At 51.7% G+C, this 123,014-nt stretch overlaps 16 protein-coding genes and 1 pseudogene across 16 annotated transcripts; 10 read left to right on the forward strand and 7 right to left on the reverse strand.

Annotated features, from left to right (window-relative positions):
* Positions 1-8,275: 8,275 nt before the first annotated feature.
* LOC34623211 lies at positions 8,276-16,551 on the forward strand (the record flags this gene model as incomplete). Its single annotated transcript, XM_026333882.1, has 17 exons — positions 8,276-8,513; positions 9,170-9,482; positions 9,790-9,882; positions 10,137-10,227; positions 10,423-10,448; positions 10,895-11,003; positions 11,159-11,233; positions 11,539-12,103; positions 12,353-12,496; positions 12,683-12,747; positions 13,150-13,243; positions 13,396-13,622; positions 13,833-13,874; positions 14,114-14,244; positions 14,507-15,071; positions 15,978-16,112; positions 16,366-16,551. Coding segments are annotated over exons 1-17 (3,099 nt in total), but the record flags the coding sequence as incomplete, so codon positions are not given.
* A 2,061-nt stretch (positions 16,552-18,612) lies between these two features.
* LOC34623210 lies at positions 18,613-20,790 on the reverse strand. The gene is made up of 6 exons (XM_026333890.1): positions 20,669-20,790; positions 20,392-20,470; positions 19,841-20,117; positions 19,444-19,580; positions 19,254-19,309; positions 18,613-18,850 (listed from the first exon to the last, which is right to left on the reverse strand). Exons 1-6 carry the CDS (start codon positions 20,788-20,790, stop codon positions 18,613-18,615), a joined length of 909 nt encoding a protein of 302 aa, XP_026189675.1.
* A 10,241-nt stretch (positions 20,791-31,031) lies between these two features.
* Positions 31,032-38,168, reverse strand: LOC34624447 (V-type proton ATPase subunit B). The gene is made up of 5 exons (XM_026333896.1): positions 37,882-38,168; positions 37,511-37,554; positions 33,737-33,942; positions 31,922-32,926; positions 31,032-31,349 (listed from the first exon to the last, which is right to left on the reverse strand). The coding sequence occupies exons 1-5, from the start codon at positions 38,166-38,168 to the stop codon at positions 31,032-31,034; spliced, it is 1,860 nt and encodes a 619-aa protein (XP_026189681.1).
* A 760-nt stretch (positions 38,169-38,928) lies between these two features.
* On the forward strand, positions 38,929-43,812 carry LOC113146466 (ice-structuring glycoprotein-like). The gene is made up of 7 exons (XM_026333904.1): positions 38,929-39,103; positions 40,093-40,205; positions 40,471-40,615; positions 40,667-42,771; positions 42,940-43,184; positions 43,391-43,493; positions 43,744-43,812. The coding sequence occupies exons 1-7, from the start codon at positions 38,929-38,931 to the stop codon at positions 43,810-43,812; spliced, it is 2,955 nt and encodes a 984-aa protein (XP_026189689.1).
* A 1,958-nt stretch (positions 43,813-45,770) lies between these two features.
* LOC34620356 (cAMP-dependent protein kinase regulatory subunit) lies at positions 45,771-48,404 on the forward strand. Its single transcript, XM_026333913.1, has 7 exons — positions 45,771-45,927; positions 46,218-46,231; positions 46,279-46,329; positions 46,375-46,620; positions 47,177-47,557; positions 47,761-47,961; positions 48,225-48,404. Exons 1-7 carry the CDS (start codon positions 45,771-45,773, stop codon positions 48,402-48,404), a joined length of 1,230 nt encoding a protein of 409 aa, XP_026189698.1.
* Positions 48,405-49,567: 1,163 nt separating this feature from the next.
* On the reverse strand, positions 49,568-53,847 carry LOC34620355 (protein memo-1 homolog). The gene is made up of 10 exons (XM_026333923.1): positions 53,795-53,847; positions 52,711-52,889; positions 52,497-52,578; positions 52,243-52,317; positions 52,150-52,181; positions 52,013-52,090; positions 51,736-51,847; positions 51,494-51,555; positions 50,213-50,283; positions 49,568-49,639 (listed from the first exon to the last, which is right to left on the reverse strand). The coding sequence occupies exons 1-10, from the start codon at positions 53,845-53,847 to the stop codon at positions 49,568-49,570; spliced, it is 816 nt and encodes a 271-aa protein (XP_026189708.1).
* Positions 53,848-55,862: 2,015 nt separating this feature from the next.
* On the reverse strand, positions 55,863-56,213 carry LOC34620352. The gene has a single exon (XM_022733608.2). It carries the CDS (start codon positions 56,211-56,213, stop codon positions 55,863-55,865), a length of 351 nt encoding a protein of 116 aa, XP_022587077.2.
* A 565-nt stretch (positions 56,214-56,778) lies between these two features.
* On the forward strand, positions 56,779-57,632 carry LOC113146473 (annotated as a pseudogene).
* A 4,576-nt stretch (positions 57,633-62,208) lies between these two features.
* On the forward strand, positions 62,209-64,662 carry LOC34620351. Its single transcript, XM_026333937.1, has 7 exons — positions 62,209-62,536; positions 62,875-62,964; positions 63,089-63,197; positions 63,510-63,908; positions 63,940-64,024; positions 64,204-64,404; positions 64,618-64,662. The coding sequence occupies exons 1-7, from the start codon at positions 62,209-62,211 to the stop codon at positions 64,660-64,662; spliced, it is 1,257 nt and encodes a 418-aa protein (XP_026189722.1).
* Positions 64,663-66,565: 1,903 nt separating this feature from the next.
* On the forward strand, positions 66,566-67,777 carry LOC34620350. Its single transcript, XM_026333946.1, has 2 exons — positions 66,566-67,044; positions 67,423-67,777. The coding sequence occupies exons 1-2, from the start codon at positions 66,566-66,568 to the stop codon at positions 67,775-67,777; spliced, it is 834 nt and encodes a 277-aa protein (XP_026189731.1).
* Positions 67,778-69,893: 2,116 nt separating this feature from the next.
* Positions 69,894-73,625, reverse strand: LOC34620349 (kinetochore protein NDC80 homolog). Its single transcript, XM_026333956.1, has 13 exons — positions 73,574-73,625; positions 73,331-73,411; positions 73,177-73,240; positions 72,826-72,924; positions 72,508-72,585; positions 72,115-72,265; positions 71,918-72,056; positions 71,525-71,652; positions 71,187-71,267; positions 70,891-71,058; positions 70,680-70,754; positions 70,345-70,389; positions 69,894-70,127 (listed from the first exon to the last, which is right to left on the reverse strand). Exons 1-13 carry the CDS (start codon positions 73,623-73,625, stop codon positions 69,894-69,896), a joined length of 1,395 nt encoding a protein of 464 aa, XP_026189741.1.
* Positions 73,626-74,689: 1,064 nt separating this feature from the next.
* LOC34620348 lies at positions 74,690-79,331 on the forward strand. Its single transcript, XM_026333966.1, has 16 exons — positions 74,690-74,696; positions 74,857-74,917; positions 75,135-75,222; positions 75,392-75,488; positions 75,614-75,650; positions 75,785-75,838; positions 75,950-76,067; positions 76,215-76,291; positions 76,487-76,764; positions 76,923-77,203; positions 77,332-77,460; positions 77,581-78,108; positions 78,308-78,421; positions 78,681-78,835; positions 78,979-79,074; positions 79,220-79,331. Exons 1-16 carry the CDS (start codon positions 74,690-74,692, stop codon positions 79,329-79,331), a joined length of 2,232 nt encoding a protein of 743 aa, XP_026189751.1.
* A 4,789-nt stretch (positions 79,332-84,120) lies between these two features.
* On the forward strand, positions 84,121-87,984 carry LOC34620347. The gene is made up of 6 exons (XM_026333974.1): positions 84,121-84,907; positions 85,157-85,264; positions 85,412-85,509; positions 85,648-85,723; positions 85,967-86,125; positions 86,399-87,984. Exons 1-6 carry the CDS (start codon positions 84,121-84,123, stop codon positions 87,982-87,984), a joined length of 2,814 nt encoding a protein of 937 aa, XP_026189759.1.
* A 6,576-nt stretch (positions 87,985-94,560) lies between these two features.
* LOC34620346 lies at positions 94,561-95,103 on the forward strand. Its single transcript, XM_022733602.2, has one exon. It carries the CDS (start codon positions 94,561-94,563, stop codon positions 95,101-95,103), a length of 543 nt encoding a protein of 180 aa, XP_022587071.2.
* A 540-nt stretch (positions 95,104-95,643) lies between these two features.
* On the reverse strand, positions 95,644-99,927 carry LOC34620344 (26S proteasome regulatory subunit 6A homolog B). Its single transcript, XM_026333851.1, has 11 exons — positions 99,766-99,927; positions 99,422-99,496; positions 98,859-98,960; positions 98,656-98,715; positions 98,348-98,504; positions 97,849-97,905; positions 97,444-97,518; positions 96,701-96,856; positions 96,387-96,511; positions 96,004-96,157; positions 95,644-95,831 (listed from the first exon to the last, which is right to left on the reverse strand). The coding sequence occupies exons 1-11, from the start codon at positions 99,925-99,927 to the stop codon at positions 95,644-95,646; spliced, it is 1,311 nt and encodes a 436-aa protein (XP_026189636.1).
* Positions 99,928-102,279: 2,352 nt separating this feature from the next.
* LOC34620343 lies at positions 102,280-104,602 on the reverse strand. The gene is made up of 3 exons (XM_022733599.2): positions 103,716-104,602; positions 103,204-103,279; positions 102,280-102,591 (listed from the first exon to the last, which is right to left on the reverse strand). The coding sequence occupies exons 1-3, from the start codon at positions 104,591-104,593 to the stop codon at positions 102,280-102,282; spliced, it is 1,266 nt and encodes a 421-aa protein (XP_022587068.2). The 5' UTR covers positions 104,594-104,602.
* A 6,015-nt stretch (positions 104,603-110,617) lies between these two features.
* LOC34620342 lies at positions 110,618-115,564 on the forward strand. The gene is made up of 5 exons (XM_026334003.1): positions 110,618-112,720; positions 112,992-113,099; positions 113,293-113,562; positions 113,808-113,989; positions 114,163-115,564. The coding sequence occupies exons 1-5, from the start codon at positions 110,618-110,620 to the stop codon at positions 115,562-115,564; spliced, it is 4,065 nt and encodes a 1,354-aa protein (XP_026189788.1).
* Positions 115,565-123,014: the final 7,450 nt, after the last annotated feature.

The following is a 123,014-nucleotide window of genomic DNA, read 5'->3' on the forward strand; positions in this document are numbered from 1 at the left end:
TTTCTGGTGTACCTTTATTACCTGCCTTGTCACTGACCGTAATGTGACCATTGCGATCCACCCTGAGGCAAGCAGACAGACACAGCATATATACAGCGTTCTTCCGCAGAAGCCTCAACCCAGTAGCTGCACAAATCGTACTGATTGGCTGGATTTTCTTTCTTGTCTTAAGTGGATTTTCCATACAATCATAGAGCCGTGTACCTGTTGCTCTGTCGCATTCCTGGTCTACACTGAGGAACCCCTCTCCGATCCGCGGCTGTGCTCCAGAGTCAGCATCCACATCGACGGCTAGCAGCGGAGGGATTCAGAGGAGAGCTGGCTAGTGTAGGCAAATGTACGCTCAAGGTTCAAAGAGGCAAATACGGAATAATGATGGGCAGAGGCCAGCCATGCGCTTTGAGCGTGTAAATCTACTCCTGCAGGATCCACCAGCTTTCAAAGTGGCTTAGAAGTTGACCAGACGAACAAATTTACGGCCAGATGGCTAGGATTAGCATCCATCCTCCCACAAATCAATTCTCTTTTTCCCTATTCTCTCACAACTGATGGATACCACAGGACTGATAGTATTGGCCTCCTCGAAACGTCTCAAGCCTTATGAACTTATTCAAGGACTTTGGCGCACAGGGACTTGACCCTTGCGGAGGTGGAGGGGTCAGAGGTGTGTAAATGATGGTGCTTGCTGGTGAACTGTTGTTGGGAATGCCAGCTTTAGTGATTATCGGAGGTCAGGCTTGGCTGCCTGCGATGGAATGCAAAACTCTGCTTTGTTGACAACGGTAGTATTCATTAACGGACTCCCACTAGTTCTTGATCATTTCCTTCGTCAGTCCACGGTCTGCCTGATTGTCTACCTTCATCAATAAGTATTGCCTAAAAAGATTCGGCTTAGGTTTATAAAGGCGGAAACTACACTCAGATCGATTCGTATTCACTCTCAGGTATGCTGCCCCACAAGTCTTCCTTTTGCATGATTTCTTGGGCTTCCAAATAAACTATGCTGCATGATCCCGCAGTAATGGCAGGCAGGCAATGATTTATGGGAGGCGGAAGCATTGCTGAACAATGGTTTGTTTTGATTCTGTGTACGCATGTTACTTTGTTTTTTCTCGTGCCAGATGCTCTCACATGTCAACGCTTAGCCGGTAGCGAGCCAAGGCACTGCCGCAGGCGTGCTGGTTTGGTCGCCTGTTTATGCTATCATGCGCACAGTTTTTGCGCTTCTGCCTGACTTAAAAGTGGCGATAGGGGGGGAACACTCCTGCTGTCCGACATGCAGCTGGTCTCTACATTCGAGTAAGGAACACTTGAGCGTGTGTTTTCAAGTCGGGACTAAGATATTACGGGGTAAATTGCACTTGAAAATTTGCTGCTGCACCAGCTCTGCTTGCCTCAAAGTTCGGAAATGACCATTTGGTTTGTCTGGTCGTATATCTTAGTTAGGTTTCCTGCAGTGTGCTATCAGTCGATAGAGAAAGGCGCAATAATGTGTGCGTGTGCCTCAGATGCTCCATGCAACTAGCTGTGAATGCTTTGAGTGCTTTGAGGGTACAGCTGCACAACAAACAAAAACTGTGTGCAGCTCTTCAGCCTTTCTGTCCTTCTCTCGTTGGAAACTGAAACAGTCGCCGGAAGGAGAAGGGCGGAGTTCTTTTGAGATCTGCTTAATAACCTGTGTGAGCTTTGTATCAAGTCTCTAGTAAAGTGTGCTCCTACGGTGACCTTAGATGGAGTGGTACACCGCAGCTCCATTCATATGGGCAAACTGTGATCTACAGAGCGGTCCTGACTTCATTTTTCTGTGGTTGCTTATCCCCCGAGCAGATATGAAAAATCAAGTGTCTCTAGCACGTGCGTTGCTAGCATTTTAACAGCGTAAAAACAAAGGAGATTTTCGGGACTACAAAGCCTCACAGGCAAGATGATGCATAACAAGGCCGAACTGCTTGCAAAAGCTCAGTTCCCGCAAAAGGTCTCGGAATTCTGACCCTCATTTATTGGTCTTCGTGATGCCATACACCTCTATTTATGGACGTTTACAGCTTTATAGGCCTATTTCATTGCGACGTGCAAATCTTCTTGTCTTTGTAGTCACAATACAAATACTCGTTGCAATAGACGACAATAAATAAATCATACCAGAAACTTTGTTATTGAATGCTCATACGTAGTTCTCTCAATTACTGTGGTCCATCACTCCAACCCACTTCGCCACTGGCCCACAGCGGCCACTTCTGCAGCTCTGTACAGGGGGTAAATGCAAATAAATCACCGCTGTGTGCATTGTATGCAGCTCAAGTCGACAAAGTTGTGAATAATTTACTGTTTTGCAGCATGTTGGTCAAACCACGGCGCTTGCAAACGGTGGCTAGGACCAGAAGACGTTTTTTCGTCGACTATATACTCGGCAAAGAATGATTGCAGAGAATAACTATCACCATGGGCTGCATAACGACAGTCTTTATTATCTGTGGACCGTAATGCCCATGCAGGTCGAGTGTGTGACTGCACCACAGCCACAAGGAGAGCTTGGGGAAATGGACTCTTGGGCATCAACGGGTCTGCAACGCACAGAATGAGAGCACGCAGTAGAATATGAGATATTCTGTGTATGCCCTCAGTAGAGGTGAGGGTGATTTCGCCTATGGAGTAATTTGTATTCTTCTTCTTCTCTCGTTGCTAGGCGCAGCGCTCGCTATATCGCGTTTTTAGCGGTAACCTGTTTACTTCTAGACATGTAGTACCATAATTATTTTTTATTTGCACACATTGCCTGACGCCTTGCCGTAAGCACTCTTAACGTGTGATCAATACTCGAATTTGCTCTGCAAGTATCCGTACATATTTTGTTTGTAGGTTCGTTAGCATACCGGCTCGGTTTGGCGGACGAAAGTGTGGGTCGTTGTAAAAGTGGATGTTTATGCGTATTGGGTTTTGGCACTCTAAGGTAGTACCTGCTCCCCCAGTTTTATTCAGTCACAAGCCTTAACTCGTAATATTGACTTTATATGTTTGGTTTATTTCGTTTTACTTCTATTGCACAGCATGGTTAGCTCGATAGTGGCTGTGCGTGATGCTGCTCCGTGCACCTCTGTGAAAATTAGTGGAGATCCCAGAGTGTGCCGCTTCCAGCAACTGTCATCCCCCACCTCCGCCAAAACTGGCGGCCCGTGTTGTGGTTGAACGAAACGAGGAACACTTTCGAGATAACATGAGACATATCTCTCTTAAGGTTTCGTAAAATTTTACTGTTCAGCCCCTCTTAGTCGAGAGCCTATTTAGAGCACATGCAATTTGCCGCAGTGCTGGTGAAGCGATAGCTTAACATGCTACAGCTTCTTTAGGAAAAACCAATATGAGCGTTGAATGGGAATGGTAAGCTTCTACCACGTGTGAGTATGAGTATGATGCGTGCAAATGCGCCACGATTGAGATAAATGAATTAGCCACCTTCCGTTATCGGAATAGTCTCTGCTGGCCCTGGATCTTTGCGTGGCATGAAATGCCGTAGACAAAGTGACCGCCACAGATTTATTTGCTCAATCAAATGCAACAAGCGCATACCTTTCCACCTCATAGTCGGATAATGAACTAACTCGCTGCAGCTGGCCACCTTTGCAATGTGCAGTTTGTGCCAAGAGTGTATTGTGCGTCCCAAGGTGAGCACAGCACCAACCGTAGGACATGAGCTGCTCTGCGGCGTGCGAAATGACTTGTGCCACAGCTTACATGTGGGCTTGAAAACTAGCAGGAGGATGTAATTGGAGGTGACAATAGTCCTGCAAGCACTTGAATAGTAGCAACTTCCCGCCGAAGGGTACCTCCCTTTGCCGTCCTTAAGAGAGCCCCCTCCAGTTATCAGCAAAAATATCTTGCCTTAAAGGTATGCTGCGATATTTCGGCAATAGTTTAAGAAGCAGCCGCTCTTCTGACTCCCCATCGACATCGTAAAGCCCCTGAGCAAAGCTGAAGGCTTCTGCTTCTCTGGGATTGAAGGCTTACGACACCCAAACTGATTTTCATGCCTTGGCGCTTGCTGATAGTAGTTGTATTGTCACTGCTTGTGCAGGCAGCTAGCCTAGCTCAGCTTTCGCGAGTCTCGTAGATGTCCGTTGCATGGTACAATGCAGGGTGCTTACATATAAGGCAGTTTCACTGATTTTACGAGCTCGACAAACATAGCAGAACATATTCTGTACAGTCCTGTAGAGCCCCTTATCCACTCTGCACAAAAGGTTTTTTTTAAAATAATTAATGGTGAGCAATAGAGGGAAAGCCTATCACATCACACCCTGCACGCGAAACCCATGGCCACAACGGCGCGGAATCTGAGCGATTTGATATGCGGTGAATCGATGTCTACACAAATCCGTTGTTCTGGCATACACGAGTAAAATTGCTGTGCAGCACGCCAGGTACTCTTGATGTGCCACTCGAAAATCGCTGTACTCGTTTCAAATCGCACGATGGTCACGAGCAAGGAATTTAAGCAAGAGATATCAATAAAAGTTTTAGACAAAACTGATGGTTGCTCGAAGTTGGGCAAATGCCCAAATACTGCGGGTTCACTCACGTCTCACAGACCAGCTAAACAATATATCGTGACCCCCGGAAGGCTTTTATTTTTACCAAAGAGCTCATTACAAGCTTTTCCCAAGCAATGTATCTCAACTGAACTTCCGAATAAGCAGAATGCGCGAAATCGATCGACCCCGGCGAATCCAGCAAGGCAAGCGCATCGACGTCAGTGACCCCCGATGCGCCTTTCGACGAGTTGTTTATTGGCTCTGACGAAGCTGGAGCAGTCCCTGAAGGCGTGGCAGGGTGTCTCAAGTAGCAGATCCTTTGCCTCGGCAATTCTCTGCCCGAAAAAAGCAGAAGATGCAACCCTCATCACTGTCCATGCGACAAAGGTGCAGCGTAGGGCTTACACCACCGAGCAACTCTGTTGCAGTACCTCAAAACAAGAGCCACTTGGCTACTTCAGATGGCTCTGCTTCACCAAGGCATGTAGACTCTCCTTTGTAGCTTGAACAGAACGAACGAGTTTGCGTTCCGATGCTCGAAACTGCTCTTCGGTGTTCTAAAAGTGTTTCAGGTGGATAATCAGCCACTTCTTGGGACTCCACAAATCTTTATGCACAAAAGTAAAACACAATCTCGCAGAATATTGAGCAATGCATGAACAAATATACAGGCGCACACTGGAATTTCTGTTGCCCAAAACCAGTCAAGGCATCAAATCTGGCCTCACTCCAAGCGTACTTAAGGACCAGGCTGCTCTTGGCTAATAGTGATTCCGTAGCCTTTAGCGCTCATTCTGCTTGCTGCTACGTCTTCTATTGTTTTAGTCCGTCAGTCCCTTTAACATTTGCAGCCTCTTTTTCTGTTCCGGAGTTAGATGGTCTCCGCCTCCATTGCCTCCCTTGCCACCGCCTTTCTTGTTGTTGGCACGGCCTGTCTTGCCCTTGCCACCGCTTCCTCCAGTACCTGAGTCATTGCCATTCTCATCAATACCCAGAACTTTTCGTGCCTTTGCAGGGATAGGTCCCTTCTCCACCCCTACTTGAGCCTCAACAAAACTTTCACCATCCCCGAAAAAAGCACTGCTATCCGCTTGCTCTCCAATATCCATCTCGACCTCATCCTCATGCCCAGAAATCTCTGCTTCGCCTTCCGCATCAGAGCCAAAAGGAGCCACAAGGGACTGACTTTCGTGGTGGGTCGGCGCCAATCCGAGGCGCACAGCAAGGCAGGACGGCGCTTCTGCACAAAGGAGAGCTGCAACCGCGAGGAACGTTGACTTCAGTCCGCAACGAGTCCTCATCTTCGTGCAAAACAAAACGATAAGAGAAGTCAATGTTGTCCTTGCTGTGCCACGTAAAACTATATATTTTGCAGAATAACATGTGGCGGTGTTAGATAAAAACATTTGAGGAAGAGAGAGCTGCATGAGCGGGAGGAGGTCAGTGCACAGTTGGAGCCAGACCGGCGTGACAGGTCGAGGACCAGCGGAGTGACAGCAAGCTGTTTTGGTTGTTGCAGTTTGTTGCTACCTGCTTTCTAGTTGTTTCTTTTAAACAAATCGTGAGAGTTTTTGAGCCAGCAGTAGTTAGAAGTTTTGATCGTTTCAGAGAGCACACACTGCGGCTAAGCAATTCAATACGCTAGCACGTTCTGTGATTTTCCGGCATCTTCCTTGTCAGATGGGTGTGGAAACGTGGTACTTCAGTGGCTAAATAATATGTGCGATCCAGGCTGAGCAAGTCTACGACCTGTTCATTCCCCGTTTGTACTTCCCTTGTATCCCAAGGGTCGGAACTCAATGCTTTTTGACAATGGTAGCCAAGTCACGCCAAACCAGGTGGGATGCGGATTGGTGTTCTATATTCGCTCTTCGCACTATTCACGTATATCAATCAGAGGTATACGTAGCCACTGTATACTCCACCCGTTATGCTATTTGATGTTTGTTAGAAAGGGCCCTGTGTTCGTCTATTCAAGGTGTTGTAAAGTAGATCTGGTAGTGAACCTCGCAAAGTTGTACAGTCCATCTATAGCCTCCGTAGGGAGACACTGAGCTCGACTTACCGCGAACTTCATACACGCTTATGGAGTGTTTTCTATGAGAACTCTCTTTCCTGTCCACTTTACTCAGAGTTTCCACATGAGAATAGGAAGGCAGCTCTGCCGTGCGTAGCTGCACCCTCTAGGCACTCCATGCATTCACAGCTAGTTGTACATAGCATCTAATGCGCCACGAGACAAAATGGGTCTCGGTATATTGAGCTGACGCTATCATGCAATACATAAGAAGTAAGAGCGAACAAATTTTTAAGCCATTTCCGCTCAATCCTACTCACATAGACTAGTAGTGGAAAGCGTGTTATGTATATCTCAACCCTATACAGTGCTTGGGAGCAATGAAAGTGCCAAAAGCTCTTTTGCCTAGTTGCTCACGGTTATCTTGACGAACAGGAAAGGAGCAGGAGAGTGTGTATCTGAGAACAGTGACTTAGGAAACCATTGCCTACTTGATCAGGCTGTTTCCATATCTTGCTTCTTGCAAGTGCTTTCAGATACAAAGCGCCTATCCTCTCGACTTCATCCCTACCGCTGTAGATGGCTGTGCTGGTCTTTGGGAAATCATATGCATGTAGGCATGTGTGGGGAAAGAATGTAGCGGGCATATGAAGCGCAGGTAACCACCACAGCTGTTGCAAAGACATTATTCGCCAAATGTGTATGGGTCCGTCGATCATCTAATGCAAATCAGAAAAGTGTGAGGGCCGTCACACACGACCCAACATGGGTTATACCAAGAGCCACTCATAGCACGATCTGAGGGAATGACAGACCTTAAGCACAGGGATCTACCAACACACCGATATATGGAGCATTATGAACTTTGGCCCTAGATGAATACCTACTCCAGATTTATAAGGCGGTTACTCCGATCTGCATATTAAGAGCAGCTGTTGAGGTATGTGTGTCGCTACGAGCATCATAGTAGAAGCTTGGTGTAGCGGAAGCTGTGGGAAGGAAAATGCAGAAGTATGAGGAAAGAAGGCTGTGGTTAGTTGCTGTGGCAGTTTAGGAGTTGTTGAGATATATGCGTGTCTCGAACGAGCATCATAGCAGAAGCTCAGTGTAGCGCAAGGTGTGGGAAGGAAGGAGGCAGGACTAGAGAACTTTGAGAAAGAAGGATGTGCCTAGTTGGTGTGGCACTTTAGGACTTGTTGAGACATGTGTGTGTTTCGAACGAGCTTCATGGCAGAAGCTCAGTGTAGCGCAAGGTGTGGGAAGGAAAATGCAGAAGTGTGAGGACAGAAGGATGCGGCTAGTTGCTGTTGGAGTTTAGGACTTGTTGAGACATGTGTCTAGAATGAGCTTCATAGCAGAAGCTCAGTGTAGCGCAAGGTGTGGGAAGGAAAATGCAGAAGTGTGAGGAAAGAAGGATGTGGTTAGTTGGTGTGGCAGTTTAGGAGTTGTTGAGATGAGTGTGTGTCGCGAACGAGCTTCATAGCAGAAGCTCAGTATAGCGCAAGGTGTGGGAAGGAAGGAAGCAGGACTAGAGAGCTTTTCGGGAAGACGAATGTGGTTAGTCGGTGTGGGAGTTTAGGAGTTGTTGAGATGTGTGTTTGTCGCGAACGAGCTTTGTAGCAGAAGCTCAGTGTAGCGCAAGGTGTGGGAAGGAAGGAAGCAGGACTAAAGAGCTTTGAGGTAAGAAGGATGTGATTGGTTGGTGTGGGAGCTTAGGAGTTGCTGAGATATGTGTGTGCCTCAAACGAGCTTCATAGGAGAAGCTTGGTGTAGTGCAAGGTGTGGGAAGAGTGTTCGGAAGCAATGTGCAAGTGAGAGCGAAGTGCTGTTGTCATACAGAGCATCCTTCGCAGTAATTGCGATACTTTTTCCTCAGGATTCAATGAAAAGTTTAATGCAAGTCGCTGCTGCCTTTGACGCAGCGGTTGCTACCAGGAAGCCATCGCCACCGGTATTCGCAGAGGCCTGCCAGTATTTCGAATTGAAATTCTACACATACTCCAGAATGCGGCGATCATTAATCAGGAAGCGCTAAACTTTCACCTCCAGAAACTGAGCCGCTCTATATACCCCTAAACAGGTCAATAGCAGCAGCAGGGCTCGTGGCGTTGCGTTGTTTCCTGCTCAAGGGCACTCTCCCAGGTGCATGAATAGCCGCATTCTCTGCAGCTTTTTGAGAGAATTATTCCATTGTTGCATTGTTGTCAGCTTTCCATTGGTTCCGGCGATCTTTTTGCCTGACCGTCGCTGTGGGCCCTTCCCCCCCGCAGTCTGGAGGAGCAGCAATGGTGGTGCCCGCAGCAGACCCCGGTGCCAATCTGCCTTAATGAACCCTTCGTTTGCAGCCTTTTGGTGTTCCAACAAAGAAGAGCGGCGGAGAGGACTTCCACATGCGGTGCTGCGGGCAGGTCACCTCCCGTAGGCATGGTTGCGCACCCCTTCCCGCTGCAGCTGCTGCTGCCTCTGCTGCTCCTCCTGCCGCCGACTGGCGCGGCCCCATCGACGCTTTTGATTCCGCCGTCAGATGCGCAGCCGGCGCCAAGTGCCGCTGCTGCCTCGGAAGCGGCAGAAAAGTCGGCTGCAGCGCAGGCTGTTCATGAGGCGGAAGAAGGGGCCCCCCGAGCTGCGGTTGCTCCTATCCCGAAAGCACAACCTAAGGCAGCTTCAGCATCATCAAATGGCCGAGTCGTGGCTACCTCTGGAGATGCTGCATCAGGAGCATCCCCTTCTCCCTCAGGGGCCGTGGGAACGACCTCGAAAGCAACACATGCAGTGGCAAGTGCAGTGTTAGATAGACTCCTGCAAGGCAAGCAGCCGCTACCCCTGACATACGGAGCAATTCGCTCATTGCTTCCCATGCTGCAGCAGCGGTACCCCCACCTTGTGCGAGTCAGAGATGCAGTGGAGGCCTTTGGCCTCGAGGACGAAGTCACAGGGTAGGTTTTGCCGCCATGCTCTTCTTCCTCTATCTACCCGTGCTGCAGTGGATGCGACTCGTATTCAGCTGTCTCCATGTATGCTGCAGCTCCGTGCGGCTTTGCTGCTCTCTTTTTTTATTCTGTCGTCGCTCCTCTGGCTTCCCAGGGTAGTAGAGCGCCTTCTTGGTGCTACTGCTGCCGTTGTTGCCGCTGTTTGGTGCCCCCAGCAGAAGCAGCAGCAGCGGTTGGGAAGGGAGAATCCTCTACGCGCTTTTCCCTCGGCTGTACCTGTGGGAGAACAGCCTTGTGGCTATGTTTTTCGCAGGCTGATGTGTGGACGAGCCACCTGCCAAGTGCCTTTTATCGAGCTGGGCCTCCGCAGCGCCGTAAATCGAAGCACGCCGACCCTCTTTTACAGGTGAAGATTTGATTAGAAACACTTCGAAGGTTGGAGCGTGGGGCTCTATGCTTTGCGAAAATCCTTCAGGATGTACTGGTTCGGGTTGGCACGCCAGGGTGTTTTTCCGGTGTCAGTTCAAGGCTGAGGGGTTCCCCCTGGGAGGTCGAGGGGTTGCAGATCAGAGTCGCGAAGCAGAGCGCAATACAGTTCCTGTGGTGTGGAAGTCTATGCAGGCCTGTTGTGTGTGTGTGTGTGTGTGCTTTTTTGCGCAGTGGGTTGGTGCATGGAGACGAAGTTGTCGGACCGACGGTTTCGGTGTACTTGGCTGCGCTTCTTGCCTCTCAGTTCGATGTGCATGCAGAAGTTCGTCCTAGACCCTATGCCCGACAGTGTGCTTCGCTCGAGTGCATGCCCTTAGTCTAGCAAGTGTTTTAGGGCCTTAAGGCGTCGTTCGGGTGCAAGTGGGAAACGAGTGGACGTGCTAGGGCCGGTACAGAAAACGGCTCGATCGTCCACAGTCGTGCAAAGGGACCCTGGATTCAACTGGTGTGCATGCAGGTGTTCTATCTGCTGACTAACCGCCTGCTGGTGATTTTCCCTTTTTTTAACCCCTGGGGGTTCATGAGACACTCGCGAAGCGAACGGGGAATCGATCCCAACAGGGACTTCCCATATCTCAATCCCAGCTGCTTTGCTTCCATCACTTCCAGGTGTGTTTATTTGTCTGTCTGCATATGCGGGTGCTACAAGGCTGTTTTGTGCAGATCCTTCACCCAAATCCTAAACACTAGAGGCCCCAGCTCAGAAATCAGTCGGATTGCAAGGCTGGCTATTTTGGGGGGTCTGTGTTCGGGCATCATCGGAGTGTAGCCTCTTGCTCCTCAGGGATGTGGTGTTTCTGGCGTTGTATCACAGTGTGTGTTTTGCTCGTGTTGTCCGTTGGCAATATTCATATTTATACAGTGGCTGCACTGCTACTCAGGGGCGGCTCCGTTTCTGCATGCCGAGCTGTCCTTGCTGCGCTGCGCAGGTTGGTTGGGGGGGCTTTTGAGCGCTACCTCTTCGTTGGAGGAATCACCTGGCATGGGGGGATGCGGGCGATTGCCAGGCCTTGGGGTTCTTACGACCATGCAGATCCGGTGTGCAAGCATGCGCAGTTGTTAAGATCTTCGCCCGTGGGGTTGAGGGAGACTTTGCATGCGCCTTTTTTGGCTGCCCTCGCGGTGTGGGCAGACTTTTGTGGATGCCTGCTGTGTTTCTGTGTGTGTCTGTGTTGCTTGGCTTTGTATTTCAGATTGGACGGGGCGCGTTCCAGAGCAGGCGAGCGCCAGACGATGTAGCTTTTGCAGCGCTTGGCAAGTGGTTGCAGGCAAGCGAGGGAGTTGGGACCTTTCGGGGGGCCCTTGAGACGTCTGGGGGTTGCGCAGACCTTTTAAAAATGCAGGCTCTTCGAGAGGCTGCTCGGGTGTTTTGACTTTTGCCCGTCTTCTCTGCCTTTTTCCCTTCCCCTTTCTCACTACCACTATTCCCCCGCGCGCGTAGCGCTGTTCGCGGTGTGCCTTTTACTCACCTGTGCAAGGGACAAGAGGAGACGGGTGCGTGTGTGTGTGTACCTCGTTGCGTTAGCCAGTATCGTCTCTCTTTTCTTCTTTCTTGATGACTGCTGCTGCGCAGGAGGCGGGAGGCCCCAGTGCAACTGAATACATGTCACCCTACCTCTCCGAGCACTTCGTAGCCTTGCAGCGCAAGCAGAGGGAGGAGCTGCTGCAGCGGCTGAAGCGAGAACACAGCGGCAGCTTGCTGAACGTGCTTTTGAACGACGATAGCGCAGAAAAGACGTTCAAGCCTCCCCCACATCCTTATTACCCGGAGGGTCCAATCGCCGATCTCGTCTACCCTGTGAACGGGGGGCTCGAGGATTGGGCATATTCCGCCGCCTTTCAGTCGTATCCGAATCCGATAAGTGCGTGCCTGATCCGTAAGAGGGGTTCCCAGACACGCCATCCACGGGATGCGCACTCCACGGATGCTTACGACTTCGAAAGTGAACCGTTCCAGGATTTTAATCAGCTCACAGCAAGCGCATCCTGGTGGCCTTCGTTGCGGGGTTGGGGCACCCCGCAGGGAGCTCCAGAGCGTTCTAGGAATCAGGTGATACCTCATGAGAGGGAAGGCGTTCGATGCGCGATGTATCTCGTGGAAACACACGATGACAAGAACCCGAAGCCGACCGAATACGGTTCGTCGAGTGCTTTGAGCTGCAGGCTGCTGCAGCCGCATACGGAGCAGTCACTTCCACAGAAACCCCCCTATTCCTTGGCTGCTTTTCTTTTTGGTGCTCTCTTTTCTCCCGGAGAGGGGGAGAGGAAGGGGGGCAGCTCCGAAAGCCCGTAAAATTGCCGGTTCAGAATCTCTGACGGCCTCTTCTGATCAAAAATCGCTAGCTGAGTATATTTTCTTTCCTTGCACGCTCCCGCTTGGCATGCAGGCAAATTCCCGCTATCTCTCGCCAGGCGCCCCACATTGACCGACGGCCTTGTCGCGCGGAACGTTCGCATCGCATTCAAACTTGCAGAAAAAGTGCAGCCGGATATTTTGCTGCTCGCTGCTCCAGCGGGATACCAGGCTCCGGGTATATCAAAGGCTCGAGAGGGGGAAAGCGGGGGGAGGAAGGAGGGAGGGGCAGCTGGCTATTTTTTGCAGGGTTTTATGTTGGCGACGCAACACGCAGTGCAAGAGCAACAGCAACAGCAGCAGCAGCAACAGCAGCCTTCTGGAAGGCTTATTCTGGTTGCTTTTTCTGGAGTCTGCGGTTCAGGATGCATCGCAAACTTTGCGATTTGGCCTGTGGGATGTCAGACCTTGGATTCTTTGCGCATTGTGGTGAGCACCGTCAGCGCGGCTGTGTCTCGTAGCTGTTTCTGTTAGTCTCGGATCTGTCGTCTGGCCTGCCGTGTAGCTGTGTGTGGCTTTTTCTGCGTCTCAAACTGACAGCACTTCGTGTCTCTCCGTGCGAAGGGGATGGCGAGAGTCGAACTTTGCTCGCTCTCGGGGTACACGGGGTTTTCTGTTGTTGGATCCCAGGGGATTTGTGCGCTGCATGGAGAGGCAGGGAGTCATTTGTGACGAATGAGAGGCTCTGCGCCTCCAGGCTGTGAGGGCGTAGGAGCTGGGAAGCAGCAGATGGCGGGGGTCGAGCACCACTTCCATCGCCGTCTGTTTATTTCTTCGCTTGTGTGTTTGCGTTACGGTGCAGTTTGGGGGTTGCGGTGTGTTGCTTTGCAGGCAAAAAGAGGGAGGTGCAGCGACTTCGTGCGAAAAGAAGAGCGTCCCCTGCCCGCTGGCATCTCTTCGGAGTTCGGCGAGGATGATCACGAGGGTAACATGTTTTTTTTCGTGGGGTCTAGGGGGTGGGTGGGGGGAAGATGGTAGTAAAGCGTCTGAAGGGGCTGAGGGGAGGCGGGCTTTCGCGAAAGTGCAAGTTGTGCTCGTGCACTCTCCATTCTATTGCATGCATGCGCTTGTGTGCAGTGTATGAGCTGACGAGTGCATGGCACTCAGCAGATGTCTTGAACGATGAACTCATTTTGCAGCGCAGTTGCCGCTCTGCTGCCCCTTGGCAGCGGAGTACTGGTCAGAAGGTCGAGCCGCTTTATCAGGCATGGAAGAAGGATCAAAATGAGATCTACAACGACTTCAGTGCTGCGGAAAGGGATGGCCTCGAATTTCTGCGATTCAAAGTGCCGCCAGAGACGCCGGTGAGAGCTTCCGCAGCGTCTACTACGTCCTAGAGGCTGCAGGCACAGCTGCAGTGTTTGCCAATTTTTTTTTTCCGGGGGGGAGGGGGGGAGGGCGCTACTTTAGGCTCAAGTTCTGCAGGATACGTGCGGCTTTAGAGTTCAAGGCCAAGAGTGTACTGTATATGTCTGTCTGCGTGCTCTCTGTGTGTGTTTGTGTCTGTGTTTCAGTCCGGGGAAATCTGCATGCTTCTGCTGGGAGAGTTCGACAAGGTACTACTCTCATCAAATTTCCTCTTGGAAGCTTTCTCCTGCAGCTGCTCACCTCATACTGCGGCTGCTCACTCACCTCATACTGTGGCTGCTCACTTCATACTGTGGCTGCTCACCTCATACTGCGGCTGCTCACCTCATACTGTGGCTGCTCACTCTATTTAGTACGGCTCGGGTTGCTGGGAGTATATTTCTCCACTTTGTGTGCCGCCAGTCATTTTGTCGTGCATGATTTTCAGGAGTGGACGGAGACACTGAAAACGGCAGATCCCAGCATAGAGCCTCAATCTTGGCTTGTGACTTCTAGAGCCAAGAACACGAGAGCAAATGCTCCGAAGGGAGCTGGCATCTTAAAGAGTGGCAGAGAGTGGTACGCCCTTGCTGCTGCTGCCTTTGCTGCTGATCCTCTTTGAAGTGTCTGTCCACTTAGCAGCTGGGAACTTTACAAAAGGCCTCGTCATGAGCTTTTGTATGGATCTGAGGCTTCGATCGGGTGTAATCTTGCATCGCTTTAGGAAAGGCTCGTGCCCTCGCTTAAGGCTGAAGACGAAGAGTTGTTTTTTTTTCTGATGGGGTTGTACCACTTACTCTGCACGCCTTCCCTGAAGCCTCACACCCTGTGCTTTGTGCAGGATCTTCCCCGCGCGTTCCCCGAGCTTTCCCGGCAACCCTACTCCCGTGGGGATCCCCATTCAAATTCGAGAGGATTCGATCGAGGCGTTTGCTACTGTCTCTCTGTCTCTTCCTGCGAGGGAAGCGACAGCTTCCCCACGTGGCGGCGTGGCCAAGAAGGTTATTTTGCCTGTGACAGAGCCATGCACAGTGTCTCTGACCTTTTCGGGATTTCTGAATGACGATCCTGTCTTTTTGAACCCGTACACGCGTCTGCTGATGCCCGTTATGCAGCTGCGGCACATGCGGCTGCAGCAGCAACAGCCGGATCGGCTGCCTCTTCCAGGAGCCACGAAGGGCGCAGGAGACGTGCTGCTGCGCATTAAGCCCAAGCGTTCGCGTCTTCCTGACGGCCTGCTGCTCGTTCAAGTTCGAAGACATGATCCCCACTACAGCAGCAGCAACGACACCAGCGGATTGGTGCATGTGGCGCTGGTTTCGACGGGCTCAAGCAGCGCCAAGAAGCAGCAGCAGCAGCGACGGCAGCTGAACCGGGTGCTGTTGCAGACCGACGGGGAAGTGCGCGTACAGCTGAAGACGCCTGTTTCGCGGCTCCTTGGGCAGCAGGCAGTGCTGACGTGGATCCCCTCTGGCAGTGCTGCCTCGGCGGTTGCAGCGGCTCGCACTGCTGCAGAAGCAGCCTCTGCTGCTTCTGCAGCGGTGCAAGCTGGCATGGGAATCTCCGCAGCTGCACCGCTAGCCGGCAGTCAGCACTCCCCGCTGCTCTCTGTTCATGTAAATGAAGACTTCAACGAGTTTCTCCTGCAGGGTGCTCGCTTGCAAGACTTCTCCGAAGAAGCAGCGCCATCCGTGGACGCTTATTCGGGGGCAGCCACCGCTGCAAGAATTCCTCTCTTCTTTCCCTACACGCGCAGCTTTCTGTGCGCCTTTTCGGCGAATTTGGAATTGCCAGATTGCCCTCCTGCTGCTCTAGGCCTCCCCAGTCGCAAATTGCGCTCGTCAGCATGCCGTCCAGCCGCCTCCCCAGACACCGTGAAGTCTTCTTCCAGTGAAACTGCCGTTGGGGGGGGTGCTGTCATCACGGGCATAGCTGAAATTACCTCCTTCTGGGTCAAACCGCACTTTGGAGTGACGTCTATGGTCGGAAATTTCTCAGTCGATGCTGAAACGGATCTCGCCTTGCTGCTGCAAGTCAGACAAGGCGCACACAGCCCGTCTTCTCCCCCTTCTTCTCCCTCCCTTCCCCTTCTCCCCACCCCTCTGCTCTTTCAGCCCGAGAGCAGTCCATGCGCACTCACTGACTTACTCCCGCATCATATACATACTCTTACCTACCTCCTGCCGCACGTGGATGCTAGGCCTCCCCCGCCGCCTTGAGCCTTCTCTTGCGTATTTTTGCTAGCGTACGTGCGGATGCGTGTTTCTTTTCTGCGTGTTTTTTTGTGCTTGCGTGTGCGCTTACTTACCAAGTTCGCGGAGGGATGCTGCCCCGACTTGTTGTTGCGGCGGCAAAGTGACGGCTGGTCGTTTCGTGCGGTGCTTTCCACCAAAACTTGTGGATGCGGCCCTGGTACTGCTGCTGTTGGTGTTTCTGTTGGCATTGCGGTCGCATAGGGGGTGTTGATAATAATGCAGAAGGTGTTGGTGGTCTTGGGCTGGGGTGTGTTGGAGCGCGCGTGGGCGTCGTTATCGTTGTTGTTGTTTCTGTTGCTGTTGGTGCTGTCTTTCTTCAGGCACCATTGTCACGGCCTCGCTGCAGCCCCCAGACGATGGCAGCAACAGCAGCAAGAGCAGCACCAGCAGCAACAGTAGCAGCACCAGCAGCAGCAACAGCAGCAGCAACAGCAGCAACAGCAGCAACAGTAGCAGCAAAAGCAGCAACAGCAGCTTCAGCATTGGTGCTGATGAGGAGCTGTTGGGGGCTACTATTTACCGAGGTTCACCAGGTGCACCGCGAGCAAGCGCGTCTCGCCTTTCCTACGGGGTGTATTCGGAGTCTCCGGAACAGCGATCCCGTGTGCTGCATCAGCTGAGAGAGCAGCAGCAGCAGGAGTCACTGCAGCAGTGGCAGCAGCTGACGCCTCACGAGCTTGCAGCAACGGTGCGACGGGTTAGCAGTGTGAAGGGCTATATTCCCGTGCCTTCTCCTGGAACGGAGGGGAGCGAATCCGCAGGAGGTGAGGCGAAGGCGAGCGATGAGAGAATCTGGGACGCTTGGACTGACTCTTGGAATGACGAAGACGTCTCCGGGCTGATCATTTTATGCCTCGGCTCCGTTTTTGGTAGGCGCGTAGGATGTCGCTTCGTTTTCATGGCTGTTGAGGCTGCACATTGTTTAGAGATACGCTGTAGAACCCTAGCACCGATTGCTCCCTACTTAGGAGTCCTTGTATCAACATCACGCAGACGTGTTTGGATGCAAGCTCAGACAACAGCCGAGCCGCCCTCGTTTTCTGGGTGCTGGGGTGTATAGGCATGTGTCTTCGGTATGGGCAGTTTTGCTCCTTTCTCCGCAGGTGTGCTGCTCTTTCTGTCGGCTGTCTTCGTGGTCAAGCGCTTAGGCTTCGCCTTTTTCCCACGGTCGCTTGCGTCAGGAACGCATCGCCCTCCGTACGAAGCACTGGGAACAGGAGGGCTGCAAGGAATGGAAACGGCGGATAGTGCTCTAGCAGCAGCGGCCACTAGCAAGAGGACTTCTGCAGCTCCTGCCAGTGCTGCCGATGCTAGTGCATCCTCAAGTTCCCCCAACACGTAGGCTGCATATAAAGGGCAGCACGCCGGCAGCAGCCCACAGCACTGGTGCCGATTTTCAGGTAATTTTACTATTGGCCATGAAGAAAATATATGTATATATATGTATATACATATATGTCGCCTTATGGCCTCATTTTGCCCATTATGCGGCCGTTTGCACCGGTGTCCTGTCTGATTTCGTGGTGCTAGACTGTAAGAAGTCATGTTGTATGCCAGTTCTTGTATGGAATCATTTTCAAGTGCGTCCATGGCGTGCGCACTGCCCTTTTTTAGTTCTTTTTATTGCTGCTGCGAGGTGCTGCACGGCAACGGAGGATTCCTGTATAGCCTTTGTTCTCCCTTCCCTTCGCAGTCCACTTGCGTTCATACATTCACAATTTCTCATTGATGCACGAGGGAAGATTACAAGGCGTTTGCATATCTTGCATGCGTGCCAGGTCGCATTGTGAGTTTGTGCGGAAATTCATTATTGTAGATTTATGGGCCTATCAGACGTGTTCACTTGTCCGTAAGTGCAGTCCATCCAGCAATTACACAACGCGTTCTCCAGTATTGCGAGAGCAAAAACGGCTCCCAGATAGTTCGACTGGGGACGAAAGGCCCTGTGCGATGGATGCGCTTCATCATGAGCAGAGCCCTTCTTTCGTGTTTTCGGTTGCGGGGATATCGCCTTTGCTGTTGTTTTGCACGCCCCCATTGAGCTACCGAGGGACGGCACACAGATCCACCAACAATCGTAAAGTATGGAGTATTGGTCTTTTCTGCCTAAACCTTGCGTGAATGCATTTACTTGTACACGCCTTGGCCTTGAGCGCGATTGCCCATCTGCATGCATATAAGCACGGATGCGGATGGACGAATCTCCGAGCGTAGCGGAAACCTGGGCGAGGGAGATTAGGCAGTGGCTCACGAGTACAAGGAGATGGCCCTATGGGGTTCGCCATTGCAGTTGGATTAAGTACTCAGCATGTACTTCCACATGTTGGGTGTGCGTGCCATGCGTCTTCTTTGATCGTCTGCTCTGGAATGTGCTCGCGTGTCCACCGCTGCCGTTAGGGTGTGCATGCCTGCCTATACCTCTGTGGTAGCAGTACAGATCGCTGCGTCACTCTATTAAGGGCTTTAAAGAGAGTGCAGGGGGTCATTCATTCCAAAACGTGGCGGGCAGGTTGGGTTTGTCTCAAATCGCCTCGCACGAAGATGCTCGAAGGGAGCACAGGCCCCGCCAAAGTAACGACGTCCGAAAAGTATTCACACACATATTATTGCTGTCTACAGACCAATGGCTATTATGAGTCTCGACATGTGCTCACATTTCAATGTGGAGTGGTAAAAACACTCACGCGTAGGCTCACGCGACGTCTGCTGAAACCCGTGCCCAGAAGCCATTTACGTGTAGACTTAGGTACAGACACACACTCTTTAAGAGAATATACGTTTGTATTTGAATATCCTGGAACATGGATTCCGCGTCGTTCGAAGCCAGAAAACCAGGCCTATATGCATTTTTACGTGAACACTGTGACGGCCGTGTGCACATATACGCAACCTGTATACATTCTCGATATGAGCATGCACCGGTAGATTCTCTTTGAAAGATATTTGTATAGCCAATATATAACTCTGCGTGCAGTATTCGAATGGTGCAACGTTGACAAACGAGGCAAGCAGCCCTGAAGGCTGCCCCCATCTTTAGGCGCAAAAAGGGGAGTGGCTGCTTGGAGGAGGCCAACTACTTTTGCCACTTGGGCATTGGCACACCAAGCGCGTGCTGGTGTACAGGTAGAATCCTGAGAGCTTTTAGCAAGTCAGCATGCGTCGCTACATGGATTCTTGCTTGCTCGTGCCAGGCGGACTGGTTAGCGAGCTAGCACTTCATAGCCCCTTGTTCGGGTAGCCTGCTTTCCAGTTCAACAACTAACGCCTCACTAACGCCTTAGAGATAGTGGCCAACAGCACGGCGGATTAGAGTCTCGATAGGCGTATGTGCACCTCAGTGACTCAAAGTGGAAGGAGATAACGCCAGTGAGCACGAGAAAGAGGGAAAGCTGCACCATGCGAACACGCACACATAGCTCTTAAGCCGTAAACGAATTGCAAGCGTGAGGGCACTGCACTGGGTGGATTTCACAGGGCAGAGAAAGCCTATTATTGACGGGAGTTTGCAGTGCCGCCTGCATACCAAAATTGGGGAACTAAGATGGGAATCTGTTTCGGGCAGCAGCGGCCACTTGTTCGCCGCGTAGAGCAGCAGGGAGACGGGCAGTATGGCCTTCATGGCCATGAAGCTGAGGAGAGAGGAGCCTTCTAGAACGACAGCTGTAAGAATGCGCATGCACAAGAGAGAGCTCACGCAACTGCACGAGCGAGACGCTCCGGCACTCTTCGCGGCGTGGCCGAGGAGGCGTTTCTTTGGGACCCTTGGGGGATGCCACGCAGTGCAAGGGTAGCAAAAACCATGCTGACTATTTAGAAGCGACTACTTCACAAAGTTCACATCGTGCGCTCCAAAATAGAGCCCCGTGGGGCAGAAAGAGTGCCGCCTCGTGGAGACTCCAAAGGCTCCTTGGGAGACTCACCTAACACAGATATATTGAAGAAGAGATTTGCCGTGGCGTACGCACCGTAGGCCACGGCGGCGTATCGACACTGCGGGGGTGCAAGCGGCGATCCAGGAGGCGAGTACGACGAATTTCCGCAGAAGCAGCGAAAGGCATCCCAAAGGAAGTTCGAGATGCTTTCTCCAGGTTCCTGCAAGTCGCAGAGCGCCGTGTGTGGCATGGAGATGGACGGCCGCATACCCACCCGCGGCAAGCAGGCTGAATCAGCGAAAGGCGTTGCGCAGGAAGGCTCCCCCTGCGGAACCCCTTGTGAAGGAGAGCGAGTGAGAGGGATGCGAAAGAGACACACGCACGCGCTTCCTGCGGCGCCAGCGCGAAGTGACCCCACAAGCGCGTGAGAAATCGGCATTCAAGAGCCTGCCAGTGTTAACCGTCTCGCCGAGGCAAGCCACGGTCCCTGTTTGCATTCTCCTGCAGCTGCAGCAGGGGGCGCAGCGGTGGCAGCCGTCATGCAGCAGCAGCAGCAGACGAGAAAGGCGACGGGGGCTGCTGCAGGCTGCGGCTCTCACCTTGATGAGATACGCGTTGAGGGGAGTCAGCGCACAGCACCAAAAGAGAGCACTCAGCGTCGCACAGCAGCACACGAGCAGCAGATTGAGCCTGCTGCTGTCTGCTTCTGCTGCACCCGGGCTGCTGCCTGAAGTGCCGTTGCGGCCTTCTTGGAAGTCTAGCGGCTGCAGCGGCTGTGGAACGTTTACAGCGTCGGCAGTGTTGATGCGCTCTGGAGAATGCGTCTGTTCTTGTGATGAGTGCGCGCTGTGCTGCCTATGCTCCAGCAGCGGAAGCAGCCGACTGCCGTCCTCACGGGCGTCCAGCTGCTGCTCCTTCTCGTAAGAACGCAGCAGCAGCTCCTTCAGAGCGAACGACAGCGCAGTGGGCGCTGTTGAGAGCGCCACTAAGGCCGCCATCCAGGTGAGGTTGCTGCCTTCCACGCTGCTCTGAGTGGTGGTACTGCTGCAGCTGAGGGGGCTGAACGCGGTAGGAACGTCCAAGGGAAGCGGCACGATGGCGGAGTGGGAGGGGGGGTGATGCTGTTGCTGCTGCTGTTGCTGCAGCTGCTGCTGCTGTTGCTGCTGCAGCTGCTGCAGCTGCTGCTGCGATATTGGTGCAGCAGCAGCACCAATATCACCCCCACCAATTCCACTACCACCAACATTATTGCCACTATTGCTTCCAGCAGGAAAGTCACCGAAATTCGCTAGGAAAATATTACCGGCACGCCCGTCTGCAGCGCTGGCCGCAACAGCAGCAACGTCGGAAACATTTTCTGAGGGAGGCAGGTGCGAATAGAGGCTATACCAAGCAACGAGAAAGCCGGAGAAAGTCAGTGCGAGGGCTCCCACATGCAGCAGCGAGTAGCGCCGTCGCAGCAGCAGCAGCGAGCAAAGGCATGAAAAGGGAACGATGGTCTGCGTCATCAACGAGTAGACAGGACCTACAAAGAGACAGAGAGACAGACAGACAGCCACCAAAAGAGGCTAGTAGAGTTCGTTACACAGGCCGTGCATGCGGATCCTCGTGGAAGCCTGCCCCCTTACCCCCTACATCCCCCCTTCTTACCCCGTTCTCTCCCCGCCTTCCAACGAGGCGCTACAACGTGCCACTCTGACAACAGCAGCGGAAGGAAGGAGCCGTCACTGAAACGCAGAGACGAAAACAGCAGCAGCGGCAAAAAGCGGTGGAAGGCAAGCAGCTTACCTGGCACATAAGGTTGGGCGACGAACCCCATGGTAGGACCTGCCGAATCTAAGAGGCCGACGGTGAGCAGCAGCATCAGAGAAGATTTGCGGCAGAGAAAGGCGATATTTTCTTTGGGAATCGACGCTCGCGTCAACAGCACACCCTGCATCTCGGAGGCGTAGTCACACACGCATACATATATATATATATATATATATATATATATATATATATATATATATATATATATATATATATATGCGCCTTCGGGAGGGTTCAAGATGCGGAAGCATCGGGTTAAGAAATCACGCACGCGCATGCAGCGGTTTCAATGCCGAAAACGCAGACTGAAGGGGCACTCAAAGGCAGCGCGGCAAGGCAGGGGAAGGCAGAGAGCCATGGGAGCCCTTGCATAAGTCTTACGACAGCGAGTGAGTAGACGGCAGAATGCACAGCCGAGTTCGCAAGAGAAACCAAGGCATCGAAACGGCCGAGAGGCACTGATCGGATTCTCCCGCTAACTTCATTTACTGCCCCCAAGGCGATCAGTGCAGTGGCAAGCCACAGGACCCTTGTGCTCGTGGTACTGCTTGTGCTGCTGTTGTCGCTGCTGCTCATAAATATTCCACGCGCACTGCTAGGAAGCGGCGACCGCGGGTGTACTCTGCTGTCGCCATTTTGGGAAGAAGCAGCCTCTTCGCCCTCTACACAATGGAGGGCACTGCTCCTGCTCGCCTTGCTGTTGAACCTGCTACTGCTTCCGCTGCTGCTGCCGCTGTTCTCGCTGTGATTTAAATCGACTGCTGCATCAGCGTTGCCGGTGCTGCTGCCGTAGCGCAGCGGTGCCATAGGACCCCTCTAGCCCATGTGTGACCCTTCAAGTTTGAGTGCCTCCCCAGACACACCGACATTCATATGCATCCGCCTCTCGGCATCCTTTTACACCTGTTTTTTCACAGGCTTCGGGTATGCTATTTACACACAGAGACTCGCATATGCTCGAGAATTGGTGGTGAATTGCCGCCAACAAGGCTGCAGGAATGCGCGGCAGCCCCATGGGGGCCCTCCCGCAGAGCAGCAGGGGCCCCCAGAGGGGCCCCCAGAGTCGGAACGTCCATAAAGCAAGCCTTGTTGTTTGTAAAATACCAACACTTTGAGCGACAGGCCAAAATTCTTTAAGCTGCCAATCTGGGCAATACGCTGAGCAGCAAGAGCACCGGCAGCAGCAGCAACTGCGCACTGAAGCCGGCACCAAGACGAACTTGGTGCCGGCTTCAGTGCGCAGTGTCTCTGCTCGAGAAGAGCCAGCCACCAAGACATGCCTCGCAGCTCGATGCAGCACTCGGCATGAAGCAACGGCCAAAGCCGTTGCGGCATTTCGTGCTGCAGTTGCTGCTGTTGGCGCCTCTCCCTGCCATCGCAGCTTCCAGTGTCTGTTTTGCATGCCGTGCAAACCGCAGGACTGCACCAACTGGGGGATTAAGAGCAACTGACACAGCAGCACCAAGGGCTCTAAGGAGGCATGGCAGCATTCGCACCCCGCCTATACGTACTGCAGCGACGACAACCCCAATACCAGCAGCAACAGCAGCAAAAGCAGCAGTAGCAGCAACAGCAGCAGATCTGTTGAACGCCTCCACATGGGCGCAGCAGCTTCAGGCTTTTGGCCTCTCCGCTGCAGACGTTGAGGAGTCTCGTGTTCGGGGAAGCGGCCCCGGCGGAAGCAAAACCAACAGCAGCAGCAATTGCTGCTGCCTGCGTTGCAGCAAGCGTATGATCTACATCAGATGCCACTCCTACAGGTGGGACGAGTTCAGCTGCTCACGCGACAACTGCCTGTGCTGCTACTCATGAGGCACTAACGCATTTCCCGCAGCAGGCGAACTCGCTTTCTCCCGCCCTCTCTCTCTTCAGCTGCTCCTCACGCTGCAATCTCACTGCTTTGCTTGCTGCATGTGGTCTGCTCAGACTCCTTTCAGACAACCGAAAAGAGGCCCGACGTCGCTTGCTGCTGCTGCTGCAGCAGAAACGGCAGCAGGAGCAGCAAGCAGAGCAACAAGCCTTCCAGGTAGGTGCCAGTGCTCCTGCCACTACGTCGAAAAGTGCTGCCACAGCAGCCTGTCTTCAACGCAGGATGCCTCCTGCTCGTCGTGCTATGTCTGCTTTATATGCGCAGCTCCTGCAGCGGCAACAGCGGCAGCCAACAGCGCAGCAGCAACAGAGAGTCCGCGCTGCTAAAGCTGCCCGAAAGGCTGTGAAGCAACATCGCCAGATGAAGCCGTCGTCACTCCTTGAATGAGTCGGCTGGCTGGGCGTGCGCCTGCTTCTGCTGCTGCAGTGCTGCCGCAGCGTACAGAGACGGAAACTGCTGCTGCAAGAGGGGCCCCCAAGAGGCTCTCCGCAGCAAAAACGCCGCATCTCCCCCCACAGCGGCAAATGCGGTTAGTGCTGCTTGCTGCCGGAGTTCGGCTGCCAGCCGATTTCTGCTGCTGCTGTCTCCTGGAGCAAAGAAGGGCGGCAACAACAGCAACGGCCGCTGGCCAAACTGCTGCAGTAATCTCAAGCGCCTGCGCAGCCACGGCAGCAGGGGGCACAGCGGCATGCGAGGTGAGCGAGCGTTTTCTCTAAAGCACCGCTAGGCTAGATTTAGTTAAGAATTCGGATTTCGACTGACAACGCCATCTTCGCCACGAGTCGTGTCGGCGCGTTCACAAAAACATCCCTGACGAAAGCGCGCAGCATGCACCCATAGCAGTTGTATGCCCTGAAGCCCTAGCGATTCACACACCTTAGACCTCGTTTCCCTACGTCAGAGATCGCCAAAAGGTTTTCCAGCGAGAGAGGGTTCTGTGCACTCCTGGGAGGTGGGATTTTTACCGCTCGGTGGCAACTTCGATGCAAATGCCGCAGTCCTTTAGCGCCAGGGGTACAGACAAGCCAAACCCTAAGCACATGCCGTCGATCACAAAGTCTGCACTGGAAGGGAGCCAGAGCGCAGCACTATGCACATGAGGGCGAGGATCTTGGGATTCGGCTAACCAAGTGCTTGAGTAGCAAAGCCCCTCGCATCGGGGAGACGCAGCGCAGAGACCTAAAAAATGACACGCAGCAGCGCCGCGAAACTTTATGAAGGGAAGCAGCCGTTTGATAGTTGGGGAGGTTTCGCATTCGGGCACAGACAGGAGGCGAGTATCAATGGCCGTCTAGAGTAGGTCTCACGATGAGCTTCAGATGCTCGCCATCCAACGAGTGCCGCTCTTCGTGCGCTGTCGCTGTGGACGCCTGCTCCTTCTTATTCACCCCGCCGAGGAACTGCTGTAAGGGGCTTGCGTCTGTTGTTGCTGTTGCTGCTGCTTCGGCAGCTGCCCTTGCCGAGAGCACTGCCCACGAAGGGATTTGAGACTGCTGCAACAGCGCCAGCCCCCACTGCGCGCACTCCTTGTCTGCAAGTCACCAACGGCCTTGAATTGCAAATCGGAAATTAAAACCTTGAGGTATCAAAGCCGTCAACGCGCGCGAGAGGGGCTGCAGCTTGCTCTCGAAGGCAGCGCCGCTTCGGACTGGGGAGAGGGGAGAGAGGGGGGTATTGGGGGGCATGCACAGTTTTCGCAGTTAGAGCGTACCTGCTGCGCCTCTTGGACGGCTCTTCTGGGAGAGCAACAGCAGTCGGTGCAGTAATACGTTTGCCCGCTGTTGCCACTGTGGCGCCTCCTTCTCTTCCTTACTCTCTTCCTGCCATGGCTGGGGGTGATGCGCCTCCTCGAGCCGGTCGCAGAGCAGCAAGTACAGCGCTGCAGCGGCAGGAAGCAGTGCAGGAGGCTCTCCCAATGCTCCTCTCCAGCAGCACGCCAAACTGCCGCTGCTGCAGCTGCTGTCGCGCGTAGCAAACAGCTGCAGCTGAGCCAGCAGCTGCAGCACAAGAGCGTCAAACTGCCGTGCATGCAGCGCTCCCACACGGGACTCTGCCAGCAGCTGCAGCTGCACGAATGTGCACGTACAGCGCAGCTGCGGATCCTCGATACAGTCTAGCACTAGTGGTAGCTGCTCCTGCAGCAGCTCCAGCAGCTGTGTGTGTGGCAGCCACCGATACTGAAGGAGCAGCTTCTGCAGGAGCAGCAAAACGCCAGCAATTCCATTTCCCTCCTTCAGAATGGAGCCAGAGGCTCCTCGCGTAGATGCAGCTGTCTGTGTACCTCCCACTTCTGCTGAGGCCGTCGATTCTCGGGCTCTTGCCGGTTGCGGGAAAGGCCAGCATGCGATTCGCAGCAACACCTCAACTGCTGCGCAATCCTGCAGTTGCCACACTGGCTCCCCTGTGGTAGAGGAGCTTTCTGCTACGGGGGTTGGTGATAAAGGTGAAGCAGAAGCCGATCTCACTAAGGGGTTCGCAAGCAAGTGAAGGAGCTGCACGGCTTCCAGGTGCAGATGGGATGCAGAAGACGCCTTGGCACAAGCGATCTGCTGCAGCTGCTGCTGCTGCTGCTGCGGGAGAAGCGCTCTAGCGGCCTCCAAGGCGGCCACTATGTCGTCCTCTTTTAGCTCCACTTGCACTGCTGCCTCAGACTCTGAATCTGCTAGCGCTGGGATCGTCCAGGCTGCCGCTGCGTGTGGTGCCCCAGCGACTCCTGCTGTTAGTGCCGCTTGCGTTGCAATCGATGCACGTGCACACGGTAGTAGCGGAGCAGAGACCAACGAGACGTGCCGCGCTGACGGCCTGGAGCGGCACACAGGCGCTCCGCACACGACGGAGGCTGCGGCTGCCTCTAAGCGAATCCTAGAGGAGCTGGAGAGAACTGTTGAGCTGTACGGACAGGTGAAGCGCAGCACCAGGGAGTGGCTTGCCGCCATCATAGCAGCCCCGGCTGCCTTCATAGCGTCTCTGTGCATTGGAATTGAGCCTCAGCATCTGCCAATCCGCGCGGATACCTCAGAAGCCACAGAAACCCTCTTGACAGGGCCCTCCGGGGGGCCCCCGAGGGCAGCAGCGGCGATGCCTCGTTCTTTGAGGCTTAGAATATTGGCTATGTCATGCTTAGAGGCGTCCACAGAGTCTTTGGTCTGAAAAAACTGTGTATTCCTGGGGTTTTTCCTACACGGATATGGCGACCAGGCCGAACGGGATGGAGGGCGCATGCACGCAGCTCGGGGGCTTCGAGATAGCATGAGTAGGGGGCATCGCCTTGCATTCGGCGAGGGCATGAGAATATTCATTGCAGTGAGAAATAGCACTTTGTATAGGGCTCAAAAGCAGCAACAACCGCAAGTGGCGGGAGCAACAGTGGCAGTGTCTGGAAGGAACAGCGAATCGCGCGACAGTTTGTGATACACAAAATGGCTATTGACGACTCCATCTCCCAGCTCGAGCCTGTCACCTATATCTGCGGTGGTGAGTACAAACGCTGAACCCTAAATCTAGAGTCATAGCTTTTTCTCCCCAGATTCAAGATGACCCTGGTACTTCGGTCCCGGTGTGATCTCCCCGCAGATTGTGGATGTGACGTCACGCTGCAACGGACTGCAGCGGTGCGCTGCAGAAGCTGTGGCAGCCGAGTTATGTTCAAGAAGCGCTCCCGTAAGAGTGAGTTTGACGCACTGCTTCTCCGCCCTTTTCAAACTAAATTCAACCGAGAAGGCTCTGCCCGTAGCGGGGTGCATGCAAAAACATAGGTTTGTGCCGGTTTGTCGCTGGCAGCGAAAATGCCCCCCCGCCTCACTTCTCTGCCTCCTTTGCTGCTATGGCCGTGTCAGTGATGCAGTACGAGGCGAGATGAAGAAAACGACACATGGCAAGGGCGCTGTTGCCGCAGCGCCGCAGCTGCACCTTCGCTGTTGCCTCTCTGCACCACCTTCAAGAGGGCCTTTTCGTATTCCAGACCAAGGAGGAAGCTGCGAGTCCCATGCGAGGCATTCATCAGTGCTGACTTTATCTCCGCTCGCTGTGGGGTGAAAGGACTCCTGGAGAGTGGGAAACACGCCTTGCATTTTCCTGCTTTCCCGAGTTGCTTACGAGGTGGGAGGCGGCTGTGTCTTCCGGTCTCTATAATGACGAATTCCGGGCTTTTTTATTGAATAAGAGTTGACCAAATCATCTATCTAACGAGAAACGGAAAACTGCAAACCATACAAATCTTAGCTATCTTTTAATTCCACAGGTGCAGGTCCTGCAACATTCGGTGGAGTTGCCAGGGCTTTTTAAGTTCCTCGCACGTGCTGTCAAAGTCTAGCCAATGAAGAGAGGTTTTTATATGCTTGTTGATGACGGGCCTTCATCTAGATCAGTGCATTCCAAAATTAACACAGGTACCAGATGTGTTTCTGCATGTTGCAACCGACTTTCGTTGCCAGTTTGTTTCCCAGAAGCGGAAACGGCAATTCACTAGGGGTATACGCCCTATGGGGCCGTCCACTAATTTCGAGACGCCTTTCTTCAGACACAATTGCTCCAATAATACGAGGTGGCGCTTACGGTGCTCAGACTAGGACCAGTGGTAGCTGCAGCAGCCAGGCCTTTGCCCCTCGCAGTTTTCGCTGCATGCACTTTGGATACGCGGTGCTGCTTGGGCCGGATGAAAAGCATCCTGCGCTGTGCCCCCTGGATGTTGGCCGCTACTCTGCAGCTCGTCGGCTTCCGTTCTTGCTGCGGCTGTGTTAAGCTACGTTTCGCGCACTAAGAGGCCTTTGAGAGGGCGGCGCGCCGTGAGAGGCACGGTATTACGTTCTGCCTGCAGAAGGGAGGACTCAGTATCGGTGCACAAACAGTTACACTCAAAGGTCTTGAAGAAAGCTCTTAGCGAGATGGCGATAGTCGCTTGGAGGTTCGCCAGTGGCGTGCGTGGTCTACAGTTGCAGGCCCTCAAGGACGTATTTTTTGGTAGTGTTTTTGGGGGCGACGGCCGCGCGGATGACATTCTAGCGCTCTTCTTCCCCTGCAGCACTGCCGGAGTAAAGCCTCAGCGAATGTTTGCTGCCTGCAGGATTTTTGGGTGGAAGCGGCAGAAGAGCAGCGGGGTGGGGGCATCTATGAGCGGAACAGAGAAAAGATTGACGAGGGCCTGTTGTTTAGACAGTGGATGGGTGAGCGGATGGGCTCATTTGGCCTACTGCTTTAAGAGCTTTCCAGATTCAGGAACGGGCAAAAAGCCCGACTTCTTGAGCTCATGAAGCCCTCCATAGATGGTGGGGAAGGCCTCGGAAAACGTTTTGCCTGGGGAGAAGGCACTTGTGCAAATCCAGAGGCTGCAGGGTCGGATGGATGTAGCAGTGCGGCGAAAACTACGGGGAAGATGGAAACGAAAACCTAATTCGCATACCTCCATGTGAAGTATAACAGTACACGTGTAGGGTCGACTAGAACCTCATAGCGCACTGTGAAAGTGCGCAACTGCCCTCCTGCACGTATTTCGCGCAGCTTCAGCTATGCTGTTGGCTCGTGCGGGCACCCTACAAATATTTTGCAGCTTTGCCTTCAAAGGCTTTGACTCGATCTGGCTGGGATGCGAAACACATGTGCTTAGGAATTTGTTTGGGCAAAGTTCTGTAAAGGTTCTTCCTGCTTGTTTCTGACTTCGACAAAGCAGATAGCCGGGTTTTTGCATCCTTGGAGCAGTTGAGGGCCGAGTATTCCATACCACGACTGCGCCAGGCTCTACCTGACATACCCTGAAAAGGACATTTGCTAGGAACTTGCAAGCGCATTCCCATTGGATTCCCCGATTGTACGCGGCATACTGTGAATCGCGGCACTGCAGGGATGATGGGAACATTCAGCTCGCGGTCCTGCAACAGAACCACGTTTCTATGCAGCTCGACTGGCTTTCAGAAAATGCGGCACGCGGGCTTCCCCGGCGCGGAATTTCAACGGCAGCACACGCACGCTATGCAGTATGCAACTACTCTTCGGCAGGTGCTGTACATGTCGTTGCAAGGAATCACTCCCATGTGCGTAAGTACTGGCAATATCTTATCGGGGAGCACGCGTCTGAAGTTTCTGAGATGCGGGATTCTGCAACCTAGAGGCTAATCGACGAGTGCGGTTGTTCACAGAGCAAACTTGCCGACATAGCGCCAAGCGAACAGAGGTCTGCAAACTTGGCCGCGCTCGGTTCGGTTGCTCGGCCTTAGCTGCTTGTACGTTGCACTCTCTCGGCGCTCGGCAGTTTTTCATTACCCCCTGCGGCACCCAACCTATCGTTCATGGCTTATGCTGCTTCAAGTAGCTAAGGCTGTAGAAAGTTTCGTAAAAGTGTCCTTTTTCCTGGACACCTCGGAAGGCCTCACTAGTAACCTGTCGCTGTTTCGGGGAGGCCCTCGATGGAGCATTCATTTCAATGTCAGGGTCACGAGGGGTATGTAGCAAAGAGCTGGAGGATAGAGGCGGCGCCAGTGCCACCTCCTGTCTTCACGTTCCGCCATGCTGGAATTTAGATTCGCAATACTGTGGGTAGTACGATGTAGAAAAGATCTCTACGTGGGTGAAACACATGGTATATAAAACTCAAAAGTTTCGGTGCGCATGCTAGCATATAGGCTAGCCCGACGTCGTGGAGAATTCAAGGTAAAGTTTGCTCAGCCCCGTACTACGCGTATATACCTCCGGTTTACGTACTTCAGAGCTGCCATAGGTGTCACTCACTCCCGTGTGGCACGCAATTCAGCAGTAAAATATCTTTTCCGTTTGTGGAGGTGTCATGTGCCTGTGACATTTGACCCTCACTTAATTTGTATTGGCTGGCAGCGCTCTTTTACCATTACCCCAGTTGTACACCTTTCGCCAAATGGCGACCTGATCATCTCGCAAGTTCCTGTCCTTCGAATGAATTTCATGAACGACGCGTTCTTCGCTGCTGGAGTCAAATACCAGCCAGACCCGGAATCGGCCAGGCACATAAATAGCGCGAGTTAGCACGCGTGCACCAAGCCGACCCAGGCCAACATCCCAGCAGCTGTTCTAAAACCGTCGCAGTATCCTTTTCCGCTGTGTTCCTGGACGAGAAAAAAACCGGTTGGTGCGTGCTGCGGCCGTATCTAGCGGCATTTGCACGATGCATGCTCACCAACATCATTCAAGTGGCGCTGAGCTGTCGTTCGGGGGAGTGCCGGAGCAAGCTTTGCTTGGCATTGCCTGCCCCCTCAGCTCCATTCCAACAGCAAGCCACCCCAAGGCGCAAAGAGTTGAGGCACTCTGAGTGTCCGACTCCTTATGGTATGCTTCTACGCGCTGTCTTCCGTTCTCTGTAGCGAATTGATATGATGACCTCAGTAAACGCAGATCTGGCGCCTTAAACATGTTCTCCAGAGAAGGTTCATGAACTTCACTAGAAACATGACGACGATGCTGGTCAAAGATACGACTAGTACGCCCCTTTACCAAAGAAAAATCGGCCACTCTCTATCTTGTCTCTCCAGTTCACGGAGAGAGCAGCAGATCTAAGCAGTTTCAGCTAATCATCACAGAAGTCCTCTGCTCCGCCTAGCCCGCGGCGGCCTGCGGAGATTGTCGCTTGTCGCTTTCCTGGGTTTCCATGTACTTGGTTCGCGGGTAATACTTCCTGAGAAGATCTTCCTTGATCTTCTTAAGCATATCTTCGGGGAAAGTACGAAGCAGCTCCCAGGCAATGTCCAGACTTTGGAAGATGTCACGTCCCTCATACGGGCCCTGCTGCAGGAAGCGGCGCTCGAACTTGTCAGTAAACTCCATGTAGAGCATGTCGTCGGCAGACAACGCCTCCTCGCCGACTACTGCCTTCATGGCACGTGTGTCTTGGCCAATGGCATAGTTGGCATACAACTGAAAAGGCAAGGGCACACAAGACATTTCACAACCCGTAACAGCGAGGCACAGCCAGCCAAGAAAACTCGCTGGGGCGAAACAAGATAAAAGGCGCAGCATCTGTCGGTAACATAGCGATGAAGAGCTCGCAAGTGCAGGCCAAAAATCGAGTGTGGGATGGGAAATACACATTACAAATCGTAACATCGAGCTTCCTACTAAGGAACGAAAACAGATATCAACAGTGAACTGTCCATGCCTATAGGTTAAACTTCTCCGTCACACGTAAAAGTCGGGTCACAAACGCAGGTTCCCGTACAACTGTATGGAATTGTACGTCTAAGAAGAACTGCATAAAGGGGGTAGCTTGCAGAAAGCAACTATTTGGGGCTCGCATGCAGAGACAAACAATCGTGCAGCAACTCTCTTACGACATGGACACGTTGTGTAGAAGATTACCATCAGCCCTCTAAGTGCGATGACCTCTGATTGGAAAAGCACTTCCTTACCCTCCCAGACACCCTCCCTAAGCATTCTGTGCATCCTCCTACGACGCTGGGGACTGTTCATGTTTGCACATCTCTCCGTACCTGATCAGACACCGCAGGGTGGTCCTCCCTGGTCATCCCTTTTCCGATTCCGCTCTTCATGAGACGACTGAGGGAAGGTAGAACGTTGATCGGCGGATATATCTGCCTGTTATGAAGCGACCGGTCCACGAAGATTTGCCCCTCAGTAATGTAGCCCGTCAGATCTGGGATGGGATGAGTAATGTCGTCGTTAGGCATTGTGAGAATGGGGAACTGTGTGATAGAACCATTGCGGCCCTCTACCCGTCCAGCCCTTTCATAAATCGTTGACAAATCCGTGTACATGTATCCGGGGTACCCGCGGCGACCAGGCACTTCCTCCCTGGCGGCGGAGACCTCGCGCAGCGCATCAGCATAAGCGGACATGTCTGTAAGAATGACGAAGACGTGCATTTCTCTTTCGAATGCCAAGTACTCCGCTGTCGTAAGGGCCAGCCTCGGAGTGATGATCCGCTCGATAGTCGGGTCATTGGCAAGATTCAGGAACAGTGCCACGCGTTCCATGCTGCCATTCTCTTCGAAATCCTGTCTGAAAAAGCGCGCGGTTTCCATGTTCACCCCCATGGCGCCAAACACGACTGCAAAGTTTTCGTTCGAGTGATCGAGGACGTCTTTGCCCGCCACAAGGCTGGCTTGTCTGCATATCTGGGCTCCAATCTCGTTGTGCGGGAGACCAGCGGCTGAAAACAGCGGAATCTTCTGCCCTCTGACGACTGAATTCATGACGTCGATGGTGCTGATGCCGGTTTGAATCATTTCTCTGGGGTACACACGGCACTGAGGATTGATCGGGAAGCCATTAATATCCAAGAAGTCCTCCGCCAGCACCTTGGGGCCCCTGTCGATTGGCTTGCCACTGCCGTTAAATGCCCGACCTAGCATTTCCTCGGAAATCGGCATCTTGAGAACATCGCCTCTAAACTCGGCATGGCAGTGACGGTTGTCGATGCCCGAGGTGCCCTCAAACACTTGAACCACTGCCCTACGACCCTTGATCTCCAGCACCTACACACCCGCACCATCACACGTGCACTTTGGAAATATAGAACAACGGCATTCTTGCAGCACCCGAAGAAAAATGATGCAGCAGCGGAACCAGTAACCGCATACTCAACTGCATCGCACAGATACGAATACCGCCACGAACCACCCCCTACAGCAGCGAAAGCTCCCGAATTAATATTCAATAGGCACAAAATGAACAAAAGCCAGAAGCACCACCTGTCGTATCAGCAAAAATGCCTCTCAGAATCAAGTATGACCACCGACAAGGACAAACAAAGTGGCACGAAGAAAGGCAAATCCAACACGAGGTAATCCACAGAGGGGGCTGGTGCTGTATGCGAAGCCGGTGCTGCGGGATCTCCCGATGGCATACAACAGAGAGCTATGGATACTTCAAATGGCATTGGGGGCAACGGATTCTGCGGCACGCCATACTGGCCGTTCAAAGAGTTCTCCGTACACTTGGTAGCCTCATAGCCAATGGAACGGAAATCAACCCAAGAAGCAATCACAGTGCAACGGCTAGCTCATCTCCCTGTGCCCTCGTTATAGACCCCAGATGCAAAGCAATCAACAACCGACACGGCCACCAGAAATGCCTCTCTGCCCGGCCTGTGCCCCTTCTTGCATCTTTCTGCACGCTATCACGTTGCAGTGGCACTCCCGGTGTTGTTCTTCGAGCCACGCCGTCCCTGAGTCCCTTGATTTCACCACCACACTAATCTGACTTTTCTCAGGCACAAAGTTCATGCAGCGGCTTTTTGCGTGCGTTCTATACTACAATGCAGCAGCGTCGCAGCGGCCACCCACCTGCCCTTCCCTAACGCTTCCATCCCCTAAGTGGATAGTGACGATCTCCGAGTATTTGGGAAATTTCACGTCATCCAGTACCACCAGGGGCCCCTCCACACCCGCAACTGTCCGGTAGTCAAGGCGAGGGGCCACCCTGTAATCGCGCGTAACGGCACGCACATGCTCCTTAGCCGCCTCTGAGCGGCTCAGGGTGGCCGGGCTCGCTCCCTTGTGAGCTTCTAGAGGCATTGTCAGAGCCAGATCAGGGGGGAAGAGGGCAGTGGAGAACAGGAACGGGAAGGAAAGAGGAAGGTGCGGTGGATGGGGCCCGACACCAACCGGGGCGTAGAGGACGCGGGTGCTCCCAAACAGCTACACGCTTTCCTAAGAAGCGAAAGAGGCGGACCTAAAGACAATTGTACGTACCACTTTAACAATGCAAATGACAAAAGGAGCAACGTGCTGTGTGGCGCGCCGCATGAGCAGCTTCCGCTGCTCATGCGGCCGCTGCTCCTGCTGCAGTCGTCGGCTGTTTGCTCGCGAACTAAATGGGCCTAAGACCACTTTCCCCCCCTCTCTTTCTTGTTAATTAACCCAAATACTCCCAGGCGTGCGAAACATAAGGACGGTGATGCGTCTTTCGTGTTGCAGCAACACACCAGAAAAGGGAGCAGAACCAGCGACTTGCACACTAGAGGAGGCCGAGGGCCTGCCGTGGCTGCTCGCGACGGGGCCTTTGCGCCTGTGATTTTCCTCAAAACTGCTAAAAGTGTTGCGATTCCTGGGGCAAAGGTGGGTGGAACTGCCGTGTGTGTTCGGTGGCTGTGCGGCCCCTGGCAGAAACTTGTAGCACTGCCCTTGGCTGCGTCTGCATATGGTGAAGAACCCTGCACTAATAGACATTTATCCCTGCCAGCAGTGTATTCCCTTGCACGCGTCTGCACGGTGCGCTCGCGAGAGCCGCCTGGCTACACAACAGCAACAGCTGGAGCGTTGCAGCTAGCAGCACCCTAGCTGAGAGCTCTGTACTTTGCTTACCGAACCCAGAGTATTCCGGGACCTACCTACACGGAAGCAATCCTCTCAGAACGATGTCACTCGCAACAGCGTCCTCTGTGCCCCGTAGGCCACGGGCCATCGACCAGATAGCTGCCGTGTGCAGTGTAGCGCAGCCCCTCCCGCTTTTGTGCAAGTGCAGTGGCTAGATTTCGCACCACATATGAGGGAGAGAAGTCATGCGAATAGCTGCAGATGGGTGTTCCTGCTGTTCTTGCATCGAGGGCAGGCAGGAGACATTGGGTAAAGTGTAGTTTTCCATCTAGGGTCTCCATGGGGTAACACTATTAGCCCCAGGACGCAGAAGAACTAACAAAAAGTTCCTGACAAAGCATTCAGACAAGCTCTTCCACAACCAGCATTATAGGGCAGGGTTCCGACATGTGGCGAGATAGAGCCAGTGCGAGCCTGCATGGGCATTGCTGAAGCCCCTTAGGTCAAGTCCCCGGTTGCACACGGCAGCCTATGATAACCCACACGCATGCAACGTTGAGTGTAAATAGTTTTGAGACAACTTGACCCACTATGCAACAAATAGCATACATATTGGACGGCCAAACCCGGTCGTCAATTCTGTCCTGAGTTTAATAAACAATGATGTAGCGGAAAGTGCCTGCACGGAGCTTCAGACTTGCTACATATGTGGCGTATGCGTCGTGTCCTGGCAATAAGCTTGGCTGTCCTTATATCAGCTACTTGCCTCAACGTAGAGCTAGTTATCTCGGGATTATTAATAATCGACGCTGCGTGCCTGTGAGGTAAGACCTGCTGTGCAAAAATAGTATATAAACCGAAAGCCACGCATTCAAATTTTATTAGTCCTGAATCTAGTATAAATAACTGATGCAGTGGAAGGTGCATACGCTGGGCTTTAGGCCCCTACACACGTGGCGCTCGTCGTCGTGCCGTCGGGAAACGACCCTGTAAGCAGCTGCGTTGTTTGTCATGTACCTGAAAGCGCGTTCGAATCTGCTTCGCCATGGGATATGTCCCAGGTGCTTTCTCTTCTCTGAAACATAAGAGCCTTCTGCCGACACCTAAAATCAAGCTGCCTTTGCAGTCGAAGCCGTTCTGTGTTATAAGGCAACTAAAGTGTAGACACGTCACAGAAGCACTTTTCACTACATTGATTAAAATTAACTAAAGGCTACAGAAAAAATTTAATTACTGGTTTGGCTCTTTGTGCTTCGTTCCTACTACAAAGCACTTTTGGACTGAAGACGACGCGATGTTTTGTGCGACCACGCTAGATGCACTGTACAACTAGCTGTGAGCGATCGGAGTGTTTGGAAAGTGTCGCTTACCGCATGCTACCTGTCTCGCATTCTTCCTGTGGGGAGCTCTCGGGGGCGGGGTCAAAGGAAGGAGGAAGCTTTGCAAAATACTCAATTACTCTGTTCTATGTTTGGTTTGAGTTTGACATTGAGTGTCTCCCTAGGGAGGCTTAGCTGGATCGTCACAATAGGCAAGCCCTACAGAAAACAGAACACATGGACACCCAAACTACAGATTTCCCGAAACTTGGCCATCCGTAGTGAGGCAGAAGTTCGTTCCTAATGATAGCGGCCTACAGGTAGCTTATCCATACCTGCGCCCTAGTCACTCATGGAGGTAGCTGCAGCCAACTTCGTAGCTCTGAAAAGAAGGGATTGTGAGGGCCCTAAGCCGACCTCCACGTTCGCTTTTTTTTTGATGTCGCGCAACCTGCTTCGTGCCTCTCTACTCGCTCTTCACCTCGACACGGCTGCCACCCTCCTGCATCGTTCCCCAGTCGTTGGTCATACAAAGCACACAACCCTGCCTGTGCATAAGGGGAAAGTGGGGCACCCTAAGCCACAACACTGGCCAAAGGCACGAAACCTCTGACAATGGCTTCGTAACAATGCAGCCAATAACCCAAATAGGCCAGAGGGTTCGATAGATGCGCCTTTTAAAATGCCCTGCTTATTCCCCGAAGAGTGCAAATCGATTTCTTTCGAGATGCGGTGGACAGACGGCAATTTGGCCGTACGGACGAATAAGCGATACAGCATCCTAATCATGCTATGCCCACTAGCTGATAAGACGCGGCCCACGTGTATATGCAGAGCCAGTGATATTCCACCAAGATACCACACTAGCCCATCCAACTAGCTCTCTGCGTAGTGGCTTGTCGTGGCTTACTGTGCTTTGCTCTACAATCCGATGAAACACCAAAAAAATAGCCTCGTGAGTCTGTGGCGAGCCTGTATTTGGCTTTACAGGGCTACACGGCTTAGGCTACATGATATTGGGCTCTTGCGCGTGTACCGCGATTGAGCTGAGGCAGCAAAGTGTGGACGGGGAATGCATAGTTTCGGGATGTGGGGTTAAGGAAGAGCAGCGAGAGCTGCCAGATGCTTCTACCAGTCAAACAACGCAGGAAAAGCCTCGCTCGGAAAAACGGGCTCCTTACAGCAGCAGAAGCGTCCCTACGACTACCAGCAGCAACATCAGCCGCAGTATCAGTACCAGTGGCATGCTGCCACATCAGTCTACACTGAGTTTGCGCTTCCTTTCCTCCAGTCTATTGCGCTGCTGCTGCTGCTGCTGCACCGCAGAAACGAGGGCCAGTCGATCCTGCAGCCACGCCCTCACATAACCCTTGTGCCGAATGACCTCTACCCCGTCTAGAGTCACCTGCTGCTGTTGCTGCTGCTGCTGAGGTTCAGCACCATCCTCTCCCTTAAAAGCTGCAGCCAAGGGCTGCCGCCGTGCCATCTTGTTGCTGCTGCTCTTGCCGCTGCTGCCTAGGATGCCTTCTACGGAGAAGTCGGCATCAATGCCCAATACATCTGCAAAGCAGCGCCAGCAGCGACACAACGCGCACAATTAAAGGCAGGGGTGTATCCCAGCGGAGGCTTGACAGCACTAGGGAAGAGGCCAGAAGGGCAGCAGCAAGAGCACAGCGGCAGCACCCGGTGAGTCTTCCTCAGTGGTGTGCAGCATGGGCTGCTGCTCGTCGCGTTGTGGCTGCAGCTGCAGCCTCCTAAGCTCCTGCAGGACCGACTCTGCCTGCTGCTGCAAGGCCTTTCCTCTAGACGCTGCTGCTGCTGCTCCCGTGCTGCTGCTGCCGCCACTGGGGTTACCTGGCAACACCCCGATTAAGGGATCTCGCAGGACGAATAGCCACGTGTTGTTGGTGCAGTCTTGATTCTCTGCCTCTGCGGACGTGCCTTGATCGACATGGTGATAGATCTGAAGCGGCGAGAAGACCACCAGCGATGGCAGGCAGGCACTGCGCTGCACCATCAGACGCAACAGCTCCTGAACCCATAAGCGCAACAACAGAGAGTAGCCGAGCATGGCGATCAACAAATCGGTTAAGAATACGCCCTCGACTGCCCCGCACCGCACAAGAGAGAGGAGCATCCATCTCGTAAGCACGCAGACACTAGGCGATGCCTCTCCCCACTAGTCCCCAGCGGACGAGCAAATGGATGAACAGAAAGCAGACACACGGCAGCAGCAAGGAAATGCGACCGCCACAGCACGAACAACACCAAAGCATGACACTAGAAACTACAGGACCACATGCAGCAGCAAAAGCAATGGCAGCAGGCAAAAGCAATGGCAGCAGGCAAAAGCAATGGCAGCAGGCAAAAGCAATGGCAGCAGCAAAAGCAGCAGCATAAGTAGCAAGGCACCCGTCTGGCAATGGTCAAGATCTTCTGAGCGCTTTCCCTCCTCACAAACGCCGCCGCGCTCATGCGGCTCAGAGCATCCTGAAACTCAAAACAAGACGGCACGTTTTAGGCAACATTCAGGCAATTTACGCACCGCCCCAGAACCCACGACGGCGAAAGATGAGACAACGCAGCAGGAATTTGCGTGGGACGCACATTGAGGGCTTGAAGCAGCAGACAGCCATCAAAGGAAGAGGCAGGGGATCCAACCAAGGAACGGCTCGCCATCAGCGGGCACTGCTGGTAGTGTTTGCTGCTGTCACAATGGCTGCTGTGCTCTTGCCGCTGCACCTGACGGCCCTACCTCGCATCAGGATGATGCTGAAGCCGCTTGGGCTGTTGACGCAGTGTCGGTAGCTGCGTCTCAAGCCTCCTTGCTGCTGCTGCAGGTGCTCGCCGCAGTGCGCTAAGCAGCCGCAGCTGCAACAAAAATGATAGACATGTATCTAGATGAGTACGGGTTTGCCTGCAATTGAGGAGTTAGTGAGTGGTAGAGTACCAGGCCCTGCTGTCGATGTGTCTGTCTACCTTCCTGACGCTGCCAATGTTGCTGTCTGGGGTTGCATGCGTTTCTCCGCATGCCTACCGTGTTTAACATTAATGAAGTGTGGTAGATACGAGAAGCGTTAATGCAAAAGGCTTATGAAGACACGGTTGCTACTTCTTCAAGTCGTATCATACTACCATAGCATGCAGTGGCGGCAGCCAGCTGCCAGTGCATGCTGCACGCCAAACTTGCATGGAGCCCGCTACGTGGACGCATATACCGAAGTTTCTGACTTTTTGTGTTTTTGTGCTGTCGTTGATGAAACGCAGCAGCGACACGAGCCGCTGCCGCAGCAGCTGCAGTTTCGGCTGTAACACCGACCAGGAGTAACACCCCCGTGCGTCTTCGCGCATAGCACCGTTGCTGCTGCCTCCGGTGCCGCCATCCCTGGCTAAGTGCCGCCTCATTGAATGCAGCAGCAGCAGCAGCAGCAGAGGGCAGTGCTAAGGGCTGCCGCCTAGCCATTTGCTGCAGCCAGGGTGCTGCCCCCAGCACAGCCGTCCGATTAGAGACGTATTCAGAGTGTGTGACACTGTTTCGTCTCCTTGTACAGCGGCGAAATTGCAGCGCCAGCAGCAGGAACGACGGTGATGCAGCCACTGCAGCTGCAGCGGCATGCCCGCAGCAGTGCCACAGGCAGGAATTCGCAACCCCCCCCAGCAGAACAAGCAGCAAGATGTGCAAATTCTGTGGCTCCAGTGCCTACTTCGCGTCTCCCTAGGCCTTCGCGAAGCAGCTTTGCACAGCAGCTTGCAGCAGCAGCCCGAGACGCTGCTGAACTCCTTGCAGCCGCTGCTGCCGAAAGAGAGGCAGCTACCCGCCTAGTTGCCTCCATCCCTGCACAGCAGCACCCACAGAGACGCCACATTCGTCACTCGTGTGGGCCTGTTGCAGTCGGAGCGGCGGCAGCAAGTAGCGATGAAGGAGCTCTAAGCAGCCGGAGGAGGAAGAGCGCTGGCTTGCCTGTAGCAGACTTTGGAGCGGAAGCAGCAGTGACACCAGGATCCCCTCCTGCACCGAAACCGGCCGCTACAGCAGATGTTCAGTGGCGGGAACAGCTTGTTGAGCGGCAGCAGAGGCTGCTCGCCCGCCAGCAACTTTTGCTGCAGCGCCAGCAGCAGCAGCAGCAGCGCCTGCTGCTGCGGAAGCACAGTACTTACAGGGAACAGGTACCCCAGCTGCAGATGCCTTCAGACGTTGTTTTTAATGAGCCGCAAGGAGACGATGGATTTGCCGCTTCCAGAATCCTTTGGCAGCAACATCAACACCAACACGATCCAGGAGGACTGCACGACCAGGAGTTACCAGGCTATGATTACCAGAATTACCAGCTGCAACACCAGAGACTGCAGCAAGAGGAGCTCAGGGAAGAACGTGAGCGGGATGGATGCTTGGGAAGGGGGCACGGTCTGCAGCAGAAGCTACTCCTGCAGGAGGAGGAGGAGCAGCAGCAGCCGCGGCAGCAGGAACCACTCGAGTGGAATGCGCATGCAAGGACTAGCAGCAGCAGCAGCAGCAGCCAGCCCTGGGGATTGAGCTGTCGCCGCATGCACGGCTGCAGCAGCAGCACGCGGTGCAGCAGCAGCCACAGCGTCTTACAGCTCTCTGAACCCTCAGCTGCTGCTGAATTCACACCGCTAGGAGGACCTTTGCCGCCGTTATCGTCAGCAGCAGCAGCAACACCAACAGCTTCTGCTGCTGCTACTGCTGCTGCTGTCGATGGCGCTGCGTTTCTGGGCGTAGAAAGCTCGACTGCATCAACCCTTCCGCTAGCAGCAGCTGCTGCAGGTACGACGCATAAGAGCAATCGGCATAGGAATAGAAGCACGAGACTCCCAGACGGCAGCGGCAGCAGCAGCGAGAGGGCTGCTGCTGCTGCTGCTGCTTACTTTGCAACTGGTGCAGACGAGGATCAAGCATCAACGCCACTAGCAGCAACCCCTCTAGCAGCACCCGCAGGAATCAGCAGCAGCAGGCCGAGGCTAGTGATCAGGCGAAACTGCCCTTCTGCTGCTGCATCTGCTGGTGGGGGTCCCCTGGTGGCTGCAGCCGTTGCTGGTTCCTCCGCTGCGGCTGCTGAGGCAACATCGGCAGCCGCAGCAGAGCAAACAGAAGCGGCAGACGGATCGATTCTGAGAGCAGCAACAGCGGCAGTGGCTGCTGCAGCAGCTGACAGTGCAGCAGTTTTGCGGCTGCTCCCTTTCTTGGTGCCTTACCAAACCCCTGTGGGGCAGCGACAGCAGGGGCAGGAGGCGCGAAGCTTTGGAACGCATGCATGGGGGGAATATCTGCAGGAAGTTCGCCAGCGCATTGCAGCAGCAGCAACGGCGACAGCAGCGACGGCAGCAGCAGGCGCAGACCTGAGTAAGTTGCAGGTTCGCAGCCAGGAAATCGCGGGTTATCTTCCTCCTGCGCTTGGCTGTTGCAGCGTGCAGTGTACATGCAGCTGTGATCGTAGCGGCAGCTCCGAGCGGCAAGACTGTCACGTGCCGCTTGCGGCGGGTGTAGCTGCCGCGGCAGCAACAGTAGCTGCTGAAGAGGAAGCCTTCGCGCTGCTGCATGCGGATGTGCTGGACCTGAAGTTTCATTGGTGGAGGGCCGTTGCCGCAGCTTGGAGGAAGAAGCAGCTGCCGCTGCTGCAGCAGCAGCTCTCCCTCCTGCAGCAGTACGACCCGCAGCAGCAGCAGCAGCAGCAGCAGCGACAGCAGCTCCAAAGCTACTCAGCGTGGATCGGCTGTCTTAACGAAGCCACAGCTTCTTTCCTCCCAAAGGCCCGCGAACACCTGCAGGCGGCAGCGGCAGCAGTAGAAGCCGCTGCGACACCGACAGCAGCCGCTACGCAGCAGCAGCAGCAGCAGCAATCAGGCAGGAGTGCCCTCTGGGAGTGGCTGTGGGGGGCCGCTGAGGCGTTTGGATTTTGCTGCAGCAGCAGATTCACTGCCTTGCGCTTACTGGATGCCTATGCTGCACATCCTGCCTTTCCTTTCAAGTGTACATGCAGCAGCACAGAAACCAGCAGTGGAGAGGGCTGTAGATGCTGCAGCAACAGAGAACTCGCACTTTGCGCGGCAGCAGCCTTGCTGCTTGCTGCTGCGCTCCACTGTCATTGGCGAGACATTGCGACCGATCAGTTCTTGCAACAGTTGCTACAGCAGCTACAACAGCAGCAGATACAGCAGGAGCAGCAGCAGCTCTTTACGCAAGATGACGTCATCATGGTGCAGGCCGATATGTTGCAGCTTCTGCAGCCGTGCCTATGGATGTCTCCTACACCTGCAGACGCCCTACTCGTGCATCTTGCTGGTCTAAGGGACTTCCCCCTGTTGCTGCAGCACACGCCGCATGCTGCTGCTGTTGCGGCAGCAGCTGCTGCTGCTGCTGATGCTGAAGCACGTGGCGCAGCGGCAGCACCAGCAGGCACTGCAAGCATGCCGCCTCAGAACGTCGAGCAACAACAGCACCAGCGCCAGCAGAAGCAGCAGCCACAACAACTTTGCCCCCAAATAGGATACTCCAGCAGCAACAAGGATGGTGGAGGGTGGACTGTGCTGTCTCTCTTTGATTTCTTCGTAGGCACAGGGCTTCTCGCGTGCCTGCACGACGTACTGCTGCGTTGCTGTTACGACGCAGCGGCGCATGGCCTCCTGCAGCAGGTGCCTGGCAGCAAGCTGATCGCTGTGCTGCTGTTGCTGTTGTTGCGTCCATATGCGCAGCAGCCGCAGCCAGCACAGAGGGGCGAACTGGACGTGCTCGAGTGGGAGCGCTGCTGCTGCTGTTATATTTTTAAGTGTCGTTACGATGCAGATATCTACTTCTGGCGCGTTCTCCTGCAGCAGCCCCTGCAGCAACTGCTACAGCAAGACAACAACGTGCTGCTCCTTATGTGGGAAGAAGGCGCAAAGCAGTGGCACCAGCTGCTGCGTCTGGGCTGCACCGCGTTCGCGAGCAGCAGCAACAACTGCGACGGGGCCATTGCAGAGGCATGCGCATCTGTTAGACGACGCAGGCGACACATGAGCAGAGACTTCTACCAGCCACGCGCGGAACTGGCGCAGCAGCCGATGCAGCGCCAGCAGCCGCAGTCTTGGCAACAAAAGTACGCAAGGGTCGATGGCGGCGCTGCGGATGCTCATGAATCAACAGCTAGACATCCTTCGCTGCAGCTGCATGACGCTAGCAGCAGCAAGGGATTCCTGGCTGCTGCAACAAGCATTCGTACAGCAATGCCAGCAGCACGGGCAGCTGCTTATGTGGACACAGCGGCAATGCATGCGGTTCAAGAGAATGTATGCCCGTTGCGCGCTAATTCAGCTGCGGCAGCAGCCGCAGTCTCGGGAAGCCGCCCTTACGAAGCATGCGCTGCAGAGCCACAGCAGCAGTGGGATCCTCTGTAACTCCCTCCTCAGCTCGTGCGCAACCTGAAGCTGTCACAGGGAGCGGCTTCTGGGGTGTGGCCTCGGCAGCAGCAGCAAGAGCGGCAGCAGGCTGTGCTTCTGCTTCGTACAGCTGCGCATTTGTGCTGGCGGCATGCCTCTAGACACCTCAGCAGCCAGGTGGCTGTGCCTCGTGTGTTGAACTCTAATTTGTTTATACTGTTCACTTATCCCCGTTGGTGTTGGCTTTCAGGGTTTGAGGCTAAGCAGGTACAGATGCAAACAATACATGAGGACTCTGGAGAGAACAGCATCTTTTAGATACTCTAAAGGCCCCTTTGAAAGAGCATAAAGCTCCTTAACGTCAAGCAGGCCTTCCGTGGAGCGTGCATTGCTTCCAGGATATCTAGCTAAACCCTACATGCTTCTACGCTGGTTTAGCCTTAAATTCTAGCTCGGCTTATTCAATTGGGGGGCCCAATCTTTTTTTCGCTTGACCTAAAACGCCCCTGTGCTGCTGAGTTGCTGAAAACGCGACCCCTGGAACCCCTAGCAGGAAGCGGGGGCGCCTGGTATAACATTAGGCTCAACAAAGGAGGGGCCTTCAGGCATCAGGAACCCCGCACGCAGCCAAATGGCATGTATTTTCCACTAATGTCTCCTCCTATCTAACAGGCCTAAATACGGGGGACAGGCAAAGGGCTCTCTGACGTGTCTACCGTCCAAGCTGGGCGAATAACGAACGCTGAAAGGACTCGAGAGGGAGATGCGAAGAGGGGCTAGCATGCCCCGAACCCCTGCAAAAGCCTACTACCTCAATCAGAGCACTTCCATAGACGCGGACTCCTACATGCAGCGCCTCACAGGACGCCTTTAAGGATTGAGAGTAGCGATTTAAATGGGAAAGGAGGGCTTTATATAATGGTCCCCCGATTCGTGCAATTGCTTCCGAAGCAGTTCTCTATCTTCTGCCGGTTTGCCACAAGAGCCTCAACGGGAAGGTTACGCACTGTGCTGCGCTTGTTCTTGTTGCGTGTAGAGACTGAGAAGCTCGAATAACAATTCTGGCAGTGAGCCTGAAAGAAAAAGCGGTAAGGCCAAGGAAATACTGCATCAAACGTCACGCCGAGAAGAACTATATGCCATAATGCCTTTTATATCGTCTTAAAAACCTAAGGAATATGTGGAACGCAAAAGCTAGCCAGTAACTGCAGCGGCTTCTCGGCTGTACATATCCTCTGACATTCACAGCTATTTTGCACGACGGTGAGAATGGGTCTATCTTCTCTAAAACGTCGGCAATTAGATCTTTAAGGTTTAAAAAAAAGAATTTAGGGATATTTCACTGCGTGACGGAGTTGTAACCCTTATTCCAGCAGAAAGAGCCCCCGATACAACCCGGTGAAGCCAAAAAGAAGTTAGCAAGAGTGGGCATTGCTCCTGACGTTTGCTAATAAATTGAGCCCTCAAGTGAGTTCCTTTTATTGCACTTTGTTTAGGTTCACAATTTCATCTAATTAGATGAGAAAATAAGCCAAAACGGTCCTTTTGGGAGTGGCGTAAATGTGGCGGTGCAGAAGCGGAAGCCAAACGGTGCAGTTGTGGATGCCAAGGAATTCAAGCCTGCCCTAGTAGCTGCATCAGTTGCTGTTCCTACTTTCCTTATCAAACACAAGTAAAGAAGAGCTTGTAGGATAGCCAGTGGCTGCACAGCAGCCCATTGTTTCTCTAACTGATGGGACCAGCTTCCACTGCGAGTAGGCCCCCATTGTAACAAAAACAGGAAATACGAAGGACGGCGATAGCTCTAGCTGCAGCTGCTGCAGAAACTTTGCAGCCACAAAGAAGCAGCAAAACGCAAAGACTGGGGACCGATAGCTTCCAAGATAGTCCCCCGTAGGCCGCACAACCCGTGTGGGCAAGGGCACCAGCAGCGTCAGCGGCTGCTGCAGCGTCAGCAGAAGCAAACGAGGAAGCGGAATCATCGGAGAGAAAGATAGTAGCGTGAGAAATTTGTGTTAGTAGGATAGTTATAAAGCTCAGCGGTGCAGTGGAGGGTCACCTATTAGCCCGAAAAAGGCATAACCAGCAGCAACCCATAATGCTGCCTTCTCACGCTTGTTCAAGGGAGAAATACTCCTAGCGCTTACCATATGTACAATGCCAAGCACTTACACTAAAGCATGGGTGCTACACTGCTGCTGCAAAGACCTTCGAGGCTGCACTATTTCCTCAGTGGGCACCATGTGTGCAGCAGCAAAGGGCAGCACCCTCCTGTCCATGGGGCACACTGTAAGTCGTGCACATGACATCATATTACTCCCGTCTAGGGTTTACGGCATAGGAGTCAGGGTTTGCTCACAGAGTTCAAGATGTCGGCTCCAGAATACGAAGAGTATATCCAGGCCAAGCTGACGCCCGTGCTGGAATCACTTGTGACAGAGGTCTTGTTGGCTCATCCAGAAGATCCAGTAACCTTTATGATATCGAGGCTCTGCCAGAGAGCAAAACTTCCAGACCCCACAACGCGTAGGCTTGTGTACTACCCAAGTGGAATTCCGATTGAAGGAAAGACCCAATGCACAGTCCCTAGCCCTATTTCTTAGTTGGATTTTGATATCCGGGAAAGAGATACTAGCTGCATATAAATATCTCTGTTCTGCTGCCTCGGCCCTCCCCTAGCGGCCCCTTAGAGCCTCTGCAGTGTTGTTGGTACGCACCGCTAAGGTGTAAATGAGTTACAATCAGGCATGGGCAGCACAAGGTTTAGCAGAAGTTTCAATTAGGCACAGGCCCAAACAAAGCAAAAGCGCGAGCAGTAGCGGCAAGCGGGATGTAGCTGCCACCTAATGACACCACACGTGGTTGCTTGCAGCATACTCAAAAGAAAACGAGGAGCTCCGGCAAGAGCTGGCGCGTCTGCGGGAGGACGTCAAGACCGCGATGCAGCAGCAACAACAGCAACATCATCAACAGCAACAGCGTGTTGTTGCTCTTGACACGAGTAGTAATCGCAGCACGCATGACACGGATGACAGCGAGGAAGAGGAAGAAGCGGATGACGAGGAGCAGGAGTCCTTCGAGGCGAAGTACGATAAGATAAGAGGCTTTAACAAGATGCGCCAGAGTGTATGTGCCGAAGTGTATGGCAACTGGAACAAGAAACAAAAATTTGAGCCTCCGGTGTATCCAAAGACCGACGAGCAGAAGGAACGACTACACGTACGTTTGCGGGGTGAAATATCGGAACGGGCTGGCCGGGGAAAAGTGACAAATCACCTCTTGAATGGAGCGAGACCAAACGATCGCTCTTCTCTGTGTTCACGCCTTTCGAAGCGTGCGCATGTTTGATGACCCTTGGCCAGAATATACATGCACGCTTCTGAGTTGGTCACGTTGATTCATCTATTGGTGTCCGTGTGTCTGGGCAGTTGCAGAGTCTCGTTATGGCCATGTTAACATTTAGAGGTGCACGGGGCAGACATTTCTGGAAGGCTAGCTGTATGAGCCACAGCAACCCTAGGCCGTTATTGCACTGATAAGCGCCTTTATTTTTCCTTTTTGTTGCCTGTGCAAGCAAAGCGGTTTACGTCTGGCAGCGGTTGAGGGGGGCATGCGCGCAATAACGGCCCTGCAGTGATTACACCGGCATGTTCTTCTCTAGTATTATTCCAATCAAGTATCTGTGCAATTTCGGTTTGCTCTTGAGTTGCATATGATCCTTGGCAACGAACATTCGTTCCGTTGCAGGGTATATGCTTTTCTGCTTGTGGCTTAGAAGGTATTGGGCCTTTCTTTCATGTTCAGCTGTCTCGATAACAAGGACAGGAACACCGTCGTTGATGCTATGAAGGAGCGGCAGATTCCGGCGGATATGACACTGATCAAGCAAGGCGCCGATGGCGACTGTCTCTATATCGTGGAGACAGGCTCCCTGCAGTGCTGGCGAGAGGATGGCGGAAGGGAAACAATGGTAAAGGTTGTGGGACCTGGAGATGTCTTTGGCGAGCTCGCTCTCCTATACAATGCTCCTCGAGCAGCAACTGTAAAAAGCGCCGAAGACTGCAAATTGTGGCGACTTGATAGGGACACTTTCAACGCAATCGTGAAAGACGCAGCCACGAAAAAACGGGAGATGTATGATGCATTTCTTTCAAAGGTATTTGTGGACCTTATAAAGAGTGCCGCTGTTCACGTACAGAATTTACTGGTGCAATTCAAGTTCGAGGTAATAGAGAGGCAAAAGCGCCTTCAGGTCTCTTATGGGGAGCTCTATGTTTTACGTATTCATCGGCTCGACTGAAGGCTTCCTTCTCATGCATACTATGTGTGCGGCTTCGGGCGCTTGAATTGTTCGTATAGGTGCGTCTGCTGGAGTCCATGAGTACCTACGATCGAATAAAACTGGCGGACGCCTTGCGGACGGAGGAATATCAAGGGGGGGAATTTATTGTGAGACAGGGAGAGCCCGGAGATATCTTTTACCTGATTGAAGAAGGTAGCGCAATAGCCATGAAAGTGTTTGAAGGGCAGACAGAGCCGCAGGAAGTCGAAACCTACAAGGTAATCCCCAAAAGCAAGCAAATGCGCTTCAGAGGCGACGGGGTAGTGTCTAGATGACCACCGGTCCAGAATCTGAAATTGCGCCTTTTTCCCGATGTTTTGAGCACTTCCGCTCGGTTCATCCAACTGCGTGCAGTAATTTGACTAGCCCTTTTGGGGTCTGCGGCAGTAGTTTTCCGGAGATCCGGATATATCTTCTAGACAAAAACGCATCTCGCTGCGTGAGGCACCGCAACATACCCGTTCATGCTGTGCGTTTACAGGCAGGAGATTACTTTGGGGAGCTCGCGCTACTGACAGGAGAGCCTCGCGCCGCGTCAGTGATCGCGAAGGGGAGCTGTAAAGTGGCAACGCTAGACAGGAAGTCCTTCAAGAGACTCATGGGATCTGTAGAAGAAATCCTCAAGAGAAAAGCCCAAGAATACAAAAAGCAGCCTCAATAACACACATACAAGCATCTCACACCACTCACTCTACTTTTAAGCTCTGAATTCTAAAGCCGGAAGCCAAAAGGGACCTTAAAGCTCACCTTTAGGGACCAGAAACCCCTCAGGCCGGCAGAGAGCTCCTGGTCATGGCCGAAGGAGGTCAGCCTTTCGGGAATCTGCCACTTGAGTACCAAATAATTCATTGTCTTGCACTCTCTAAATGCCGAAAGGATGGGTGCATGCGGTTTGTCCTGCAATGGGGGAGGTACGTGCATTTACTACCCTACAAAAAAAGAGGGTCTGCCTGCCGTATAATGATAGCGTTTACAGTCGCACAGTGTCTAGATGGCCAAAAATGTGCCTTTTTTAAAAAGGGGATTGCCTTGATGTTATTTGTGGGCCACCTGGCCGCTAGGAACCGCCGCATGCTACGTGTTACGCAATTTGAAATGGCTGCACGCTACATACACCCATGACGAAAAAGAGGACGCTCGAAAAGAATCTCAACCTAGTTCCAACCAGTCATCGTAAGCCGTAGAGGCCAAGCCTTCGTATCCTTACAACCAAAACCTTTCCTCATTTCGCTCAAAACTTTGCAGAAGTATCAGAAGAAAAGGCTCTGCGGGCTGCTAGCACCGCGGCCCGGAGGCCCCCTGGGTTACAACTCTCCAGGCGTTTATGAAGCACTCTTTAACTCCTCTGTTTAGTGGTTACTTCCTAGAAGCTTTTGACTGGCACAAAGGGGAGGACGATGATGAGGGGTACAGCAGCATAACCGATCTAGCAAATACGAGAGACGATAGGGGCGAGTCGAGGGGAGTGAAAAACTCCATCATGTTCATATCCCTGGAAGCTACAGATATTTTGATTCGTATATGAAGGAAGACCTTCGGGAAAACCTCTAGGAGTTGAAAAGTTGGTGACACAGGAGAGTGGTGGGGCCACTGCTGACAGTGACTATTTCCACGCACTGTCCGTCATGAGAAAGGAAGTGGCGCAGCATGCAGAAAAGCAAGCAAGCATGAGAGACGGCGACGCCGCAAGAACTAAAAAAGATACAGGGGAGATGCCAGAGAACGGCAAAGCAGCATACGTCATGCAGGGGGCCCAACCGAAAGTGGCAGCTATGATGAGTCAGTTAAGAGCCCTAGCATAATGCGAAATTAGCCCCTTGAAATCTAATTAGAAGAAAAGAATCCAATCGCCGCATACCCAACAGTGCTATCATTGGGGTTGACAATCTTGTTCGACTGCATCAAACATGCGACAAAGCAAACACAAATGGTAAAGCATCCATCTCAATAGACTTCGCAGACAGCCTACAGGACAAAAAGCGGAGAAGCACGTGGCCCACGAAACGAGCAGGGTGGCCTCTAATGAAGCTACTCGCATTGGGCCTCGACACAAACGAAGGGCAACGCGCCACGGGCAGTATCAGAGTACTCTCAGGCAGCCCATAGGCCCTCGGTTCACGAAAACTCTACAGTTAGCATATCTGCACGCCAGAATACATTAAGAGAGGCGCCTCCATTGAACAACGAGCCACACGATATAAGGGTGTTGTTCACGCAATGTTGCTGCCTGTACATTCCAAGCACCTACCTGCCCATATTTAAGGAGACCACTCGACAGCAGGTTTCGTGGCTGAACGCCCGACATTTCTGCTGTCCTCTCTACTACCTGCATAAAGACACATCGCAACTTGTGCAGGGTGCTCGTTTGCTTCAGACCCTTTCAAGAGTGCGTGGCTTGCCTGCACCGACACTATGGAGCAGTCAGGATTTTGAATGCAAGGAGTGTAGCAGGTTAAATCAAGGGCTTACAGTCAAAAATAAGCGCAAAGCATCATAGCCGCAAATTTGGTTGCGCGTTTTCTTCATGTGGTTCTCAAGACCTGCACGTGCAGCCAGCAACACACCAAGCACCACCCGGCTGGAGGGAGAAAGGCATGAATTGAAAAATACCTGAGACGCTCAATGTTGTACACTCGAGCGGAGGTCCCCTATTCCCATGAATTCGTCCGGATGAACCAGCACACACATGTACAGGAGATGAGCAACGTGACTCACGGGCACAAACTACACACTTTTTCAGCGTGGAGGAGGCCAGTATCATAGTGCAAGACGCACAGGTATTCGGGTTCAGACCATACTGAATGACGCATATGCGACCCCTTTTCTAATAACCCCTTCTGCAAGCGGCATGCCGTTTATCGCCTGCACTTTAGCGCTCGCGTATTGCGGGCTTGGCACTTACATGTTTTATCCAAATTAACAACACAGTCGATGGCCTCGCGGTCCAGCGCCTGCAGCAACACACCCGAAACTCCTAGCCATGGACCCTTCCCGCACAAGGCTTCGATGCCACACGCTACCCACTAACGCGTCAGCGAATGAGGCGTGTGCGGTGCAGATTAGGGCCTTTGCTTTGAATAGCGGACTTCGATCTGCTGATGGAGCGGCACCGGGGTGTCATCTGTTGGTGGAAGGTATGTGTACTTGAATCTGCAGCAAGGCCACAAGAACAAAGCTACGACTCTCGGGTGTAAAGCTCTCAATGAACGAACGCAGTGGCCTAGCCATAAAGAAGGCAACGAACCTATGAAAAACCCTACACCCCGAATGCCAATCCTGATCTTTCAGCAGCATGCACATATATAGAGAAGGGGGAGCTCAAAAAGTCTGTAATTTAGACCCTCGGTAGAGTGTCTGCCTGCCTTGGACCCCAGTGTGACCAGTCAGTCGAGATGATGAAGACCGTGTCCTGTTGCCACGCAAGCGCACCACACCCACACAGCCCATCAGCTAGTCAGATAGCCAGGCGCTCAGTGAGCACCGTCACTGTCTCGGGGGGTAGGAACTAGGCATGCAGATGGGGGAAAGACACTTACGGGATCCTTGAAGAGGATAGCCAGGGTTTCCGCTGCGGCACAATCCAGGAAACACTGAACCCTGAAAAGCTTGTAATATTCTGCTTTGCCCAAATCATACCCATAAGCCGCACCTCCAAGTACCACGCCGATAGGGTGTGGTTCGCGAATCTTGCAGTTTTCCCCTTAATCAATACACCTCCAATTATGAAGGGTTGTACGGGTGGACTCTCACCAAGACTGGGGAGCTCCTCGTCGATGAGTGACCCTACGTAGATGGGTAACAGAAGAGCGCCTCTGCAAGAAGCACAAACTCGACGCCCTAAAGCCCTAAGCCTCGCATCTCTTGAAGCCACCTATGGCCTCTTCAGCGCAGCACATCCAAGGCTTGTCCTTCGCAGAGACTTCCCCAGGAGCAGGTGAGCTGCCCCTCGAATTTCTCCTTTAATTTGCAAGCTCGAAGCCGCAAGCTCTTACTCTGGCAATACTCTTCTGAGAAAAGGGATCTGCACAGCGACCGAATGCTCTGCCTTCTCAAGGGCAAACGGAGCTATGTCATACCACCCGGTGTGGAGCAACGCGTTCAGCGCTGCAGCAGGCCGCATATACGCCACAAGCGACATGCGCCTAGCCCGATCTCACTGCCTCACGAAGGTCTAACACGAAAGAAAGCTGCGTCCGAACAACGCCCTATCGCGAAGGTGTATCCCGCACGAATGGCTCCCTCTGCTCGAGGGAGTCGCTTCAGACTAACCTTCCGTGTCAATGGGGACCGAATCGATTGGACTTCCGTATCCACTGTATTCCTGAGGAGGCACCATGAGGCCCGTCCCTTTCGCGTGCCAGGAAGCCAGCAACACCACATGCTTCCTGCACAAACCGTTCCCACACCGCAAGCCTCAAGTGACCCTAGCCCCCAGAGCCTGCTTAAGGCCCTCGCTTGCGTTCAAGGGAGGCCACACAAAGAAGACCACAACGACTCACAGCGTCCTTTGAAGCGACTGCATCTGCTTGAACGCCGCTGCAGCAACCTGACCCGAATAGGTGTACGCCGCATGACTGAGCGCACAGGGCACAAAATCGGCGCTGCCAATTCTCAGCAAGGAATAGATCCTTCGTGCAGCAGCGGGGCTTGCTCGCAGCCGCTGCCTTCGCGCAGGGGGAGAAGACAGGCGAGAGCGCAGTCTGTAGGAAGAGACTGCAAATGGAGAGCACAAGATTTGGAATTAAGGCCTCACGGAACGACAAGGGCCTTGACTGTGCCCGATGCTGCAAACGCGGCGTCCAGCATGGAATCTACGTCGGCGCGCAGCTCCGCAGCTGCAAGCGAGCAAGAACGCCAAACCTCAGAGTCTCAAAGGAAGGCCCTTCGGCAGTGTGTGGACTGGGACCAAGCTGGAGAGCTCGAGACCCCTCCAGCATCTAGCAATTAGAATGTGTAGTTTCGCGCACCCTTGCCGGGGAACCAGACGCCTGCCTGGTGCGAAGTTCTTAAACCATCCTGGTGAGACTGCGTACGCACAACAACACCCGAGAACCCAATTTCTAGAACTAAAAGACAGTCCTTGCATCCACAGGCCAGGAGAAAAGGCCCCGAGGCGACGGTCTGGTCCAAAAAATGACTTCTGGTGCTGAAGGACGGGAAAAACGAGACGCCTTCCACACGGCACCTCCCAGAGGATTCCATTCTGGAACGACCTGAAAGGTCTTGATAGGCCTTGGGACGGCTTTCTGCAGGCTCCGGCAAGGGAGCGCCCCTTCGAGCAAGTCGAGTCGCAGCTCACCCGAGCACCCGTTCTGATGGGCAAGTACTGCAGCACCAGCTGCAGCAGCAGAAGCAGGGGGAGTCGAGATGCTGCCTTCATCTGCAAAGAACAAGACCCGCAGGAAGCCTCGAAGGCGTGTGGGGTAGCAGCCGCACCAGCAGGGGGGTCGTGCAGGGGGAGAGCGAGATACACTTCTTCCCCTTCAAGTTCCTAAGGGTTTGGGGTGCAGAGGCGGCTGGCGCACCGTGAAGGGCAAGGAAAACGTGGAAGAAGCGCCAGGCGCTGCAAAAGCATGAGGATCCTCTAAAGAGAGGCAGCCAAGTGCACTTGGCCGAAATGCTGAATCCTGAGCCTCGATCAATGGAAGACAAAGGTACCACTACAAGTAATAACATCACACTGGTTTTACGTAGTAGGGAGGAGGGGGGGCCCTAAATGCCCTCTTGCCCGTGAAGCCCAGCCCTACACGCTGACCTCCAACAGGGTTTTGCCAAAGCGAGGCCACTTTTCGTCGAATCTGCTTACGTCTCCCCCATCCTCCATGCACTGCTTAAACTGATATCTAAGTGCTAGCGTTAGCGTCAAAAAAAGGGGCGCGGCGTCTATATATTTAGTTGTACCTTTAAGAATCCGCGTCGCCTTGGTTCCAGCGGCTATGACGTGCGACACGCCGTCGGCAGTGCCAATTAGACCGTTTCCCCCTAAAAACCACGTATTCTACCCTCAGTTTGATGCCTCAAGCGAAATACGTTGTTATCAGATTTATTTACTTGTCTCCGCAGGCGCACGGGGTTGTACCAGCATCCGCACGGTGCCGCGGCATCAGTCCCCAGACCTTGCCGGCTGACCGACCGCGCCGTCTGCCCTTTGCTCATTTCTTTCCTGTTTGCTCAATTTTTCATCGCTGTTACTTTGAATTTAGGCAATTGACTGGAAGCAGTGTCTCTTCCTCCCTTCCTTTAACTGAGCCTTCCACTTCGGGCCCTTCTTCCTCGGAGCTATCGATGCGCCCCGGCGGCTATACTCCTGTTGCGACCCTCTTCCACCTTTTTGCCTAAACTGCAAACCCTATGCTCTGCGCCATTTATGTGCAGCATACAGCATACGCGGTAGTTAGCTGCCTGCGGAATCTACCTCCCCCCAGCGTCAAGCTGCCTAGCGCATGGAATCGGTGCAACCTAGGGAGATTTCGGGCGTACACTTTGCCTCCACCGTAAAGCGAGGATACAAAGAGCCCCCGGGGCGTATCGGCGCCACTTTCCTGCTTGCTTCTGGCTTTCTCACGTCACCGTCCTACTCTGCATTAGCTGCCTTCAAAAACAGAGATGTACAACCCTCCGTTCGACGGCTATAGTGGGGTCTCCAGGCCCTACTACCCCGCCCACGAGCAAGTCTACTTCTCCACACCACGGCACTACGTCTATGTGCAGCAACAGGGACCTCCACAGCGTCCACGGAAGTGCATCTTGCGGCTTGCAGCCGAAGCAGCGGGGTGGTGCATCTCAGTGGCAGCTTGCATCCTCTGTTCAGCAGTAGGCGGAGCCATCTCTTGCTGCCGTGCCGCTGCCTTGGAAGCCGATGAGTTCGTGAATCACCAGCAACCCCCTTACGAGACCCCATACAAGCAATACCACCTGCAACAAGTGCAGGGATACCAGGAAGCTCCAGGGCGATCCCCCCAGTACACCGCAGAGCCCTCCTGCAGCCCCTTAAAGCAACCCTAACACAGTGTGTGCATCGCAAGCTCCTTGTAGCAAGCCTTCTCTACTGCTCCACAGCCACCGGCAAACGGAAACGGCAGAAGCCGCAGCAGTCGCAGCGGAAAGGCTCCTCTCGACGCCAGAGAGGAACGACTGGAGACCATGTGTGGTTGCTGATGCAACATGTTCTGCTCCTGCCACCTCCTCTTTCGCTGCCTCTGTCCAGAACGGAACGCGGCAAACGCATCAAACGCTGCTGTTCAGACCTGTTGCAGCCATTGTTCGCAGGTTGCAGCTGCTGTGTCACGAGGCATGCACATCAATGTGCACCTGTGCGCAGTGGAGGAGCATGTAGCGGGAAAATGCAACGACCTGCGCAGCCTGCAGGCGCATCCTAAACGTGAACCCTACACTCCATGTTAGCGCTTTGATCAACTTGAACTCTTGCAGATCGGATAATCCTTCCTGCTCTCTGCTTTTCCCGCCTCTGCAACGGTGGCGTTGTCACATGTACGCTGCAAGTCCCCTGGTGAATGCAAACCGCATGTAGCAGCTGCACGGCTAGCGGAGGCACCCCTTAGACACGACAGGTGAACCTGACGGTCTGCCGCTGGGTGGTGTGCAAGCTGAATGCCTCTTCCTGAGCTGTCTATACTGCTGCTGTCGGTGCTGTCGTTAAGCCATAAGGCGCCCGGAAGCAGCCGCAAGCAAGCACCGGCTGCGTCAGCAGCATCAGCAACGGGGGCCCTTCTAGGGGGCCCCATGCACCCGCATTGGCAAGCAGCTCCAGTGGGGTTCAGCGGTACTTTTTACAGGAGCGTATGATGACACCGAATGACAACGCGGAAAACGCGTGCATGTGCATGCGGGACTGTGATTCAGCAGCAGCAGCAGCAGTTGCTGCAACACACTTTTGGCCATAAAGTGCACGTGGATCAGCGCTTGACGCCTCTCCAAGTGCTTCCGCTTCCCTGCGTCTGTTTCCAAACAAGCCGCCGCTGCTGCTGCGCGAATGCAAGCCGCAAACGCGGGCTCTCCGCTTGGTGCTGCTGGTGGGCAGGTATGGGCCCCGGTGTCTCTTTGTGGTCTCCCGAGGGCCTCCTAGGGGGTCTTGACTGCTGCTGCAAGGTTCCGGAGATTAGGAAGCTTTAGAGGCGTAGAACGGCCAGCTGCGGGTGAAAAGGGTCAAGTTAGGCAAAAAGACGAGAACTGGGAGACCCCACCGCAGGAAATTCGAGGGTTTGGGGAGGAAGAAAATGTCGCTGTTGGGTAAAGTAGAGCTGTTCATGCATCCCAGAAGGCCCTGAGACAGACTCGTAGATACCGAGAAAGTTTCGCTGCTGCCCCGTACAGAAGCCGGCAATAAGCTGCTGCTGCCCGAGGCTGCGGAGGCACCCAGGGAGGCCCCTGAAGAATCCAGAGGTCCTTCAACAGAGAAACATGAAGGCATTGGCGCGCAGTACGCGCGCTGTCGCCAACCGAAGCCCATCGTCAAGAGCTGCGGTGTATGATGGATGTGTGTATACCCCTACGGCTGGGGAGGCAGGGCTGCGAATAAATTGCGCACCTAGAGAAGTGTAGAGGATTTCTGCACCCGAAAAAAGGGCCCCTAGGCATTGTGCTGGAGCCTGTCCCCCGCCACGCCATCACCATCAGCAGCGACAGCAGGGCGCGGGTTCGATGTGCGTGGTCTTGCATGCAGCCCCAACACGGGCAGACGCTGTATGCTGTTTTTTTTTAAATTTGCAGTATTTGGCAAGCTTTTGTGGATCCGCGTGGCCGAAAAACATTTAGAGGTGAAGCGTGTGATCTGCGCACATATAGAAGCGGAGCCGGGGTCCCCCTCCCGTTGCTTCGAAGGCTGAAAGCGCAAACAAGGCGGGAGCTGATGCCTTCGAGCACCGCAAGCGTTAGACTCTCTCTACGCATGCATCCCTCAGCTTTCGCGTGGCTAAACCCGTTTCCGTCTTCGTGGAAGTGTCGGAGAACTTAGGGCGTGTAGACCCCACAATGCCCGGTTTCACTCTTTCCAAGAGCACATACAGCTCATGAGAATGTGGGTGGAGGAGGATAAGCAGAAGAGCCGCAGCAGCAGCAAAGTGGTGCTGCCCGGGGATCCTCTGCAGCTAGGGGAGGGATATCTCTTGGGTCTGAATGCATACGTCGACAACAACGGCGTGCCGAGAGCTTCCGTCTGCGGTATTCTTCAAAGCGTAAGACTTTCAAATTTCGACCTCTCGTGACTCTTGAATCTCTAGACTGAACAGCAAGCCTTTTTCATCACCCTGCAGGTGGAGCACACCTTCCTGCCATGCAAACGAACGCGTTTTCCCAGCGTGTAGCTGCCTTGAACTTCGCGAGGGCACTCGTGTCTGAAAACGAGGCTTGCGTGGACGGTACACTTCCGAATTTTGCATGCAGGTGAATCGCCTCGTGTATGTCCGGCCCCTTAGGAGCCGCTATGAGGCGAATGTTGGAGATGTGGTTGTAGGCCGGGTCGCTGAAATCTCGAACGGCAAAGTAAACCCTAAACCTCAGAAAAAAGAGCGTCTCTCTATTGTTGCTATGCCTCTGCATTGTGTATGCTTCATTGTTTCTCGTTATATTGCACGCATAGGGCGCGGTTTGCATGGGTAGATGTCTGTATATGCAAATGTATATATATACATATATATATATATATATATTGTGCATGCTGCTTGTGGCTTGTTGTGTGTAGTGGTTATTGGATGTTGGGGCGGCTCGCTTGGCGTACCTTTCCTTGGGGGCTGTTTCGCTGGATGTACAGCGGCGAAGAGACGATGCCGATCTGCTGGAGATGAGTCGCTTATTCAAACCCCCCGACCTTCTCTGTTGTGAAGTTCAGAAGACACAGGCAAGCCCGCAGACCAAGCCTTTCACATCTTAGATCGTACTCTCGGCGAAGAAGGGCTGTAAAGGGGCGATTTTTTTTGCGTGGCTGTTAGACTACGGCGGGGGGACGGGGTGGGCCTCATCCGACATGCATGCAAACAGACTACGCATGTGGTACTGTTCGAAACCGAGTCGCAAGCAAGTGCAAGTGTGCATGTTGGGGGCTAGGCCAAAGCAGCCGAACTAGTGCTTGGGGTGGAGCGTTAGAATGCTGTAGTAAGCCGTTGCGGAGGAAGGTGTTCCCCTCTAGATTCGCATTAAGCAAAACACCACACCGGGACCCCGACGAAATCTGTTATGTGTTCATAACGTTCGATTTCAGAGCGATGGTCTGATTCTACTCCACACGCGAAACGCACGATATGGCAAACTTTCGAGAGGATTAGGACTGCAGGTGTCACCGCAGTTGGTCAAGCGGCAGAGCAAGCATGTTGCTGTTCTCAGATGCGGGCTGCAAATTATCCTTGGCGTCAATGGTAAGACCTTGAAGAGTTGGGAAAAAGGCTTGCCCAACACGACATGGGTTTTGAGGAAACAGAAGGGAGAGGGCGCCTCGTGAAGGGTTGTGAAGGGTCACGTGTCGGTGTAAAGTTTCTGGATTTTGTGTGATACAGGGTATTTGTGGATAAGTGTTCCTGGTGTTTCTTCCGAAGCAGATTCCCAGCAGCAGCAACAGCAGCAGCAGCGGAAGATACCCTTGCATTTGAGGCGTCAGCTAGCGATGGTACGAAACGTGGCTAGCTGCTTGGCTAGTAGGGGTTTGAGCCTTACGGCAGAACGGATCGACCATGGTGTGCAAATTGCAGCAGAGGCGCGCATGCAGCCGCAAATGCTGCTGCATAAGGAGCATGCAGACGCGTTCATTTTGAAGCTTGTCTCCGCAACCGAATGAGCTTGAAACTGCGGACTTGAATGAGAACACACTGCTGGCATCATGTTTTTTCGACGCACCTAGGGAGAGTATCACTTGTCTTTTTGATAAACTTTGTTTCTTCCTTTAAGTGGCCTGCTGGCCCGGCTGTTGCTTTGTAGCACGGGATCGCCTTTAGCGTGAATCTGTGTGTCTCTGAGTCGCTGAACTGCCCCATACAACCTGTTTGCGTCTGCCAATCCCCCTATTGATGCCTTAGTTGGTGACATGGCCATCCTCCTTCACAGCGCCCCTCCTGTGTCTTTCCTTTATCGGTCTGCTCGGAGTATGCACGAGGCAGTGAAGCTGTGGCTCCCTTGGTACACGTGGGTCGCGCTATAGAGTGCTAGAAGGGCTTTTGCACACCGGACGTAAGGTGGGGTTGACAGCCAAAAATCAGAGGTGATGTACTGTTCCCCTAGGAACTCCGTGCGGTGCCCTGTTGTTCACATCAAGCCCAACGCAAAGCTGTATACGAAGTTTGTGATTGGGTGACCTTCTGAACGCAATACTGCCCTCCTGCCCTCCTCACCCCTCAGGGGTTCGGCGTGAGGGGACGGCGAGGGCGACGCTACGGTGTGCGATTCAATACCCTCTAGGCACTCCGAGGATCTCCAGCTAGTTGCACGGAGCAACTTGTGGCGCACAGGCACGCACTAGTGATCCTTAGCGCATTGAGCTTACTCTGCTTTGCAAGCAACAGGACCACAGAGTACGAACAGTAAATTAGATTGTCAGCTTGTTGTTGATTTTCAATTAATTACAGAAGCTCGTGTAGGGGGAGGCGCTTGGGTGTAGCTCTGGTCGCGTTCTCACAGGAAACAACTTCCAGGCAACCGGAACAAAGGCAGCTTGCTCTAAGAGTGCGGTCCCTTTCAAGTGACCCTGCGGGGGGAAGGCCCCTTCCCTAGCCTAAATTTAGATCTGTGGCTGTTATTTGCACTCGGGGATCCCGCATCAGCCTGGTGCACTTTGGGGTTGAGCTGGAAGGCTGGGATCAATGAAGGTGTGTGGAGAGAAGGCGGCACGAGTTGCGCCGGCAGGGGTTGCGCTGAGCCTCAAGATCCTCCTTCAGGGGGCCTACGGTGCGCTTTCTTTCGGTTGTTTTTCGTCGGCTTCTTGTGGGCAGGAATTCACGTTTTGAGTGCCTTTGGTAGGGTGTTTTCTCGCAACACATGCACTTGTCCACCGGGCAGCAGAACGAAGCGCCTTGCCATGGAGAGGGGGGCCCACAACAGGGGCCCCCTCCAGGGGCCCTAGTAGCCTGCCTTAAGGGCCGTTTAAAATTCCTTTCAATCGGTGCGTTCTGAGCAAAAAGCCTTTATCGGGGAGGCCTGTAGATGGGGTTTCTGTGCAAGCGATTTCTGTACGAGGTGCTGCGCAGTCCTCAGTCTCCGTGTTTAGGAGTTGACGGTACATGCCGGCCCCTCACAGCCGAGCAGCCGTCGACTCGCGCTTGTTTAAAGCTTCGTGTGCGAAGCCTTATCCCCCAGGAGAGGCCCTCCCTACCCTCGATCCACACTCCGCTATCCAGTGTGTATCGCGCTGTCATGCAAGGCACTTGGATACGACGACCAGCGGGAGGGAGCTAGCCAGGCGATGGCTTTGCTCAGGCTTGAGCAGCAGCGTCGAGCGCTGTCGGCGCTGCTGCTGCTCTGCCTCCTCCTCTGCTGTGGGCGGGAATTTTCCGAGGCTTTCCAGCTGTCTCCTCGGCGTGGTTTGTCCATATGGGGAGGCAGAGGCCTTCCTGGCAGCTGCAGTAGTAGCAGCCGCTGCGGCAAGGAGAGCAGCATGCGGGCAACTGGCTCATTCGATCTCGAGAAGGAGCAGCAGGCAGGCGCACCCCAATCTATCTCCACGAAGCCTCCCACCCAGCAGCCTCCTGCCCAAAAGTGGAGCCACCTGCCCCGTCTCTTGCTGCGTCAAATCCTTCTGAGGGAGAGGATTGAAGCGACACGAACCAGCGGCGAGCTGCTGCGGCTGCTCAAGCACCAGGAAAGGCACATGAATGCGGTGGCTGCCGCGGCTGCAGTGTTGCAGTTCGCAAAACTTCAACAGCGGATGCAGCAGCAGCAGAGACAGGACCCCGCCGAAGGCAGCAGCAGCCTTCGACGCCAGGCACTGTCAACCGAAGCTCTGCTGCAACACCCCACGTAGGCTGTTAAGAGGCGACGGCATCGTCGGATCTGTCTGCTCCTCCCGCTTTCCCTCCCTGAGCGAGTCTTTGTGCAGTGTATGCCCCTCTCTCTTCGTGCCGTTCTAGCGTTTTCCCGTCTCTTCTGCTGCTTCTAAAAGCTCCCGAGAGGACGCTATTAGCCTCATTCAGTGGCCGCTGTCGCAGGGCATGTCTATGCTCAACGCTCTGCTACACCTGGTAAGCAGACTGCCTGCCGCTGCGTGGGGTGGTGCAGGTTTCACAAAACGTTGCTGCTGCTCCATTTGCAGCTGTCACTAGGGATGCCCGTGCGTCATTTGGACCTTGGATTTCTTCCTTGGGCATTCGCCAGACTGAGGCTACACCGCAGCCAGCATCGCGAACTCGCTGAGGAGCTGCTTCTGTAAGCAAGCGCGCAGGCAGCGTAGGCCGCGTATGCACCAGACATCCGCGGGAAGAGCTTAGCAGGGGTGTGAATTCTGCTCGTGGCTTGGAGGCTTGGGGCTTTCTGTGGGTGCGCCGCAGCCGAATTGAAAGGCGACTCTTGCTTGCAGAAGAGAAAGGGTCAAAACAGGAGCAGTGCCTCCAGCAGCACACGCAGGAAGACGCGCTGCTACCGCTGCAGCGACTGCGATGCAGCGGCTTGTGTGCGTTGGTTTGGGGGGTCTCGAAGGGAAATGCCAGCGAGGAGTTCTGGCGTGCGGCCGTCAAAGCTCTCCGGACGAAGATCTCCTTTTTCAATCCCCAAGTGAGCCTGTGCACTACTACGGCTGCGAGTTGGAGTGATTTCCTGCACAGAAAACTGCCGTCCTCCATACCGCACTTTCCTGTTGCGCCGTACTGCAGGAAATTTCGGGATTACTCTACACTTTTGCACGAACGCAAAGCCCACGAGCCCTCGCGGCAGCAGCTGCAGAAGAAGCAACCACAGCAACAACAGCAGCGGACCGCATAGCAGCAGACGCGGCACCAGCAGCAGATACACCGGCAGAGGAAGAGGCCGCAGCAAAAGCAGCTGCATCTCCCACAGCTGAAGATACAGCCGGAATTGCGGCAGAAAAGACAGCGGCAACAGCGGAGAAAGAGACTGCAACTGCAGGGGCTGCAGCTCAAGAGACTGCAGCAATAAAACCTGGAGAGACAGCAGGAGAAGGGGCAGTGGCAGCAGCAACAGAAGCGACAGCAGCAGGAGAATTAAACCAAGACCTCAGCGAATCCTTGGTTTCGCTGCTCGCTCAAAGGGCTGCAGAAACAGCGGAGGCCATGGGAGCCCGTAGCCTCAGCACTGCAGCCCTTGCCCTATCTAACATGAATCACAGCGGCAGTAGGAGCTTGGCTGCTAGAAAATCCGCCTTTATGGCGGCCGCTGCCTCTCAAGTCATTCGAAAGGCTCACACGTTCGACAGTCAGGTCAGCAAAAATGCAGCTGCAAAACTAGCAGAGCAGCTTAGAAATTAGAGGTCGTGATCTTGCTGTGCAGTGCAATGAGCTTTCTGCGTGTTTTCTATGTTGCAAGGCCCTTACGCTTCTTTTGCACTCGCTTTCTATGGAATACCATCAACTTCAGCAGCGACGGCCGCGGCAGCAATTGACTCAGATGCATGCAGCTCTCGACGCCCTCTCGAATGCCCTGCAGAAGCAACACCACCAGCTGCAGCCGGAGGGTCTTTGCATATCTTGTCTTGCGGCTGCGCGCACAAAATGGAAAGACAGCTGGCGGCTACTTGCTGTGATGGAAACTCAGGTCTTGAACCCCCAACCCTCACCGAACAACTTTACCTGCATCCCCTTATCAGGAGCATGCTTAACCTCCTCAACGCTGCCAGCGCCCAAGGTTTGCGTTCAAGGGTTTTGCTGTGGCTGCAGCTACTGAAGCTAAAAAGCTTCCGCTGCTTCTCGGTGCAGCAGCTTATAGTGCTTCTGTGGAGTGTTGCCAAGCTGAAGCAGAGAGAGCAGCAACAGCAACATCCCAAGCAGCAGCAGCAGCAACAAGAAGGCGATTGCGCACTCGTGAGGCGTATCACCGCAGAGATAAGCATGAGGTACTTCTGCGAATAGGCCCTAAAATCCAAATACTCCGGGCGGTAGTATGCTATATCTGTATACTTTATTCTATACTCGTGGCTATGTATATATTGTTTGTGAATTTTGGCCTGATCTTACTCCTCAGAGCCGATGCGGGAGCCCTCGGACCTCTGGATGTCGCCATGACGGTTGAGGCAGCCGCATCCTCTGGAGTTTGCGCCCTCGAGTTTCTCCAGAGTCAGAAATCATCAGCTATGGCTTGAGGTTCACGTAGGCTTCGTGGCATTCTGCGCTGTAGGCAGGTGACCACTGGGTGTAGGGTTGAGGGATGACGGTTTGCGAAGTGTATGTTCGGCCTCAGGAGTTGCGGAGACGGCTGCGTCTCTGGCAGCGGCAGGCCGCCTGAGCACCAAGGAGTTACTGTGGATCTCTTCAGGATTCGCGCGACTTGGATTTGCTGCTGCGCGACCGTTCTATGCTGCTGCAGCGAAGGGCATCCTAGACAGGTCCTGGTGTCTCTCCTGCTGCTGATGCTTGTACATGCATGGCATGTGTCTGCTGAGTCTGCTTCTCTGCTTGTTGGGGGAGCAGCTCGTCGCGCTGATGCTGGCTGCGATGTTACTGCTTCTTTGGTTGTGCTGGCGGCTGCCACTGCTGCTGTGGTGTAGGGACATAGCCGTTGCCACACGTCGTTCTGTCCGCATGGGTGGCCTTGCTATTAGGCCCTTTAAGGCGTCTGGGCAGGGTGTCGAATTCCAGCTCTTTTGCGTGCCTTGCTGCAGGTGGGAGGGCGCTTCATCGTTGGCATCTGCTGCGTCCTTCCTGGTAGCTGCCAGCAGGCTCTCCAGCTGTCATGACACTGCGAGTCGGCAGCTGCTGGAGCTTGCTGCTGCGGCAGTGCGCGCGTGGCCAACAACATTGCAGCAGCAGCAACAGCAGCAGCAACAACAGCAGCTTATGACTGATCCTGGATCCCCATTCTCTGCAACTGAATTGTCTGCACATCCATTTCGGGTGTACCTGCAGCTTGTTGTGGCCCTTGTGCGTTACCCCCTTATCCACATAACCACTACCACCGTAGATGCTGGAGCCTTGCTGTCTGATGTTAACGCGCCTACTCTTGTTAGCTTTGCACATTCAACCGCTTGCTTTGCTGCAACGGCTTCTTTGATACACTTGGGGTTTGTTTGTGCGTTAATAGGCCCAAAGCAGCAATAAGGAGCTGCTGGATATTCCCAGATTCCTTGGGACTCTCGAAGCCAACATTGAAGCATGCAACTGCTCAGACTGGGCAGAGGTGTAGCAGCAGCAATAGCAGTCACCGCAACAATGACAATAACAATAGGCATCGCAGTAGTAGTAGTGGCGGGGCCATCCTTTGACCAGCAGCACCTTATCGCCTCCTGCTGTGTTTTTTGCATGAGGCCATCACTAGGTCATAAAAAGTGCCCATGCTGTTGTTGCGATGCTCCTCAGCTGCACCACCTCGCTGCCCTTTTGGAAATTCAGCAGCATCCCCAGTGGTTGAGTCTCGCTGCTAGTGCTGCTGGCCGTCTCCACCGCCAGCTGCTGCAGCAGAAGCAACAGCATCAAAGGCCTGAATCCGGACGAAGTGCTCCGCTAACAGGAGACAGGCTCGACGCAGAGGACTTCCTGGAGAGCCTTCGCCTGCGTTATGTGAGTCGAAACTTCGACCAGAACTTCGCGGGCCCCTAAAAGCCTCCAGCTTAGTCCATGTAGGGCGGGTACTTGCCTTAGTAAGCCGTTTCCCAAACTGCGCCTCTCCGTTGGAGAATCCAAACTTCGCGGATTCAGCGGGACAGAGAGGAGCCACGAAGGGGTGATCCATCAATAGTTAGAGGGGGGTGCTTCGGTTGTGGTGCTACTCAGGGGTCTCCAACGTCATGGGGACGCCTCCCTTCTACGCGCTCTTGACTAGAAATTTCAGGAGCCTCCGCGAGGAACTCCCCACCGTGGCAGACCCTATGAGGAAGGGGAAAGGCCCTTCTGCCCTCTCAGCAGATCGTTGGCCACTTTGAGCTTTTTCTACCCACAGGATTTACGCAGTCGTTCTGTATCCAGTGGACTGTAGGAAGTACGCGCAATAGGTAGAATACTGGGCGCTCGCGAGCAATTTATAGATGATGCGTATCGACAGCCAGATGAGCCCGTGTGGGACTGAGGAAAAAGAAGAAGGGAGAATCCCTCTAGGGCTTTCTTGGTGCCCTCTCTTCATAGTCATCTACAGTGACACACGCAGTATATTGCTGTACAGCAATCTACGAGGCATTAGGTGGTGTTGTTCTCTGTATGCCCCGAAAGGAAAGGGAGAAAACGATTGTTGCTTTCTAAGAAGGGTTAATGCCCTTCCATGGCTCGAAACTTGAACTTAATAGGAGCCACCAACCGTGTGAGAAAAATGAGGCAATGGAAATATCGGTGGTGTCACTTTGCAAAAGAGTAAAAGGACGTGATGCGCATGGCGCTTCAGCTGCCTGGGAAGGAAGGGGGATTCGTTCGAGCATTCTTCCTAATTGCTGAATGGGTTGCAGCATCGACGCAGTTCCCTGCTTCGCCCTGACCTGAATGCATCTGGCTGCATGGCCCTTTGTCTATATTGGGGCAGTGGCGCGTGGTACGTACACACATGCGAGGGACATGACTGGAATTGCAAGTGCTAGCACTCTGCCCCTGTGACTCCATGACTAGCTTCGTCGTTGTGCATTCGCACACGAGAAGAGCCACTGTGCGGCGCAGACAGTTGTGCTTACCTCTTCGAGTTGAATGCAGCAGTCACCAAAAGGACAGGGTCGCTGTGGGGTCAGGAGAATTGGGGTATTCTGTGTTTAGTGCGATATGACTGTATTAAGACTCTCTGTTGACGCTGTAGAGGAGCTGGGGCAAGCGTTTCTCACCAAGACCCGTCAACGTCGATCTTCTTGCATCTTGGAGCACAGGGGAGTCGACAGATAAAGATGCCCGTGCAACTAAGGGAGTGAGAGAAACCGTGGGATCAAAAAGACTAACACAATAATAGAGAAAGCCAGAACAGTGCAGATGGAATAGCCTCGTATCCGCACTTTTACTCTACCTGGTTCGCCTCTACCGGGGCGTCGATATCCCACAACATAGAAACGACAACCTACAACTGGACAGCTCTTTGATTCTCGCCTACCCCTTTGATTACAAACCTTCAATAAACTTTCATCCTTCGTTAGCTTTCATATAAGAATTTATGCCACCAGCTACTTTTCCTAGAGCAGCACCGATATTTGGGTACTGGGGACCACACTCCGGACCCTTCTCCTGTATGGGCCACTGCGACTGAAGTTCCTTAAATCTCGTTGCAAAAGAGGGGCATTTTACCCGCGTTTATTAAATTCGTATATTAAGATCATATTCTATATGCAAAATATGAGAGGTACGCATTAGGAGGCCTTATCTTTCGCTCCTTTTTGTTCATTCTTCTTTCCCTCCGAGGCGGGGGAGAACAAGCCACAGAGGACTCCGCGTCTCAGGGATGGCATCGTTCCGCTTCCTCGTGTATGCAGCTTGTTTTGGCTGCTAAAGCCTTAAAAGCACACGACGGCTTACGAATCAGGGCTTCGGATGCGGCGTTTAGAGTCCTCGTCTTGAGTGTAGCACATGCCAGTCAAAGTTTTAGGGCCTTGCCCACCAGCGCTGAGTCAAAAGAAGGTCCTCTTCAGCAGCTTCTTTTCGTTTTTTCTGAAGTAAGCTTCCAGTTGAAGCTGACACTTGATGCGTTTTCATCTAGGCTCTGTTTCTGTGTATTACCCTTCCGATTCTCCCCTTTTCTTGCGTAAACACTTAACTGAAAATGCGGCCTGTGCGAAGAAGTCTGTGGAGTTTTGTCCCCTTGGCGACGCTGATGCTGAGCCTCTTCCCCGAGGCTTCAGCGGGTGGCAGCTCTAACTTTCTTCACCCCAGAGGAGGTAATTCTGGAACCCCAGAAAACTCTGCTACTCCCTCTGTTCCCTATGTTGGGGCATCTCAGATGGACTTGAATACAGCGGCTACTTCTAGTGCTGACAGCGGCATAACGCATGACGCAGAGAAGGCGAAAGAAGGCGAGCTAGAGGATGTCGAGCAAGTATTGACTGAGGAAGCAGGAACCTCCCGCACAAGTTCGCACGAAACCAAGGCAGATTTCACTGCTACGGCACTTGCAAAAAAGAAAATGACGCCAGAACAGTACGCAGAAGCAGAGAAGGAGGTTCTAGAGGAGCTGCAATCCCTCTTAAGAATAAGCCCAACGACAACTACTACAAAACCTCCGGGAATCTTCAAGGAGGTCAGGCCAAATTTCTTACCACAGAGCATGCACATCAATACAAGCATAGACCGTGAAAATCTACTGGACACCCTTTGCCCATGGCTCTATTTCCGCATTATTTTGTATCACTTTCAGTCCTCCTCTCTCTGTTCACCTCGATTTCTCTGTCTCATGTATGTGTGTGTGTGCATTTGTGTATGTGTCTGTGTCTGCTTCACTGGTGCCTCGTGGGGTGAGTACGTGAAAGAGGGGCTCCTACGAATGTCGTTCTTTGCCCCAGAAACTGAGTTCTGGGATTGTGAGCCTTGATTGCTTCAGGTACTGGACGGCATCAAAAATTCGGCCCTTGCGCCGCTTCGTGCGACCCGCGATATTTTCACGAAGCCAAAAGAAACTTTGAGAACGAATAGTGGCAGCGCGGACCTTATGTTCTCAAAGCTTGGCTCCGCAATTTCAGGAGAGAAAGGAGGGTGGGGCGCCGCTCTTCGAGACTTTTGGCGATTATTAACCATGAATCCGGGCAGGCAGAAGGAGGCAATAGAGAGGAAAAAGCAATCAGCAATCAATGGAGAACAAGCAGCGAGAAACATAATGCACTCCGATGGATTGCCTGCTGAAATTTTTGGAGAGGCACTTCGCCAACAGTGGGAATTGGAGAAGAGCCGTAAGGCTCTTCAAGAAGAACAGAAAGTTGAAGAAGAGCTTCAGCGTAAATTCGATGCCCTGCTGGAAAGGGCTTCCAAAAACGATGTGTAGCTCATCAAAGGGCAGTTTGGGGAGTATGGAGGCGTCCAAGGGGGCAACGAGGCGTGTGCAGCGCAGTGCCAAGAGAGTGAGAAATCAAGGATTGGCCCAGGCGAATAATATACGGTCAAGCAAAGCCCTTACAAAGACCAATTCCAGAATACAGATCGCTCAGACGGACTTGCTCGTGGGATGCAATAAGCCGTATAGAATCCTTCATTACCCATGCGAGTAGCGCTAGCTGCCTGCTCCACGGCCAGAAGAATTACCAGTGACCTAGGGACCGGCTTGGCCACCTGTATCAAGCTGAGAAGGTTTAAAGGAGTACTCTGTAATAGAAGCATGCCGAGCATGCAAAAGCACCTGTATATATGTGTATGCGGGGCAGCTATAAGGGGCACTTTCTCCTCTGCGAAAGCCCCTTGAAGCTACTCTCGATTATCTCGTTTTGATCAGAGCACCGTGTGTTTGCTCGAGAATTGAAGAACACGTACAAATCTATGTCTTTATTGCATGCCAGCAACTTAAAAGGTCCTTTATTCACCTAGAGTTCCCGTCGCACGGGATTGTTGCAACAGCCAACGCTACATAGGAGCTAGCTTTGACGGTCACCGAAAGAACCATACTTCCCGACCCCTCAGGATGGCTTGCCCCTCCTCAGCCTCAACGCGAGGTTCTACAAGGTAACTTTGCCAGCCTGATGTTCCTCGGGTTCTCAGATCTCTGCCTCGCTAGAAAGTGAGAGACCTAGCCAGTCACAGGAGCACGGCCTGGCGCTGTGTAGCTAGCTGCCTGCTGTATGCAGCGATCTGGCACGCAAGCACGTAAGTTAGCTGGTCAGTGGCTGGGCTAAAGCCGTATGCGTAACTTCCCTGCCGCCCCAGGTAGGCACAGAGCCTCCTTCTAAAATTCGGAACTTGGAAAAATGACTTTATGCGAATGTGAGTGGCTCTGCCCTAGGGGCCGTTTCTTAGCCGTCAACACGAATCCTTAGCACGCGGATTCCCCAGGGAGAGGTGAGGGGCCCAGGACCTCTTTTAGTTCTGAGAGTTGCTGCTCTACGGCAGTGCACTCTGCAAGCTTTGTGTCCTTAAGACGTCTGAGCTGCTTCAGCAGGAAAGCCTTCTGCTGAAGGGCCTCTTGCTGCTGCTGCTGCAGTGCCTCTACTTCAGCTGCTGCTTGTTCCTGCTGCTCCCGGTCTTCCTGCAGCAGCTGCTGCTCCTGCTGCTGCACCATTCGATGCAGTTCGTCTTGTTCCTGCTGGTACTGGTGCTTTGCCTCTCTAATGCCTTCAAGGTGCTGTCGCTCGGCTTCTTGCAGCTGCTGCTGCTCGACCTGTTTCTGCTGCTGCAGCTGCTGCAGGTCCTCGTGAACGAGTTGGATGCGCTTCTCCAAAGCCTTGCGGTTCTGAGCACAGCCCGAAATCGTCAATAGTCTCTTTATGCGACGTATGCAGAGACTAAAATATGGGCCTCGTGACAAAGGATCGCATGAGACACCGTAAACTGTAAAATCACGAGTGCCAACTGCACTTACAGCCAAGAGGTCTTTCATGGCCTTCTTGAGCTTGTCGATTTCCCTTTCCGCCCGCTGCCGCTGTTGGTGGGTCTGAATCAGACAAGATTACCACGGGTAAGGAGAACGCGGAGAATTGGATGCCGCTATGTTGCCGCACGCTTAGCCCGCAAATGCGATAGCTAGCGAAGGCCTGACAGGGTGTGTAGGTAGCACTGACCTCTTCCTTGGCCGCCTCTTCCAGCTGCATTAGCCGCAGCATTTCCTTCTTCATTGATGCCCAATCCAACCCGAGCTGCGGCACCAGCAACAGCCGCACCAGTGCCTCCCCTTGAATTTCCCTGCCAAGCAGAGGCTTAGTGACCAGGAGAATAGTCAACGGGAAAGTTTCCAATTTCAAGCATTCGAAGGGCGCGTGTTGTTCACTACCACGCAATTATGCAAACTCATACAAACAGTGCCTGCTATGTGGACCCGTATAGAAGGAAATAACGCGGCGGCGGAGGCAGAGGGTACTGTAGATACAGGCAAGGAATCTGCAGGGCATATTCCCCAGATATACACACACAGTGCGGGCTGTAAGGCCGCTAACTCTACAGCAGAAGGGGCCACGTCAACTGACAATTCCGTTTGTTGCACGCTTCACATCGCATGCGGCAGCGGCCGCTGCCGCCTCTGCGATCCTGTCGGCTGCAGCTGCAGCACCCCCAGCGGCAGGCGTCATCCTTGGGAGCGCATTCCAGGCCTCTGCAGTTGGCAGCTTTACAGACACCGCGAGCTGGCTCATGCTGCTGATGCATTCGTTCACCTGCAGAGCGAGAAACAGAGAGCCCGCAGCACCAACCGACTTCTTTTGCGCAGCAGCAGCAGAGTGGCACCGACCGCGCATGCCCCAGCAGCAAAAGCAGCAACAGTCACCGATTGGCTGGCGATGCGGAGATCTTCAGAGTCGTTTGAAACCTGCAGCAACAGCAAGAGACGCGGCGGCAAGACCAATGCAAAACATTTCGGAGGTTTTTTCCGCATCCGCAGTGTGTCAGCAGCAGCACAGTGCTCCTCCTCACCTGATCGATAAGGGCCTGGACGGCCTCGTTGAGGGATTCTATCTCCTGCAGCACAGAGCAGGAGCAAGCAGCAGACGCCACATTCGTGGAGACCCCTAGAAATCCGGAGCCTTTCTCCACTGGCCTGTGCAGCACCCCGCCGACGCCAACCCTAGTCTCTGAACCCTTTGAGTCACATCAAATGTGAATGCGCAGTTTCCAACAAGAACTATTGCAGCCGTCAGTTGGTATGTAGGTGCACACCGGCACACGCTAGAGTGAACAGAAAAGAGTGGCAGTTTTTTAAGCTCAGCGGTAATTTGCTTTGGATGCGTAGAAAAAAGCATGCTTCTTACTTTCGTTCGGTGAGCAAGACCCTCCCGCAGTCTGGAGATGTCGTGTCGAATCTGCTCGACTTCGGCCTTGTCGATCTGCACAGATTTTAAACTCTAGACCCTAAACCGTTAGCTTAGCATATGCAAGGAGAGAGCTATTGGTTCCACTGCTTTTAGGGGAGGAATTTTTAAGACATGGGAGGGGATGATCTTGCAAACTCGTGCTTCTCACCCCCTGAGCCTTGATACGTTCCTCCAGTTGCCTCACTTCCGCAAGAACCCCCTTCTGCTGTTGGAGCAGCAAATCTCGCTCTGCCGCAGCTGCTGCAGCGTGCCCATCCTGAACCCCCCCACAGCAGCGGTCGCATCCACGATTAATTAGCCACCACAGAGGAAAGAACTACAACAGGAGGCAAATCGACATTAAAAGCGCAAAACCTTTCACAGGCCCTGGACGCCGTAGCTCTCCTGTGGAGAACACCCCGGAGCTCTGGATTTGCCACGTTCGCCTTAGACGCTGAAACTTGCCTGGTGAGAAATTTCGGCTTTCGTTTCAGCTATGCTGGCGCGCAGGTCGTCAGCTTCTTTAGTCAGCTGCTCTATGGACTCCTGGGTGCAGCACGCACATGTATATATATATTTTTATATATATTTATTCATTTATTTATAGACAAATGTGAACACGCATATAAACACATGGATATGAAAACATGGACCCACAAACACACATGAACAAATATACAAACACACACATGTGGAAACATGAGCACGCACACAAACAAACGCAAACAAACAAACACACACACACCCAGATGTTCACACCAGCAAGCCCTCCGTCAAATAGTTGATTTGGGTTGAATTAGTACCATGAGCGAGGCGTTATCACGGAGCTCTCCTTCGACTCTTGCGAGCTGCTGCTGCCGCTGCTGGAGTTGTTGCTGCACCTGCTGCTGCGCTGCCTCCGCTTCAGCGTTCATCGTATGCAGCTGCCTCACTGCAGGAGCACCGCAAACATCGCGTCGCCAAGCAGGGTGCGCAAAAGAGATGCATCAGGGCAGCCAAAGGAAGCAGCCCCTAGAGGGGCCAGCCTATGCCCAAGTATGGAGCAAGAAGCAGTCACATTTTTTTCGCTTATCGGAGTCCGTGGAGGTGCCTCTTAGGAAGCGCAGCGCATCCCAAGAGGCGGGGAGCAACAGCTGGATCATTGTCTGACACTTGTGTTTATCCTCGTCTTTGGAGGGAAAACAACAATGGCTTACACACAGAGGCCTTTAGGCCCTGAGGATCCCGCCCGAGTTGCGGATATGCGGATGCCACCAAGCGACCGACCACGTCACCGCGACCCTGTACAGACACCCCGTCGAAAAAGCCTCGAATTTTTTGCCGCAGGCCGTAACCCTTGACCTTTCAGACCCAGTCCCTGAATTTAAGCCCCTAAACACCACCCTTGACGTACATAAAAGTCTGCGATCTCCTCTTCTTGGAAAAAAAACTCGTTCTCGTAGATGAGCAGCTCGCAAAGCCAACTCAAAGCTGCGAGGTGATGGGGCCATTGGTGGCCGGTCCCTGGCGCTAGCATCGCGCTCTTGCTGATGGGGAACGGATATCTGCAAAAGACAGACGTGCAGACGCCGAGTAATGTGCGATACGATGCCCATAGACACACCAAAGCGAGATAGAGAGAGAGGCAGAAAGCCCTCCAGGCAGTGCGATAGGCTCTCAGTCCTGCTGTCTACAGGTGTCGCTAGACCCTCTAAGCTTCTGAGGGGTCTAGGGGGCGCAGGGTTGCATGCATGTTTTCTTTGCTGTCGTGTTGCCCCCTTCTCCCAGTGGGTGGTCAAGTGCGTACCCGATCTCTTTGAACAGTCTGGGAACTTCGTCGTTAACGTTCTCTGCCGTTATTTTCACGGAGTCATCGAAGCAGCGCCTGGGAGGACATAGTAAGGGCAGCACAAGAAGGTCCCTCATCTCGCTGAGCCGTTTTCCCTCTTTTTTATGCCACTAGCTCGTGTGCTGCCTCTGGAGGAGCAGCGCCTCCGTGTCTGTCTCTCTGCACCTAAAGCTGGCTACGAAGCGCCCAACACCTCCGCTGGAGATCACTCCTAGCACTGCAGTCCTTCGTCTGGGGAATAGTGCAGCGGGGAGGGGGGGGTTGGGGGGATCGGACCTGAAGAGGTGTCCCCAAATGTCAATTAGCAACGAGCGCTGAGGGCTGCTCAACGCCTTTGCGGAGAGGGGACCAGGAAATTCCGAGAAGGAAAGGAACCTGCGAACAATCACGATATCCCAGGCCCTATAGTCTGAGTTCTTCTTGAAGAGGCGCTGACTTGCGATCAAAATAGAGGCAACCGCCATCACGAGGCTTTCGCGATGAGGACACGGCAAGTCAAATGCGCAGCAGCGGCAAAAAGGAGACTGCACTTCCTGTTCTACCGGGCCGAACTTGTTCAGCTGTACGGCTTGCCTGGTGATGGTTCGAAGGGCATCGCGCTTGAAGCTGTCTTGAGTTTGTAGGGACTTAAGCTTTGTCGCTTCAGCGCTCCTCTTTCGTCTTCTGTATGTGCTGTGGAGAGCTTTGTCTGCTGTAAACGCGCATAAGGTGTGGGCTTCATATTTCACAGCCTAGGCCCCAGATCTCGTTCCTAAAGTTGCAGGGGTGTGTAGCAACGAACCTGGATTGACTGCCTTGTAGAAGGAAAACTCGCTTAGCTCCCGTGGCTGCTGACTCTCTGGAAGAATCGAAGAAGCAGCCGCTGAAAAAAGCAAACGGGCACCCCAACGTACAAACCCAAACGTGCAGGCACGCGAACTCGTTCGCCGATGAAGTCAGTGAAGGCACTCTCTGGCCCCCTTCCTTCGCCTTCCCACCCTCTGTCACAGCCGCTGCGAGCTTATAGTGCCGGCGGAAGGCTTACAAATTGCATTCGCGCGAAAGGGAGAAGTCGGACCCCCAATGAGGGGCTCCATGCTCAGTTACCCGAGGTAGGTGTGGGAATTCGCGTGAACAAGCCGATAGGATGGGCTGGATGGCTGTACGTCTAGAGATCCGCCATGCACATTCGTCAACAGACACTGCACGACTGCTGCCCTCCTACTGTCGTTGTGATCCCTTCGTCATTAACCCCAAGCTCTCAACCGTGGACAGACAACCTGAGTCCTGAGCAGGTGTATTCTTTACACCCTGGCCTGAGGGCTGCTGCACGTCTTGCCGAAGAAAGGCTCCTCTTTAAGAGGTCTAGAGAGTTCTCGCTGCCCTAATAAAAAGTTGGAGGAACAAAGACTGCCGAGGATTTTTGTAAGCTGCAGCAGGTGGGTGCGGAGTTAGAGGGAGGGGCCCCCCAATCCTCTGGGCACTATATATCGTGGTAAGGTTGCGTACAACCGGTTACTGAAGGCACTACGAGTATTTAAAAGGTAGTGGTGGTGGCTATTTAACGCGAAATTCGGGATGCGGTGCTCCTTTCTTGGTGTAATGCGCGCAGCCACCGATCAGCTGTATAAACACACAAGCCCCAGCAAAGCATGATCTTTGTCCTAATTGTGGTGTTTAGCCATATCACAAGTGCCCATGGTGTTCGACGGATATACAGCTGTTTTCTGTGTTTCTGGTCTCTTTGAATGGCTCGGCTCATCCAGATCGAAAATCCCAAGGGGGCCTCCTCTCTCCGGCGCTGCGTCGGGTGGGGCCCATCCAACCCAGTAACCACCCCCATCCGATCCTGTGAACCCCTCTTGCTCTCTAAGGGACGAGCGAAAACACAAAGATATCAGCCGCTTGCTTGCTGTTCGGCACACTTCGTGCTCTTTCTGAGTTCGTCATCACAGTGGCATCGAAATCTGGGACCTGTAACCCAACCAACCCGCAAGACGCTAGATCTAGCCTTCTTCCGCTTTTACCCTCTACGAAGCCACAAATCGCAAAATCTGCGCCCGCACCTATACAATGTCGCTGAGGAATTGCATGAGAGTTTCTAGAATCTAGCGTGTAGGGTTCGGCGTTTGGCCCCGTGCATGGGTTTCGTTGTGGCAAGATGACGGGTGAGCTCAAGACGCCCCCTCCTGTTGCAGCCACTTGGCAGCGACTAGTGATTTGTAGCGGATTGTGGTAGCTCTAGGGTGTAGCGGGCAGCCTATGACTTGGAGCAAGGCCTACGGCTTGGGTCCTATGCTTCCTACTTCTCTCCGTCTGTTTCTGCAGCCGATCCTCTAAAGGTCAAATGCGATTGCGTTTTCTTGGACGGGAAGCAGCTTGACATCGAGTGTGCTTCATCTACGACAACACCCTAAGCTCTAAATGCTCACGAATTCAGCCCTCAACCCCTAGCAGAATTGCGTGGTTCGGGCTTGTCCCCACCAACAGACCCCTAACACGCGATTTTTGTGGAGCAGTTGTTCTACTAAAGTTGCAATTCCTTACGAGCATATTCGGCTTGCAGAGTTTGAGATTTCGGGTTTGGCGAGGGTCCGTGGATGCAGGAAATGGGCCTTGCCCTTCGAAGAGGTTGCTTGTCGGTTTGAGCGGCCAGATCTGAAGGTTATTTCGCTGCAAAAGACATGCAACTGTGTGAGTCTAGATCGTAGCGAAACTTTTGAGCGCCTCAGCTTCCAATGCCCAACTGTACTAATGCCCAACTGTGAGCACCAAACCGGAGCTTTGAGACCATAGTCGCTGCAGCGATCCGCCCCGTATTCTGCAACACGTGTGTATTATTTGTCATGTCCCTTCACCCCAGGCTACACAAGGCGCCTTCAATGCGTTGAAGGGTGCAGTGCCACACGCGGCAGTCCTCGGCGTCGTGTCTTCGTTGTGTGATCCCCGCGGGGCAGCCAGTAAACTCTAAAGCCTCTGGCCTTCCTCCTGTAGCTCCACCTGAGGCGCTGTCTTGCTCTGAGAGCCATGCACGGTGCTTTTCTTGAGAAAGATTTGAGAGTTTGCCATTTTTACGCATGCTCAGGTGAAATGAAGTGGTGGTGGGTTCTGTGGGATGTCAAGTGAGTCCCTCTTGATGTCGGTGTTGGTGCACGGGGTGTTGTGCTGCTGTCAGCTAGTTTCTGGTAAGGGGCGCCTAAGGCTTGTATTGGTCAGTGACTGGGGTTCAGATGTTTGTGCTTTTTTGCTACTCTAGGGAGACCAACTTGTTCCTCTCTTTCCGCGGAGAAGAGTTGTGGAGCTGCCTCAGGTCAGGCGCTACATCGTTAGGGTTGGAGGTTCCCACTGTCCCCTCGCTGCAAGCATTTCTTTCCCGTGCTTTAAGGCTTGACGTCTGGCACTGGTGGTGTTGGGCCCACAGGAAGAAAGGAATCAAGCGGGGAGACCTCGTGGCGTTGCTCAACCCTTCCCTGCTGCCTAAGTCAAATGGAGCAGACTCGCGAGCGGCCACTGTCGAGGATGAAGATCAAATCCTGCTGGTCCTCACACTCACCTCGTAAACCCTTTGGAAGCCTATAAAGCCGTGCCTATGCTTGCACGCGCTGTTCTATATCCAGATACGCTACACCCCGCAGGCCGCCCTACTTGCCGCCAGAGAGTTCAGGAGGTGACGTGTGTATATGCAGATTGGAAGCGTTAAGGGCATCGTGCGTTGTGGAGCCATGACTCGAAAGCAAGCGCAATGCCGTCAAATGGTGCATGTGTAAGGTTTAATTCCGAAGAAGCCTTCTTCTTGGCAGCTCTGCCCCCCATAACGACACACACCTCTTCAAATCTGTTTCACCATTGAGGAGACACTAAATCAGCACCTAATTGTATTCTGAGTGGTTTGGTTGCGCGTGGGAATTCCATGTTGGCTGGCTTTTTGCCTGTTCTGCTGTCCCTGGTGTAAATACAGTCCGAGCATGGGGGAGTACTGTCGATTCCACGTGAACGTGAAGAACCAAAGATCCACAGGTCTTCGTGCCTCGCTTGTTGAGGAATCTATTGACGAGCTTTTATGCGGCTCCAACAAGGAAAAGCGCGCTGAAATACTCCGAAAAATCGCTCCTTCTGCTGGTGCCCACGCTGACGCCGCAGCCGATCCTCGGAGTGCTGATCTCGCTGCTACTAGTCTTGCTCCCTTGCAAGTGGACACTGCACAGCAGAAACAGATCAAGCAGCAAGCCATGAACAGTGAGGCTCTCTATTTGACCTCGACCCTTGCTGAAAACGTCAGCTGAGTTCTGCTTTATACTCCTTTTGCCACCTCAACACTATATCGTGGCTCACACAAAGTTGTTTTATGGCTCCTGCTGGTGTTTTGGCCTCTGTTCTCGCCATCACCCATGCAGAGCTCCTTCAACAAAATCTTCTTCTGCAGCAGAGCTCCAGCAAATCCGCACCGCCAGCGAACAGTTGCGATGACCAAGGCAGCGCTGAAAAGCCCAGTAAAATCGCAGCTGCTGCTACCAAACCTATTCGCAGCACGATCACCAGCACAGCGAGAGGCGAACCTCCGGAAAGCAGCAAGCCTTCTTGGAACATCGCCAACTTGGGCAACGCAGCAGATAGGGAGCATCAGGCCGTCGAGGCATTTGTGAAGAAACTCCAGGAGATAGTGGCTCTCCCGGCAGTATGTAAACCTGAGACGCCGTACCCTGCTGCTGCAGTGTCTTGCTGGACAGCTACAGGGAACTACTGACTGGCTCGTGGTCATGGCTGTGGTATCTGTAACTTGCGGTGTGCCGGGTGTCTATGCAGAGCAGCAACAGAGATATGGCCCTGGCCATACAGCTGTCTCTAGCGAAGCGCATGCGCTTCGACTGTGTCCCCCGTTTGGCTGAGACCGCCAAAGAACTCCACACGCAGCTATTTCTACATCCGAATTCCGTAAGTTATATTTCTAGGGTATCTGCTGATAATGCCGGTTTCAAGCGCTTGCGCTTTCTCACGTGTATCAGAGACAGACTCAACCGTGTGCCGCTCTTCCATTCGCTGCTACTGCAACAGGATTTGGCTCTACTGGCATTCAAGAACTATCGGTACATTCATTGTATCGCCACGATCACGCCACGACCTCAGAGAGTCCATGAGCAGACGCAGGTTCAGTCATCCACCAAAGTGAAAACAGCAGCTGTAGACTCCGTGGCAGTGGCCTCAAGACGCCACAGCGGCACAGCTGCAGCAAATGAGCAGTGCCAGCAGCTTCCGCCTCCACCGCCGCTAGAGTCCGCAACAGATGTACGACGAGCCCTCCGAAGCTTGCAGCAGAAGCAGAAACTAGTGTCTTCGACCGTCAGTACCTTAAAGCAAACAAAGAAGGCAGGAGACGTTCTCCAGAATGTAGTGGCGGCGCAGCAAAAGCGCCTTTTGAAGGAACAGCAGCGGAGTGAACGGGCATCAAAGGCACTACGTACAGCAGCAACAGTGCCTCCTCCTGCTGCTGCTGGGAAGCCAGCGCTTACGGAAGAAGAAAAGAAACAGCTTCTAGAAAAGATTCTCCAGCTCAAATCCTCCGTCGCTGATATTGTCGATCAAGCACGTCAAAAATGCACCGCCTTTCGCCGCTGTTGTTATTTCCTTTTCATGCGGTTTTTGCGGGGGCACTTGTAAAACTGTAGCTCAAAACGTGGTACCTTTACACTGCAGAAATGGGAGGACAGGTGGTGCATGTGCGTTCATCGACACACCATTGTGGTCATGAAATTCAAGTGTCGAGTTTAGAGTGCGTTCTCAGGAGGATGGTCAGAGACACCTTGAGCGCCTCCGTTCTCTGGAGGCCGCGGACATCAGCCATGAATTCAAGCAATCAATAAAAGAGACGACTGTCAATGCTTTCTTTTGCTTACAGGTAGGCTTCCATGATGCTTGGGAATCAGAGGTTTCTGTTTGACTTTGGCTACAGGATTCTGGGAGGTACTAGTCAGTCCGCAGATGATGCGGTTTGGATCTTTCGGGGCTGTGTAGCAGCACACCTTAGAAGCTGAGGGCATGCAACTTATGGAAGTATCTGTCTATTTTCAACCAGCAGTCCCTCCTCTCGTGGCTGGCTGCCGTAAGCTGTAGCGCATAGATGTCTTTCCGGGCTTAGGCTGTGCTATGCTGTGCAGTGCAAGAAGTATACAGACCGCCTAAACACTGCGTGTGTTGCCCGTAACCACCAGCAACAGCCACGCAGAGCAACAAAGCGGTTTGTACAGTGCGAGAACTGTGGCCACAAACCCATTCCCACACTGAACAACCAGCTGCCAGACGGATGCCCAAAGTAATCTGGTCCCTAATAAGGAAGCCTCTGTGACAGGCAGAAGTGCACACTGCTGCTACAGCATTCAATACACCTTAAGTTCGATGGTCGCATCAAATGTCTGTAGGGTTCGAACCCGGAACAGTGCATGCTCTGTGGTGCAGATGCAGAGTTGCCTCGAAGGACATCAGTTTTCGGCTGATTCCGTTGTATACTGCGAAGCCAGAGAAGCTTCTGGAGCAAGAAAAGCTAACTATCGAGTACGCCCACGTGCGATTAGAAATGTGCCCTGGATACTAGATCTTTGTAAGGAATAAGGGCTTTCTGTCTCTGCTTGGCGAATCAATGTGCTCTGAATCCCATGATAATGCCCGTGGCTCTTGCCAACCTGCCTCTGCGTCTCAGCGGCACGGATGTAGGTCCTTATAAAAAGCAGCAGGAAAGGCCACCGCAGTGCAGAGATGAAAATTCAGCAGAGGGATTCTTCGATCATCATGACCTTCCAGACACTTCCTAAGACAGTGGGTTTACCATAGGGCCTATGCAGAACTACTACGAGTGCCCTAAGGGCCGCCTGATGGAGCCTACTCCAGGACTAGTGCGGGGGCTTCCTGGCTAGAGTCTGAGGTTGGCTACCAGGGATGACTCCTATAAACGTTCTCATGACATCTCTTGGACTGTTTTACATCTACGTCAGTCTTAGGACATGCACTCCGGGTTGAGGAGATCGCATTGCCCGTCCAGGGGCTTTGGTACAGTACCTGAGCAGCAAGTTGACTGCATGCGGCTCCTGATTTCGTGCAACTAGTGAAAGGGTATGTACTCTAACAAGCAAGCTGCCTGTATCCCCCAGTACATCGCATGGAACAGCAGTGGGGCAAAGTTCAAGAACTCGTGTCACTGTTTGTAAGAAGAAAGAAGCGCCAAGAAGTTGGGTAGCCATCAGACCCTAGTGCATTAGAGTGACCATTCAACTACGCCTCCGCGAAACGATTCAACACGGGCCATAAACGTGCCAAGATTTATCATTAGGCTTTAGTTTTGTTCGTTTTCCTAAAAAAATTTTATCTGAAGTGGCAGGCCACCCTTGCTCTGCGTACGAACGCGTTCCATGCCTGGCTTATGTAAGTATCATAAGTTATGATAGTTTTTCAGGTCGCACTACTTGCGTGTCATTGTCGTAAATGCAATACTCTAGCAACCGTAAGCTGGAATCCTAGAGGATCAGGGGAAACGTGGCGCAAGCCAGAACTAGCTGACAAGTGGGGTTACCTCGAGTTTCCGACACCTGTAGGCAGGCGTGTCATAACGAAAGTGGAGATTGGACCGGCAATGAGCAAAGAACTGCGCTTTGAGACCGAGTGCTTGTTGGTGTAATGAGCTCTAAGTGATCCTTGCTGAATGCGACCCAGTTGAGACAGATGAATGTAATGCAAACGAGCGCATGCTCTAAAGGCGCATGACAGCCGGAAAATTAATGCTTCCATGAGAAGAGTATGGAGAGCCAAAGACCTTTTCTGGGCTGGGCATCCACAGTTCTCTGGATACCGGAGAACGGAAGTCCGGGTCATTCGTAGGGGTGGTTCTGTGCCCACCTTATCGATATCCATCTGTTTAACACGCTTATGCAAGAAGCATCTGTTTATTGCTGTAACAATATATGAAGCATTATCCAGCTTTTTTTGTAGTGTATAAAAGCTGGGTTTTGCATAGTCTTAGATGTACACGGGTTCTTTGAAGCTCTTCCTGCGCTGTCTCGACCGTGGCAACACGCCTCCTTTGGCAGCTGCTGAAACGAACCCTAGGAAGGACCAGTGTAGCCGGCCAAACTTCTCTTTGGTATTTTGGACACTTGCTAGTATAATAGGCGCCAGCCTGTTTTTCATTTGCTAAGCTCCCATAATTCATAATAGTCTAAACCCTTAGCTGTGGGTACTTGCTTGTGATAAAACACGTTACCAACAGGGTGGGGGGAGATTGTTGTGGTGGTATGGGTATGGGCTGGAAGAACAGCATCCACTCAATAAATATGCCTTATTTTGCTTTGATTAGAGCTAAAAAATGCTTTCAGTATTATTCCAACCAAATACAACCAAGAATATCAACGATACGTCGATCTGTAGATGGAATGACCAAAAAATTAGAGCGCAGCATTCTTGATGCTCTAGTGTGGCAATGTTCCTGACCCAGGATTCTCAAGTGGAGTACACTAAACATTCGCAGTTGATATCCCTACGCCAGAGAGTGTGTGGTAGTTACAGAATATCTAGCAGATGAGTGTTCCTGTCGTATTCTCACAGTGTGGAACTCTAACCTCGCATTGGTCGATAGGTTCTTTGAGGATTAAAGGTCAGCTCTCGAAGTTTGTTTGCTCTGGAAGGCAGCCTCATGGGTATCTTCTGATGCGCAAATATGTTGCCTTGGTTTGGTGGAAACCGATTGCGTGAACACCTTGTGTGTGTTCCGGCATACCGCAAGGTCGGGCTTGCATGCCATCAACGCCATGGCCGTCGGAATAATTGGGTTGCATGCTCTTTAAAGGTTATGGAGATGCTCATGGAGTTTTAGGGTACGAACAGAGCTTTTTCTTAATTGTTTGCAGCACTGTGAGTTTCGTACATCTTGCGGCGGGTGCTGCAGGTGAATTATATTAAAGGTGGACAAAATATTAGAAGGTGCGGGGCAGAGCGTAGATCTGGTAGTTGTTAGCTTTGTCCAGGTGTGTGTAATTGACACGCGTATATGCACATAATACGAGGCTACCTTTCAAAAATTATACTGCATAGGTGCCTCGAAATAGGTTTGTTGGCTCCAGTTGTATACATCTCGACTTCTTGAGAATTCCGGAATATTGAAGGGGGTGGCTTCGTTAGGTGAGGCGGGGTGGACTTGTGGGGTAGTCAATTATAAAGCTTTAAGGGCTGACTCCAAGCCACCAAACCCCCTAGAATGGTGCCTAGAAGGGACTGGAGACGGCAGATTAATCTTGATTCTATGCACCGCAGGTGCGCTTATGTTGAACTTCTTTGCCAACTTTATGGGGCGGGTGGATAGCTTTGTACGGTATTTTGGAAGTCTCTTGCGACAGCTGTGTTATAAGACAGTGCTCTAGGTAATTTTTAGAAAAACTTCGAATCTTTATGAGTGTAGCTTGTTTGCTTTGATTGCAGTGAGCGTGTTCTATATCCTATCCCGTTCAAAGGGTTTTGAGTGGAGGCAGTACAGCCCACTCCGACCGCTTTCCGTATGTCCTGCAATCGTGCACTTCCTTGAAATATATACTCTAATGAGAGCTAATTGAGTCTTACATAGTATCCATAAGAGATGCTTACGCGATTATTTGCCTGATGAACACAGTAGTACATCTGCGCGCCGTTCAACAGTCTCTCTTGTTCCACGTCTCCATGAATGCACTTTCCGGGGTCATAACTCACCTGGCTTGCTTCACGGCATATGAGGGAACATTTTAAGTAGCTCCTCATGTCTTTTGGCCATGGGCAGCTATGAATTCAGAGCTACCGCACAGGGGCATAAGCCAAGCTTGCTCAAAAATGGGGCAATGGAATAGGTTGGGAGTTTGTGTACCGTGCACAGGGTCTGACCTAGTGGTAACTCGATAGAGATCATTAATTTTGGAAAATGTAGACTATTTAAAAGTCAAACATAGAGTAGATGTAGGGCACCTTGCGAAAGCGCCAAGTTTACGGAGTCACTAGTTCTGCATGCCAGGACGGGTTCCCCCTAGGGGCTAAGCTTTAGCCCGGAAGGAACGGAAACTACTGTTAGTCGCCGCTCACAACGTAGACAAATGTACAAACAACGCACCTGCTTCAATTGCAGGAGATTGGTCGTACAATCTGGAACTGTAAGGCGTTTTGTATCCGGGTGAACGAGCAGCCATTTTTAACTGGAGCGTGATCTTCTCTTAACTGCGCTTAAAGTCCCTAACTCGAACTAAGTCTTTTTGACAGGCACGACATTATGCGCGGGTTTATTTTTGCCCAGTAGTCGGAACCCGTGGTTCAATACCAAAATTGTTGGGCAGCCTACACGCTGGGTACTTCCTCCGTCATAGTGCCTGATATACGGACGCCTTAAAGGGACTCTAAAGACATGCTCTGGGTATTAACCACCTGATCAAAAGAAAAAGGGGGCTGTATGTGTTGTTGGCACACTGACGACCTGGTTGTCCGTGCGTTGAGGGAAAAGTTTTCCAAAGACGACCGCATCTCGCGCTGTGGTGTTCCTGGCCTTGTGCTAGCTTTCCCTCGGAAGACCTAAAACAGGAAATAGGCGCTGCAAAACTGCGAATGGCATAGCTCAGCGCTGCCAGTCGTTGAGAAGTCCTAGAGTGCATTGAAAAAACTGCTCCGTGCAAAGACGAGCCAAGAACTTCCACAATATACCTTGCAGGGCTTCTGCCATTGTGTCTTATTCCTGATGAAAGAATACTGATTCAATCTAAGGAAGGAGCATGAAGATTTTAGTTGGCTGAGCGGAAAGCTGCCGGTGAACTTGATCACATGGGCGACCTCAGTGAGCCAGATGCATGCTGTCCCCCCAGAGGGGGACAAATTCGTTTTGAATGGAGGGGGTTTTCAAAAGTCTGGAGGGTTTTATATTGACACAGACACTCTGAATCTAAATTTCCAATGAATTTTGAGCGACTACGCAAAATTGGTGAGGCTTCGCTACAGGAATGACTTCGGGGCTTAAGTGTGGCAGGGAGCTGTATCGTGCCGTAGGCAATGCAATAGCCAGCAGTCTCACAAGAAGTGTCTTTTCATTATAAAAGGTACTTTACCCACTAGCTGTAACCACCATCTCGTCCTTGATAAGTATCGAACGCCGGAAGAACCAAAGGGGGCGCTCTACGCCGCTCATTTTGACCAGCGGCATGGGTCTTTGCTGGTCTCGTTTGTCCTGGTGGACGCAAGATTTGACGAACACCACCAAGTCTGAAGATTGTCATAGCAAGCTGAAGGCTGCCTCCTGAGGGCGCCACCAACTCGGCTGACGATCAGCTTGAGGTGAAGGCTGTCCCCCGTAGTGCGCCATGGGAGGCTGTACGGGTTTGCCTCCCGTGAGCCTAGCTAAAGGGCTCATCACCCTGGTGGTCGGGGTATGAATTAGGCCACGCACCCCTCTGAGTGTCTCGTGAGGTTCCTTGCGCTAGGGCGGAGCTACTAGAGTAATGCTTGGTAGGTTGTGGCGTGCTCCACGTGCTCTCCCTGACCCCATGCATCTATGCTGGTGACCTCTCGCGGCAGTGCTGCTGGGATTTATCTTCTCTGGATCGAATAACCATGGAGGAACCCACATCTGTTGGTAAATTCAACCCCTCACCAAGCGCTCATTGTTGTACTAGTGGAATCAGCGAGACCCAGGCAACCAGGGTGGAGCAACCGGTGCATGCGACCGCGACCATAGTACCCCAGTGTAGCGATGCTTCAGATAGCAGCAAAAGGTGCTATAACAATGGCAGGAAGATGAAAAATAATGACTTGGCAACAGACAGGACATCCTCAACAGATCCCATGTTCCATGGGGGTCCTTTGCACGAATTGCCTGCGCCTTGTATCCCCTTGCGGCCAGATACTGGCATGACCATATCTCTAGATGAAGGTCCACTTGATACAAGTGCCGAATCATTGCGCACCGAAGCTGCCTCATCTTCCAACAAGTCAGAAAATGTTGAAATGCAGGCACGGGACTCTTCCCCTCCGAATCGTGTCTGCAAAGGAGGAGGACAAGAAACGACATTAGACCTGGAGGAAAACAAAGAAAAGTGCCGCAGTGCCATCTCCGCGCGCCGTGTGCATCCGCTTACTTCATGCGCCTCCTCCATGTCCGTAAACAACAAAGGAGAGAACACTGCTTTGCCTGAAGCGCAGGATGCACCAAGCGGAGCCGAGTCGAGCCCTATGAACGGAGGAGTCTTACCTGCCTCAAGGGAAGACAAAGGGACTTCAGAGCGGCTGGAGGAGCTTTCGGTTCTTTCATTTAACGCAGGGCTACTGGAGTATAAACTGTGTGGCCTTCGGATCTACCAGAATCCCCCCTTCACCCAGCGCCGTCTCCACCATATCCCGGGTAGTCAAGATAAACATTCACCCTGTCTCCATGGAGTCGCATGCTTTATCAGTGTGCATGTCTATGGGTTCCGTTCTGGTAGTGTTAGCAACGTCGAAGTGGTGTTTGGCGTTTCATCCCTGAAAAAGGCCCTGAAATAGCATGCAGCCTGCTAATAGCATATCTTTCTGTAGTGTATGCATTATACTCGTTTGGCTGGCGGTCCGTAAACGGAATTTTTGTGTGCTTTGGTTATGGTGTAATTAACAGCGGCGCTGCTATCCACTGGGGCCGACATCATTTGCCTTCAAGAGGTTTATGGCGAGAACCACGCAGATTTTATCATTGAGAACACCCGCCACAAGCTGCCCTTCGTTGGTAGGTAATCGCGGCGGCATTTTTCAAGGCATTCGTTGTGTTTGGTTTCTCTTAGCCAATACCTTTTGATTAATTTCATGCGGCATTGTGTCATTTCATGGAGATGATAGCTCTGTGGAGCCGTATCCGTGTGCGGGGTTGCGTCAGGGCGCCGGACGTCTGGAGGCCGCTTCTCTCTCCACAATGGCCTCATGGTCTTGAGCAAGTATCCAATTGTCCACACTCATTTTCACAGATTCGAAAATGTAGGCTAGTGCAGGCGGAGCCCAGAGTCACGCGTTTGCACATCACCTTGGCACCCTTGCTTGTGCTGTTGTAAGGACATCTTCGTTCGTAGGGCAATTGTCCGCACTGCTTGCACAATAATTCTGCATATTTCGCAGGTTACGTATATCGAGCGCTGTTTCGCTTCAAAGGGAATGCTGGAGGTCGCCGTGGACGTGCCGTCGATCGGTGTCAGTGAGTGCCTGGCCGAAAACATCTGACGATGCGCAGCTTCTGTTCGTGAAACTATGTCAGCCAGCAGCACGAGTGCATTCTGAAGCCCCACGTGTACAATTTCGATTATGTATGTTGTATGTATATGCTGGACGATGATACTGCAGCGGTGCAATTAAACAGAGCTACCTTGCCTTTGCTCTGAGTAGAGAGAGTACGGGGAAGGTGTGCCTGCTTTTTTGCATGTGGTCTTGTTTTCCACAGTCGCTGTTTTCAACATTCATTTGGCCAGTGGTGCGGTTGACCCGGAGTCTCGTTATGTCGAGGACGTACGGGCGGCAGAGATCCGCCAACTGTTGAAGGCGTGCGACGCTGCAGCAGATAGAGGCCATGTTCCTCTTGTCATAGGCGACCTTAATGCCGGTACGGAAAACCGCTTTTTTTGTTAGACATACATTAAATAACTGTAGGGGTGCTGCTTTTGTACCAATATGACTCAGTATGCATGATTCTCGACGTTCTTTGCATATATACAGGCATTGGTCGAGGATTCCCCTCTGAGACTGGCCTCGGGCTTCACCGATTACCGTTTTTTTCAATGGGGCCTTTTGTATGCATGCGACAATTTGGGGACTTTGTGTGGGTATATTGGGCGCATGTTGCCAGTGTTTCAAACAGTGTTTGCCGGCTCTGCAGCTCCTCATCTGTGCGCATCGAACTACAAATCCTTTGTCGAGAAGGGCTGGCGGGACTGCTGGCTGCATGTCCATGGACATCAGTGGCATTTACTGCAGCATCATTTGCTGCATCAGCAGCAGCTGTTGGAGGCGCAGCAGCTAGACGACCAGGGCATAGAGCTCCACGACCGCCACATCAGGCGTGACTTCTTTGTTCGTGTTAGGAGGCAAAGACGCATGCAAATGCACGGCGGATTAGGATCAACAGAACTACAGCAGCCCCTGCAGCGTCCTTCGCGAGCATTACAAGGATCGTCAACCCCAGCAGCGATTCACCGTCCCAATCCGTATGTCAGGATGCCGCTCTCTCCCCACAGGGCCACTGTTGCTTCTGATGCGGATTGCAGCGATATGGAGAGGGAGCAGGAAATACAACTCCTGGAGCACCAACAGGCACAAGAAGCTACATCCTCAAGTGGAAAACGCGGATGCACAAGTGAATCACCCGAATGTGTTAACAGCAGTCTGCGAAGAAATAGCAACTTCTTTGTTGGTGCGAACAAAGATTATCTGTCTTGTCCTCATGTTGAAGATGGCGAGACTCCGAAGCGCAGCAATAGCCTACGCCAGAGCGGTTCAGTGGAGTTGACTAGCCGCATTTTCCACAATGCCACTGTGAGTGTTGCTACACGACACTCTTTGCAGAGAAGCAACACGGTGCTCATCGGTCGTCCAAAGCGGGATAAGGATGACAATCAGCCCGTTAAAGGTATACTCGGGGGATTTTTGAGCAGGGCTGGGGGCAGTGTGCAGCATCCTCTGGCGTTTGAACTGCCGGCTGCTGCGGCATGGGCCCACCGCGAGTTCTTTTTAACAGCTAAGCGGCGGCTTATCGAGCAGCAACGAAAGTGGCTGGGTGGAGGGGACAAGGCTCCAGTGTTGGACGTGCGGCTTTCGCTCTCTGCGCCGCAAAGTCATCAGCAAGGCGTGGACGCCACTCCTCTTGCCAGTGACTGTTCTCTTGGATCATGCAGTACCGCACTTTCAGCGGCACAGAACGGCGACTCCACGCTTTTGAATACTGCAGCGTGGGAAACTGGCGGCCGTGTTCATGCTGTGCCATGGTGCCAGTGGCATAACGACGAAGCAGATGACTGCGTGACTGATTGGCTTCTGTCGGATATCGATGATGAGAACGATTCGCGAGAAGAGAGCGATGTCGTTATAGCAATTACACCCGATGGTGACACGCCTGTTCCTTGTTCAAGAAGAGACTTCACTTGGGATCCTGGAAACCCACTCAACACTATCGGGCCACATGCAGGGTGCCACGGGCTACGCTGTGACTATATCTTCTTGCCTCCGCACCAATTTGCTGGCGGTCTATACCCCTTTCTGCCCGTAGCCGCTGACATTCTGATGCGGGATCCTCGTGTTCTTGTTGACGCCTGCTGCTTCGGCTGTTTCGGGGAGGTTATGCTTGTAACACTTAGCGACCACTACGCCGTGCGTGTTACTCTCCGCCGCAGCACGGACAGGGACATTGCTGATTTTTGGGGCTCATGTGCGGCAGAAGCAACGACTCGTAGGCCTCCTGCTGCCTAAGCAGTGGTTCCACGAACAAGTTTTCCTCATCAATCATAAACGCAGACGATGGGCGCGCCGCATCACCAATAAACAACTTGAGGGTCGTGACGCTTTCTGAGTCTTAAAGAGGCTAGTGGTGTGGCTTTTGTGTATTTGCTGTTTTACGCTAAGTCCGGAGAGTAGTGGACAGCCAGAAAGTTGCTGCAGCTCGCAGGTACCGGGCAGATATACTTCCATCTTAGCCATCTTTTGCCCAGTGTTGGTTGTGTTTAACAAGAAGAACATGGAAACGCGAAATCTATTTTTGTACATCTCATTTGTCTACTGATGCGCTGATGTGGCGTTTAAACTCTGGGCGGCTGCTCGGGCACGGCATGTAGATACCCCTTCCAGCGATCTCTTCTGAGTTAGGCTAACACGAACCCATAATGAAAGAACAGGCGTTTATATGCACGTCAGAACTGAGCTCGTTGTCCTATGTACAGATATTTAGCAGTGTTATGTCAATACCATTCATATTTGTGGAATCTCGCAAAGAGAGGAGAGGTGCAGCAATGTTGATGCTAGCTCTGCCCTGACGGCCCCAGTGTAGGGCAGTCTGATGGGTGGCGCAATAGATAAACGCACAGGTGCATAATGTATATCTCCGTAGCAAAGCTGCTAAAATGCTCCACAGAGGATATTCTCACAACACCAACTAGTCTACACCCAACTATCAATAAGAACTTGCAGCATAATGCCCCCGACCTGACCCAGAGTAGGTTGGATTTGCCGTGCTAAGATCCGCTTTTCAACGCCTTCTGCTAATCTTAGGCATTTGGAGACCCGAATCATATTCATGAAATTTTTTTTGGCACAGGAGACGCTTTCTTTTGGGCTGCCTCGGTGCTGCGTGACAGCAGTACTTTCTACTTTTATTTTTCCTTTCCTGTAGGCTACAGAATAGAACAGAACGGACCCAAGCTATCGTATTTACAGCATAAGAATCGCCAACATAGCCTTCAGCTACTTCAGTAAACGTAGTACACACTCCTGCATGAAGCCATAAACAGGCCTTCTTCGACGGCAGTGTCATTGGTTGTTATTGCTCTGGCATCCCCGTTGCCTGGAAGATGGCTGAGTGTCGCTATTATCAGGGGAGACTGCCATTGAACAACTGATAGGAATCATGGGTAATCCATGATAGGGCTTCTTTAGTCAATGGATATAAACTGATCAACCCAGCCTTCCCTCAACACTTCCATTGCCCATGCTTCCGGATTTTTCCCTAATGATTACTGAGCCTACTTGGAGGCAGCACGTTCAAACTTCGTTCTGCAATAAATGCAACGGGCTAGAGTATACCTGAACAATTGATCCTTCTAAATCCGGAATAACTAGTAAAGTCGAAGTGGTTTGTCTGTTTGTCTACTTTATTTAATGCAGAGTACCGTGAGCTCGATACAAGACGCGGTGTTATGTGGGCACGGTGCTATTTGCAACTAGTTGTGAGTGATCGGAGTGCACAGAGGGTGCAGCCAAGCTCATCCCAGCTGTCCCTCTCCCCTCGTGTCAGCAAGTCACAGGAGCGTGGGCAGGGGAAGGCAAGAACTCTTGCAAAAAAAGAACACACTCGACGACTTTCGATTCCGTTTCTACTGAGTCTGGAGCGAAGTCCTTCCCGACGGAGACCTTTGGTGGACCCTTTCAGCTCGCACCACCATGTGGTTCGACGCAGTTGGTTTGAGCTAACCATTGACTGCGGATGCAGCGGGTTATAATGCTTTCCCCAAAAGTTGTCAACGGTTAGGAAAACCCTCTAGCTGTCGAGGTTGACGGGGGTGTAACGCGTGCTAAGGCGGCAGAGGCTGGCCTGCAGCCTGATGTGGACGCAGTAGCTCCACAGCTGGTAGAAAAGTCAAAGTTTGTCCGCCGCTAAAAGCGTTTTTGCATGTATTGATGAGTTCAAGCTACCAAAGAAGTATGGTGGCCGCAGGGAATGGCAAGTTCTCAAATATCCTAGCAGCCGCTTGAACATCCACCTCGAAGTGTACCCTTCCAAATATAGATAACTAAGTTTTCCTTGTGGCATGTGTACTGAAAAGAGCAACACTTCTTTGGTGGAGTCTCCATGCAGAGGAATTGTGTACATGCAAGGATAACTGGTTCAAGCCTTCGTACAATCCCTCACCCATCTGTTTGTGCGTAGAGAGGCTCAACGGCAAGCTTTAGAACTGAAAAGGCATAGGGGGAAAACTGTATTGATAGATAGCTATCTAAGAGACTGTGATAACTTTTTTTGCAAAGCCTTAACGTAAACTAGCAGCTCCAATACCAGTGGGTTTACTTCAGGCCTACCCAAAGTGTGACCTTGACCCCTCGCAAGCTTAGCAGTTAGTCGTTGATTGAGCAACGAACAAGTAAAGCTTTTACAAATGATGAACCAGTTGAGGTCAGAAGCACTTGAAAACAACGCGTGTGTCTGTGGCGAAAACAAACGAGCCCAGTCGGGAGTTGGAATCTGTGGGTGTCCATCAACGTGCCTGCTTTTATTGTGGGGATTCGGGCTGCGTAAGTAGGAACTGAACGCGTCTGAAAATGCCAAGGCACTTGAACAAAGGAGCTGAACTAAGTGGAAGCAGGCGGCTTGAAGGACAAAGAAGGTACGTCCGGAAAACGGAGAGCCTCCCATGTAGGCTGTGGTACTGTAGAGGAGGCCACAGAGAATCCAGCCGCAGATGCGAACCCATCACGGATCCCCTTGATTATTCCTCTATAAAAGCCTACATTGATGCTTACACACTGCTAGAGCTGCTTGACGCCAAATGCGAAGAGTATTTGTAATCCAAGGAGACGGCGTAGAAGTGCAACCTGTCTGCGCACTCGGCCCATGGGAGTCAGGTGTGTTGAAGGGCAAACGGACCCAAAAATTGGCAGAGGAAAAGAAATATATTGCTGATTCGGCTCTATCGGCATGGTCCTTTACTTCTATGCTAGCCCCGTGCATCATGATAGAATCTTATGGCTGCCATGGGCAACCCAACGGCGGGCGCTTATTCGGCAATAGCTACGTGGTGTAAAGGTAAGCTTACCGGAGAGGGTCAGGAAAAAGCAACTCCTGGCCTTCTTGAAATGCACATTTCAATTGTGGTGAAGGGTGTAGAGCTGGTACTAAGCTGAGGCTGTCTTGCTGCAGGCCGCTCTGCAGCTCATGCAGCTAGTGTTGCCAGGAGCTAGAATGGCAAAATGATGAAGCAATAACACGTTAAGGATGACCTGCTGTGGTTCAAGCAAAGCGGAAAATCCGTCGTTTGTACATGGTGGCTTTGCCATCAGTTTTGTTCTGGGCAAAGCACGTGCTCATGCTATCTCAGGCCATGGTAGGATTCAGACAACGGTGATTTATTGCGAAGCATCTTTCTGGTGGTATGGGATGCGTTTAGCGGCAGGCCCACGCAATGTCATGCCCATCTTGCCAGTAGCTGGAGCCGCGCAGTGCTCCTCGGCCCGGCCTTTTACAAAGCCCCCTGGTCCCTGAAGGATTTGAACTGATCCAAGTACGGGCGTTATTGGTGGAGTGATGATGTCATGGGTTAGAAGAATGTCTAGGACGTGTTCGGCAGACAAAACAACTAGGCCACTTCATCTCTTGCTCCAGCTGTGTCATGGATCAGGAAGTCGGTCGATTATCCGCAGTAAATCTCTGGAAGCTTCACGAATTCTCCAGGAGTATCACTGCGGCTATAAAGCTGCAGTTTATTAGTGAGTTTGAAGTTGCCTTGTATGACTCTTCTATTCCCTGACCAAAACTGTGACCATTGGAAGCCGCCCTGAGACAGAAGGAACACAGCTAATCAACCGCCATCTTCTGCAGTACTTGCAACTCTGTGCTCGCAAAAATCCAAGTGTATAAGCTTGATTCTACTCCCTGTGGTGACTAGGTTTATAATTCAACAGTATACTCGTCTACCCCATAGCTGCTATGCACCCCAACTCTACTGAGCCAATCTTCAGTCTGGGCCAGGCGCTCGTAGCCCTGGATCGGCAGCCATCCTTAGCAGTGGACAGATTTAGATAGCATCTGGCGAGTGCACATAAATGTATGTTCAGACATAAACATAAAGTGGAGATGGGGGACGGTCACCTCTGGGTTTCTAGCCTGGGGATTTGGTTCTGGTGAATTAGCAGACGCACTAGAAGATGGTCAGACAAAGACGTTTGCAGCCAGATGCTAGGACCAAATGCCGTTTGCTTATGAGTTGAAGCAGTTTCTTTATCGACTTCAATAGTATCTGGAAGCTATATAGAACCAGGTATACTGGTTTCCTTCAAGAGTTCAATAAGCGCCTCATTTCCTCGCGGACTTTGCCGAGCAGGCATGGGACCTGTATGGAGGCGGAGGATTTACAGGAAGCAGCACAAGTGCCGGATTTTCAAAAATCCGAGCTCTGAGGACGCTAGACGGAATCATAGTTGAAGGGGTTTAAAACCAGCAACCTCAGTGCTTGACGGACGAGTAGATGCGGGCCTCGTTGCTTGCGTGATAATTTGCAACTCTGCTAGGTTCACAAAGCTAATCGCCATGGACGATACCTCCCACGTGACTTGATAACTGTCCTTAATTAGTGCAGTTTTTGCCTAAAACGACGACCTCCATCGATAGGCATTTCTGGAAAGGCTTCCGGTTATTGTGAAGATGTTCTCTACACTAAGCTGTATGCGTTGCCACTCTCAATTATGTTGTCCCTACAATCTTCCTTGCTCCTCTTTTGGGCTGTCATATCGTATGCTGTCTGCACTGGTTGTACAGGCATCCACATATTGCTCTACGAGCAGCGGAGGCATTGCTGAATTCGAGTTTATTGTGATTATCTTAGCATATCTTATTTGCCTACTACTGTCTCGTGGCAAAGAGCTTACACACTTTAGCGCTCCGATGACTTCGGGCCCTAGCGCCACCTTGCCCGTGTTAGTTTGGCCAGTGGCTCGTTGTTTGATCCTGTGTGCATCTTTCTTCCTTTCTAGATGACTACTAGCGTGTGCCACTTTGGCCCTCAGCTTCATTGGTCTCCGCGTGTCTACTCTCTGAGAAGTGACAGTAGAGCAAAAACTTATCCTCTGTCATTCACGCATATAGTCTCTATGGAGAGGCACAGAATACGACGGTATGTGTTTGAGATAGGGGGAAGGTGAAGCGAGCACAGCTACACGAGGGTACTACCTGGTGCGCTAGTTCTAATTAAAAGTTGGTGGGGAATCGCCCAATTAGTTTATCTTTTCGTATGCTCTCTGTATTTTAAAGCAGTCTCATCTCGATTAAGCACGACTCAATGTTGTGTCGTGCACGCTTTCTGCTGTATGTACTATCTGCAAATGCTCAGGGTGCATAGAGGGTGCAGCAACTTGCACGCCATATATCTGTCTCCCCCGTTGTCGGGAAACCTAGGGGGCCATGGGCAGGGGAAACAGTGAACTGTTCTAGCAAACACTTAACAAGCTTTGAATAAAGCTTATGTTGGTCTGGAAAAATGTGTCTCCCAACGTAGACCTGTGGGGCGGCACCAACGCGCACCTTTGCCCGTTTGCCCCATGTTGAAACCGTTAGGGAGAAGGGCACGAGAAGAGAAAGGTGTTTCAACGGGAACTCAATAGCTTTCCGTATAGATTTGTATTGGGTTTGAGGCTAGTTGTTTTCTTTCGGAGACTCTAGAGGGGCCGTTACACCGGGCAATCCGTACCCTGGATATCAAAGAATATCTTACCCGTAGAGTTACCATAGTTTTGTTCCAAAGGTACATTGTTCCTGCATACCCTGAATCCATTTGAACCCAGCCCAGGGAGAAGAGCGAGGGCCAGGCTATAGCGAGTGACAACCGCAGAACTGTTAAGAGTGTCAATCTCACAGGTGGCACCACAACGAAACGCACCCACGTTCCTGGAAAAAAATTGCTTAGTGATTCCCACAAAAGAATTAGGTGCAATAAGATCTATAGCATACAGTGAAGTGTAATTATGCTTGATTTTGCTCATGCTTTTCATGGTATAGATCTAGGGGTAGTGAAGAGGACCACATACGCCATTCGGTTGAAGTGATGAGGTGATACAAAGGCTATCGTGTCCTTTTATTGTAACAAAAAAATAAATCACCATATACCTGCTGAACTAAGGCTAGGATGCAACGTTAATCTGTTTTTGTGGTCCCTCTCTGCAAGGAGGCAAGGCCACCACTGGGATCGACGACCGAGGAAGGTCGAAGGTATAGTCGCGGCCCTGTCTCCTTCTCCATAGTTAATTCCAGCTAAAGTACACACTCCCTTTATCCATGCTCCGTAGTAGGCCATATTCGTTCGCTTCCCGGATTAAGAAGCAGACCTAGTCTGGGTCTGCCTGCAGCCGCTTCCTCCAGTCCTGATTGCAGAGGGCGTAAAGCGCCGCCTTCCATGACTCTCCCATCCTAAGTAACACTAACCTGTCTTTTGCTTTAGTAGCGTGGACCCATTAACCGTACCCCCCCCTACACCTTTGGCAGGGGACGTTGCACTCACGGGGGATTGGAAGCTTTGCTAGAGGCGTACTACCATTGGCTGTGGGTCTTGCAATCTGACTAAACTCACGATGAGGAATGCTCAAATAGTCCTATTTCTCTTGCTTCTAAGTGGTTCCTGCGCGTCTGAGGCCCCGCCTGCGGTAGACGAAGCTCTACCTCAAGCACGCGGGGAGCCTGTGCCTTCCCGCGAGCTCCACGGCTTTCACGATTTGCTAAGCAGCAGCGAGGAAGTTATGGAGGGTCCATCTTTCTCGGAGGCTTCCTTAGAGCTGAGGAGGCTTTCAGCGGTGCCTCCAGCTATTCCCCGCCGAAAGGGGTTCCCTGCCCTGCTGGGCAGCTTGGGATTGCTGGGCCACGCGGGGTACCAAGCATCCATGAGCTGGAATACCGCTGTACTCCCGGCACCCCTTATGTCATTGATGATTGACAAAGCACGCTTTGACACGCAAAACCTCGCTCTTTTCTCCCTTGCCATTGGTCTCTTCCTACTATACCAAGGGATCAAGCGCAGACTGAGGAGCCACCAGCAAAGAGCACGGTGGAGGGTCGATGAATTACTTCGGCAAGACCGCATACGCATGGCCATGCTTTCTGGTGCGAGAGGCAAATAGAAGATTGTTTCCAAGATGGTAGATGCCTACCTCTCCCCCAGCAGCCAGCGGAGACAATTCAGGTTGAGGAGAGTGTTTTCTAGGAGACGATCAGCAGATGCTTACGGGAACTCACAGGATACTACTGCATGGTAACCAATTTCTTCATGAAATCGGCCACGAATGTTTCACGCTTTTAGTTGTCAACTGCTGTGTACTACCATCGCGGCAGGCAAAAGATTTGGGCCCTCCAGGCCTGTGACTTGGGCAGATAATATCTACAGAAGAAAAGGCAGAGGATCTGAAAGCTGGTATCTGTCGCATCTGTAGAGTAAGACCTACCTAGCGAAAGGGGGATGATACATGGCAGTCGCCTATACCGTCATGTCTGCAAGTGTATTGGTTGCGTCGTTTGATCTATGGTCAACGGCGTTTTTTGCATTGAGCTTTGAAAAGTGTCTAGGCTTTTTTAGGGCTCAGAGGGTGCACACAACTAATACATGGGCGCGTTGCAGAAGGGGTGGCGGGAGCGGAAGCACCGCTACAGCCCTCCTTGTATACTTAGGTAAAGTAATTCAGACTTGACTTTTTCTTTGCTTGAACAGCAGCAATCCCCTGCACAAAGTCTTCGTGCTGCAGTTCCGACGCGTTTCGGCGTAGAGCAATCATCCCGGCTTCAACACAAACAGCTTTCAACTGTGCTCCATTGAAATCGTCCGTGCTCCTTGCCAGCTCACGGAAATTTACATCTGTCGAAAACCAACATGCAATATTTTCGATTCATTAGTCACATGAGGTAGATGAAGGCCGCGATGTGGTATCAGCACAGCCGGCACGTCGCTCACGCGGCACAGTTTTAATGAACTAAACTCCTGCCTGAAACACTGGAGTGTGCACTTTTTTTTCACGCCTTCTTCTCACCTGCTTTATTGACTGTCATCTTCCTTGCGTGAATCTGAAGAATACGCTCTCTGGCATCTTCGCTGGGATGCGGTAATTCGATCTTTCTGTCTAGGCGGCCTGAACGAAGCAAAGCCGGGTCTAGAACATCCGGACGGTTAGTCGCCGCAATGACCTGTATAAAGGACAGAAACGAAAGCGAACCATGGTAAAATAATAATACTTTTCTGCATTACGCCTGAATTTGTGCGGTGGTCTTCACAAAGACCACTCTGAACGGCTCTGCTTGAAAATATAGACTGACAGATTTTGGGTGCAACAAAATCGCCCTCTAAGGTACAACGAAAGATGCTGGCGCAGCCACGAACACTGTGCTTTCGGTCAGTTGTAATGAAATTACTGACTTTGATGCGGTCGTCGCTGCTGAATCCATCTAGTTGGTTGAGGAGTTCGAGCATTGTCCTTTGAACTTCTCGATCTCCGGACAATTCACTGTCGAAACGTTTTGTCCCAATGGCGTCCAGCTCGTCTAAGTGACAGCACAAGACATAAGGGATACAGCAACACATGTCAGGGAAGTCGCCCTTGGATGCAACGACTTGGCAATAATAGTCCATCGACCGATGCCATAGAATTGCACGCGTTGCCAGCACCAGGGCATCATAAAGTGAGCCAAAAACGACTCAGAAAAGGGATGTGACCAGTGGCAGAAACACACCAATAAAGATGATTGCAGGAGCCTTCTCCTTTGCCAACTCGAACGCATCGCGAACCATCTTCGCTCCATCCCCGATAAACATCTGTACGAGTTGAGGCCCCGCCAATTTTAGGAACGTTGCCTTCGTCTGCCAGTTCGAACATGTACATGCAAGTTGTGAAACGTTTTGTGTATAGCCACGAATATAGAGCACGTAGGCAAGAGCGATTATGGGGAAAATGCAAAAGTGGCTGAGTACATGCACACGCCTGCATCAAGCACATCATTTTACATACCACAGCTGTAAACACGCGGCTGCATACTGATCAGCGGATATGCATGGTGATGCAAGCGTTTCATGCATGTAAAAAGCACATAGGTGTTCACGTGAATGACAGGAATATACGTGCACATGGGTAGTCATTCACAAACAAATCCAGATAAGCATACACCGGGTGCATGCCGATCCACAAATGGGCAGACTCTGTACATGATCCCAGTAGTGTACTCGCACGAATAAGTTAGTAATAGATATAGGCGGCACAAAGCAGAACTTCAGAGGAAGGTTGCTATGCAGGTACCCAGTTAGACGTGTACAGGCTACCAGGGGATCATGTACGTGGATACTGCAAATGCTCATAAGGTGCCAACATATCAGGTAAATTACAATACAACGACATCTCAGCGCTATTGTGAACAAGTAATTGGATACGTGCTTAAAAAGTTGTGTAGAGCTTTTAAGTAACAACTCGAAGAATAAGTAATGAATGGTACCTGGGCTGCGCAGGCCCTCGCAAGAAGAGTTTTTCCTGTGCCTGGGGGGCCGTACATCAGAACGCCTGCAAAACAAACAACTAGGTGTACAGGTGAACTTCTGTAGACTGATCTACCTACAAATGCATATTTGCATATGCTTTCGTATCTGCGTATGTGTTCGCAGACATGTGCATAAATACTCAAGCATATAGAAAAGGCTCTTAAGCTGGCCAACCCTAGGAATATGCCAGAAACTGAGATGATAACTTACGCCATCCCATCACCTAACACAACACGTCCAAGAAATAAGGATACACGAACAAATTAAGCGCGATTCTGGAAGACAAAAAGAAGCGAGTATGGTACGAAAAAAGGAATAGACAAAAAAGTGTGAAGTAATAGAGGTAGCTCGCCTTTCGGGGGCCGAATGCCAATCTTCTCAAAACGTTCCTTGTGGGTCATCGGTAAAACTATATCACACGTACAACGCAGCAGGTATCCCCACACAGGAAGTGTAACATAAACAATCGTCGCCAATTTAGAGATATTAAACAGCCGTTCGCCCCATTGGCTCGTGGCTCTTTGATTTCTGCATCGGAGCCCTCGTAGCATCCGCTAAAGAGGCAGGCCCTGCTGTTTGCTGCTGGGCTCTATGCCAAGCACTTGGGCCTACAAGAGCAGCACTCGTTGCAGTACACCATTACATACATCTATACTAAAAACATTGAAGAGCATTGGGGTTAAGCAACACACTTAATACTTGTTAATATTTATCCACTCTTGCAGAGCAGCCCATTTTATCCCTTCTCATCCCTCCCAACAAAAATCGACAGTCTGTTGTAAGGCTCCTTCTTTAGTGTTGTGACTAGGGATGAGGCTAAAACACTCGGCGCAAGTAACTACAGCACCCACCAATGGCCTCTATGAGTTCCTGAATCTGTTTGTCTAGGCCACCGACATCACTATATTCTTCGGTTGGTCTTTCGTCTACCTCCATAGCTTTCACTCTTGCATCGTATTCCGCCGGCAGCTTATCCAGCACAAGATACGAGTCCTTGTTGACCCCAACCTTGAGAGCAACATGGAATTAGAAATTACACATATTCAGACGTATCAACTGCGGAATAGTAGTCAGTGCATGTACGAAACAGAGCAGCCGTACCAACTAACAGCAACAGCTTCTTATACGACAATAGAACGGAAATCGAGAAAAGCCGCACCAGGTCTCCAGGTTTTAGCTGGTCTGCTTCTACAAGTCCAATGACTGGCAAGAAGACGGTCTGAGGAGAGCGCATAGTCCAAACCAGCAACTTTTCAAGCTGAGTCCTACATCAAAAACTGGAAGTCATTCAAGAACCGCCGCCGGCTGTTGCAATTTCTAAGTAAAGGGAACCGGTTTTTGTTGGTGGCTCCGTGTTCGTGCCTGTCTGGTAGAGGTTTTAATGACAATGCATTTTCCTTTGCGCTGCAAGTCAATATCCGTGACGGCCCCATCCTCCTCTCCCTCTTCCTCGTTATCGAATAACTGAGAAAACCCGCATGTTGGCTTGCTTACTGCTCCATTAGGCGCACAGCTAGAAAGATGCAGTACAAATAATTAGTTTGGCGAAGTACTATATGATTTACATGAATGAGGTTTGGGAATCCGCTGTGATGCAACTACTACGTTTCGCTGGTCAACAAATTGCAGATACAACGTGAAGAGTGTGGACAGCGAGGGGTGATGATACACGGAGAGGGCAGAAGCGAGAGGAGAGAATGCGGATGATGAACAGGAGATGGGAAAATAGATTTATTAGTGGCAGAAATAAGTTTTGAGACGTATAACCCCTGCACCTACGAGGGTCTACTCATAGCCATTTCCGACTTATTACGGGGTACCCTGACATTTGCTCTTTCTAAAAGATATGTATCAGGGCATTTGTAATAAAACGTGCATTCAACCAAGAAGCTGAGCGAGAGGGCGCTGCTCCACGTAAAACCTACCTCCACGACACTTCCCACCAAATAGGGCAACTGTTTATTAAGACGAATCTTCTCGATGGCGTCTTTAATTCGCTCCTATAGCGCAACGCAGCCATGGGGACAATTCAGGAAGGCAGAGTATAGCATGTGCACACTGATTTTGCCTCAGTGCCAGAAGATCAACGTACAGCCATACTCACATGCATGTGTGACTACACAGATCTGCTCACATATATGTTTAACTTGGCATGGGATCAAGGAGTAGTTACTGGAAAAGAGTCGGAATAAAAGAACAGAAGCCCAGGTGCACCTGTATCAACACTTGATTGATTCGCATATTGCATTTGCTAAAAGTGTGGCTATACCTGCATGTTGTTCAGCTCATATTTGAGCTTATTTGTTTCGCTTTTGAAGTACTTGAGTTCTGAATCTATCAGGGATGTCCGCATGCGCAGCTCCGCCGCTGTGAGGCTTGCAACCTCTGCCGTGACGCCCTCCTCCTCACCCCAGACATCTACTGAATCCATTTCCTGCTATATGGTGACTTTTCTACGCCTGTGTCTGGTGTGAATGGAAACAGAGAGGGAATAAACCCGCGGTGGCAGGAAGAGGGGTAAGCAGGGCTTCGTGGTGAGGAAGGAACTACATACGTAAATGGCACAGGATTTATTGGTGAAGCAGGATCCTGCAGAGACACAGGTATGCGATGCGGATTACGGCAATGCCTTCGTGGTGTTGCCTAATCGGATGTGCCTGCTGGTTTGCAAAAGGGAGGGAAGTACGGGAAAAGGTAAGGGAGATTCTAAGCAAAAGGACGCCCCGCCTCTAGATCCACATGGACAAACAAAATTTATCTTTATAGTGGGGGAGCGTGGGGCATTACGTCAAGAACAGTGAATTGCATGGTGTTCCGGTGTACGACGAGCTCCACTGGTTGCATGCAGGGGTGGCGCATACCATGTATACAAAAAGCAAGTTTCGGAGGTTACACAGACCTAAATAGAATGTGACACCGCTCAATCCTCATCCCTTTACTTCTGAAAACAATCGAGTAGAACCAGTAAGCAGCAACAGCTGCCAGTGCCCTGTTCCTTGCTCTCGCTCTAGCTACGTAGGCGGAGTCGTTTTGGCATGGTATAGTTGCTGCCTGAATGAACCGTTTTAAAAGATAACCTTGCAATTTACTCATGAGGTGAACCAGCTCAACATTTTTGCTTCATGTGCATTGTTAATTTATAGTGTTTCTTTCCCCATCCCCTATGGTCGTAATCCTGCGTCTGTTCTACCACAATTGATGACGCGTCAACCCTGAAACTTTGCAGGCAAAACTGAACTTGCAGGATGCACAGGGCGGATTGAAGGAGGTAAGGAGCGAGTAAACACTGTAAGAGGGCAAACGCTACAACATTCCAACCAAGGCCTCTGTGAAAAGAGACTTAGCGCCACACTCTTTATAAACTTGATTTGGGCTGTTGAGTGTTTTGAATGAGGTATTCCTTCCATGCCGTGCCTGACTTAGTCCTCGACACGAATGGGGAGGGATTGCCACGGTGCAAGTTACTGCATCCTCCATGCACGCCGAGCATTCAGAGCTACTCACACGGCATCCAATGCTCATGTACACTTTTGGGGCTTTTGTGTCGAGCCAACAGTGCTGTGCAATAGATAAAGTATAATGAAGAGACAAACCCATTAGTCAATTCTTCACCAATCCCTGATTATATATGGCTTCGGAATTGCCTTAGTCTAGCTGAACCCGCTACAGCAAGAAGACAACTCTTGTCTAGAAAAGGGCTAATTTTGTTCCAAGCTTTATGCTCTGTCACTTAGTTCCTTAGGGAAAAACTAGGAACGCTACGGAGATCCTTAAACGGCAAGCCCATAGTCACACAAAAGGACTCCCCTGGCCCAGGAAAAGAGCTGGCCTCCTCTTGCTACCAAAGCACCCTGCCTGGGCTACAAAAGGGGGGGATGACTTAGGCACAACTGTCCGCACTCTTGCCATATTCCAGACGGTCGTTCTTAATCCTAAATAGCGTGCCACAAGCTGTACAGAACTGAGTCCTTTATACATGGCATGAACACCCCAATCACACCTTACATTCTACTATTACAATTTCACAAACTGTCGCTTTTTGTTAAGCGTACAGGGGCGGCAGCCTCTGAACAGAAAAGTAGGGTCTGGAAGGCGAGCCCGTTAGACTGGCCCGTTTAACAACTCCTGGAATTGTAATCGTAATGCCTCCAGCTCATTTCTCTCAGACCAAGTCCCCGTTTGGTATACCAATGGTTGATAATGCATTACTCCGGCTGAAGACCTTGTCCAAAGCCGCTAATGGGACGGTGGCTTTCACCTGAATTTGCCAGCGAATAAAGATCTTTGTACATAACGGGGCTATATGATGTCAAATGCTCTCTCAGCTGTGAAGTCAAGGGAACCCGGAGCAATTCACTCTCACATGTTCCGACACAGCCCTCAGCGCCCGCGTATCCTAAGACACTATTGTGACCAAATTATTGCCGGACATACACCACGCATACTAGCCTGTGAATGAGAAATCACATGATTACTTAATAACACATGTATGTGGATATGCGCACACACGCATCGCGTAAATGTGCAAATAGTGGAAAAGCTACATACGATGTAGATATGTAATACGTCGACTAGGACAGTGAGCACCGCGCTGCCACGTGAAGCGACTCTTCGCACCGCGGCGTTGTACTGAATGAGAACAGTAGAAGGCGCCCGCTGCTGATGATGCAAGTAAGTCCCTGCACAAGGGAGGAGCCACCAGAATAAATATGAAGCCGGCAAATGTAACCAGCTAGCCAGCATTACGAATGCCCTGTAGCTGATCACCGGCTGCCTTTTGGTCTTAACCCGTTGAGCCTTCTACTGAAGATGCAATTATATGCCGTTGTTCTGCCAATGCTTGCGGCTGCACCTGTGGCTGCGTGCGACCCCCCGCGTGTTGCACTAAGGTGATCTCCCCTTTCTTGACGAGGCCAAGCTTCACCCCTTGCAGCGTTTCCTTCATATTTGTATGTTCGAAATGGCCGTCAACTTTCCTTTTGCCCTTTGGCTCCGTGCCCTCCTCGCAGATATCTAAGGCTTTTAGAGCAGCCACTTCGTCCATATCCTCATCTAAGTCTGAAATTCCTGACTCTTCTCGCACACCCTGAACCACCTGAGGTGCATTTCATAGGCAGATTGAAACACAAAGTCATCAAATACAACAAAATTTACAATGCAAGGTGGGAGAATGTACGTCTCTAGGACACGTTACACTGCATAATACTACATGATGCACTAAGATATAGCACAGTGGAATGAAATAGCCTGAGGGTACGGCAGAGTTAGGCCGCACACACAGCTGTAAAAGCAGACTGACGCACAAGGCAACAGTCATGAAGAACAGGGACCGGTGACACAAAGATTTACGTTCACAACCAGGCTATATGTACCAAGCCCTCTAAGCATCTACATATTTTGATGACACATGAATTCGCTGAGATCAGACAGCTGCACAAATGTAGTGTACATAGAAAAGGATTTTCATAGCCCTCCGCGTACATCTGCACACGCACTAAACCATTTATGTGCATACCTATCTATACAAGTAACCGGAGGTCCTTGTGCAACAGCATGTGGATTCATTGTGAGCATAGAATATGCAGACATCCAGACCAGCTGCCCGTACCAGATATTTCACCCCTTTAAAGGGAGTGGATATGGCGTGCAAGCTCACGTTAGCAAGCAAAGAAAGACAAAAGTTTATGATGGAAGAATGAGACCTTACCCTAAGAGCCGCAGCCCGTGTCTCGACAAACGGATCACTGCCCCTCCGCATTTTTTCTCCCAGCTGAGCGAGGGGTCTGTGCAGACACCAAACAAGGACTTTTAGGGCTTAATGTCTTCTAATATCCGCATGACGAACAGAAATACTTCACCTTCAAGGGACATGGTAAGGAAAGCCGTATGTTTTATTCAAAAGGTCTTGCAGCGGTTTGCTTGGACAGTCAGGAAAGTGAGGGTCAGAATCTCAAAAGTCAGGAAAAGGAGAAATTTTACAGCGAGAGTGCGGAAAGCAGGCAGGAGTTGTATAAATGTACAGGTATACTTGACACATCCATGCTTGTTTCAATACCTCGCCAGTTTATTGTACTTATTTTCGACGTATATAGCCCATTAAATTATCCAAGTACACCGCAATATTCTTATATTTACCAAAGAACAGCCTTACAGGGCACTTGACACTGTACAGACAGGAGCAAGCCATTTCAACTCGAGAGCAGTGGGGTGACATCTTACCGGTTGGCTTGCTCCTGCCATAGGGCCCATTTCTGATGCTGCAGCTTCCTTAGGTTGTATGCCGCAGCCAGCGCAAGCCAGAGGATCCAAGGTACAGTAAGTACCATAACAAAGCTAATCCAGCATCCGAAAAAAGTGAAGAGTTTGGGTACGAAGAGACTGCCTATCCATAGGGTAAAGACGGCTATCCCCACAGTAAAGATTAAAATAGGCAACCAACGGTCAGTACTTCTGTACAAAAGCCACACGAGGATCTCGAACCCTGTGAGGATCAAATACCCCAGTGCGAAGGCTATAGCCACCCCAGAAGTATACACCATGGCATCAGGGGAAACAAAATGTACACACAGCAGATATCGGTGCTGGTCCAGGATCTGATCCGCCACCTCGTCTATCCGGTTGCTTGCAATCTCCTTGAAGGTAGTGCAGACGTTGGTGGGATTAGCATAAAAATCAAAGAATGAATGGTGGTGTTTGAGGCCGAAACAGTCGCTCTCCCACAGCACACAGTGTAGATACAGCTGAAGGGGCCCACGGGGGTGCGAGAAGTCTATGGCTTTGTAATTCAGCACGCAGTACTGCCAAACAAAGCAAAACATAACAAGAATAGCGGCCCTCAACATCCAGATGTAGAGCATGCGAACCTTATGGGCCTGTCTCCCCGACGTGATGTCCACGTCAAAACAGTGCATCCTGCGCTTCTCCAGAGTCACCATGCGGTAAGCTTGAGGCAAAATCGAAACAGTGCGGGATATAGAGTACATGACAAAAAGGCAGATAATAAATATAGAGCTGAGAACTAACGTCAGCAGGTTGTATGACTGAAAAGACCAACCCAAAGGCTGGGGGGTAAACGGAAGATACTTGGGCAAATCCATCTGGCCCAGATTGTCACCCCTCTTACTGCTGCTGCGATGGCTATGCTCAGGCTGATGCCGTATCCGATAATGGCCCTGGATGTCTTCCCTTGTCTTGCTCTTGCTTCTGTGCGCAGAGACGAGAGTTCCGTAAGCTTCTCGAGAGTGTCGTGAGGCAAGATTACACTGCGGGGTTAGCCGGAAAGTGCAGCAGATGCTTCTGTTCCAACTTCCCCATTTTCGTCTAGACCTTAAACCCCATGCTCTAAGCCCTCGAGTGCTACTTATCAGCGTAAAGTTGCCTTAGTATAAGCATGGGGGGGGACCATTTCAAGGAAGTCAGCCGTCTATGCCTTAATCACGCCATATTAGTGTTTCTAGCTGCATAAAATCAAGAAGCACACAAAAGTACATCTATGAAAAAAAATTCCAGGAATGCCTGAAGAGAAGATGGACGAGGGGCTACAGCATGCATGGACGTGGCTGGCCTCTTCCTGGGTAGCCGCTAACCATGCCGGCTATTCCTCGAAATAAGAATAATTTAGCATTTGTTGACGAAACGAAGGCTTCAAAAACATGAGGGCGAATACTGCAATGAGATGAGACCCCTCTATTTGCAATGGCGCCCAGAGAGTAGGAGCCAGCCGGGAGAGAGCAACGCACCCGGGAGTACAAAAATCCCCCAACAGAACCAAGAAGAAAATGCTAAAATAGCATTCAGTAGAATTTTATGTGCGCAAACCTCTTGGGGTGTATCTACTATTATGGTGATGTGCAGTGTTACAAAGGCAAACGCTCAGGGCTCTTCCTATGGCCGTCAGCGTCATTCGACCTACCCATCTCCGTGTGCACGGACTGCGCACATGCAATGCACAATTGGTCGAAAGTAATTAAGCTCTCCTTTAAAAGAGTTCCTTCCTTTCCCTGCCCTCGCCCCTTATTTAAAGGAAGAGGGCCTATAGAGGGCTAACGTACGCGTCATCAATTTCTGCTCCTCCAGTCATAGTTAACAAAAACGCGCAAAGTATTGATCAGTTGGTTCACATGCTCTTTTTGCTTATTTATTGCACACTAGTGCTATGTCCAAATAATCCGACCCAATTTTGGATGCGTATGCGCTTGATACTATGTGCAACTAGCTGTCATTGCTTGGAATGCTTAGAATGTGCAACTAGTCGCAACTTCGCCGAATCTCTCCACTCATGAATAAAAAAATCGCAGGAGATCAAGCAGGAAAGGAGGGGATTCTACTGGAAAACGCTTAATAAATTTCTATTTTGCTCGTAAAATGTCTGGAATTCGATGTCGCCACTCGGAGACCTTACATGGGTCCTTATGCACCGCGTGCAGGACAACGGAAGAGTTCCTGCATTATCACCACTCCCCAGCCACTCAGATAAGCAAAGAGCAGTGCAAATGAGAAGGACAAAGTGGACATCGAGCAATATAGAAAACTGGAAAGAAGAAAGACACACACACCAGCCAACAACGAGCGAAAGTGCCAACCTACAAAGCTGTAGTAGCAAGGTGGCTCGACGTTGTCAGAGCACTAAAAGATGTGAGCGTCTTGTGTCGCGGAAACAGAGGGCAAGTAAAACATGTGAAGGGAATCAAAATACCCAATATCTCAGTAGTGCCTCCGCACTTCATAGAGCAAATATGTGCGTTGAAATACAGCTGGTGCACGCAAGATGGTCGATTTCCAAGCCAAAAAGACTCGTAGGCAAGAAATTCGAGACAATATATGGAAAAAACTCTGCGAATAAGCTCGAGTGTGGCGAGTTCCTGTACGATGGACGGAAATGTTTCCGAGGATACCCACAGATCAAAGTACCTATTTCAGGAGGAAGCTGGACAAGAGCCGGCAATTACCGAACACCGTGAGGAATTCCAGTCAGGGGGACTACCCTTGCTAGCCAAGCAGAGCCGCGAACTCTCACACAGGCAACGAAGCCCACCACTGCTCCTTTCTCACGCGACGCACTTACTAGAAACTCCCGTTTGGTGTCTTCTCGACGCGAAATAGCACTACAGTCCAGCACCTCTACAGCTGTTTGTAGGTCGTCACCCTCCACACAGATCGTCTTGTTTCATGGCACAGTTCGGGAATCACTTGAGACGTTCTACAGCTCCTATAGAAACTCAATTTCGATAGTTCTTTAGCAGCTCCAGCTTTCAGGGAAATTGAATGGCTAAGAAGGTACACTGTTACTTGTAGAATTGCAAGCAGTGCAAGCTAACTGGCCACAAACGACTTTGTCTGGTCACCTTCTGCACCTTGTAAAGCCTGTCAATCCACAAAAACCAAACCTTCGGGCTCGAGCCACACAGCCTCCTGCCGCTTATTGCAATTGTGCTAGTCTTTCATACGCTTTGTTCATACATCCGTGCTCACTAGCCAGATGCTTTTTCTATTTCTACCCGCTGCTGAGAGCAATTCTAGATCCTTGAACACCAGTTTTAGGCCCGAAGTTTTAAGATGAGCTCTTTAATACCCCACAGATGCGGGGTAGCAATGGGTCAACAAATGTTTTTAAAATTATAAGCTCACTTAGCACGTGGAGGGGAAACAGGCGATGCGTTCACATCACTGTGAGCATAGAGTCTTCAAAACCACAAAAGTGTGCCCTTGGTGCGCCCGATCTACCCATCTATATACGAATGGCTCGCAGTGGTCATCTTATGGTCGATGGGTTGCGGGGCCATGAAGGCACACCGAAGCAAAGTAACTAACTTTGGACACCTATCTGTGATGATACTCCTGAACAATGCATGAAGCTTAAAGAAATGCGTTAAGATTTTGTAGCGACCTCTTGAGCCGTGAGAGAGTCGGAGCAAGGCATGAATTGGGCCTATGTGCCAGGTCAAACAAAAACAACGCAGATGCTCTCCCAGCTGTTGACCTTGAGCTGCTCAACAAAAGTTCATCGGCAGATCACACCAAATCCTTCCATGGCCAGAAGGCTCCTCAAAAGGTGGGTTTAGGGGAAATGCGCAGCTTAAGCCGCTGACAATTTGGGCATGCGGTGCACACTGCTCTTTTGTGGGACGCATGTCAGGCCGACAGAAAGGCCACAACAGCCGTTCCATTGTAGCGTAAATCCGACCATAATCCGAAACATAACAATGGTGTTCTTTGCGCAAACCAACACAGTGGAACAAAGTTTTAATAAACAAGCGACGGAGTCCGAACTTTGCTTTAAATCTCGGCAGGTCATTGCTATCGTGATAGTGCTTCACCTTTGGCCATTTTAGGTTTTGGCAATCGTAGCTGATGCATGGGTCAGAGTGCACAAGACTTGCGCAATTTCGATAGCGATTGTAGAGCATCACAGACAAACGATTGCGCTGCACAGTAATGAATTGCTGGGATGTCGCGAGGACTTGTCCGCGGCCGCGTTGGTGATGAACTCTGCATTCTTCGCCGTAAAGTTGTGCTGTGAGAGGCATGCAAGCCAACGGACAGCTCTAAGAACATCAAAGGATTTCTCTAAATTGTACTAAAGGCTGGTTGGTGGGTACAGACAATAAAACGATGCCCGTATAGATAGTTCCGGCATGTCTCACACCCTACCACACCGCACAGAGTTGCACTTCCTGCACTGAATACCGCTGCTTGGTTTCGGCGAAGCGATAGGAATGCTGAGCAACAATTAGGCATTTTGAAGAGCCCCTATCTTGTTTTGTGAGAATAACACCCATTAACATGCCGCAAGGACCAATTGTTTTACCTTACCAAAAACGTTCGAAGCGCAATTCACTTCCAACCCGCAGGTGAGATCTTCCAGTGCTTGCCACATTTACGGCCGTTATACTTTTCTGATCTTCATGACCATATCGATGTTTTTTAACTATGCAATGACTACGGATCCATCCCATTTTACCAGCTATGGTGCTACTGCGTAAACTTCAGCTTTCAGGCTGGCCTCTGCCGCCTCAGCCGGTGTTGCGACATCGCCGACTTTACATTTCCAGGGGGCTGTCCTCCCATAGTGGTGCCAACGAGAAATGAGTTATCAAGACATCAACGCGGTTGATACAAATCAGACAGCCGCCCTGGAATACTTGACATCCAACTGCATCCAGCGCCAATGGAGGAGTGGGTAACAGCTGTATCATATCTTCCAGTGCTATCATCTTTGACGCTTCACCTGATGCCTGTGTAGGAAGCTGATTGGCTCTAGACTCAATAGCAAACTAGGAGAAATTCACTGAATTCTTCAGGAAACAGTTCCCGCCTTCCTGTACCCCCGCCTCAGAATCCCCCACAGGAGGGACGGGGGGCAGCTAGGGTGCAAGTTCCTGCACCTTCAACGCACTCCCAGCATCCACAGCTAATTGTTACTAGCACCTAGCCCACGGGCATATAACACTGCATCTTTTTAAATTGAGTGAAAGCTAGTAATTTAAGAAGATATACGAACAGGCAAACCAATTGATCAGCTCTTTACTATTTCTTCACTTGATTCAGAGTGTAGTAAAAAGTGCCAAAATCGAACCTAGCCAGCTGGAGGGATCAAATTCCTGCCAGCTCTCAGCCTATGCTCGAGAATCTTGCTGCCGTATCCTGCTAAGAAAACTTTGGACCGCACTGGAAATGTTCAGCAGCCACATTTTCCAAAAGGTGTCGTCGGGGGGTTCTGCAAAGGGAGGCAGTAGGCGTCATTTGAGAATTCCTAAAGCTTGAATCCCTGCCCAATAGTGGTTATTAGGTAGGGATTTCACACTTCACCATGCACTGCTTTCACCAAAGAATTACTCAAGACATGACTGGTTTGAATGTTATATCATGCTACTTTCTGTATAATCGAGCTAACTCAGCATTTAAGGCTTGAACACTGTGTGCATGTGCACTGAGTTGTTATGCTCTAGGGGATGTACAAGCTTTAAGGGCTCTGGAAGTGCGGCAAAGCGCACCTTGGATGTCCATCTCCTCTTTTCCCGGAACACTGAGAGATGCAGTCAATGAGAGGGTGGATTCGACTTAAAGCTTAAGTTATATAACATGCTAAATCATCAGGCCTTGAATGGGGCTCGGCGCTATCCCGCTGACCCGTATGAAGTGCTACCCTATTCAGGTTTGCCAAGTACTGCTAGACAATCCACAGGCGCACTTCAATGAGCTGGGAAATGCGTCTTTTGCTGCTCCCGGAATTCACAGTCATAACATGTAGGTACAACTGCAATTATGGGCAACCCAAGAAGCAGCGGTAAAGGGCCTTAGGGGGGCTGAACGCCTGTGGTGACATATTTCTCAAACCGATATTACAATATGCAGAAATCGAGCCGCAAGCAGGGTAAATAGGCCCTCTGATTAAATAGTACAAAGCCAGTGCATAATTCTAAAGACAGGTTGCCCCTGGTGTGGCCTCCAGCTGACCATTCAGTACTGGAGCAGTTGACGACGTACGTGAAACCCAACATCACAATCTCTAAGTGTCTATATAAACTGTAAAAAGCTTTGAGGAAAAATCTATACACCGCAGGTTTTACACGTGTAAGGCATAAGGATAATTGAACTCAAGCTATAGGAATGAAACTCGAGGCTCCCTACGTCTGAGCTAGAGGGGGGCTTTTTCGGCACTCACTCACTCCTGGGATGAAGCTGTTGACCCCCAAGCCCCATTTCTATGAATTGAAAATTGAGCAGCTACATGATGAGGGTATGAATCTTCAGATATGCACACGCTCACAATTGTCGTCGCCTTGAGGCCGTGGCAGCTTAAGCACACCCGATGAAGCACACAGAACTTCTCTGAGGCCTTTTACCAACAAGGCACGAAACTCTTTGGTATATTTTTGCTGCTAGTCAACGACATTATCGACGACTTGGTCATAAATAGTTGCAATGCCCGCGTACACGGCTGCTGGGTGACGTTCAAAGTCTTCCGGCCCTCGCAATTGCCCGACCTCTGTCTTTGCCTGATATCTCTATGCCACATTCAATACAAGTATGCTCTCTTACCACTCAGCTAGCTTCTGTTATTTCCCTAGCTGTATACGCTCTATCTTTACGGGTCTATTTCAAGCTGGCTGTCCTGCGCAATGCTATCCTGGGAGTCGGCGTTCCGCAAGGAATACACTGTAGGTCTGTCCAGAGATTTGTTCACCTTGCACGATGTGGTAGAGGAACGATTGGCTGGCCAAAATGCCTTTGCCGAGGACCACGTGCCAACGGATGCGTTTGATGCAGCGATTAAGATACAACAGCAGAATGCCGAAGACGATGCCGGAGAGGATGAAGAGAGAGGCCAGAAACAGGAGTGGCATCGTAAAAAAGAGCTCAAGGAGACATCGGAAATCCTTGCGCTGCAACGAATGTTGCCAGATTTGTTACAACAGGGCAGATTACAGGAGGCAGAGGGAGCCATTTTGTACTTCTTGGACAGAAACCCCAGAAGCGCCGACGGTTTCGTCTTGTTAGCTGAGGCTTGTGGCTGCCAAAAGAATCAGATGGGAGCCCTTTCTGCAGTATGGGGGGCCATATATAACAGCCCAGGGAATAGACGACTCCTGCGCTTGCTAGCACAGTATGAGGAGAGCTTTCTCATGGAACGGTGTGAAATCCCATTGCAGTTCAAAGTAAGGGCCTTACAGGCCCCAGATTACGAGGCCATAGAGGAGAGCGGGCAGTCGGACACGTCTTCATCACTGGGCTTTGGACAGCAGGAAGCCCCTGTGTTTGTTGCGAAGCAGGGGTGTCACACTGTAGCCTTTGCTAACAGGGATATGAATCCTGGGGATCTAGTGTTCAAGGAAAAGCCCTTCGTGTGTACTCCGCTGATGCTGGAGGCTGGTCAGATTTTCAGCAGCTGTTTTCACTGTCTGCAAGAAAGAGAGGATCCTGGGAGGGCGTTTTCTTGTCCGGTTTCCCCGCATTCGTGCCCCTTTGTTTTCTGCTCTTGGGACTGTCTCATGCGGAATGGGCGACTGCATGCTGTAGAATGCAAGTGCATGCCCATGATACATGCAGCAGCGAAGGAGTCGGGCCTCCACGTGACATCTGTACTCCATGTATTTAGGACCCTCGTTAAGTCTGCCATGCAGCGAGAGTTACTGGGCCCAAGAGATGAGAGTGCAGAGTTCACGTGCACCACAGATGTAGCCACACAGCTTCTCAGCCTAAACTCTTATGAGGCCGCAGTTAGACAAGCCCAGCCTGAGCTGCTAAAGAGACTGCTTTTGCTGAGCAGGCGCCTCCAACAAGGTCTCCCTTCATCTTTGTTGCTATACCTTTCAGAGAAGGAGTTGGTACACCTCATCCTCGTTGTGCTGCAGTACTCTCTTTTTGTATCTGCCACCTCAGCAGCAGCGGCAGTGGAACGCAAAAACCCTGAGTGCACTCTAGGACGCATTTTGGCTCCAGCAACGGCTTTGCTCCACCACAGCTGCGTTCCCACGGCGACTATCTGCCTGCAGGAGGATGGACAGGTTGCTGTGAGGGCCCTGACCTTTATTCCATCGGGAGGCTTCATCTGCCTCTCAGTGGAGGAAGACTTGTTCAAGCCACAAAAAGAGCGCAAGGCCATTGAGTCCCCACCTAGAGTATTCGGTTGTGGCTGCGTGCGCTGCACAGAGAACGATGAGGGGGGACGCCTGCTGAGGGGAATCAGGTGTTTTAAGTGCGTTAGGGGTTTCCTATGCCCTGCTAAAGGAAGAGCAATTCTGGACCGCCTCAAGGCATACGAGGAGACAGGTATATGCCTAGTCCCTGCGAAGCAGACAATGAATGCCCCGGTTAAGCTCACGGTGGCTAAAGCGGGGGGTGTCTCTTTCACGAAAATTATTCAGAAGAAATCCGAGGAGAAGCAAGGGGGGCAAGAGGAGGTTGTGGAAAGGCCTGGTGAAATGCAGAGCAAAGGCGAAAGTTTAAAGCCTGCGGACGAGCAATGGCTCTGCAACAGCTGCGGTCACACTAGTCCCAAGGTGTCTAAGGCCTGTGATGCCATGGAAAAGGATATTCTTCGGAGACAGACCCAGGCCGAAGCCGACTTGGTAAAAGGATCCAAACAACTTGCTGCCAAAGGATACGGTGACCTAGTGGAGCACTACGGCAGCAAGGTGCATCCACAACACGCGGTTCTTTTCAATGCTCATACTATCCTCGCTGGACTCTTAGCCTCCCAAGGAGGCAAGGGGCTCCCACGGGTGCGGCATTTCTCATGAAGACTTTGCTGTGCACACTTATCTACGATGTAGGGTCTAGGAAATAGGCTGTGAAGCTTAGGGAATACTTGCGTTTTTCGACGAGGAATGCTTTGGAGTTTTGCGTGCAACTGGGCTCCAACACTTTCGTTGGTGTCCAATTCCGTTGTCGATTCTTCCCAGAGTTGCGGTTGGATGCAACAGCTGCAGTACACCAGGAAATGTCTTATGAATAATAGTGCGGGCGTTTCGACTGCCTTATTGTGAAACGCAGGCCCTAATCCTATTAAGACGTGCCACAGTGGCGGCGGAGACTGTTCTACCAGTCGCATCAATGACTAAGGTGCACCTCTACTTGAAACTTGCGGAACTTACTTACCAGGTCAGTTATTTCAGCAGCACGCAGCAACGGCGCCATGGAGTGCAAAAAGTAACGATGAGGACCTGCGCATTACTTATTGCTGCAGCGTGGGCAAAGAGCAATGTCGTCATCAATGCTTTAAGGTCACAACTCTGCAATGCTGAGGGAGAAATATTCATGCTATCGATTTAGTTATTGCTCCTGCTACTTTCAGGCGATGAAATTGGACAAGCAATGCCGACGAGGTCCCTCGTTGCCTCCAGAGAAGATAATGGAACCACTCTTTTGCGCCTTGTGGAACTGCGTGGCTTGTTTGGGCAGAGAGGCTAGCCTTTCGGTGGTTATATGTCTTCGCCTACGCCGCTTTGCCGCCCTCCTTGGTATCTGTACACCCCCACTCTTCTACGTCCCTGTTGTGCGCACTGAGGACGTTTTTGTTGCCCTGTACCGCTCAGCGACCAACTCTACCGCGGCTACCCCAGAGGTAATCAACTATCCATGCGCCACTCAAATACGTAGCTCTCAAGACAGTTGCTTTTAGCCTCTTCGTGATAGTGGAGTGCTAATGATCTTGGTGGCTAGGCCAATTCGTTATAATATATGTAGCGAGACGCTTTGGTACATGTTAAACCGTTGCTAGATTAGGGTCGCCGTCACTGATTTAGTATCTAAAATGAGTGTTCACAAAAAAAGACCTGAAATCTAATCTCGGTCGAATTTCGCTTGCAGCAAATCCGATCGCACTTTCTCCGAGACCCAATGTTTCTGGCGGTTGCCCTGCTGCGTCGTGGACTGCATTTCCCACTTGCTCTAGAACTATTTAGGGCTATGAAGGGAGTGCATCACCTTCCTACAGGCTTCAGCCTCCTCGGCCTCGCATGTCTTCACTCCCAGACGGCCATTGTTAGCAAGTTAGCCTGGTCACTGCTCATATTAATGCCGCATTCCCCGATAGAGCACCTTCTGCTGTGCCTAAATTCAGAAATGCTTAATTCTCCTGCTAGGCTACTTTGCTATGAGGGCTGGGTGCTTTTCATCCGTTGCTGCTGAGAATGTGTCAGTGTGTTCTCGGTCATCTGTGTAGGTTGCTGGAAATGGGATACGATCTCTTTTCAAAGTCCCACTTGGGCATGACCCCTTTGTTGGCAATGTGCGCTGCCAGAGGCAGCGGTCTTTCTCTCACGAAGGGTCCTCCATCTCGCTTCTCAGGTGCAGTAGGCGCAGAGGAGGCGCAGCTTGAAATCTTGCGGCTTATGCTGAGGCACTGCGATGATCTGGATACTTCCGCTCCCGTCAAGACTGATCGGAAAGTCCAAAAAAGTGGTTCTCCTACGTGCAAGGGCCCGTTGCAAGTGAAAGGCCAGTGTGTCCAAAACTCAGGGAACGCAGAACAGACAAGACATAGTGGGAAGACCCACGTTCTTGATATGCAACCAAACAGACGGCGGCTGCTCTTCGCCTCAGCACATAAATTCCTCGGTCGAAGCCACGCGTTGCACTTTGCTGCCAGCAACGGCAAAGCCAGGCTCTGCCGTCAGCTCCTGGCAGCTGGGAGCGTGGTAGGGGTTCTAAACGCTGAGAGTGCTACTCCGCTGCACTTAGCATGTTTGGCTGGTGAAGTGGAAACAGTGAAAGTATTATTAGACCACGGTGCTAGCATAAATTCCGCCACACTGAGGGGGGAGACGCCCCTCGTGCTCGCCGCTTATTGGCTGCATGGGGAGGTCACCTCCGTGCTCCTCGAAAGGGGGGCCGACTGCAGTGTTGTCACCAGGGCAGAGGGCATGACGGTGCTACATGCAGTGGTCGCTGGGGTGCTGAGGCAGACCAAGCCTTTATTCAGGGGACTTTCATGGGAAGGGGACCCTGCAGCAATCGCTTTAGAAGGCCTTTCAATGGAGTCGGCTGCGAGGGGCGTCTACACGAGGGGAGGCGCATCCTTAAGCCCCGAAGAGATCTTCGTGGATCTGCAGCTCCCTAGTTCAATACCGGAGGATAGCGACTTGTTTCTATTCCCGGATGAACTGCTGAGCAGAGTGAAGAAGGCACAGCAGTTACTGCTTTCGCTGATGCCCCACTGCGATGTCAGCACATACACTCAACACACTCGGAACGGCCTCACAGCAGCCGATCTCCTGCTCCATTCGTGGGACAGCTTTCAGAGCAAGCGTAACAAGCTTCTGAAAAATGGAGACCTGCGGCTCGCACCCCTCACAGACAAGGAGAGGCGACAAGTGGAGGAACAGTGGCACTACGCCGTGCATCTGATCTACATCTTGCGGGGTCTCTTGAGGCCCCACCACTTCACGGCTGAGCAGGTAGCGAAGGCTGAGGCTCGGACCCCTAGGATGGATCAGCTAAACGAAAAGCATCATCAGCGGCTACTTGCGGACGCCCCATGGTTTTTCCCAGAAGAAGTCCGTCAGGCCACAACGAAGGCCAAAGCCGGAGTAAGTCCCACAGGAAGGGCACCAGCTGCTGGCTAAGGATTGAAGGTAACCGGTGGCTGCATTAGTCCTGCAGCGTTTTTTGAAGCTTTGAAGAGGCATTAGAGCGCTCGCCAGGGTCTTCCCAGAAGAGCCCCAAGGAGCGCATGATTGCAGCTGATTAACAAACCGTTTTGAGGCTGAGAATTGATTCGACTCAGCTTCCGTCGTTTGGTGAACAGACGAACCAATAACATAAGTTTTGGGGCATTCACTGTGGGCTAGCTTACAGATGTACAAAAGAACTGGCGTGCGTACACCCGAATTCAGTTCTATTTGCCGTCAGCATCGATTGCACCAAAGGGCTTCGTGGACCCTGTCTCCTGTTCTAACGTGTTGTTTGCACAAATAATCTCTACCAGTTCAGCATGGCACTTGCTTTGGCAATTTTACAATAAGTCGCAATGCTAGCTTATTCCATTTGCTGCAGAAGGAACAAAGTCCCCCTGTCTAACTGGATAGGCTCCTTTCTGAGAACCCTCGGTTTGTGGTGAGTGTCAGCTGCTAGAGTACGAGCTGCTTTTGTAACAAAAATTTAGAGCCCTAATTGTGACTCCTTCTCGCGTTGAGGAGGCGATAGAGTTTCTCGCCAGTTCCTTATTTCGTCGGGCACCCATGAATCCCCCATTAAGGTGGATACTTTGAGGGTCCCCCCTCGATGACCCCAGTAGTCTACTTAAGGCCTCATCCAGTTCCTCCCTGTCATTTGTTAGGTATGCGTTACTACGTTCTCCATAAGCTTATAAATCTGAGATGTCAGGTGCTACGATCCCAGGTCAAGTGCTGAAAGCTTTACCGGAGAAAGGGTCAGTGTTGCTCTCACTGTCACTCCTGGAATCCCATTTTTCGTAGCGTGGGTGCATACCAGATTATCCTTCGCACTTCATCGCCACTCTAAGGCATCTCCAGCTGTACTGCAGGCTCCACAGGCGCTGTTTCCAATGCGCTCTCTAACTTGCTTCTCAGGAGAATCTCGCGAGACCTGTGGTTTCAATTGGCGCCGCCGCTGCTAGTTTACATACTGCTGATACATCAACACTACACGCAGATCACATATCCAGGAGTTCCTTCCAATGCCCCTTCGGGGCTTTCCGTACTCCATAGGCTGGAGTTGTTGTCACCCGCGAGTCAATGGTTCCTCGCAACAAACATATCCATATTCCTATCCTAGCAAATGCACCTCCTTCTTCTGCTGGAACTCTGACTTCTCTGGATTTGGGGCTGGTGTACTTTACTCATGATACAACATCGTCTAGTAGCGCTCTAGTCCCTTCGAAAGCAGCTGCTGCCAGCCCTGCCACTGTAGAAAAATACTGGGCAAATAGCTTGCTGCATCTACGGGGTGAGGCTATTTATGGCAGGGCTAAAGGGCAGCATGTATCCCACAGTGCCAGATTCTACTACTTGCGCTGTGCTGCCAGTTTTTGATGACTTGCCTTCTGAGGCAGCGCTTCTCTGGGCATGTAACTAACCTCAGTACTAACTACTAATGCATCTGACCGCAGGAAATTTGTCACCCCAAGAGTGCCAGCTACTCCAAAAACAGCTTTTCCTTTCTCTCCTGCTGATTGTCATGGCATGGCTGTTGTGCATTCCTTGTTTCTTCACGAGCATTGTGAGTTGCCTTAGGCTTAATATGTACCGAGACACCAGGTGGTATAGCGGCTTCCACTCCCGCAGGATTAATCGCGCTTGCTCTCGCTGGAAGCTCTGTAGGTGCTTGTGTTGGAGTAAGACAGTATAGCAGCTGCCATAAGTACTTTGCGAGCCCCAAGAGAAAATATATAACGTATGACGTTGAACAATACATGTGAGAACAGGCTGGAACGGATTGCCGATGGCAAGGCACATACCGCCGGCGGGGGCCACGAAGTTCACTATGCATTTTTTCCTTGTGGGCCTTGCCAGTAGAAAGCGCAAAGGAAATGAGATTTCTGGATTTGAGCGTGCCTTCGCTCGTGAGCCCACTCACTGCTAGTGCTGCCGTTGCTGCCACAGAAAATGTTCGAGGTCCCTTGGCTCCGGTTGGTGCGGAGCCCGTATGTAGCGAGACGGCTTGCAGCAGTGATGAGGACGCTGAAGCCCGTGCAGTTCCTTATTGATTGTTTGTTCATGGACATGATGCTGTTTAAGCGGCCGCTGCCCTGCTTATCTCACTGCATGCCATGTAAACTGGTGCCGCTGTAGGCAGCACTGGGCATTCTAATGTTAGGGACACGACTCTTTTGGTGCTACTGCTAATTCCCTAGCTCCAAACCGTTCTTCTCTGCGCGAGGCCCTAGGCAAATGCAACCTCAAAAAATTTCAAATTCTTCCCCACACGGTTATTCCTGCTGCCCCTCCACGTATGTACCCGCTGCAAGCCTACTTAATACTCGGATTCCTGATCAGAGTCTAGGCTCTCCATGTCTCTGCGCAGGCTAGGGGCAAGGAAACCTAGTGGCCCCCGGTCAATTTTGAAGGCTACTCTTGCCCTCGTGCCTCTGCGAGTCATTGAAGGGCTTTGCATCCAAATGTGCCTCTTCAAAAGTACACCTTGCTTGCTGGGGTCTCCTTGCGCTAAGGGATACCGGCCCCCAAGGGTAAGCCTTTTGAAAAAGGCCCCCAATTTGAAGGCTTTCCGGCTCTCGGAAAGAAAGTGAGACTGCGTTTGTTGGGCTTGGAGCTTTTGTCGCTGGCTGCCTTGGGCACTGATGCTGGGGTCAATCAGATATCCATTCCACGGATCGCTGATTAACAAAAAGCCATAATGTACTAGGAATAAATCTGGCTGCCAGGAGAGCATTCTGCATAGTGTGTGAAGTGCCGTTGTAGGGATAAGACTGAAGCATACCTCTTAAGAAGAGCTACCGCGAGGAAAACATGCCTCCGTTGGGTGTCAAAAAACCGACCTGCTGATGCTCATGCCGCAAACGCTTCTAATGTGGGGGCCTCAGAATGCACTGGCAATTTTCCCTGCTGATAATCAGACACATAAATACCCAACCGATCAAGATCCAGCAGCTCCACTTGGTGCTCTTCCAGATGCTACGGTTGCCACCGAGCAAGCTGTGGACGGCAAATGTGGATACACCCTGGTTCATTCAAGTCTCATGATTGCCTGGCAAGCTCTCCAGCAAGCCTCTTTGTTGCTCTTCGTGGCTGTACCTATACTGCATCTATTCATGGTGATCCAGCATCTCTTGCTGCGAAGATAGCGAAAGTCTCATTTGCTTCTGCTGTGCGTCTTCCCCTTACCCTCGTAACCCCTGCTTTGGCGCTTCAGACACCGCTGCTAGGAGCGCTGGATCAGGTAGAGCCAAACAATGTTGGTAGCTGCACTCCATTGCGTTGCTGCGTCTCTTCGTCTTGCTCCAATCGCAGATTATTCTCTTTCTATTCCTGTTGGAGCAGCGCCAAGCGTGGCTGTTTGAAGATGTATGTGAATGCAACTTTGGATGCTGCGCTAAACCTTATCGAGATCTTTCTGCCACTGACAAGAGCGCTTCCCAAATGGGTAACGCAGTTGCCAGCCGTTCCGGTCCTCGATCTGCTGTTGACATCGAATCGCGTTCAGGATCTTTGTTTGCTCGTATCTTTTGGGAGTAAGGGGTCAGGTAGCATTTAGGTCGTCTGTTGGGGTTGCCGCTGGTGAATATAATAATCCTTCTTACTGTTGAGAGCTGCTTTTCCTTGTGAAACGGGTAGGAGCTTGAAGGCGGAGCTTGATGTGGGCTGTTGGGAGAAGACAGTGTGTTTCTGGTGCTTTCATTGTTTTCGGTTCTGCAAAGACTCGCACTACAACAGCCTCAGTGAGAAGAGTCATGGGTGCTGGTGTCACCGGCGTTTCTGCTGGCTCCAAGCTCCTTGCGTGAGGCATCAAGGCATTCGTCTTAGTCTCTGGCTTCCTGCCTGGCGAGGCATGACTAATGAGAGCTGCTTACCGTATGGGATCGCAGCAAACTTGAAAGGCGAGCTCGATATGGGCTGTTTATGGGAGACAATGTGGTGTGGTGGTACACCTGTACTTGAGCCTTTAGGGAATCATTGTCACGGGCTCGTTAACTTGAAATCAGCTCGGCGAGAAATGAAATCCAAAAGAATAAAAAAATAGGTGAGAGAGAGAAGCAGTGGGCGTTGGGGGCATGATCTCACTGTATACTTGACTTCCTGAAGACTCTACACTAGGGCTACGTGGATTAACAGGATAATACTTCTCCTGCTGTTAAAGGTGCGAGACACATGCCCTAGCTCTACAAGGCGCACACTATGACCATGGGCTGAAGAGGGATACATCAAACGTGGAGAAGTGCACATGGACTAGAGCTGGCAGGGTCACTGGGGCGAAACAGCGATAGGCAACAATCCAAGAAAAGTAGCCGATGCTTGGTCTCCTCAAAAGACCATATATATCAGTAAAAACAATTTGATCCAGCTCAAAAGACTTAACATGTGATTTAAACAGAATTACAGTTAATCGGAGTTTCCTGTGCCGAGCAGAACCGAGATGTCCACTCGGTGACGAAGGGTATTCTGCTCATGGTGGTCCAGCTGTTGACACCGCGCTAGGTTCCCTATCACTTTTTAGTTATTCCAGCCTGAAGAAGCATGTTTTCCTGGTATGATGAGTGAAATTACTTGGATTGACAACTAAAAAGGAGACACCCACATCGAGATGGAAGGGGCTTCGAACCAGACTAGTTCGGCCAAGTGGTTCAGCACAGCAACAGTGAAGCTGAGTATGGCCATAAATAATCTGTGAAGAAAAACGCGCAAGCCAATAAAGCAAGTCCGAAAACCAGAACCTCGAAGCTGCTTATACATATCTGGCATAAGCGGCTTATCGCTGTACAAGAAAACAAGGTTCCAGTGCAGCGCAGGGGAAGGTCTCTTGCCTAGGGATGAAGTAAAACACAAAACAGTTTGCTTTCACTGACGCTCAGTTCTGGTCATTTATGGTCAGGTGGACTTTTTGAAGGCCAAAATATTTAGCCACAAACACAAGATTACAGCCAGTGCTCCTGTAGCGCATCCGTACGCCCATACCTTCAGATTGCTCCTGCTGCATGATCTGAGAGCCACGGAGGTGCATACAATGAAATTAGTCCTCCAAATTAACTACAAATACAGTGTCAGCTCGATTTCTGTTTCGCCCAAATGCGCCGCACAAAATGTAGTGCATGGCGTAGTGCCTGATCAAGCACGCATATCTCATTGGTATCTCGCCTGTACCACGTGAAGGGCTTTTCTGGCTACCGAAGCTTTAAGTGGTGACAAAATATTTTTTTTCTAATTTTAATGACACTCTGCAAAAGCTGGGGGCAACAAAACATGGAAAACGGGAGAACTTTTCCCCCTCTCTTACTTCATATAGGCTCCCTTCCAGCGGATGCAGGGATTGCATACATTCGGGAGTGGAACCCTTATCTCTCTCCTTTACTGGCCTTAATGATCCTACTGTTGTCATTACATTATCATGGAGCAACAAGCCTCCCAGGGCACAAAAGGAACTGAAGATCACTGAAACGGTTGCATGCCACTCCCTCCGCATCAAATACTATTACCAGCCAAAAACCATCCGTAATATGTAATTCTTTCGTTTAAAAGCGCCTTCTGATGCTATCTATTTATTGGATGGAGTTGTATGGTTGCTCTTAACAAGGGACTGATTCTGAAGGGCAGTTTCATCGAAAGAGGCTCCAGAGCTCATGTGGCACTATAACGATGGCCTACGCGGGGAGGCCCTTAGCCTCAAATGGTAAATGCGCTCAGTAAAAGCTAATACACCCCAAACGGCTCCAACCGTTGTTTTACCTCGGAGTTTAGGCACGAAGGAAGAGTTTCTATCTAGCTTGCACATCGTTGCAGTCGAGGCACCGAGAGTTTCGCCACCCCTTCGCACATAGCACTTTGGAACACACGCATACAGCATTCACCGTGATTGTATACACTGTAAAATACTGGCAAACAAGATCATGCATTTGCAGCAATCCAGAGAAATAATTCTTGGCGAATTTAAAGCGTAATATAACTGGTGTATGAGAATGTCTCTAGGTGGAGCTCGGCTCGCAAAGTCTGACCCAGCATTGCAAAACACAATCTAATTTATGTAATACCTATTGCTTGCAAACACATAAATAGAGGAGGGCAAAATAGCTTACGATCAAAATCTGCTCCAGCTGTAATGTGCCATCCGACTTAGTTCTAGATTCATGATGAACCCCAGACCCAATTCTAGCTATATAGAATATCATTTCGCGTTGCTTCGTAGAAGCTTCGCCTCCCCTGCCCCCACACCTCGAAGGTCCCATGATCTGAGAGGCACAGATATCGCGCAGTGGAAAATCCTCTAAACTTTTCGAGCTTCCACAAGTTGTTGCGCATTTTGTCTAACGCACGCACCACCAACATTGCGTTTTCCTATGCCGAGCTGCCAGTAGTCGGTGACAAGAGTTAATAACAAACATACCAATTAGTCATATCAAATGTATTACTACTAGAGATTAGTACATGTTGCCAGATGGGAAGTGTTCAACTGTAGCATAATCCGTAGCTCTGCCCTGACTCAAACTCAAGCCCTCATGCTCCGTAACTCCGTGAAGACCAACCGCGAGCAGAAGGAGCTCCTGGACTCTCGCTACATATTTTCAAATGGGAAGTGTTCAACTATAGCATAATCCGTAGCTGTGCCCTGACTCAAACTCACGCCCGCATGCTCCGTACCGCCGTGAAGACCAACCGCGAGCAGAAGGAGCTCCAGAAGTTTCGCCAGTTCCAAAGCAGGCATAGACGCGAAAACAGTGCCATGAGGAAAGCAAATATGCGCATTGAATGGCAGAGAGGAGTTAAAGCGAAGAGCATGCAGTAGCCCAAAACAAGTATGGGATCAAGCCGACACGACCGCTACGGCTCAATGCCTTGCTCCTGTCGGAACGCTGAAAGCTGAAATATTTAGGCATCCTGATACGAGAAAACAAAAGGTAAATTACTATATCGCAACACTTAAGCAGGGCCATAGATCAATATCTGCTTCCCCAACAGAGCTGGCGCCGGCCGCTTAATCGACGCTAGAGACACAATAGAGGCATACAGCAGGGTGTACAAACAGCGTAGCTAATAGTGACCACGATCAAGGGGCAGCGTAGGAATTCTCTGAATATCAGCAGACAAAAATATTTTAGTGGAGAATCTGCACTATGGGAGACCAATTACAAAGACACGCAAAGAGCGTCGTCCAGGACGACTAACATTGCCACCCTAAAGGAGCCGCAAATTCTCCCGCACTCAATGAAACCAGCTGGTGCTCCTCCACTAACCACTAGGGCTCAAGATCTCCAGTTCACCCCACTAGAAGCAGTCATTGATATGCTATCGGCACTCAGCATTCCTAAATTCCAACACTTCCACGGCTGCCTGTAAACCCCCTTCCTCCCCACAGGCCACGTACGTGCACAACAAAGTCCGCGCATAC

The sequence above is a fragment of the Cyclospora cayetanensis genome, unplaced genomic scaffold (assembly GCF_002999335.1).
Source record: "Cyclospora cayetanensis isolate NF1_C8 unplaced genomic scaffold, CcayRef3 CcayRef3_contig_107, whole genome shotgun sequence".
NCBI classification, from domain to species: Eukaryota; Apicomplexa; class Conoidasida; order Eucoccidiorida; family Eimeriidae; genus Cyclospora; species Cyclospora cayetanensis.

Excerpts from the sequence above, each read along its gene's own strand:
- LOC34620344 (XM_026333851.1), bottom strand. The coding sequence starts at position 99,927 with ATGGATTCAGTAGATGTCTGGGGTGAGGAGGAGGGCGTCACGGCAGAG. Across the intron at positions 98,961-99,421 it reads TGGTGGGAAGTGTCGTGGAG|TTATTCGATAACGAGGAAGA; the intron begins GTAGGTTTTACG and ends GGGTTTTCTCAG. Across the intron at positions 98,716-98,858 it reads TTAAAACCTCTACCAGACAG|ACCGTCTTCTTGCCAGTCAT; the intron begins GCACGAACACGG and ends CGCTCTCCTCAG.
- LOC34620347 (XM_026333974.1), top strand. The coding sequence starts at position 84,121 with ATGGAGGAACCCACATCTGTTGGTAAATTCAACCCCTCACCAAGCGCT. Across the intron at positions 84,908-85,156 it reads CCGTCTCCACCATATCCCGG|CGGCGCTGCTATCCACTGGG; the intron begins GTAGTCAAGATA and ends TGTAATTAACAG. Across the intron at positions 85,510-85,647 it reads ATTTTCACAGATTCGAAAAT|GTTACGTATATCGAGCGCTG; the intron begins GTAGGCTAGTGC and ends CATATTTCGCAG.
- LOC34623210 (XM_026333890.1), bottom strand. The coding sequence starts at position 20,790 with ATGGCGGCCTTAGTGGCGCTCTCAACAGCGCCCACTGCGCTGTCGTTC. Across the intron at positions 20,118-20,391 it reads TCAACGCGTATCTCATCAAG|GGGGAGCCTTCCTGCGCAAC; the intron begins GTGAGAGCCGCA and ends GGGGTTCCGCAG. Across the intron at positions 19,581-19,840 it reads CTTCAATATATCTGTGTTAG|CTGTCGTTCTAGAAGGCTCC; the intron begins GTGAGTCTCCCA and ends GCATTCTTACAG.
- LOC113146466 (XM_026333904.1), top strand. The coding sequence starts at position 38,929 with ATGAGTACGGGTTTGCCTGCAATTGAGGAGTTAGTGAGTGGTAGAGTA. Across the intron at positions 40,206-40,470 it reads AGGGAACAGGTACCCCAGCT|CAGCAGCAGCCGCGGCAGCA; the intron begins GCAGATGCCTTC and ends GAGGAGGAGGAG. Across the intron at positions 43,185-43,390 it reads ACAGCTAGACATCCTTCGCT|AGCCACAGCAGCAGTGGGAT; the intron begins GCAGCTGCATGA and ends CATGCGCTGCAG.
- LOC34620343 (XM_022733599.2), bottom strand. The coding sequence starts at position 104,593 with ATGGATTTGCCCAAGTATCTTCCGTTTACCCCCCAGCCTTTGGGTTGG. Across the intron at positions 103,280-103,715 it reads TGGCAGGAGCAAGCCAACCG|ACCCCTCGCTCAGCTGGGAG; the intron begins GTAAGATGTCAC and ends GTGTCTGCACAG. Across the intron at positions 102,592-103,203 it reads CACGGGCTGCGGCTCTTAGG|GTGGTTCAGGGTGTGCGAGA; the intron begins GTAAGGTCTCAT and ends AATGCACCTCAG.
- LOC34620352 (XM_022733608.2), bottom strand. The coding sequence starts at position 56,213 with ATGGGCTTCGGTTGGCGACAGCGCGCGTACTGCGCGCCAATGCCTTCA.
- LOC34620350 (XM_026333946.1), top strand. The coding sequence starts at position 66,566 with ATGCGGCCTGTGCGAAGAAGTCTGTGGAGTTTTGTCCCCTTGGCGACG. Across the intron at positions 67,045-67,422 it reads GGAATCTTCAAGGAGGTCAG|AACGAATAGTGGCAGCGCGG; the intron begins GCCAAATTTCTT and ends AGAAACTTTGAG.
- LOC34620348 (XM_026333966.1), top strand. Across the intron at positions 75,489-75,613 it reads TGATCCCCGCGGGGCAGCCA|GTGAAATGAAGTGGTGGTGG; the intron begins GTAAACTCTAAA and ends ACGCATGCTCAG. Across the intron at positions 76,068-76,214 it reads ATGAAGATCAAATCCTGCTG|ATTGGAAGCGTTAAGGGCAT; the intron begins GTCCTCACACTC and ends GTGTATATGCAG.
- LOC34620351 (XM_026333937.1), top strand. The coding sequence starts at position 62,209 with ATGTTGCAAGGCCCTTACGCTTCTTTTGCACTCGCTTTCTATGGAATA. Across the intron at positions 63,909-63,939 it reads GCTTCTTTGATACACTTGGG|CAATAAGGAGCTGCTGGATA; the intron begins GTTTGTTTGTGC and ends GGCCCAAAGCAG. Across the intron at positions 64,405-64,617 it reads AGAGCCTTCGCCTGCGTTAT|GGGTCTCCAACGTCATGGGG; the intron begins GTGAGTCGAAAC and ends GGTGCTACTCAG.
- LOC34620342 (XM_026334003.1), top strand. The coding sequence starts at position 110,618 with ATGCTATCCTGGGAGTCGGCGTTCCGCAAGGAATACACTGTAGGTCTG. Across the intron at positions 113,100-113,292 it reads TTGCGGAACTTACTTACCAG|GCGATGAAATTGGACAAGCA; the intron begins GTCAGTTATTTC and ends TGCTACTTTCAG. Across the intron at positions 113,563-113,807 it reads CTACCGCGGCTACCCCAGAG|CAAATCCGATCGCACTTTCT; the intron begins GTAATCAACTAT and ends TTTCGCTTGCAG.
- LOC34624447 (XM_026333896.1), bottom strand. The coding sequence starts at position 38,168 with ATGGATGCTCCTCTCTCTTGTGCGGTGCGGGGCAGTCGAGGGCGTATT. Across the intron at positions 33,943-37,510 it reads AGAGCAGCAGCAACAAGATG|CGAGCCCGGCCACCCTGAGC; the intron begins GCACGGCGGCAG and ends CTCACAAGGGAG. Across the intron at positions 31,350-31,921 it reads ACCCTGCGGTGTCTGATCAG|TTGTATGCCAACTATGCCAT; the intron begins GTACGGAGAGAT and ends TTGCCTTTTCAG.
- LOC34620356 (XM_026333913.1), top strand. The coding sequence starts at position 45,771 with ATGTCGGCTCCAGAATACGAAGAGTATATCCAGGCCAAGCTGACGCCC. Across the intron at positions 46,330-46,374 it reads TGGCGCGTCTGCGGGAGGAC|CAACAGCGTGTTGTTGCTCT; the intron begins GTCAAGACCGCG and ends CATCATCAACAG. Across the intron at positions 47,962-48,224 it reads AGGAAGTCGAAACCTACAAG|GCAGGAGATTACTTTGGGGA; the intron begins GTAATCCCCAAA and ends GTGCGTTTACAG.
- LOC34620355 (XM_026333923.1), bottom strand. The coding sequence starts at position 53,847 with ATGCCGCGGCACCGTGCGGATGCTGGTACAACCCCGTGCGCCTGCGGA. Across the intron at positions 52,579-52,710 it reads CGTCTGGTTCCCCGGCAAGG|CTGCGGAGCTGCGCGCCGAC; the intron begins GTGCGCGAAACT and ends GCTCGCTTGCAG. Across the intron at positions 52,182-52,242 it reads CAGTCGCTTCAAAGGACGCT|GCTCTGGGGGCTAGGGTCAC; the intron begins GTGAGTCGTTGT and ends GGCCTTAAGCAG.
- LOC34620349 (XM_026333956.1), bottom strand. The coding sequence starts at position 73,625 with ATGGAGCCCCTCATTGGGGGTCCGACTTCTCCCTTTCGCGCGAATGCA. Across the intron at positions 71,059-71,186 it reads AAGCCGAAATTTCTCACCAG|TTCTTTCCTCTGTGGTGGCT; the intron begins GCAAGTTTCAGC and ends CTCCTGTTGTAG. Across the intron at positions 70,128-70,344 it reads TCCAGGCCCTTATCGATCAG|TCGGTTGGTGCTGCGGGCTC; the intron begins GTGAGGAGGAGC and ends GCGCAAAAGAAG.
- LOC34620346 (XM_022733602.2), top strand. The coding sequence starts at position 94,561 with ATGAGGAATGCTCAAATAGTCCTATTTCTCTTGCTTCTAAGTGGTTCC.